General features: G+C 35.5%; 4 protein-coding genes across 4 annotated transcripts; all 4 read left to right on the plus strand.

Annotated features, from left to right (window-relative positions):
• The first annotated feature begins 19059 nt into the window (after nt 1–19059).
• LOC129220812 (uncharacterized) lies at nt 19060–20866 on the plus strand. Its single transcript, XM_054855242.1, has 3 exons — nt 19060–20095; nt 20303–20427; nt 20528–20866. Exons 1-3 carry the CDS (start codon nt 19060–19062, stop codon nt 20864–20866), a joined length of 1500 nt encoding a protein of 499 aa, XP_054711217.1.
• A 32-nt stretch (nt 20867–20898) lies between these two features.
• On the plus strand, nt 20899–21567 carry LOC129220813 (50 kDa spicule matrix protein-like). The gene has a single exon (XM_054855243.1). It carries the CDS (start codon nt 20899–20901, stop codon nt 21565–21567), a length of 669 nt encoding a protein of 222 aa, XP_054711218.1.
• Nucleotides 21568–36619: 15052 nt separating this feature from the next.
• LOC129221429 (tolloid-like protein 2) lies at nt 36620–57880 on the plus strand. The gene is made up of 7 exons (XM_054855912.1): nt 36620–36898; nt 43239–43312; nt 45971–46151; nt 47566–47750; nt 49638–49841; nt 51095–51250; nt 57753–57880. Exons 1-7 carry the CDS (start codon nt 36840–36842, stop codon nt 57812–57814), a joined length of 921 nt encoding a protein of 306 aa, XP_054711887.1. The 5' UTR covers nt 36620–36839; the 3' UTR covers nt 57815–57880.
• Nucleotides 57834–119509, plus strand: LOC129220814 (uncharacterized). The gene is made up of 23 exons (XM_054855245.1): nt 57834–57958; nt 59483–59635; nt 62124–62265; nt 64091–64299; nt 64793–65077; nt 67284–67390; nt 68130–68603; nt 70104–70319; nt 82622–82722; nt 87152–87219; nt 89603–89780; nt 94576–94760; nt 96544–96747; nt 98350–98505; nt 101244–101450; nt 101965–102117; nt 103480–103621; nt 106211–106413; nt 107982–108263; nt 109224–109330; nt 112381–112632; nt 115184–115411; nt 117634–119509. Exons 1-23 carry the CDS (start codon nt 57886–57888, stop codon nt 117850–117852), a joined length of 4344 nt encoding a protein of 1447 aa, XP_054711220.1. The 5' UTR covers nt 57834–57885; the 3' UTR covers nt 117853–119509.
• Nucleotides 119510–128529: the final 9020 nt, after the last annotated feature.

Raw genomic sequence — 128529 nt, forward strand, 5'->3', positions numbered from 1 at the left:
TTAAATAATTTGTTTAAGTTTAATATTTTTTTAAAAATACTTAAATCGGCGATCTTTCATTGTTTACATTTCTTGCCGATGACATCACAAATGATGAAATGCCATTCAGTGTTGCCACTCACAGTGCAAAATATTTAATTCGCATTTTTACTCACATGTATTGGCAACGATATGGTTGATAGCAAGCGTAGAGCGCAATTTGAATTCGCTGCTTGATTATCATAACGTGGAAATGTAGCAGAAAGATGCGGCAAAGTGCATCGTTTGTGACGTCATGGAGACCAGGCCTTGTTTGAAAAATCGAACATTTAAAAAAAATAATTTAAAAAAAAAAATGTTGGGAAAATGAAAGTATTTTCTGGGTCGATGTTTTTTTTTTTTTTTTTGCTCATTCTATCCATTTCAATGACTAAAAGTACAGTGAAACCTGTGTAAGTTGACCACTCGCGGTGCAGTACTTTGGCGGTCAACTTAGACAGGTGGTCAACTTATAAAGGGCGGTAATAATTTTTTTTTTTTTTTTTTGTCATTTCTTGCACCATGTATTCCTTTTTTGAGGAATTCACCCTTACTCTTGCTGTTCAACTCACTTTCATTGTTTAACATTACTGAAAGTGAAACAATAATTAAAAATACTATTCATATAATTTTGTTAGTTTTTCCTTGTTTTTAACTATATTAGACACTTTAGTTTTAGAAATTCCATATATGCCAGCTAATATTCTCTGGCTTTTTCCGTTTTCAGTTAATTTTAATATTTCATACTTTTTATTAATCTCAAGTTCAGCTAACTTTCTTTTTGAAACCTTTTTATGTAAAATTTATAGCACAAAGAGCAACAAGCTCGACTCTCCCAGTTCATAAAGGCAAAATCAAAATGTCCTATCTCTTAATCCCTTGCACCAGAAACATGTAACTTTACTCATTAGCAAGCCCAGATCTGCGGACCCGCAGTGCGAGAGGCCCGCGTCCTAAAAAGGGCTAACGGCCCTAGAAATTGAAGAAAAAATAGAAAAAAAATCTAGCATTAAGGCTTATTCACTTTACTAATAGACACTGCTGGCCACTAGGGAGGGGCCCTACATATTTTGTTGCAGGAGAATCAAAATGTATAGATCAGGCCTGCTCTTTTTAGCACAATTCCTGTGTCACAACATATTGCAACGGAAAGGAAAGACTTTGAACTTTTCTTCTGACACCTATTTTCATTGAACAGAGTACAAAAAGCTATATCTCAAATAGAACAACAAATGAAAAACAAGTTTGGAGAATAAAGAGCAGCATTAAGCTTTATGCTGCTGTTTAGTTAGTAAAATGCTGTTCTGTCATCAAAGCATTAAAAACATTCTTGGAAAGCTATGAAAAAAAAAATAATAATAATAATTTTTAAAAATAACTATTAAAATAAAATAATTTGCTGAAGAAAGTTAAAAAAAATAAGCCAATTGGTCAACTTACAAAGGGTTTTTTACAATACTCCAAACCAAATTTGGCGAACATTAGTGGTCAAGATAGACAGGTGGGTCAAGATAGAGAGGTGGTCAACTTACAGAGGTTTTCCTTCATTATATGAGATAGGACTAATTCCGTTCCCGACAAAAGCGGTCAACATAGACAGGTGGTCAACTTACAAGGGTGGTCAACTTTACAGGTTTTACTGTAGTACTTTTGACAGAAGGAAACCACCCCATTGCTTTAAAATTTATATTCGCCTTTCGAGAGTAACGAAAATGAAACGGCCGACTACTGGCTCATGCATGGCCGAGCACTGGGTTTCTATGGCCGACTACTGGAGCATTTTCTCGTATTAACAATAGCTTGGTTTTTAAAATAAAAACATTTTTATTCCAGAAACAAGTTAGTGAATCATTATCAGAAAGGTACAGCCTAAAGGTTTACATTGTTTTTGTTGTTGTATTGATGGCTGAAATTTATAGGTTAACAAAACTCAACAACTAATCTCTTAAATGGCCGACTACTCAGGTTGCTTGCAGGAGATGTCATAGTATATAATGCGCGTATAAAGGAAACGGTCCTTTACACGCTCTTGTTTATCGCTTGTGCGGCGATACCCAAGGGACATAATATCACCTTCAGCCTTGAAATTTGGTGCAATATTACTTCATCCGACCCTGGAGGTGTGCACGTCAAAGTGATATATATATTTTTTCCGAACTAGCGTTTTTGTATCGTACTTTTACATAGGTTGCAAAATTGGGGCATCCAGTATTTTGATCATTCGAAAAAGTATTTTTCATTAAATGAAGTTGGAGTTCGCTTCAAATTTTCAGTGCATTTTAGAACAGCTATTATAAGTGTTTGCAATGTAGCGAAAATCCTAGACAATACTCAATTCAATTATTCAATAATCTTAATATATAAAAATCAATGTCCTGAGATAACATATATATATATATATATATATATATATATATATATATATATATATATATATATATATATATATATATATATATATATATATATATATATATATATATATATATATATATATATATATATATATATATATATATATATAAATATATATATATAAACACACAGGCAATACGGCTGAAGCATCAGACTTGAAATTTGGCAGGAATGTCTACATGATTACGAAAGTATCCACTAAGAAAGGATTTTTCGAAATATCAATTAGTTCAGGAGAAATTAATTAAAACCCCTTAATTTCTGTGAAATTAAAACCTTTCATTGAAATTCAAATCCCTTATTTTCAGAGGCTTTCCTCCATTCAAATCATTATTCAGTACTTCATCTCAACTTTTGGTCGATAGCGAATTTTAAATTTGATATTGTTTTTGTTTCTCGCGTGATTCTTTGAGGCTTTTCTCAAGTCAAATAATAATCTTTCTGTCTTTTGCTTTCATTTTTTCAAAACTAGAAACGAAGTTTTTAAGAACATCATCACAGGCGTCATCCTTTTGAATTTATAAGAGTGCAGTTTCTGTAAAAGTTTGCTTTGCAATAACCGTTAATAAGTCACAAGGACAGACATTAAAAGTAGCAGGGATCGATTTAAGAAAAGACTTTTTTTCACACGGCCAATTTTATGTAGCTTGCTCAGTTAGTCCATCAAGCAGCTTAATAATTTTAGCACCAAAAAAAAAAAAAAAAAAATGTTGTATACGAAGAAGTTCTTGCTTAAACATAGGTATGACAATAAAATGTGGATGGCCTGTGTTTGCAAAGATAATCAATACTTTAAAAGGATCGTTTATAACATTAAAGATCGGTTAAAGACAACGGCATATATATAAAGAATTCAGGGGGCCCGGGATCCTCCCAAAATTATAGGTAATAAGTAATTATTATAGGGGATTTTCGAAACTAGGTGCACCAAGCACTGTTAACCCCTGCTAATTCCATTACCCGAGCAATGCCGGGTATGGGAGTGCTAGTTGAGTATGATAATAAGACCGCGTTTAGGAGACTATACGAATTTGAGATCAAGTTTTCAAACGTAATTTGCTGTATTCAAGAATAATTACCATAGGAAATATGGGTTTTAGCGAATGTAATCATTGTTGTAAGTGGGATTTTTTATTTCTTTGGGGGAGGAGGGGCATTTTGCACTAAAGCACTTATTTAAACTAAATTGCTTTTTTCTGCGGGGGAGGGGGAAGTTTTTGTTTTATCCGCAATGTGATGCCTACATTATTATTTTTTGTTTTGTTTTGTTTTTTCTTCTCTACGGGATGCAGAATTTACATTTTATTTTTATTGTAATATGTAGTTTAATGAATGGTTCTTTTCTACGGTGGGGAGCAGGGGATGTCGGCTGAACTACAAATACAAATTCAAATGCTTAAAATTTGCCACGCTTTGTCAACTGTAGTGCTGCCATCTATCGATGCTAAAAACGACCTTTTATTTTCCTTGATGGTTCTTGTCTTATTTTTTGTGAATTACTTTTAGCTGTGATGTCTTAAGCATCACACGTCAAGTCTAACCGTAACGTCCAGTATCTATGTTCAGAGCAGATTTTTATACAAGGCTCATGGCATGCTTTGTATTAATCACAATAAATATTTCTTGTAATTTAAGAAACATATCAGTATCAGTCTCTCGGTCAAAAACTTGTTTTTGAAAACATTCAGGTGATGAGTAGTAATTTGCTGGACGTAGCCAAGCTTCACGTTAAGGCGAGGGAAGCTGCAGTGGAACCAGAGGGTGGATTTCAGAGTCACCCCCTCGTCCTGTGCTGGATCAGGGGTTCTTCTGCTCCTAGTCTGGATCTAAAAACAGAGTTGTCTTCAGGGCCCCATCCAGGGCCGGCTCTAGTAGTTCTGCCGCCCTAGACGATATTGACAAGTGCCGCCCCCTCCCATTGAAAAATATTAAAAATAGTGATATAAAATAATAATATATTAATAAAATAAAAATAATAGTAAATTGCTCAAAATTGAAGTGAGTTTCTAGTTAAATTCCAAACTGGGTTTTGCATATCCAAGCACTGGTACACATTTTAAATTATCTTTTTAACATTAAAGTAGTGACTCTTTTGGCACTGAAACAGATTCGCTACTCCAATAAACTATAGGGGACATTGTCTAATGGCAGGTGAAAAAGGTAAAACAAAAAATGCCCTAACTTATAACTTGCTTTGACGCTTTGTGAATGACATTAAGTTTTCATCGTGTTTGTGAGAAGCTTTCTTTTCTATTCTTCTGAAATTTCATTACACCTCAAAGTGTCTGAAACCTGTAATTTAACCCAAAGAAAACACGTGGAATGGAATATTTTACCTACTTCGGTAGTATTGTTAATCACCGCAAGGGTAGCGTATTCGAGCTCTGGAGTTGTGAATATTAATATTTTCAAAAGACTTAAATCACGCAATTTGCCGCCTTTTGAATTAAGATGAATTTCTAGTTAAATTCCGAACTATGTTTAAATATTTAACATATCCATCCAAGCACCAGTGCACAATCGTTTCTCTCTTTTTTTTCAGCATTGAAGCAGTGAATCTTATGACGCTGAAACAAATATTCATACTTTAAAAAAAAAAAAAAAAAAAAAAAAATCAACTTCGACATTTGCCGCCCCCAAAATCTGGAGCCCTAGGCGGCCGCCTAGGTCGCCTACCCCTAGAGCCTGGCCTGGCCCAATCTAGTAGTGAATTTTAGGGGGAGCCCATGGGGTCCGTGCCCACCCCCCAAAGGATGAATTTATTTAACTATTTTATTCATTGTTACTTCCTTTTACAAAAAAGGAAGTATTGTATTCGCGAAAAAATTTTCACTCAAAAATCGCCCTTAATTTTCATTTTGCTCACCCCCAAATGAATGTTGAGTTTTTTTTTCGATTCGACCACATGCGGAAAAGTGCCTAAGAATGTATAGACACGCGAAATATCCATTTTGACCATCACCGAGGTAATTACAACGACTTTTCTCGTGACGTCTGTATGTATGTTAGTACAGTAAAATTAGGCCAAAAAATGGCCAAACCCAAACATCCAAAAAAAAAAAGTGAAACCTGTTGCAAATTACTTCTTACCCTTCCAGTAAGAAGGGGTAAAAAGTCCCAGCACTTTGCGCGTCGGGTTTTGGGGGGAAGGGGGGGGGGAGACGAAATAATCCTCTATTTAAATAAAAATAATTTCTATTACTTAAAAAAAATTCTGAAACCTCGCAGAAACCACTCTATAATAGTAAAACAATAAACTCTCACATAAAAAAAAACTAATTAACAGGGGTGTACAGGCGGGGGGGGGGGATGGGGGGGATGTCCATGGAGCAGCTTTGCGTCATTGGAATTTTTAAGGCAGTTTTTTCAAGGGGTATTTCTTTCTTTATTGAGGACTTTTATTCTTGATGGGTACTCCGTCACACTTAAGGGGTGCGCCATCGCTTTGAGGGGGGGGGGGGACCCTGAATTTACATTCCAAAATCACAGTGAGTGCACATTTGCAGTGAAGTTCACGAAAAAATTTCCCTGACTTAAACTTTTCCGAAGTACAAAATGCCTCACAATGATATGGTAATGTCAGAATGATAATTCTAAAAGATCTAAGCGAGCTCAGTAACCAAATTATTTGTGACTGAAGTTATTAAACTGTTTAGAGCGCTGGAAAAAAAAAATTCTGTGCAGCTTAAAAAAAGTCCAAATTGACCAAAGTTTCCCTACTTCTTCTTGATTAACTTACTTCAACTTTTCTACAATCTTTTGCCATCACCGTAAGGGTGGGACAAACCGGAATTGCCAATAGTGAGACGGGCAATGCTGCAATTCTGCACCCTCTAAGTCGGTGGGGGTTCTCATTTGCAAACACCAAGTTACCTCTCTTTTACGCAGCTGGTATGTGAATTATGCTAAATATGCGGACATATACTTGCAACTCTATCTGAAACTTTTGAGTACATTATGCGATAAAAAAAATTTGATCACATCAAACATCAGCTATACATCGATCTAACGCAGTGACAAATTCAGGTGGTCTAGAACCTGTAGTGATTCAACGATAGAACAAGTCTTGATGAGAGCAATGAGCAATACATCAATAGAATGCTAAATATTTACACCTTTTTGTTTCCCAGTTTGGAAATCTCAATCCGTTTCTAAAGCCCCAGAAGTTTCTTCCCTCTCAAGTTGGTATGGGTATTGCTCGCTGATGATCAGGTGAGTTGCGATAAGACCTTGAACGTTCGGGTAGTAACATCAAATCATATTGAAGTCAAACAATTTTGTGGCATTTCTTTGTAAAGGAGGTAAGCAGTTATGTCTTTAGCTTCTGTTACGAGAGTAGTTACTATCTGTAAAGATGTGTAAGCCCAAACCATCTTTTACACCGAATGGTATGAACAGTAAAGATGGAATAACAAATTGCTAAAAACTTCTGGTACGAGTTATGCGCTGATCCTCCATCAGTATTCGATGAATCTGGTTTCACAAGGAAAGAAATCCTGTATCGTTAAAGTACTATTATCTGAAGCAAAAGGTTCATCCAAAATCACAGAACGAACAGCTGGTGTCATATATGAGGCAGTGAGAAGCAAAGGGATGTAAGTGGACATTTTCAAGTTTTGAATAAAACGCGTTTAAAGATAAGATCCTAGGTAGATTTTCATTGATTTTTTTTTCTAAATCATGCTGTATAGAAGCAACTACCAGATCTACTAGGACCATTTCTTGCCCCAAGATATAGGAGAGGTTCACCAACCATTTGTACTGGTTATCTCCAAATTTTTAATTTTGCCCTTTGCTTCTCACTGCCTCATATGTAATAGAAGGAAGATATCCGCTTGAACATATTTTTGGTAATAATATGTAAGTTTCAAGGAAATATGCCAGCAATGCAGCGTGTAGGTCACTTGTAAGTATGGGAAAGCTAGTGTCATTTTTGATGAGTGTAAAGTGTTGAATGTAATCGCTTTCTCCATTGGTTTAAAAGAAAGAACTGTGCTTATATCTTATTGGAAGAGACATTTGCAGCTTTCCACGGAGTTCGCGAAATCTCTTCTTTAATCCACCATCGGACTTTGGAGAAAGCTTATTGCTATTTAAGAAAAATCATTGGATGCTGAAAATCTGCCCTCTATTCTATTTAAAGAGCCGCAGTCTGTTTATCAGGGCTTCACTACTTTCTCTATGTCTTGCTGTATGTGTGTCCCCATGTTTCGTATTAAACGTATTTGTTTATGCTCAGCTGTCTGAATCTCTGCTTTACACAACCTTTCAACATAAAGAAAGCACCACAGAAATATAAATGAAGTCCTAGTACAACAGCCAAGCCTTCTGCTCTAGAAGACTTTCTGCGTCTCAAATCTTGTGCTTGCTCTGAGGGGTTCATTGGATATAGTGAATGTTTGAAAAGTCTGAAAGTAGACTGAAGTGCTCAATTATATGCACAAACTGTGTTAGACATAGCTGCAACAATAACGATTTTGCTGAGGATCTAGATTCCAAAAAACATCTTGATAACGAAGACTTTTTGTTACAAGCTTAGGAGAAATCATTTGAAAGCAAAAAACAGTTCAGCGTTATTTTTCTGGCCATTTAATCAAATGTGCACCATCAGAGGGGGTGGGGGGGGGGATAATATTTTAGTACATAATTTCGTTTTGGGACGTGAGCTACTGTTCTTATGGGGTGGACAGTCCTGATTTATGCATTTTAGATTTGCATGAAATAATACTTCTTCTTGAAATAAAAGGTGGGGGGGAGGGGGGGAGGATTTATTTTATTTGGCAGAGGGGGGGGGTGTTGTAGCTTTGAGAGGAGGTGCACCATCGCTCTTGGAAAATGGACACACTTGATTTCTAACAATTTTCTTAGCATAAAATAATGTTTCCATATGAAATGTACGGAGGGGGGTTCGGGGGTACTGCTTCGCTTTACGGGGATAGGGGGGCTCTGTAGCATTTGTGGGTTTTGTCATCCCTCTTGGGGGTCAAACACCTTTAATTTTATGCTTTTAAATTTAGTATAACATAATATTCTCACTTTAAATTTATTCTAAAAATTCTGAAAAAATACTCAAAACTGCAATTTTTAGATGCCCCCCATTCCAAAACCCGACGCACAATGGGGTGGGACTTTTTACCTGTTCTTATTGGGAGGGTAATAAACAATTTGCACCAGGTTAGCTTTTTTTTTTTTGGATGTTTGGGTCCGACCCCTATTTTTACTGTACTATGTGCGAATGTGTGTATGTGCGTATGTGCGTATGTGCGTATGTATCTCGCATAACTCAAAAATGGTATGTCCTAGAAAGTTGAAATTTGGTACATAGACTCGTAGTGGAGTCTAGTTGTGCACCTCCCCTTTTGGTTGCTTTCGGATGTTCCTAAGGGGGTCTTTTGCACCTTTTTGGGGGGAAATCATTGTTAATTTCGATGTAAACTCAAGTGGCGTTATAATTTGTCGGACACTTGGCGATATATCGCCAGTCTTTTGGTCGCCAAGTTTTGTCGCCAACTTGGCGACAAATTTGGCGGAGTTTTTTTTTTTTTTTTTTTTGGTTTCAATTTGGCCATTGTTGGTGATATTTAGAGAATAAATATTGAATCATATTAAAATAGCGAATAATGGGGAAATGACATTAAATTGGAGTAAAAGGAAGTCATGTGATGCACACATCAGCTCGTTTTTTAATTGAATTCTCTATAGCATTTTTTTTTAAATTAAAAAGAACACAACACACACAGAGCATATTTTAAATAAATGCATTTTTGTTTGCTAAAGAAGTAATACTGGAATCAGAGGCCCAGAGTGGCAGAATACATTAACTCAGTGGTTTCGAATTCAAGGAACGCAATATAGCGATTCGTTCATTAATCCTTCTTTGATGGAATCAATGATTAACATTCTTCAAAAAATGTGTAGGCATGCCCAAGAGTTATTTTGATCCAGGAAGCTATTTGCTAAATAATAGATTTATGTTTCAGCTTATAAAAATACAAAATGAAAGAAATCATATAGTAGTTTCTTGGGAAAACCATGATATTAAGGGAAACGGCATGTAATATCACCATGTTGTCTCAACTGTATCATGCTTCAAAAAGAAATCAGCAACCAGCAACTGCTTTGAAATTCACACAGAAATAGTCCTGAATTCTTCAATAAAGGTTATACATTTAATAGCTATGATTTTCTTAATTAAATAATATTTTATAGTTAAAATATAAAATAATTTATAAAAACTCAAATGAGATATGGGTATATGGGTTTATTGAATAACCTTGCCTTCGTGTTGTAATCATTATAACAATGTTCCTAATTAAAACCGCTTACTGTATAGCATCTCGGTGACATTATATTGTGTTTAGTATTTAATTGGCTTGAAACGTTAAAGATGTCCACATTCAAAGTATATTAGTGCATAACATTTATGTACTTAGAAGAAGATCGCTAGCCTGAATAGATCCCGAAAAAAAAAAAAAAAAAATCAATTTGAAGTTTGACATCTTGAATTCAAATTACGTTTTTCGCAATCACGAGTGTGTGTGTGTGTAGGCGTGTGTGGGGGGAGGGGTATGTGCGTGTTTGTGTTTGTGTGTGTGTATGTAGGCGTGTGTGTGGGGGAGGGGTATGTGTGTGTTTGTGTGTGTATATGTGTAGGTGTCTGTATGTATGCGTGTGTGTCTGTATGTATGCATGCGTGTGTGTCTGTATGTATACCAGGAGAAGGTTTTCGCTAGAGGAGCAGCATCGTGAGGAGCCGGCCGACGGTGGTGCTGCAGAGGGAGACTGGGGGGGGGGGGGATAAAATCATAGTAATTCAAAACAGTCAAATGAGAACAATAATCAGTGTGATTGCTCAATAATAATGGAAATAAACATTCTTTGTTATGAAACATCTAATGCGGCGAGGGGAGGAGGAATATTCTATTTCCTAGGCCCCCTGCAAAAGATTTTTCTGTATCCGTCGCTGGCCCCATCTAACTGACTAAGCCACGTGTATTGGTTCGTACGGTGAACCTTGAAGTGTAATGCTCTGTCTACGTAGATTCATAGAGAGGAGGAGATCAGCCGTGTTGTATTTTCAGATAGCAAAAAAAAAAAAAAAAAATCCGGTGCCAATAATTCGCAACTCCATCGAACTATAGGGGGCCCTGCAGCCACCGTCTAATGACGAATGAAAAAGGTAAAACAAACGCACGCCGTGATGTAGAAAATGCTAATAAGCCTAGTAATTTTTGTTTGCACGCATGATTTTTTTTTTTTTTTTTTTGCTTTATTCGTTTGAAATTAATACTTAAAGTCTTGTGGATATTCTGGCCCTCGTAGAAAGAAAAGAGAATTCAAGAAGCATTACTAAACGTCAGAAATTACTGCAAGTTACGTAATTCGTAATTCTAAGCAGCCATTTCCACGATGTTGAATTCGATATTTATCAATTCTTGAAGGAAATACGTTTTCATTGTGGCCAGAAGACTGACAAGAATAACAATTAATGATAGATAATTTAATTATATGACATTACAAATTATTATCAAAAGAAGAAGATGATACTTATTTGCCTTGCTTGGCTAGCGCTAATTGTTTTGCATTTGTAGCTGAGTTATTTTTCTCAAATTGCCGAATCGGTTAATTTAAAATTTTTCTGTTTCGTATGTTTCTAATTTCTGAATTATGATTAAATTCTGTCATGTTATGCAGATCATCAACCAAATTCTCACGGATATATGGTGGTAATTTTCTTTTTAACTGATCTTCCATTATTTCTGTAAACTAATCGAATTCTGTAATCTTTCCACCATTTTAATCCACACATGATAAAAAATAAAAATGGTTTACAACTGACATTCGAAATCTCGCCAAGGGTGCTTTGCTCACAAATACTAAAACTATATAACTAAAACCCTAAACTCTAATCGCACTACTTTGGCGATGAAAATTCTCAGCGTTAAACATTTTTCATTTCGTTCTACGATAATATATTCAAGAAAATATTTTGCATACTCTCAATTCTAACTAAATGCTGCAGTAAAATAAGGTTAGTTATATTAATTATTTTTAAACTAGGAGGAGATGAAAGCCCTAATTCTTCTGCTAATATCATTCAAATCCTTCTTTCGAGCTTAAGATTTAAAAAAAACCCCATATTCTTACAAATTCACACAAAACAATAAAAAAAATTTTACCTGGTATAATGTTATCCTCTTTCAAAAAAAAAAGCATCGAACAGACCAGTATATATTTAATGTTAACTTCATGCAAATGCGAAGTTTGTTAATCCAGAGTTCTCTTGTGTTTACGCTTTCGCCATTTACGACAATCAACTCACCTTTTAGAGAGAAATAATGAAAACTAACAATATTTGGAGAAGCTGGAGAGCCCCATTAAGGGACGAAACAATTTCTGTTGCTGAAAGCAATCTAAGATACATCGAATGCGTTAATAAACACTCATAACAAACTGCCTATGTTTACCTACAAACAGAGCGGAACGCAGTGTTTCACTTTTTTTCTTTAATTTTATAAATCACCACAAAGTAGCGTATTCGAGTGCTGGAGTTGCGAATAACTTCGGTGGCTGAAAGCTATGAGACATGCAGAAATTCTGGGTATAAACTGAAAAAAAAATTGTTAACCACTTTTTCGATTGTTCATTCTCCTAAAATTAGTCTTACCAGTAAAACAGTTAAGTTACTGGATCCAGGGCGGTCATTCCGAGCTCATCAGCTTGCGAGATCAAGATTTTCGCTCACGTGATCGGTTGTGATGTAGAAATGTTGCAAAGTAGTATTCTAATCTACTCGAACTTAGCTTGCGACTAGGTTCGAGTAGATTAGAATACTACTTTGCAACATTTCAGTTCGACGGGAGGGGGGGGGGGGAGATCCAGAAATCCAGAAGGTTCTACGGATGACGGATGTCAAAGACCTGAATTCTGCTGTTGTATATGCGAAGAAGTTGGAGGCCGCCCAGCAAGCAACCCGCAAGGATCGCCATTCAATCCGCAGCGTGAAAACTGATGAGCTTGATCCGGATTCGTCACGGTTTGCTGAACCCTCAAAAGGATTTCCGCTCCCAAGGACCAAAATCGGCAACCACTTAAGTGCTAGAAATGTGGCGGCGATGGTCACTTACGAAGAAACTCTGAAACTCGCTAAGAAACCAAAGGGAAGAACACCGCTCCTTCTCAGGTCCAGGAAAACTAAGCCCTAGCAATCTCGCGGGGCTGGAAAGTGTGTATTAGCCTTTGCGCTATGTTTTCGCGTATTTTGATGTAAATACGTGTGTAATCGTTGAGGTTACGGTGTTAATTGATATTTGCCTAATTGCTATGGTTAATTTAGCAGTTGCTAACGATATTTCTTGCACATAGTTGTAAATAAATCTCTTGTGTTGAAGTTGCATCGAACGCGTAACAATATATATATACAGGGTTTGTCCGGAAAGTAATAGGACTAATTTTTTTCCGCCGTGACAGTACTTCGGAGCGTGCCCGCGCCGGCTGGATTCGGCAGCGGACGTTCCTAGCTAACGAACGAGCAGCTAGTCGATTGTCTCCGAGCACCTGGAGAGTCAGGACAGGCATTTTCGCGCGAACTTAGCTTTTTGGGCTTTATGTTTCAAGCTTACGTGTTGCTTGTTTATATAATGAATGCGATTAGGATATTTTCACAGCCATTTCGTGATGCATTATGTGAAAATACGTATATGAATAATTGATAATCTTTATAATGTAAAGAGAAAAATGACGCTTCAATATTTATTGGTTTGGAAATATTTATTTAACATAACCGTAAAACATGTTGTGTACTTCAAAAATGATTGGAATATGAGAACAGATATCCGTCTTTTGCGGATATTTTACGTTGGGCGTAAACAGCTTACAATTATGCATTTTTATTTAGATTGAGGGTTCGGCTTTGTATTTAAAAATTTGGCCCTGAAAAGGGCCTTTGTTTGATAGAAAAATCAGATTCCAAATCCATTAATAATTAAAACGCAAAACTCCACCTTTACCGAGGCCTAAAAACTAAATCAGAGAAAGTTTTGCGATTTCTAATTTTTATCTGTTGCCATCTCATATTCATTAACAAATTTAAAATGTTTGTAATTAATTTTAGCAAGAGTTTTGAAATCAGCTAAGTCCGCGCGCAAGCGCAGTTGAAATGGAAAATTTGTGATAACCGGGATTTAACGTCGAGTAACTTCACGGACCTAAAATCGTTGCTTTCAAGAAATAAAGGCTGCTCTCTCCCTTTCTCTCTTTACGTATTATCTATTCTCAATTGACATGTCACAGTAGGAAATTTCATTACAAAAAGCAGAGCGGGTTTTCTTAGTGTCCTTTGGCAACGGTTTAAATATAGATTTCAATTCTCGATCAACAATAGGTTAAAATAAATATTATTCATTTGGGAGATATAACTATCCAATGTTTAAAATTAATTAATTAGGAAAAACGTTTCCGATTCGACCCATCGCGCTTCGAAACCATGCTTGCCACAACTTAATTACACACAAAAAATTTGATAAAAATCGGTTCAGCCGTTTAAAAGCCTTATGGTGACAAACGTCTGCACAGAAGATTTTTATATATATACTAGAGGACCCGACAGACCTTGTTCTGTTCAAACTTTGTAAATTGAAAAGTTAAAAAATTTCAATGAACCATCAAGTGTTTGAGACGTTTCGTTGAAAAAAATAAGTAAAAAAAATGTTTTATGCTGCTTGGTGTCAGAATGGTGTTAGAAATATTTATTACAACTTGATTTATCTAACACCCACTGAGCAGTTGTTTTGTTAACTATTTTTTCTCCTGTACTTGATGGTTTGTTCCTTCAGCCCTACTCAAAAGATAAAACGCGTCCTCAAATATTTAGTGTAAAGAACTAACTACCCATCTAGAACAAACGGGAAATCCCGCTGCAACATCCCCCATGTGAAAACGAATAAAACAATCAAAAGGATATCGTTTAAAAAATGATAAAGGTAAAAACAGTTCTCTGAATAAGCGAAAATCACTCATCCCTAAAGATGTAAAATAAACACATTCTTCAACTAAACTGACTAAAAACTTTTTTAAAAAGAAAAAAAAATCTTTGCAGTTTGAAATATTTCACCATATAAACAAAAAATACAATAAATTACATTAACAGCAGCTTTAAAATGTAAACAAATGATCACGCAACTCTATTATTTATAGCCAAAGTCGCCATGCCACCACGTTACTGTAATCCAGCCGATCAGTGAGCGAAGCCAACTCCGACCGATTAGCGGTCCGATCTTTTGAACGAAAACTTTTAAAACTTCATATATAGCCTAATTTGTTCTTTCCATCAAAGATAAAGAGCTTCCACTGTACTGATATTTTGTATACAGAACTACCCTGTTGTAATTTATATGGATGAAAATAAAATTTGTTTCTTCTTTAAATTCCATCATCTTTTCCTTTAAAAATGTACTGATTAGTTTGATAATCCTTAAAGTATTCTTGAGATTGGTGCAAAACTCAGATGGATTTCAGCTGAGAAACAAATGTTGCTAGGTACGGTACTTTCTGATCATTTGGTTAAGAAATCTAAAGCGCCGATCCGGCACATGGTTCAACTACGACGACAGAACACACGTTTTGCGTGAACATTCCAGTACTTTACTTTAAAATATATCTCGGGGCCTAAAATTGTTGCTTTCAAGAAATGAAGGCTTCACTCTCTCTCTCTCTCTACGTTTTATCATTCTGGATTGATATATCACAGTAGAAAATTTATTACAAAAAGCAGAACTGGCTTTCTTATTGTCCTTTGGCAACGGGTTAAATATTTATTTCAGTTCTCGCTCAACAATAGGTTAAAATAAATATTAATCATTTGGGAAACATAACCATCTAATGTTTAAATTAATTAATTAATTAACAAAAACGTTTCTGATTCGATCCATCGCGATTCAAAACCTTGCTTGCCACAACTTAATTGCACACAAAAAATTTGATCAAAATCGCTCCAGCCGTTTAAAAACCTTATGGTGACAAACGTCCGCACAGAAGAGTTTTATATATTAAGATATATATCAGGCTTGGAGTGGATTGCGGTTATGATTACAGGCACAAAAAAGGGGGATTACAATTACGAAAACGATTAAAATCCTTTTGCAAAACGTAATTGCGATTACAGCAACTATCCGATTATGTAGAAAATGCAATCAATTACGATTATAATATGCCGATTATGATTTTAATTGCGATTACAGACTTATATTATAATGTATATATATATCACTCATTTGCATCAACAACGTGACTGTTGAAAATTATGATTTAGACTTAATATTAAAGAGATAATTGCAGCTACCGTGTAGTATTAACTTAAAGACTTTGTATTATTGCGCTGTTGCAGGAAAAGAGCAATATATGAAAGATAAAAAAAAAAAGTCTAGAAAATTCAAACTGCGTACATTACACAATGCTACAATGATTGTACAGGTATAGGCCCACTCTTATTCAAACGTATTCACAGTGCATATTGTTTTTGGCTCATAGCAGCTGTTCATTATTATTTTGCCGTTGCAGTAGTTCTGCCTTAGCCCTGGCTTAAGGGCGATAACTTACTAATAAACTGCTCAACATTTTAGAACTTATAATTTCTGAAAATTATGTGGCATATTTCACATTTGTGTGGTATTCTCAATTATTTGGTATATTATCAGTTAATTTAATACGCACTTATTTATAAAAAAAAAGAACCTCGTATTGTTCTTTATGCAGAAAAACTGCAATGTAATAAAATACACAGAAAGTGTAAATAAAAGATACGGAACTAAACAATTGAAAATTTTTTAAAAAAAGGGAATTAAATGCATTTGAGTGTAATTAATACTTCAAACATGTCTGTTTTTTTTTCCTCATTCTTTGAGATGTGAAAAAAATTCTAGCAATGCTAAACAATCGATGAACTGGAGCAGATGACGCAGAAATTAAAAAAAATACTTGGGTAGTATTATCTTTAGCAAAAGGATATATATGAGTATTAGACCCCAACAACTCTACAGGATCAGTTTTATGATCATTTGATAAACTATTTGCATATGTTCAGTAAATTACCGCCCATTAGCCAGGGCTAAAGCAGAAATCCATGAAATACACCGCCAGCTCAGTCATTTCCAGCCGAGGACTGCAGTTTCGAGCTTATTAGCACTCATCAACCCGGCATAGGAAAGTGACTGAGCTGGAGATGGAAAACCTCTTAAGGAAGCCAAGAGTGCCAAACAAACTGGTAGCTAATGTAGAATTAGCACAGACCAGACGAGTGACCGCAGCAATGGTTCGGTTCAACTCGAAGATTGAAGGCAAGGCATGGTATATTCAGTAAATTACCGCCCATTGGCCAGGGCTAAAGCAGAAATACATGAAATACACCGCCAGCTCAGTCATTTACAGCCGAGGACTGCAGTTTCGTGCTTATTAGCACTCATCAGCCCGGCATAGGAAAGTGACTGAGCTGGAGATGGTAAACCTCTTAAGGAAGCCAAGAGTGCCAAACAAACTGGTAGCTAATGTAGAATGAGCACAGACCAGACGAGTGAACGAAGCAATGGTTCGGAGGTTTTCCATCTCCAGCTCAGTCACTTTCCTATGCCGGGCTGATGAGTGCTAATAAGCACGAAACTGCAGTCCTTGGCTGGAAATGACTGAGCTGGTGGTGTATTTCATGTATTTACATATGCTTTGATTTCATTCTTGAATCTATCACTTACTAAAGAAATTGCACTTTCACAAGTGCTAAAAGGTTTCAACTTTTAACATTCATAAAAAATAAGATTAGGCATAACAAGTTTTGCTATGATTTCCACTTTTTAGTCATACAGCATTTTTTTTTGCATAAATGAGTATTTTATAATAATATTTATACATCACAGTTTTATTGTAGCAGTGAAGTGCAGTTTTTCTCACTTCAAAAATGTGGCATAAAAAGATAGTTACATTTCAAAATTTGTGTTAATTCCTTGATACAATAAAACGTAAGCAAATTTTATAAAATCTTTCCATGCAAACTTTTTACTTACATTCATACACATTAAATAGGGATAATATCAGTTGTAAACATATAAACATACATTTAAGATGAAACTATGCGAGAAATTATTTTGAAAACATACAAAAAAAATCTGACTCACCAGGGTTTAGATTAGATGTCATGTAGCAAAAAACAAATTCAATACGTGAAAAGGCAAGAGTGTGTAAAGAATCACTGAAGCACAAATGTGAATTCGGTTTTCTTTTGACAAAATCTTTTTTCAATCATTTACTATTTTCTTATGAAAGTATAAAAACCCAAAAGCTTCTTGTTGCGTGAAGCTAAGTTGTACTTTTGATATCATTGTACTTTTTCTGCTAAGATACGTTTTGAAGCGGCAATGTGCTTCGCTTGATTGCCTAACATTGACAGATAAAAAGGAAACTGATGAATGACAAATTGTAAGGATTTGGGAAGCGCTTACCCAAACACACACACACACAATATGTGTGTGTGTGTATATAGAAAAAGATTTTAGCTGCTTGATTTAAAAGGTGCTACTACTTTATTTGTTCGTTTACTTACTTTTTACGTATCCATTTTTATCAGATGAGGGAGGCAAATTTTGTTTCTAGAAATCAGCTTAAAATGCTAAAAAGGTATGTTTGACATGATTTGCAGCATTAGCCAATTTAGAGAATATTGATTAGATTCTAGAAAGTCCATATTGGTGTACGGGAAAGTAGGCTCGTTTAGGTCTTGACGGAACTTCATGCTGTACATGTAAAAAGGTGTTCTATTTTAGCCTTTATTCGAATTTAATTTACCTCATTTTGTTTAAAAAAATTTCTCGGTAGCACGTTATTTTAATGTAATATTTTATGTTCGAACAGCAGTTGGAATCTTTATTTTACCCGATGATGTGTTTAGTTCTCAGAAACAGTTTAAATTTGTTGATTTCTTAAACTGATATCTGTCTTCTTGTCCAAGTTAAACCATCGGCAACATTACTCTAAAAGTTTTTGAATATTGCAATAAAAATTCCATGATTGATCACGCATCCTAATATTGTTCTTCTCTGTTTTTATTACTTTTCATTAGTTTAACTTAAAAAGTTAAAAATTTGGTTCAAACAGGGTTTTCTTGTAATGAATTTGTGGTGGAACAATATTATAATCTATACTTCAACACCCTAAACATCACTATCAAAAGTTTGAAGGAATTCTCGTAAAAAAATATTTATTTTCCTTCTTCAAATTTTAATGCAAATTTTTTTCTCCTCCCTCAAGCTGTCCGTCATCGGCATATGTTTGTGGAATTTCAAGCCGGTGTCCTCTTCAGTCGAAAATTTTTATGGAAAGCTAAAGAGTGAATTAAACCAAGATTATTTACACCAAAAAAAAGAACCTTCCTTGATACAAAGCAATCAAGGACCGATTTTTCAGAGAAAAGGTTCAGACATTTATCATTCAAAATACACAAATGAGCAAGAGCGGCAACAGCGAGATGTCCAACCACAGCAAATAAACGTCATCGAACGACAACAACAAAATATAGAGCAAGGCTCAGATGAGGATTATGAATACATACCAGTTTTTGAACGTAATCAACAAGGGGCATCGACAATGAAAGCCCCGCAAGATAGTCCAAGTGTAAAAAAAGTACAAGGTGGAGGACAGACCAAACGCCCTCCTCAAAGTGGACAGCCAGGACAAGTTCAATATCGACCGCAAGGACAACGGCCAGGGCAACCTCAGTTTCCACCACAAGGGCAACGGCCAAGGCAACCTCAGTTTCCACCACAAGGACAACGACCAGGGCAACCTCAGTTTCCACCACAAGGGCAACGGCCAAGGCAACCTCAGTTCCCACCACAAGGACAACGGCCAGGGCAACCTCAATTTCCAACACAAGGACAACAGCCAAGGCAAACTGAATATCCACCACAAGGGCCACGACCAGGGCAACCTCAGTTTCCACCACAAGGACAACAGCCAGGGCGACCTCAATTTCCAACACAAGGACAACGGCCAAGGCAAACTGAATATCCACCACAAAGACAACGGCCAGGGCAAACTGAATATCCACCACAAAGACAACGGCCAGGGCAACCTCAATATCCACCACAAAGACGACGGCCAGGACAACCTCAGCTTCTAATACAAGGACAAAGGCCCGGTCAACCTCAATATGCATCACAAGGACAACGACCAATGCAACCTCAATATGTACCACAAGGACAACGGCCAATGCAACCTCAATATGCACCACAAGGACAACGGCCAATGCAACATCAATATGTACCACAAGGACAACGGCCAATGCAACCTCTATATGTACCACAAGGACAACGACCAATGCAACCTCAATATGTACCACAAGGACAACGACAAATGCAACCTCAATATACACCACAAGGACAACGTTCACTACAACCTCAATATCAACCACAAGGACAAAGACGTGGGTCACCTTCATATGCACCAAGATTTCCATCTGAAACAAGACCAGAACCTTCACAACCTCAATATCAGCATCAGTGGGATCATACAGGACGAATTCCATGTCCCTTTCATCCTCTTCAGCAACAAACAAGACAAACACAGCCAAATTCATCTCCTATCGCAGTTTTTCATCTAAATTTTCTGAATATTATACCAGGTAGGCAATCTGGCAAAAGCTATCAGTTACTAGATACAGGATATCAGCCTGCACAATTTATGAGCTCATTAGGTTTGTCAGATTACCTTGGAAGCTATTTGGGAAGTTCAAGTTACCCAGGAACCTATCTAGGAAGTTCGTCAAGTTATGCTGGAAACTATATACAAGGTCAGCCAGGCTATGCAGGAGGTCAAATATGTAATTTAGGAGCTCAACCAGGCTATCCAGGAGTGCCTTTTAGTTTTGCAGGAGGTCAACAAGGCTACGCAGTAGGTCAGCCGTACTGTCCAGGAAGCCAGCCAAGCTTGCAAGGTGGTCAATCATGCTATCTAGTAGGCCAGCTGAGCAATCCAGGTAGCCTAGCAGGCTACCCAGCAGGTCAGTCCTGCTATTTATTAAGTCAACCAGGCTATTCAGGAGGCTATCTAGGAGGGCATGCCAACTACGCAGGAACTCAGACAGGTTACCCTGGTGGTCAACCAGGCTACTCAGGAGGCTACCCAGGAGGCCAAGGAGTTCAGACAGACTACCATGGTGGTCAACGAGGTTACCCAGGAGGCCAAGGAGTTCAGACAGGCTACCCTGGTGCTCAACGAGGCTACCCTGGTGCTCAACGAGGCTACCCAGGAGGCCAAGGAGTTCAGACAGGCTACCCTGGTGGTCAACGAGGCTACCCAGGAGACCAAGGAGTCCAGACAGGCTATCCTGGTGGTCAACGAAGCTACCCAGGAGGCCAAGGAGTTCAGCCAGGCTACCCAAGGGGTCAACTAGGCTACCTAGGAGGGCAGGCAAGCTATACTGGAATGCAGGTTTATAACCCCGGCGGCTACCAACCCGGAGGGGGCAACCAGCCTGGAGGAGGCAGCCAACCAGGAGCAGGCAACCTGCAAGTAGGAAGCAACCTGCTAGGAGGAGGCAACCTGCAAGGAGGAGGCAACCTGCAAGGAGGAGGCAACCTGCTAGGAGGAGGCAACCTGCCAGGAGGAGGCAACCTGCTAGGAGGAGGCAACTTTCAAGTAGGACTCAACCAGCTTAGAAGGGGAAACCTGCCAGTAGGAGGCAACCAGCCAGGAGGAAGCAACTTTCAAGCAGGAGGCAATCTGAAAGGACGAGGTACACCAGGAGGAAGCATCCCGTCTCGAGGAGGCATCCCGCAAGGCGCTCCAGGAAGTCAGTCAGGCTATCCCGGAGGTCAAGCGGGTCAAATGGGAGCTCAATCCGGCTATCCAAGAGTTCAGTCGCAGAACCTAAGAGGTTCGTCAGGTTACCCAAGAAGTCAACCTGGTTATCCAGGAGGTCAGCCAAGCAACTTAGGAGGTCAGTCAGGCAACCCAGGAGGTCCGTCAAGTTACCAAGGAGGTCAGCAAAGACAAGTGCCAAGAAAAAAATTCGGTGTTCCTCGCAAACAATCAGGAGATCAGTCTGGAGATTCGAAATACGGAGCAAAAGGCAAGTTAGCAGCTAAAGGATAACGGCTAGGAGGTTAAGAGTATTCTTTAAAACTATTTTGAAGACTCCTTGGGTTTTGCTACTAAAATTCAATGATGTCCGGTATGTGTAATTTACGGTATCTTAAATTAGTGGCAAGTACAATGCTATGATTTACTTCTGAATTGTTCTTTTGGAGCTGCGAAAATAAAACAAAAAAAATCAATTTTGTGTAATGGTCCAAAGCATTTGGATAATAAATGAAGTCAATTTTATATCACTCGCATGGTTTTCTTTTATTAAAACAACGATCAATTTGTTACTTTTTTTTAAATCTTTTTGCTCAATCAAATAGAAGCAAACATCATATAGATGAATCTCAAATAAAGCCATCTGTCACCTGATTATTTTTCGACCAGCAGGATTATCTTCAGTTTACCTATTTCTAAATGCAAAGCATTGATATTAGTGAGATATTGTTTTTTAATTGTTTGTTATATTTCAAAGCTGAATTTTAATAAATTTATTAGTCTTAGCGTTAAACCTTTTTCTCCTATTGCATATATGCATATGGCATAAGTGGCAACTTTTAAGGAACAAAATCTCTAGTTTAGATTAGAGCCGCTATATAGATAGGCCGACGCATCAGCTTAAGTTTAGCCATTTTGGATCGGGTTTTTCATTGTTGCACTGCTAGGGCCAGCAAAGTTTCGGATTTCGCCAACACCATGAAGGAAGCATCATAGTTGAATGAAATTTAATACACAGTTGAGTGGTAATGGCACAAATAAATGATTACATTTTCAAACCAAACAAACAAATCACTAATCAAATTGCCCACAATTCGTAGCAATTGTGATCGTCCATGATATGCTATTACACCTCAGACCATAATTCTGGGTGTTAGTCCACTGTGGCGTTCGAAAATGCACTCCGGAATGTGCTGTTCACCGGCCGAGCGCCTGACATGAATTCGACCATCATGATTCCCCAAATTGAAGCGGGATTCGTCAGAAAAGACAACCTGCTGCCAATTAGCACGCCAATTCCTATGCACATTAGCCCATTGTAGCCGCAGGCGGCGATGGTTTTGTGTAAGAGGAATCCTGTATAAAGGAATCCTTGCGCGCAGCCCACGTTGCAGCAGACGTCACCGAATTGATGAAGCACACAATGAAACACCTGTAGCTGTTGAACACTGTGCTGTTAATTCTCAAGAAGAAGCTGTGCGGTCGGTAAGCGCCATACGCAATAGGTCAGCCATCGCGAGCTGACATCACATTTCGGGGTCCACTCCCGGATTTCCGAGCTGTCCGACCCTCGTCCGTCCACTGCTTCCAAACACTCACGATTGTGCTGCTGTTACGCTGCACACGAACGGTTACTGCACGATAAGACAATCCAGCTTCCCGAAGGCCGACGATGCTGTCCCGTTCAAACTTCGAAATTTGAACAAATTTCGCTTTCTTTCGTCAAAGAGGCTTAGTTAATTTTCAGTTAACGTTTACTCTAGCATATAACCACCGATAATCATACACGCTTCGCTACAGTTGTCTTTTTATATTCGGCTCGATTCGCCGTTCAGAGGGCACTGTTCAGCATATGCATGTGCTACCGGTCTACAATTCTAATCATTTGCATATGATGCCCTACTTTACCTTTCCTGCAATTTTCAATTCACTCGCGTAAGTCCTTCGCGGTGTTGCAATTTTCACAAACAGGAGTGCATTTTATTTAATAAACAATTCACGTGCCGCTAATAATTGCTCAGTGAACAACCACCAAACGCGTAACTTGCCAGAAAAGACAACCACTCAAACACGCGCTCTGATCCAAAATAGCTTATTTTGAGCTGATGCGTCGGCTCCTATTTATAGGGGCCTTAGTTTAGATCAGATAAACGCAATGACGTAAGCTCAAAAGAAATAAAATTTGAATGTACAGCAAAAGTAGAAACAAAGGAAGAAAAAATATTGTTTTAGATTTTTGTTGCGTTAGTTCATTAAAAAAAAGTTAACATTCTTATTAATTCACAAATATATATATATATATATATATATATATATATATATATTGTATTTGTAACCTGGACAATTCAATGAAATTGAACATCACAACTCAGTTCAAAAGGCGCCATAGGCAGCTCTTTGATACTGGTAGACGATAAATTTAATAGCAAATAATAAATATGAAATTGAACGATAAATATATAATTGAACAAGAAAAAACGGAAATTTGAAAAAATCCCTAAATATCCTGGGGTTTTATCAGGGGGTTACTCCCCAAAAGTAGGGAAACATCTCATGACTTTTTCCCTACCCTTGGGGAGTAACCCCCTGATGAGGTCCCAGGGTATTTTGGGATATTTTCAAATTTTTGTTGTTTCTTGTTCAATTACATATATATATATATATATATATATATATATATATATATATATATATATATATATATATATATATATATATATATATATATATAAAATTAAAATACGTCGGGGTTTCAAAAAGTAAAGTAGTATAAGAAAGAAACAGGAAACGGAATTTGACGTTATGTCTAACCACTAGTGACCAAATGAAATTTTCGGACAATCCAACGCCCATTAACTCTAAAATCTAAAATACTTTTTTTCTCTCAGTAAGGAAGCAACAGAATATTTTAATTCATTAATTGAAAATTTTCAATTCTGTTTTCTTCCAATATATACTTTATTTTTTAAAAAATCACCAAAAAAGAGTAAGGATAGAATAGGACGAAACTTTGCATACTTAAGGACAACATTGGTATAACTAAATATCGGATTCATTTCGATATTGATTCTAAATGGCTTTTTCTACTTTAAGAGTTATCCTATAGGGGAGGGTAGCCCAAAGCGGCGATGCATACGTTTGTTATGTTTACAAGAACACCCCTAAGTTTCAATCAGTCCCAGCGAAGCAGCAGTGAAGCGGCGTGGTACAACCAGGCTTAAAATTAAAAAAATATGATACATTTCTTTTTAAAAAAATGAAGTTTTGTAACTTGTGATTAGTCGAAGACCAGCTTCTTTTTCTTTTTTTTATTGTCAATAATGTTACGTTATTGTGACACCATCCACCTACAAACTACGATAGTCATTTCGTTTATTTCTTTTTTATATTTAAGGTTATAATTATTGAAATAAAAAACGTGCCTTCGGGAAAAGCGGGTATGGGATTTAATCATATATTTATTTATAATTTCTTGACTCGTGTGCTGACTTAGATTTTCTACTTCAATAGGATAAGTATAACTTTAAAAAGTTATTTTCTAGGATGGCAATTAATTAGTCTACTAATTTAATCAGTTATTTCTTTATATTTTATAAACAGAAACGCTGACTTTAAACTGGATAAGTTCAACTTAAAAAAAAATATATAATGGCAGGTAGCTAGTAAATTTTTTTAATCATTTATATTTTCAAATTTGATTGGCAAATGTATCAAATCACAATTAGTTAAGCTTACCCGCTTTGGGCTCCGTAGTAGGGCACAGCGAGTTTTCAAATGTTTGTAAAGTTTGATAATAAATAATTATTGGATTTGAAATAATACAAAAATCATACTTTTTATTTTGAAGTTCAAGAACCCTAGTAGGAAATAAAACCGAAATTGTTGCGATAAAAATGCAAAAACTACAATTTTCGAGCGTTCTTCGAAAACTTACCCGCTTTGGGCTATTTTCCCCTTTTCTCGAGTTTGGTACGGTTGGAAAGTCCCTACAACAATACCCCAGACCAATTTTTTAAAAAAGAATCGAAGTTCCAATCGCTTAATTTAACCAGAAAAAAAGTTATAAGTATTTTTTAGTTGGCATAATTCATGATTTTAAAATTTGATTATTTTTGATTGTTTACGCCTGCAGTGCTAAGCGCAAAAGTCATATCTAAAGCTGAGTTCAAGATGAGAAAGTGCCATTTAAAGTTTTGTGCCTCCATGCATTTGATTCATATACAACTTTTTTAGATTAAAAAATATATATTTTTTTTCTATTGGCAAATGCCCATAAAATTTTGTCAGTATGTGAAATATCCGACAAAGAACCATCTAATGGCCGTAACTCAATTTTGACAAAAGATGCAGATACAACTTTTGTGCTTAGCACGGAACATGCAACATTATGAGCGTACAATTAAAGTCAACGTATAATAAAAGTATAACGTATTATAAAAGTATAACGTTACATAAAAGTGCGTAGTTGAAATTAAAATTTCTGTAAATTTTGATTCTATTTGAATGTTACATAAGCCCAAAACAAATATTGCACATATTATTCAAATAAAAGTGCGTAGTTAAAAGTAATAACCCAGTACATTCCAATTCCATTTGAAAAATGCATAGCATAAGTTCACAACAAAGGCCTTAAACTAAATAAAAATAAAAATGCGGTGTTGAAAACATTTCCGTACATTTTAACTATATTTAACTCCTGCATGAATTCACAACAAACATCGCACATTTGATACAAATAAAAGTGCGTTATAAAAATAACAACTCTGTACATCCCAATTCAATTCGAATGATGCATAAGTCCACAACAAAGATCTTAAATTTTACATGAATGAACGTGCTCTGTTAAAAATAGCAATTCTTTACATTTTAATTGAATTCGACTGCTGCGTAAATTCACATCAAATTTAGGACACTTTATACGAATAAAAGTGCATTGTTGAAAATTATGATTTCTATATGTTTTAATTGAATTCGACTGATGCAAAAATTCACAACAAATTTCGTATATTTAATACGAATAAAAGTGAGTAGTTTAAAATTAAATTTTTTGTATGTTTCAATTAAATTCGACTAATACATGAATTTACCAAAAAAAAAAAAAATCACACATTTATTAATACGAATAGAAGTGCGTTGTTTAAAATTAACATTTCTGAATGTTTTAATTGAATTCGACTGATGCATAAATTTACAAAAAAAAAAAAAAAAAAAAAAATCGCACATTTATAAAAACGAATAAATGTGCGTTGTTTAAAATTAGCATTTCTGTATGCTTTAATTGAATTCGACTGATGCATGACTTAACAAAAAAAAAAAAAGCGCACATTTATTAATACGAATGAAAGTGCGTTGTTTAAAATGGGGTCGTTTCCAAAATTTTAAAAGTATTTTTTTCTGAAAGAGCATGCTTAAAAACATAGGATCTGATCATTTTTTAAATAATTTGTTTAAGTTTAAATTTTTAAAAAATTACTTTAATCGATGAGCTTTCATTGTTTACATTTCTTGACGATGACATCACAAATGATGAAATGCCATTCTGTGTTGCCATTCACAGAGCAAAATATTTAATTCGCATCTTTACACACGTGTATTGGCAACAATATAATTGATAGCAAACATAGAGTCCCAATTTTAATTCGCCTCTTGATTATCATAACGTGTATATTTTGATTAAATTCGACTGATGCATGAATTTACAAAAAAAAAAAAAAAAAAAGCGCACATTTGCACATTTATTAATATACAAATAAAAGTGCGTTGTTAAAAAATAACATTTCTGTGTGTTTTTATTCAATTAGAATGATTCATAAGTTCATTATAAATATTTATGCAAAACGAAATGACTATCATTTCCTGTACTAGTTTAGTAAATGTTACGAGGAAATAGAAAATGTATTCCTCTTTCTCGAATAGAGCATTCCGCAAAATGTGTGTTTTCTTGATGAGGATTCTCACTTCTATTACTATTTTTGCAATCATTTTGATGTCATTTCCGACAGTAATCAGCAAGCAACCTCCCTTTTTATGCCGGATATGACGCCCTTTTTATTTCAATATCTTATTTCTTTCCTTTTCAAAATTAATCAGAATGATTGCAGATTTATATGTTACCGATAATTTTCAACATTTTCAAACCTGACTCTTGACTTCACCATGCAAGCAAACCTTCTTCAACGAACGTATCACATGGAGCAAGACTTTCACCTTTACCCCTCCCTCTTTCTTGTGAGGTTTTCCCCCTTCTTCATCCTTTTTTTTTTTTGCAATTTTTTCGTTGTATTGTTCTAAATTTTCCATTTTGACACGGTTCTAAGAAAGTTTGTGGGCTATTTCATGTGACGGAACAGAACATTCAGAATAGTTTTGTCAGCAAGTCTTATTCCATAAATACAAGTAAAACAAATAATAAATATTTGTTTTGGTATCAGTATGAAAGATTGTCGTAGGTATAACATAGACAATCAAAAGTTAATAATTTTGAAGAAAGTGATAAGTAAAGAAAATTCAAAAGTTCAACGGAACTAAATCAGTGTTTTCATCAACACGTGGAGTTAGGGTGATTCTCCAAAAACCTGACATTTTCCAATCAAAAGTTCTTTATTAATAAAAGTGCTTAAAAAAACTTTCAAAAAATTCTATTTACTCTTTATTAGAAACTTATTAAGAGAAAAATAAGGAGAACTCACTCTAATTATACTACTACACCCCTCAAATGAGGGGGTCAAGTTTTCACACACCAGGAGAGTGACTAAATGAGTTTCTGCATGGGTTGTCAAAAATTTAGCAACAGTAATTTTAAAAAAAACAACTACTGTAGCCTGAATCAAAAAATGTGTTTATTGCTTGACAAAACAAAATTTATATATAAACATTATAAAAATGAAACATTTAAAATTTGTTTGAAAAACAAAAATTAGCTACTATGTTTCTGCTATCGATTCGCAGAAGAGAGTTCATTTTTCTAAAAATGTCTTCCATTAACGATTCATGTATAACATCCTTTTTCGACCAGCACCAAATGTTCTATAAATGATCATTTTTATAGCTAATTGGTATAATAAATTAAATTAATTGTGAGAATCATTAAAGTCGCCACCATCATCATTGTCGACATTGCTTTCAGTACAGAATTAATGTAGAATGGAATTCGAAACAACAATTTTCGTATTAAGTCTTTTTTTTTTTTTTTTTTTTTGTTGTTGTTAATTCTAACTCTATAACTCAGAAAAGTACAACTTAATTCCACAAAATCGTTCACTAATTTTTTTTCCAGAAAGTTAAAGTATCTTCACTTACCTGTTCCAGAAACATTAAAATTAAAAAATGTAAAACTGACGGATCTCTTTTCGGCATTTTTGTCTGAACAACACAATTTAAAAAGAAATAAAACTAATTCGCAACACCAACAAACTATAGGGGACGCTGCAGTCACTGTCTAATGGCGGATGAAAAAACTAAAACAAACGCACGCCGTAACGTATAAATTGCTTCTAAACTTAGGAAATGACAGAAATTTTTGTTCGCGTGTATGATTTTTTATTCTTTATTCCTTTGAAAAGATTTTTCAAAGTCTTTTGGTTATTCTGACCCATGTAGAAAGAGATTAGAAGTAAAAAAGTATTACGAAAGTAAAAAATTAATGCAGAACACACAGTAAGTTGTTCTGAAGCAGCCATTTTCACGATGTTGAATTCGGTATTCATAAATTTTTGGTTCGCTTCGAACAGCATTTTCATTTTGTACTGTTTTTTCTATACATTCGTACATATCATGTCCAGTTTCGTGACATTTCCGGCATTTGTTGACATTTTTGTGACATAGTGCACATACGTGACAGACTGTCAAGAGTAACATTTTAACACTAGATAATTTATTTATATGACTATATGATTGGATATTAAAAGAAATCATCATGCATTTAATTCATTCGTCATGGAAATGATTTAACTGATATGCGAAATCTTGTGAAGATACATTATTTTATCAAACAATACTAAAACCATAACCCTATAAACAGATTTTTGGCGAAACTCTTCCACCGATAATGACAGCTTTTGCAGAGTAATAAAGTTAGCGCGATATTTTAGCGATAAAATTCCAAACTTTTATTTTTTATTGTTCAAATTCTTAACGTTTTTTCTGGATTTTTCAATCTTAGTACAGTAAAATTAGGCCAAAAAATGTCCAAACCCAAACATCCAAAAAAAAAAAAAAAAAGGTGAAACCTGTTGCAAATTACTTCTTACCCTTCCAGCAAGAAGGGGTAAAAAGTCCCAGCACTTTGCGCGTCGGGTTTTGGGGGGAAGGGGGGGGGGGCGAAATAATCCTCTATTTAAATAAAAATAATTTCTATTCCTTAAAAAAAATTCTCAAACCTCGCAGAAACCACTCTAGAATAGTAAAATAATAAACTCCCGCAGAATAAAATTCTAATAACAAGGGGTGCACAGGTGGGGGGAATGGGGGGAGGAGTTCATGAAGCAGCCTTGCGTCAAAGAAATTTTTGAGGAAATTTTTTTCAAGGGGCATTTTTTTTTCTTCTTTGAAGGCTTTTATTCAAGATGGATACTCCGTCACACTTAAGGGGTGCGCCATCGCTTTGGGGGGGGGGGAGGACCCTGAATTTACATTCTAAAATCAACTATTGCAGTGAAGTTCACGAAAAAATTTCCCTGATTTAAGCTTTTCCGAAGTACAAAATGCCACACAATGATATGGTAATGTCAGAGTGATAATTCTAAAAGATCTAAGCGATCTCAGTAACCAAATTATTTGTGATTAGAGTTATTAAACTGTTTAAAGCGCTGGAAAACAAAATTCCTGTGCAGCATAAAAAAAGTCCAAATTGACCAAAGTTTCCCTACTTCTTCTGGATTAACTTACTTCAACTTTTCTACAATCTTTTGCCATCACCGTAAGAGGGGACAAACCGAAATGGCCAATTGTGAGACGGGCAATGCTGCAATTCTGCACCCTCCAAGTCGGTGGGGTTCTCATTGGCAAACACCAAGCTACCTCTCTTTTACGCAGCTGGTTATGTAAATTATGCTAAATATGCAGACATATACTTGCAACACTATCTCAGACTTTTGAGAACATTATGCGATAAAAAAAAATTTGATCACATCAAACATCAGCTAAAACATCAGCTAGCCAACGTACTAACACAGTGACAAATTCAGGTAATCTAGAACCTGTAGTGATTCAACATTAGAACAAGTCTTGATGAGAGCAATGAGCAATACAACAATAGAATGCTAAATATTTACATCTTTTTGCCTCCCACTTTGGAAAACACAATCCGTTTCTAAAGCCCCCAGAAGTTTCTTCCCTCTCAAATTGGTAGTGGTATTGCTCGCTGATGATAAGATGAGTTGCGATGAGACCTTTAACGTTCGGGTAGTAACATCAAAGGATATTGAAGGCAAACAATTTTGTGGCATTTCTTTGCAAAGGAGGTAAACAGTTATAGCTTCTGTTTCGAGAATAGTTACTATCTGTAAAGATGTGTAAGCCCAAACCATCTTTTACACCGAATGGTATGAACAGTAAAGATGAAAAAACAAATTGTTAAAAACTTCTGGTACGAGTTATGCGCTGATCCTCCATCAGTATTCGATTAATCTGGTTTCAGAATGAAAGAAATCTTGTATCGTTAAGGTGCTATTATTTGAAGCAAAAGGTTCATCCACCATCACAAAACGAACAGCTGGTGTCATATATGAGGCAGTGAGAAGCAAAGGGATGTAAGTGGACATTTTAAAATTTTGAATAAAACGCGTTTAAAGATAAGATCCTAGGTAGGCTTTCACTGATTTTCTTTTCTAAATCATGCTGTATAGAAGCAACTACCAGGTCTACTAGTACCATCTCTTGGCTCAAGATAGAGGAGAGGTTCACCAACCATTTGTACTGGTTGTCTCCAAATTTTTAATTTTGCCACTTACATCCCTTTGCTTCTCACTGCCTCATATGTAATAGATGGAAGATACCTGCTTGATCATACTTTTGGTAAATGATCTGTAAGCTTCATGGAAATATGCCAGCAATGCAGTGTATAATTAACTTGTAAGTATGGGAAAGCTAGTGTCATTTTGATGGGTGCAAAGAAAGCACCACAAAAATATAATCTACGTCCTATTACAACAGCCAGTGGCGCACACAAGGGAGGGGTCCAAGGGGTCCGGACCCCTCCCATAGGTCTTGCTTTTCCCCCCGATTGAATACGATTCTATGAATTTTGTACGTGGATTAATTTCAAACAAAAGTAACAATAATTTAAGATCTAATAAGAGAAAAAATAAAATCATCATGCTAAAAGATTTCTAAAAATATTTCGCACTTTTCCTATAATGAATTGCCTATAAGAAGTATGATGGTGATTATAAATGAATACACTGCAATAACTATGTTTTTAGTTCTGTAATTACTGATTAAAATGAGATTCTATGATTTTGAATTCATTTTTTAATTATGAGAAAAGAAAAAGAGTAAATTATTTTGCTTTCTATTTATTTATTTAAGTAAATTTCAATAAATAATGCTAATTATTTATTCAATAGTTTATTTTTTTTTACTGCTTTTCGTTCTCGGGAATCGATAAAATCAAGTCAATATGTTTGATGGCGTATTGGATTATGATATCGGAATAAGGCTTTCGATCTGAACCCTTCCCTTGCAAAATTCCTGTGTGCGCCACTGACAACAGCCAAACCTTCTGCTCTAGAAGACTTTCTGCGTCTCAAATCTTGTGCTTTCTCTGAGGGGATACTCGATTTCTAACTTTAACTTAGCATAAAATAATGTTTCCATATGAAATGTATGGAGGGGGGTTCGGGAGTACTGCTTCGTTTTACGGCTCTGTCCATTGGTGAGTTATGTCATCCCCTCTTGGGGGTCAAACACCTTTAATTTCATGCTTTTAAATTTAGTATAACATAATATTCTCACTTTAAATTTACTCTAAAAATTCTGGAAAAATACCCAAAACAACAATTTTTAGATGCCCCCCATTCCAAAACCCGACGCACAATGGGGTGGAACTTTTTACCTGTTCTTATTGGGAGGGTAATAAACAATTTGCACCAGGTTTAGCTTTTTTTTTTTGGATGTTTGGGTCCGACCCCTATTTTTACTGTACTATCTGTTCTGCGATAAATATTTTCAAAAAACTTTATTTGCATACTGTCCATTTCAGTTGGATGCTATAGTAACAAGGTTATTTAAATCATTTATGTGGAATTAGGTTAAGGAAAAGAAGTAATTTTTCAGCATGGCCCTAGTGTCCAGTCAATGTTGTTAAGTCCACTTTTTTTCTTCGAATTGAAAAACTGATATTTATTCAAATTCACTCAGAACAAGATAAATAAAATGTGTACTCACAGTTTATATCAGATATTTTTGATGTTACGCTGCTGCGGATGACGATTTCAAAAGATGAATTACGCAAATAAAAAAATACACATAACAAATTGTTTGTTTTGCCCAAAATAAACACATGGAACGCAATGTTTTAGTTTTTTCGGCAGTTTTGTAAGTCACCGCAAGGTAGCGTATTTGAGCTCTGGAGTTGCGAATAGAATTATTCTACTGCTGCATTTATAATTTATCGTTTGAGAAATTCAGCTTTTTTTTTTTTTAAATCATAATCGTATTTTCTAACTAATGTATTGGAAATAAATCCTATTCTGCTAGATGTATTGTGTTTTGAAAACAATACCGGGAGTGTGGCCTTTTTTTTTTTTTTTTTTTTGCACCAGGAGAGTGGGCATTTTTTCCGCCAGGAGAGTGACATTTTCCAAAATCAAGCCCCAGAACTGTACTACAGGTTAAGAATTTTATTTTTCTATTCCAACCTCTTAATGCAGTTACACACAATCTTCTTAATAGTTAATAGTCTTCATTGAACTATTTACAAAATCACATCTTGTTCAAAATAAATGATCGAATGATGGCTTAAATAATTTGGATAATTTTTGACGTTTTGAACTAAGAAAGCTTCTGACTTATTTTTCAAATAGATTCAGATGTTTGTTTTATATTTCGGTTGAAGAGAACATAATATTCACAACTCCAGCGCTCGAATACGCTACCTTGCGGTGTGATTTACATAACTGCCTAAAAAACTAAAACATTGCATTCCATGTGTGTCTGTTGACGTAAACATAGGCAGTTTGTTATGAGTATTTATTAACGCATTCGATGTGTCTTGGATTGCTTTCAGAAATAGAAAGTGTTTTGTTCCTTAATGTTATTCTCGAGCTCCTCAAAATAATGTTAGTCTTTATTATTTCCCTTTAAAAAGTGAGTTGACTGTCGTACATGGCGTGAAATCCTCAACACATGAAAACTCTGGATTAACAAACTTCGCATCTGCAAGTCTATTCCAAGCATTTTTTTTTTGGAAGAGAATAACTTTATACAAGGTAATTTTTTTTAAATTGTTTTTCGTGAATTTGTAAGAATATGGGTTTTTTTTCCCTCTTAATCTTAAGCTCAAAAGAAGGATAGTATGCAGTATTATCGTAGAACGGAATGAAAAATGTTTAACGCTGAGAATTTTCATCGCCAAAATAGTGCGATTATAGTTTATAATTTTAGTATTGTGCGAGCAAAGAACACTTGCTTGGCGAGATTTTGCATGTCAGTTGTAAACCATTTTTATTTTTTATCATGTGTGGATTAAAATGGTAGAAAGATAACAGAGTTCGATAAGTTTAAAGAAATAATGGAAGATCAGTTAAAAAGAAAACTACCGCCATGTATCCGTGAGAATTTTATTGATGATGCATGACAGAATTAAATCATAATTCAGAAATTAGAAACATACGAAACCAAATGTAAAACAATTAGCGCTAGCCAAACAAAACAAAGAACTTTCATCTTCCTCTTTTGATAACACTGATAAACAAAGGTTTATTTACATGAAATATTTATAGTGTTCATATGGCTACAATAAAAATGTAATTTCATCAAGAATTGATAAATTTTGAATTCAACATCGTTTAAATGGCTGCTTACAACTACGAACTACGGAATTTATATTAATTTCTAATGTTTAGTAATGCTTCTTGAATTCTCATTTCTTTTTACATGGGCCAGAATATCCACAAGACTTTGAAAATTAATTTAAAAAGAATAAAACAAAAAAGTCATGCATACAAACAAAAATTACTAAGCTTATTAGCATTTTCTACGCTACAGCATGCGTTTGTTTTAGTTTTTTCGTCGGCCATTAGAGTGACTGCACTGCCCCCTATAGTCCGTTGGAGTTGCGAATTGATTGCACAAAATTTTTATGTTTTCTAATAAAATATAACAAATCAACTACATTTTAATTTGGAAAAATCAATTTTCTTTTTCTTTCAATCTAGAAAAAAATGGAATATACTTTTCTTCCACCACCTTAAAATTTTTGGAAACTTAGCATCTCCAGTCATGATTTTGGAAAAGCAGCAAGTACAAGAAAATGAAATAAACATGCTCTACACTAGCCCCTTTGGCTACACCCATGCTTACAATCGCGGAAAATTTTCTTTTTTACAAAAAACCTTTTTCTAATAATTTTAGTGAATTTTGAAAGCAACAGCTTTAGTTTTTCAATGCACCATTTTTTTAAAGTTTAAATGTGGATAAAACAAGTTGTGCAAATATATTCATTAAGGTCATAAAATACTTTTAGTAAAATGTCAAAAGTACAATTTAACACATAAATCTTATTGCTTTGATTATTGTTACTAATTAAGCTGATTTTACGGTGACTTTTTTTTGTAGACTTGTTTTGGGCAAACAAGTTGTGAAAATAAAGTCATGAAAATTCTCATATAATACGATTAGTTTACAATGTTGTGCTTATGACATCTAGATTCAAACCTTCATCCGACACTGAGCCAGAATTCTTAAAAGATATTCTATAATGGCTGAATGTGGATAAAAACTTCTGGTTTTGAAAGCGTGAATTTTATTTGAAATCTAGTTTACAGCTATTTTGTTTCATTTTTGTCGGACAAATCCTCTTTTTTTCTTAAATTTTTCCGTTTCTTCTCCAGAATTATAGTCTCACAAACTGATTTGTGGATTCGAATACTGATCTATAAGCAGCAAAACTAATTACTTTTCTCCTATAGTAGCATCCCTTTTTTACTTCCCTTTACAAAAGAGGAAGTATTGTATTCGCGAAAAAAAATTCACTCGAAAATCGGCCTTAATTTCCATTTTTCTCACCCCCGAATGAATGTTGAGTTTTTTTTTTTTTTTTTTTCGACCCGACCACACGTGGATATATGCCTAGGAATGTACAGACACCAGAAATATCCATTTTGATGGCCCCCCGAGTTAATTACAACGAATTTTCTCGTGACGTCCGTATGTACGTATGTATGTGCGTATGTGTGTATGTATCTCGCATAACTCAAAAACGGGATGTCCTAGAAAGTTGAAATTTGGTACGTGGACTCCTAGTGGGGTCTAGTTGTGCACCTTCAATTTTGGTTGCATTTGGATGTTTCTAAGGGGTCTTTTGCCCCTTTTTGGGGGAAATCATTGTTAATTTCGATGCAAACTCAAGTTGTCTTAAAATTTGTCGGACACTTAATGATATATTACCAGTCTTTTGTCACCAGTCGCCAAGTATGGTCACCAACTTGGCGTCAAATTTGGAGATTTTTTTTTTTTTAGTTTGGTTTCAGTTTGGCCACTGTTGGTGATATTTAGAGAGTAAACAATTGAATCACATTAAAATTGCCAATAATGGGGAAATGACATTAAATTGGAGTAAAAGGAAGTCATGTGTTGCACACATCAGCTCGGTTTTTTTTTTTTCTCTTTCTGTCATGTAATGTAAAAACAACCATTGAAGAAATGTTTTCAAAAATCACAAGGAAAAAAAAAAGATGAAATTCTTAATTTTTTTCCTATTTTTTAGGCTTGTTTCGAAATCGGTTTACATTATTCAATTTCGCTACTTTTTAATTTTTTCGCTTTTTAAGTCTTCACCAGTTGCAACTTTTTTGCACTGTAGCTACTCTAAAATTAAAATTTTGCTATATTTCGCACCACCTTACTACATCGTTGATAAGCCGATGAAATATTTGCAGTTTTAGTTATTTTATGAAAAAGAAAGGAATACAAAAAATAAAAGTCGAAATATTTGTCTCCCTGAGGAGAATGTAAGAAACGCGAACGATACCAAAAGTAAGAATTCGGAAAATGCGTGCGTTTCCCAATAAAAAGCAACTCATAACATTGCGTGACGTCACGGGCCGTTTCTCAAACCACCTGTACCGAAAACTCGCCATTTTCCCCCTCCTCTCACCTTTGCAAACTCAGTTCCTGTTTTCGCCTTTTTCATACCTGTTTCTGAGCTGCTGGCTTTTCACAGAAAACCGCGAATTGCGTTAAAAAGATGCGCCGACCTTTTGCGTATTCGACTGCTAATAAAAGGTTTAACTGGAACCGTGAGAAGGAATAAATAATTAAATCGTCTGTCAGTTCTCACTTTCCTCTTTCAGCATGCAGCTGTTGCCACTCCTACTGTATAATATGCCTGATCAAATGTATGACTAATGAAAAGTACTGCGATGAACTTGATCTGCCTGATTTCTGTGGTTCTACTCACATTTCGGTAAGTTTTTTTATGCATTTGATGCATTGTTCTTTTATTTTCATTCAAGGTGAAGAGCAAGAGTTCTAAAGCAAGGTGAAATTTCGGTCAGTGGAACGACAAAAGTTCCCTTTTTTATTTTAAATAACCGCATTTTCCAGTTGAAATTATGCTCGTAGCTACTTAATAAAGCTTTCTGTTTTACATTGAGTGCGCATTAAAATATAATTTTATTGTAATGTAATGAAATGCAGAGTATACTATTATTTACGTTACTTTCAACAGCCTTAGAATGTAAGTCAAGCAAATTTGCCACGAATCTAACAACCGTGCTCTAATTTCTTCATATAGTATTTCTGATTGCGTAATATAAGTTGAATTGGGGCTCTTTTGACTAGAGGCACGTTGGACCGGTTTACACAGCTTTAATACTATTAATATTTTTTATTTTAATTTATGACCAGCAAAACGCCTCAAGTCCTACAAATTCTATGATGAAATCATGATATGGTTATATTGGACGAATTTTCTTTTGCTAAATGAATAATTTTCAGAAATCTGCAACATTTTTTTTTTTTTTTTTTTTGACAATTTGCATTAAGATTCGAGTAACAAATTGAATTCCTCTCCTAAAAAAAGTTCTTTTAGTTCGCAATCATTTGCAGTTTCTTTATTTTTTTTTCATAAGGAACTATTCATATATGTATGATGTCACACTTTTTTTCAACAAATTTGACCCCCTCTCCCTTTTAACACAAAGTGTCTCCTATCACCCAGCAACCTCCCCTCCCTTCGTCCCTTCACGCTGCTTTTCATTACCATGTTATGATTTTTACGAAATGTGTAATGTCACACACTTCTTGCTCCCTCCTTCCTCCTTGTCCAGGGCCGTCGAGAGCCAAGGCGGACCCCTAGTAAGTTTGGTCGCGCCCCCTACCGCCTCACCCCCAGTTAGTAAAACTTATATCACTCTTATTCCGAGGCAGGGCCCCACAAGGGCCGGGCCCCTAGTTTTCGACAAGACTGACATGGCATCTAGTCGGCCTTGCCCTTGTCACAAACCGTCAAAATTTCCCGATCCCCCTCCCCCTCAAGGAGTGACATCAAGGAGTTGTACAAGACTCCTTAAGATAAAAAAAAATATGATACGATTTTTTCGAACCAAGAACCCAGGGTACGTTGGTTGTCCCCCTTTTAAAAGACCACAAAAATGAAAACTTTTTGAGGAATTAGAAAAAAAGGTTCTAGTAATAGTAGCAGCGACGTTGATGAAGACCCAACTTGTACCAATTCTTTAAAAATGTTCATGATTTTGGCACAATTCAAGACGAGTTTAAAGTTGGTCAGCATGCATGTTGGTAAAATTTGCTTTTAAAAAAGCAATCCATTACAGATTAGTAACAATATACATTATTTTGGTTAAATTATTAATATATATTCTCATCAATATACACTACTAATATATACAATATTGATCAGTGAATTTAAACATAGATGAAATACGTTAAGAGATTTGTTTAATAAGATGGAATGAAGAAAAAAAATTGCTTTTTTCCCCAGCAAATGTTTATGATGCAACTGTGCATGAAAGTAGCATACACTACAGGCAAAAAGTATTGCAAGCTTGAAAATTGTAAGAATTTTTCAAGAACAAAACAAAGGAAAAAAATAATAACGATCTTCTTTCAACTCAATTGATATTTTTTAATATCAGTACATTAAATTAGTTTAAGACAAGACATGATTAAGTTATTGAACAAAAATATTATTTAGTTACTGAAAAATAGTATGCAAAAGAAAGAAAAGTTAAAGTTGTCAGAAAAGGGGATCCATTTTGGTTCGCCTAGAATTAAAAATAATAATAATAATAAAAATGGAGTTGTTTCCAAAATTTTAAAAGTATTTTTTTCTGAAACAGCATGCTTAAAAACATAGGATCTGACCATATTTCAAATAATTTGTTTAAGTTTAATATTTTAAAAAAATTTCTTAAATCGGTGCGCTTTCATTGTTTACGTTTCTGTCCTATGACATCACAAATGATGAAATGCCATTCTGTGTTGCCATTCTCAGAGCAAAATATTTGATTCGCACCTTTACTCACGTGTATTGGCAACGATATGGTTGATAGCAAGCGTAGAGGGCAATATTTAATTCGCTTCTTGATTATCATAACGTGGAAATGCAGTGGAAAGATGCGGCGAAGTGCATCAATTGTGAAGTCATAAAGACCACACCTTGTTTGAAAAATTGGACATTTTAAAAATTTAAAAAATTAACTAAAAAATAACTGTTGGGAAAATAAAAGTATTTTCTAGGTGCATGTTATTTCTTTCGCTTATTCTATCAATTTCACCGACTAAAAGTATTACTTTTGACTGAAGGAAACAACCCCATTTCAAGTTCTTCACAAAAGAAAGAACAATTGAAGGTCGCGATTGAACAAAAAGCAGTTAAGTTGATTTTGCCCAGCCTCTGGCTTTAATCACAACAACCTTTCTTTCAGACATGTAAACTCACAATGCTTCGCGGCCTTTCTTTCGGTAGTTCATGATTGCAAACTTAAACTATTGTTTCTTTAAATGTGTCTACGACATTTGCACTTGAAGAAGATCAGGATAATTCAAAAATTAATATAATGACCTTGTAAAAATGATAAATTTTTCGAATTTGCAATGTTTTTGGCCAGTAGTGTATGTTTTATTCTTCCAGAGTCCAGTGTTTGCTCCGGAAGTTGCAGACTTTTATCTTGGCAGGTGTCGTTTAGCACAATATATAAGAATTTTAATGTACCTTAATTTTATTATAAATGTTAAATGACTAGTTTTTTTTTTAGATATAAAAAATCTAGTTGTGTGCTATTGCTGATTATTTATTTGTACTTTTAATTTAAGATGCTTCATCAATAAAATTTAATTTAAAATCTACAGATATTTAAACTTTATATATTTTATTCAAAACATAAAAGAAAATAAGTTAGTTACAATATTGGATTATATTTATTTATTCAATTTGCAACAGAAATCGCTTACGTAATGCAATACAACGTGCCCCATGTGGCAGAACAACGTACACTGAGCATGGTGCACACTGGTCTACTTAATAAGGTTCTGTTAAAAAATTAGCCTAAAAATATTAATAAATGGAACATACAAAAAAAATCTGAAATGATAAGAAATATTTGTTTAAACTTCAAACTTATGGTAGAAAATCAAACTGCTCATTTAGTTTTTTAATGAAATAAAAAAATTAAACGTAGAAAAGCGGATCAACATGCCAAACTCCCTCTTTAATTTTTTTCCTGTGTCAGAAAGGCATTTTCTAGTTTCTAAAACGAGAAGCGATTATAATTAGCATGAGATAAAATAGTCAATATAATTGAAGCTATTTCGTAATACCTTTATAATTACAAAAAAATTTTTAAAAGATCGTCACTGATTGAAAAGACTACGATGTATTTATATGAAATTGAATAGAAACTACACGGCGTAAACATGTCAGGAATTCGTGTCATGTGGAATCAGTGTCGCAATGACATGAAGTGACAACAGAATACAATGCTGGTCTCAGTTGCTCTTGTGACAATAGACTCTTTCCAATAATACATCCAATAATATAATCATTGCTTAGCCGCTAAACTGAAAATAAATACATTAAAAAAGGTAAATTATTTCGGACTAGGTTAAAATTAAAACAGTCAAAACTAATATTTTCGACATGTTAGAAAAAAAAAACTAAATAATCAACTGAAATAAATGATTTGTAATATTTTGAAAAAAAAAAAAGTACCGACTTCAAAACAGCAGCTGGAAATTGCTGTTTGAAGTTAAAAAAAAAAGGTTTATTCTTTGAACAACTTTGATATACTCTTAAATACAGTTTTGAAGTCGGAGCAAAAGCAATAAAATAAAATTATACAAAATCATTTGTCATTTATATTTTAAAGAAAAACCACTCCAAATTAAGAAAGAAACATTTATACCGTTACGCAAATTAGTTGTTATCAATGTACTGTATGAGAATGATATCGAAGGAACTGTGTGGCTCCATTAAAATGTATATTTGTGATTGAATCATGGTTTCGCATGATTCTATCCATTGTTTTTAGTTAAAATGCATTTCAGAAAAAGTATGATGTTACGATCACGAAACTTCACCTTATTTTTTCATACAAATGCTTGTAAGCTCATTTAATTAGAACCATTTAAATAACGTTTACCGGAAAAATTTACGTTTCACACCAATACAACCCTCAAAACCCTTGATTTAAGCCATATTGCAAACTGTTATGGTAGATCTGTACGTCCAGTTGCAAAGAGATCAAAATAAAATACGGAATTCAGTTATTAAGCGTTTGACGAAAAAAAAAATATATTAACTAAATACACAACGCTAATGTTTGTACAGCTTCCAAGTCCCTACATTAATACTTGGTAAAATCACAAGATAAAAAAAAATTATAATAACACAAAAAATGGCATTAATATGACCAATATTCAACGAGATACTAAACGTGACTTTCTTTGTGTTCAATACCACTCTCATGGTAATTTACATATTTTCAGGAGATATAGCGGATTAATAAATTTGATTTCCCTTTTTTTCCCGAACTGTACGAACTTTTGCAGTTTGTTTTTATGCATCACAGTACAACATTTTATATTTGTTTTTCAATAGCAATAAAAATGATCAATATATTTGGTTTTTTTTTCAACAACACTTCACAATTTGTTGCTCTTCTGATAGAGTGTTATGTTCCCGTTAAATATTTTGGAAGATCCTTACTCCATGTGCTAGAATTTTAAGCTGGAATATCTCCTTAAATTTTGGTTGTAAATATTTCTGATATGATTCTTTAGTAACTGTAGGGCCCAAGGGATCTTATGGAAAGTTAGCTTTAGTGTTTTTTTACGTCTAACCTGAGGCACTCCGATGGGAGGTTACGGGAAGTCATTTTTATCTCCCAAGGAATTTTGTTTCACGATTCGGCAAAATTATCACGATCAGCGAGATTTGGAGTTTCATTTGGCAAAACTATCATCGTTCGGCAAAATATGGAGTTCTATTGGGCAAAATTATCATTTTTCGGCAAAATTTGAAATTTTATTCGGCAAATGAAGAATTTCCGCCTTCCCAAAAATTTCAGTTCGGGACTTCCCTGCGTCCAACTTTTGATGTCTTGACTCTGTCTCACTTTGAGCATTTTTGTTATTAAAAGTATGCATTCAGGATTAACTTTTACGAAAAGATAAGTCGTTCAGGTGAAACGTAGGCAGTTTGTTACACAGATTGTGCAAAACAAACCATTTCCATATAACATTGCATGTTTTAAATTGAGAACGCCTACGGCATTCCCACTGTGATTGATCAGGAGAAATGTGTCAGGAGAGTTTCTTCTTCGGTTACTATCTCATTCATGGTATTTTTTCTGACGACAAACTATAACCGAAATGCTATTTTAACTTTTACGGGGCAACTGTTTCGAAATACCCTAGTGGTCGTGTTCAATTTTGAACCATCCGTTTTTTAAAAAAAATTTCTTGTATTGCTATAACAGGAATTATTTTGCTGCTAAAGCTTGACCACGGAGAGATGGCGTGTGAACTTGAAGCGGAAATGGACCACTTCATTTTGTAATAGGTAGGCTCCATCTGTCCGTGGTCAAGTTTTACCTGATAAAATCTTCCCCGTGTTTTCCGAGTCATCTTTTATATTCACGTATGTGTACAAGAATACAAAGTGTTTCAATCAGTTTTGCGAAATGAGAGCGGTGATTGTGCTCTGTTCATCAACTTTAACAGAGACTACAGAACATTTACTATGGAACTACAGAACATTTACTGTGGAACTTTAGGTCACTTTGTTCTCTTATTGACAGAAAAACGCGAGCTGACACATACAATTTTAATTTGTTGCGATAGGTCGGTAAATTTTCAACAATTTTATTTTCTCATGATTCGGTTAGGGGATAAAATATAGAAATAACTGTTTTCAAGCATAAAAACATAGTTCTTGAAGTCTACACTCTGATCTCGGAGTACAACGACTGAAAGTAAACAAGAATGTTTTCAGAAGGTTTGCCGCTATTCCACCTTTGGAGATTTTCTCTTGAAAAAAAAAAAAAAAAAAAAAAACACATACAATAGTATTCGCATTTGCCGTCCGCTTGGTGCCAATTTGTTCTTGTCCAAGCCATACACGTGAATGAGATCGCCAAATGGCGCACTTTTTTGTTTACATCTAGTTTATCTATCTCGTGAATGAAGTTAAGTCACAACTTAAGTGTGTTATTAGTTGTGAAAATAGTTTTAATTTAATGCATTTCTTAAATCCAATGTTTTTATATTGCTTTGTTCTTCAGATATGGAAACGGTGGAAGAGTTGGAATGGCCTCCCACTCGAAGATTATTCAAAGGAATGCTAGACAAGCAGCGAGTAAGTGAGATTTTTCATCTATTATTTTCCAAGAAAGCATAGCAATGACCTTCATGAAGTATCCTCTCACGGAAGGAAAAAAAATCTTCTCAACTCCCCCAACATAGTGTCAGTATTGAGATAGATGATATAATAAGGGTTACAATATTTTCAGTAAGTTATTGCCTTATAACCAAGGCTAAGGCAGAAATACATGAAATACACCGCCAGCTCAGTCATTTCATCCGAGGACTGCAGTTTCGTGCTTATTAGCACTCATCAGTCCGGAATAGGAAGTGTCTGAGCTAGAGGTGGAAAACAACTACCTGGCGGTGTATTTCATGTGGTTATTATACCACATATTATATATAATTATTATCCTGTTATCATAACTCATTTGCACAAGTTATGATAACGGGCGACTGATTGCGGAGACTCCAGGTACGCCCTGCACTCCCACGTGGCGACTTTTTGAAGACCTGATATCTGCACGTTCCCCCTGGGAAAAAATCCGGGGATTCAGGGGAGCATATTATGGATGAATCCTTAATTTTTTTATCCGATACTGAAGTAACATTGATCATGCATTTATTACTTTTTTTTTTTTGCCAAATCACTACTTAATTGATGCTATTTACTTCAGATTGCCAAATTTCTGAAATGTTCATCGTAAAGATATATTGATGAAACCTTTCCTCATGCGCATCGTTCATATAATTCAGTTTTTAAGCAAAATATCCTGGATTAAATAAACAAAATAGAGTTTCATTGATATATCATTCATCAATGATCACAGAATTTCCGTAGGGGTTTTTTGACCAACTGCTTTTAGTTCTCGTCTTCTCTTCTGCTTAGAAATACTTGGAATATACCCTTAAAAGTTTCTTAGATGTTTTTTTCTCTTCCCTTTCATTTTTTTTTTATTTTCAAAAACACTGATTTTTACAATTGCGCGTATTTGAAGGACCGCTAAAAATTTTCTCCTGAACTCTAACTTCTATGTCTTTTGTAAATTTCCCCGTAAGGTATTGGAAAAGCATCTTTGTTCACAGCTTTCACGAAGTTCTTTATTATTCCCAGCAGAATGAGCATGGGTGGGAACAGAAATGGGTGGATCTACTAGAGGCTCATTTAAGGCATTTCTCTTCCCAGAATTTAAGTTCCTTGAAGTCCATCTCAGTTTTATGTATAGTGAGGTTTTCTTTCTCAATCAAGAGTCGAAATATAGAGGGCAGTCGGTCCCATGCTTCTATCTGCAGTGGCGTAGCTAGACCCGACTTTCGGGGGGGGGGTTACTTCTTTTATATATATATATATATATATATATATATATATATATATATATATATATATATATATATATATATATATATATATATATATATATATATATATATATATATATATATATATATATATATATACATATATATATATATATATATATATATATATATATATACATATATATATATATATATATATATATATATATATATATATATATATATATATATATATATATATATATATATATATATATATATAATCGCTTGGAATTTTTTCCTTTTCTTCTTTTTTTTCCTTTCACTTCTCTCTTCTTTTTCTCTTTTTTTTGAGACTAACTTTTCGGGGGGGGGTTTTGTCCCCCAAACCCCCCCCTTAGCTACGCCCCTGTCTATCTGCCAGGAAAAGAGAGCATTAGTGAGATTTTACTACTCTAGTTTGATTCTGAATCTTGAAAACAAGAGCTAATCTCAACTTTTTTTTAGTGATTTTCGCGTTTATCGAGGCAAAATACTTCGGAAAATCTATTTTTGCACCGGGTGCATTTTTGATGTTGAGTAGTGTTACCATCAAGAATTTAAAACACTTATTAAAAAAAAACATTTTGCCTTTCTCTTTTCGTTTCTTTTTTAATTCTCTATCTTGTTATTCATGATTTCATAATCTCATAAAGAAAAACCAATTCCAACCTCTTCACTTCAATGCGGGTCCTTGTATATTTACACCGTTTAACCAGTTCCGATTATCGGAATAACTAACTTCAGTATATCTATAGTGAAATTTCGTTATAACGAACTTCAAGGAACTGCAAATTTTGTTCGTAGTAATGAAATTCAAGTTATGTATTGGAAACTAAGTTGGGCTGAAAATTTATTTCGTTGAAATGGATATTTCGTTGTATTGGTATTCGTTGTAACGGGATTTCACTATTTCTCATTTGAGGCTCTCGTTCTTTACACCAACTGTAAAAGGTTTCAGCCAACGTTTATTACATTGTTTTTACGGTAGCTAGCGTCCGAACTATTGCGAAGGAGTAAAAAGTGAAGAGAGTGAAGCTTTCAAATCTTGAAGCAAAGATCTCAAGTCCCGTGATCTATATTTTAAAGTTAAGTATTGGAAGAAATCAGGATTCTTTCACTCGTTTCACGTAAAACGTATCTCCCATTCATCGTAGTTGAACCGTGTGATTTGGTATCTTTGCCTCAGCGTATCCTAAGCCAATGACCGTACTTGTTCCCTCCAGTTACTACATAACTCCTGTTCTATGGTTCGAATGTGTTAGAAAACGTTGGCTTCAATGAGTTTGTGCTACCCAAACGTCCAAACGTTTGTTCACACTTGTCGACGAATAAGCATAATTGCCCGCTACAAAATATTCATTTCGTTCAACAGATGACGGTTGTAGCCGTAACTTGAGAGTGGGCAGCGGCAGAGGCTTCCTAACGAGCCCCGGTTTTCCCAACAACTACCCGAGCAGCTCTGATTGTAGATGGCTGCTTACAAGTTCCAGGAAAAATGGCAACATCACGCTCAAGATCCATTCGCTGGCTATGGAGGAGGACACCAACTGCAGGTAAGTGTACATTCCCCTTCCCCCACTCGAAAAAAAAAAAAAGCTAAACGTCTTGTGTAAGTATAAGTAATGCAGAACAAGTAATGATTAGTCTTCTTGTGACACCCGCCTGGGCGTTCCGATGAGAGGTCACGAGAGGTCACTGTGATCTCACAAAAATTTCCTATTCGGCAATTTAGTCTGACGATTCGGCAAAATTATTATCATTTGGCAAAATTTGGAGTTATAGAAAAATTATCTCATTTGGCGAAATCAGGAGTTCCATTCGGCAAATCGAGAATCTCCGCTCTCCCAAGAATTTAATATTGAGGCATCCCTGAACACCCGTCAAATTCATTGAAATAGGCCTGAAGGATGTCTTGTGTAACCAGCGCCATTGAGGGCTATAAGATAGAAAAAATGATAATTAAATAAAGATGGCATATTTCAAGAAAATAAAAGAAATTTAAAGATCAAATCTCATATCCGATACTTCACGAATAGCAGTAAATATATGTTCAATGCTTTTTCTTTTTTTGCTGATTTTGAGCAATAAAAAATAAAATAATTTTTAATAAAAAGTAATTTTGAAGATTTACTTGCTGCTTCACTTATTGCATGTAAAGCAGGAAAACAAATTTCGATTCTGAAACCTTCACCTGATAATTTCGCCACAGCACTCGTTGCTTGATTTCAGCCACTGTCCTCAACTGTTACCTTGAAATCAGAACCACCGTTGAGGTTCGTTTATGTATAGGTAGTTCAGACTTAAAAGGTGTAATGTATAGGTAGTATAGAGTTAAAAAAATAAATAAAATGAAATATTAGGCGGGTGTATATTATTGCTAATGATGAGGGTAAAAAATCAGTCCCATTAAAAAAGTGCGCATTTAGTTTTTGTTTTAATTTGTCATTTAAAACACTAATAAATTTTCCATTTTTATTGAAATGAAGCGTTGTACATCAATGACGATTTTATGCCAATTATACTTCATAATTCATTGACTACAACTAAATCTGCCCTTGAAACAATTCGCAACTCCAGATTTCGAATACGCTACCTTGCGGTGATTAAAAATACTATAGAGAAAGGTTAAACATTCCATTTCACGTGTTCTCTTTGGGATAAACTACAGGCTTTAGACAGTTTATGATGTAATGTGATTTCAGAAGAAAAGAAAATAAAACTTCCTACAAACACGATAAAAAATTACTGACATTCGCTAAGCTTCAAAGCAAGTTACAAGTTACGGCATTTGTTTGCTTTACCTTTTTCATCCACCATTAGAAAGTGACTGCAGCGCCTCCTATAGTTTACTGGAGTTGCTAATACTTTTGACTCAAATTTCGACTCCTCTAAAGACTTTGTAAGTGTCTAACTAAGATTATTTTAAGGTGAGGCATTAGAAGATAATGGTGGTATCGTTCATTTCAGACTGGACTACTTGCAGGTATACCTGGGGTCCAACGGCTTGGCTCCTTCGCTGGGCCCCTTCTGCGGGCAAATCAGCAACCGAATCCTCAAGACCAACTCTTCCCAGGTACTCGTGGTCTTCCACTCCGATCCTGTCAACGAGTACAAAGGATTTTCCCTCGAGTATTACGCTCAAGTGGGTGGAGGTGAGTTTCTGCAGAAGTAACGAAATACAGTCTATTCTCGAAGAATCGGGTTTCTGAAATCCGGAAAATCTAAAACAGGACGATCTTTCTAATTTTTAAACATTTAATTGTTTTTTGACAATTAATGTATTTAAAAAAAAATTTTTACAAAATTTCTCTTATTGGAATATTTGTGTATATCACTTTTATCAAATTTGAGGAAAAGATTTTAGTAACGAAATAAATTCAATGAAACAGTAAACGATCTTCGACCTGTTTTTTACACCCTCTCTTTGTTTTAAGAAATAAAAAATATTGTATTCCATACTATACTACATTGATTTCATTGTTGTTTTCATAGTTAATTTAAGTTTGCTGTTCCATTAATAACTATGCTTACTAAAGAAAGTACCTACTTTCTAATTTTGTTCAATACATTATTGTACATTTTAGCGTTTGGTTCATTCAAATATTACTTTCATATACTTTTTATATGCTTTTGCTAATTGTGATTTTTGGAAGATTTAGCTTTTTAAAAATTATAATCAGCATTTAAAAAAATAAATAATAAAATATTAACCACCAATATTATTAATAATATTATTAATATACTAGCTGCGTCGCCTGGCGTTTTACGGGATACCTCAAAAATGAAAGAGATGTCAAGTTGATGTTTTTGTAATACTCTGACATCAGTTTCGAACGCGTTAAGGTTTAAATAAATATGTGTAATGCAGGGTTTGTAAAACATCAGTAAAACATATTTCTGGAAAAAATCTCATTAATGTTAATAATAGTTGTCAATGATGTAAATTATGACTATTTTCAATGAGCACAAAAAATGAAAATATATGAATTATCAACTAAAATCCATGCTCACGTTAAACTGAATTGCATCTATAGACTATATCCAAAATATTCATATCTACAATAACAATTTGCTTTTTACATAAAACGACACATATTGCTTGGTTGATTACGTGAAATTAAAGCATAAAGATTCATGATTGCATTCCTTTAATACTAATACATCAGCGTCCAATTAAGCTTTAGTTAAAATCATTAAAAGTAAACTTTTTTAGTTCTGGAACTTCTGTTTCATAAAAAGAAATCTAACCAATCCTAATTTAATATGTTCTATTAAGTATACAAAATGTATTCTAAACATTAAAAGTAAGAGGAAAAAGAGAGTTATTATAATTCGAAGACTTACCTATTCTGGAGAAATTCAAAATGCGAAGGAGAAAAGTCCAAGAAAATAAGCATAATTAGTCGCACATCCTAAATTTACCAAAATATGAGGCTGGTAATGGTAAGCTTACACTAATAAATGAACATAACTAAAGAAATTACTTTCAATGCTGAAAAGAGTTAAGAACGTTGGTTACAAAAAAAAATTTTAAGGCAGGCGATAAACAAAGGTTTTGATCGAATAGAGTAACCGGTTAACTCGGTTGATTGCTTTGATGATGTCAGTTCTACTGAAAAAAAAAAATTAAAATATTACTTGTTAACACATTAAAATGGCAACAGAAAGAAATAAAAATCCCTGAGTAGTGTAATGTTAATTGACGTTTTAATAACATCCCCGCTAATTAAAGTCGTACAATTACGAGATTGGTCTTATTGTTTTTTCTTCGGAAATTTTCAAATCCATCGGTTCTTCGCTCGACACTCGAATCACAGCAATTCTCGAGAACACCAAGCTGTAGCTTTTTGTTTACTGAAATAGTAATAGCTTTGTTGCTAGGTCAACCACGTTCTTCGTTTGAATTTTTATGCTCTCCTAAAAAGTAAGAGTACAATGACTTACATTCTTCCAGATCTGAGATTCTTATGCAGAGATTAAACATACTGAACCCAAAACTTATTTCCTGCAGCTTTCGTTAAGGTTTACTCTTTTTTTAGGGTGCGACAAACTGTTCGCCGAAGATTCGGGCGAACTCCAGACTCCGAGTTATCCCAATAACTACCCGGACAATGCCGACTGTTGGATGACCATCACTGTCACTCCTGGTAAGCAAATCTCCTTGACGTTCGACGTCGTGGATCTCGAGTTTGATGAGAAATGCAACTTGGATTATGTGAATGTATTCGATGGCTCAACGGAAAGTAAGTGGCATATTTATTCAACATCAAATGAATTAAATTTTACCTTAAATAATTGGCAATATTATTGAGCAAAATTGATGAAAATCATGAATAACTAATGTTATTATCATGGAGTCTATAGGTTGGTTATTATTAAGTATGTTAAGTGAATCCTACGCTTTGAAACTAAAATTTACCCCTGTTAATGTCAGCTCAACGGTTGCTGTGATGATATTCTGGGGAAAATTGTTAAGTTTTAAATAGTAATAAAGGCTATTTGAAAGCTGGAATATGATGAAGAAAAAATGTATTTAAAATTTGTAATTGTAGCTGTATTAACCCTGTAAACTTTTACTTTTATTTCTTAAATTGAAATTTTCAATCGTCCTCAGGTTTTTTTTCGTTAAAAATAACCAAGCTACAGAATGTTGTAAAAAATTTTATGATATGCAGAAAATATAGGGTAGACTGACTACGACCAGTCAAGTAACACATTCCATTGAAAGAACTGTCGTAATTTGTTTCATAAAGTATGGGTTCAAAAGTCTTTTTCTTACTTTATTTATTTATTTAATTTCTTTTATTCATTTAGTTTATCTTTTTTTTTTCTTTTTTGTCTGAATTGGAAACAATAGAATCCATCAATACAATTTCAAAAACAAAACGACGAAGAAATCTTTTGTTTGTCCACTGGTTAGACGTGAGTTGTTACACTTTTCATTTAAGTACCTCAAAATACCTACAGAAAAACCATAGAAGTTTGCCCAGTTTTTCTTTATAAATTCGCATTTCAACAAACATGCTTTTGCTGTCCAAATGCTAGGTTTTTTTTTTTATGAATTTCTGAAAATGAAATTGGGCTTAAACGCTCATTTACTAGTCAGGGTACCCTATGAGCTGACGTTTTTTAATTGATTAAAAAAGGAATTTTAAACTTGAATCGTAACAGAATATCGTATTAAATTGCATCGCATTCCGTCTCGTCTTTCTCTTATGGCAGTGTAACTCACTTCACCGGTTTGATTGAAATACGTTTTCCAATTTCCTCAATTCCATTGATTGGATAAACTGCTTTGCTCTAACGACACACTTTCATCCCAGCTATTTCGATATGCATTCCTGCCTCTTTTTTGTCCCGTGATATTTCCATTTCGCTCTTATTCATTCTACGCTTACACAAAATCATCCCAACTACACTCTGATATGTATTATCTATCCATGTCTTTTTTCGTTGCATATGTTAATCCACAATTCACCACTTATTCGTCCTTCAGATTCAACCTTGCTCGCTCGATTCTGTCATGGCATTCAGAAGTTCGAATCGACGGGGAACTCCCTACTCTTGCACTTTCATTCAGACGAGACCTACAACAAAAAGGGTTTCCATGCCAAGTACGAAGCAATTGATCGGAGATTGCAACCTGTAGGAGGTAAGTAAACATCTGTAAGGTTTAATTGCTGTTTGCTTCCTATGCCCTTTAGTTTGGAATTCCGATTCATACAACATGTGTCATTCTTATTTAGTTGGATTTAATAGCTTCATCGCTTTATAATAAAAATATGGGAGGAACTTGAAATGAGATCTCTAAAGCTACAGTGGGGTTGCTGGTAATTGGCTGCTAAGATGCAAAGAGAGGAAAGTCTTTGCTTTTTGGAGGTTGACAGCATAAGTACTTTTGCTATAGACTTATGGCGTTAACTAGAACATACACTCCTGTTTTTGAAAATTGCAACACCATGAGGGAAGCATCATAGTTGAATGAAATTTAATACACAGTGGAGTGGTAATGGTACAAACAAATTATTACATTTTCAAACCAAACAAACGATAAAAAGAGATAGAAATTAGTATTTTGTTCGACCACCACGCGCTTCAATAAGAGCTGCTACACGACTCGGCATGAAGTGAAACAAAGTTTGAATATCTGCCTGCGGAAGAGTATTCTATATTGTGTGTATGCGCAACCAAAGTTCGTCTATCGAAGCAACAGGACGAGTATCGCGAGCGAGACGCCGCCCAAAGAAATCCCACACACGTTCAATCGGTGACATATCCGGGGAATATGCAGGCCAAGGAAGAAGCTGTACCTGCTGCGAATCAAGGTAGGATTTGACAGTCCTGGTGACATGTGGACGGGATTATCCTGCTGGAATACAGCCCCTGGGATTCCTTGCAGGAAAGGAATAGCTTGGGGCTGTAAAACTTCGTTTATGTATCGGATACTGCTCAAATTGCCCACAATTCGTAGCAATTGTGATCGTCAATGATATGCTATGGAACCCCAGACCATAACTCCGGGCGTTCGTCCACTGTGGCATTCGATAATGCACTCCGGAATGTGCCATTCACCATAGCGCCTGACACGAATTCGGACATCATGGTGCCACAAATTGAAGCGGGATTCGTCAGAAAAGACGACCTGCTGCCAATCAGCACGTCAGCTCCTATGAACATTGGCCCATTGTAGCCGCAGGCGGCGATGGTTTTGCGTGAGAGGAATCCTGTATAAAGGAATCCTTGAGCGCAGCCCACGCTGCAGCAGACGTCTCCGAACTGATGAAGCACACAATGAAACACCTGTAGCTGTTGACCACTGTGCTACCAATTGTCTAGAATAAGCTGTGCGGTCCATCAGCGCCATACGCACCAGGTGTCTGTCATCGCGAGCTAACGTCGCATTTTGGGGTCCACTCCCGGATTTCCCAGCTGTCCAACCCTCGTCCGTCCACTGCATCCAAACACGCATGATTGTGCTGCTGTTACGCTGCACACGAGCGGCTACTGCACGATAAGACAATCCAGCTTCACGAAGGCCGACGATTCTGCCCCGTTCAAACTCCGAAATTTGCTCAAATTTCGCTCTCTTTCGTCGAAGAGGCACAGTAAAGATTCAGTTAATGTTTACTCTAGCATATAACCACCGATAATTATACACGCCTCGCTACAGCCGTCAATTTATATTCGGTTCGATACGCCGTTCAGAGGGCGTTGCTCAGCATACGCATGCGCTATCGGTCTGCAATTATAATCATTTGCATATCATGCTCTACTTTACATTTCCTGCAATTTTCAGCTCACCCGCGTAAGTCCTTCGTGGTGTTGCAATTTTCACAAACAGGAGTGTATATAACAGCATTGTTGTTAACATCGTAGCTTATTGTGAGTTGACAACAGTAGTATAGATTCCAAGAGTTGAGACCTCAACAAAAATTCTTAAGCCAAGAGTAAGAACGTTTATGGTAAAGCTGGATTGTGCTTCTAAGTACTTCCATGTAATTTTCGTGTTAAGTGTCAAGACACCCTATCTAACTGGTTCAAAACGTATCAGGGGGTCCCTCAGGGATCCGTCCTTAGCCCAACTCTGTTTTCATTGTTTATGGCTGGATTCGAAAGTATCATCGCTCCGGAGTGTGATGTCGGAATATTTGCCGACGACATTGTGCTGTGGTGCTCTGGCCCTGATGTGAAAAATATTGAATCGACCTTAAACGCTACGTTAACGGATGTGTGGAAGTTTGCAAACAACCACAAACTGAATTTTAACGTCACTAAATCATATGTTGGACTTTTTACCACCAATAAACACCTGTACTCGTACCACCCCCAAGTCCTCTTTCAAGATCAGCCTCTTTCATATGTTAAACATCCAAAGTACTTGGGCTTTGTTTTAGATCAGGAGATTACGAGCAATGGACACATCTCAAATCTGGTGATCAAGAGCCGTAAGAGACTGAATATCCTTAAGTACATCTCTGGCAGAGACTGGGGTGCTGACGCCAAAACACTCAGATCAACATACATTGCACTAATCAGGCCTATCCTTGAGTATGGATTCCCGGTATACTTCTGCGCCTCGACATCTAACTTTCTCCAGTTGGAGAGAGAGCAATTGAGTGCAGCTCGCATCATAACAGGCCTAAGAAACAGCTGCCCAAATGATATAGTACTTTATGAGGCTAATCTCCCTCCCCTTGGCCTCGTTAGAAACTCGAAACTGGTGAAATACTTCAACAAACTAAAAAGCTATGAAAATCAGAACCGTACATCTGAATATCTGTCCAGCTGGAGTAGCAACCAGAGACTCAAAAGGAATAGCCCACTTGGTCTGGCCGACAAACTGGATATTATATCCCATTCAGTGGAGTACTCATCTCTAACACCCTGTGTTAGTCCGACTGAGGGACTCCTTGGAGTTCACTTCCACTCTGAACTACCGTCTCAAACCAACAAAAACTCTGATGTCCCTGAATATCTACGACAACTGGCTCTGGAGGTCATAAATAGCATCCCGAGTTACTCTACTCTTATTTATACAGATGGGAGTAAAGACGAGTCAAATCATACTGGGAGTGGTATATATATTGTGAATCCTTCTGTACGTCTCTCTCGACGCAACCCAGACCACTGCTCGGTCTTTAAGAGCGAATTAATAGCTATTAAGGAGGGTTTAAATCAAATTCTCCACTCCACAGACTGTAGTGACATCTGGATTCTTACAGACAGCCGTAGCTCAATTCAACATCTACAGGACTGGAACCAAGTGAATGACCTAGTAAGCATTCAAATCATCAATATGCTTAAAACTATTTCAAAGCGAAGAGACGTCCACCTTCAGTGGATCCCCTCCCACGTCAACATTCCGGGAAATGAAACCGCGGATGCTTTGGCAAAAAGAGGCTGCTCTGAGATGGCCACGACTGATTACGACCTAACCTTTGAAGAAATTTTCTCTGCGGCGAAAAATAGAGACCGGCATGTCTGGCTAGCTCCTCCAGCTCATTCTTGGTACAGTAGACCAAAACCAGGAGGTGCATTACGTTTCAAGGCCGACAGACAGGACCAAACGGCCATCTCAAGACTCTTCAGTGGGCACCTGAAATGCATGTCATTTGAATCCGGCCGTAAAGTCTTCCCAACGTGTCCCAAGTGCCATTTGCTGCCGGCCTCCCCGCAACACCTACTGGATTGCTTGGGGCTCACTCTTGAGGATGTCCGCGACAACCCACTCCTGGTGCTCGACTTTGCGAGGGTGCATGGAATTATGGATTTGATATAGCTGTCGCTAGATCCTGAAGGATTGGACACAACAACAACAACTTCCATGTAATTTTCTGATTAGGTCGTACCGTAAATTTTTCTCATTCCTTGCGGTTAATAAAGTGGATAGAAAGCTATGGATTTTCCGGGTGGCGTTGCCTATTCCAAGTGAAGGCAATAACCTGTTTTCCTTGAAGATGAAGTGATATTGATGGTTCGCCGTCAAAGATAGATTCCTTGGTAAGTACTCTGAGAACTTGTGTAGCGTTCACAGGTCGTGCACCTCACAGTAATGGGAATACCCAGGCTCTAAGGGCAACATTACATGAAATAAGTTGAATGCAAAGTTCTACAGAACGGAAAAAATTATTTCTTTTGCACCTCTGTTTTATTTCTTTCACTTGTCCAATGCCTCACCCTAATTCAGCTATCGTTTTTCAAACATAATAGTGATCCTTTTTGCCACCATCATGTAACTGTTATTATCAGCAATTAATTGATTACGTCCTACCAAATGTTTTCGGGTACGTAGGGGAGGGTGGCCTAAAGCGGGTAGGTTTTCGAAGAACGCTCGAAAATTGTAGTTTTTGGATTTTAATCGCAACAATTTCGGTTTTATTTCCTAGCAGAGTTCTTGAACTTCAAAATAAAAAGTGATTTTTGTATTATTTCAAACCCAATATTTATTTATTATCAAACTTAACAAACATGTGAAAAACCCGCTTTGTCCTACCATTGAGCCCAAAGCGGGTAAACTTAACTAATTGTGGTTTGGTACATTTTCCAATCAAATATGAAGTTATAAATGATTAAAATAGTTGACCTGCTACCTGCCATTATATTAAAAAAATGTAAAACAGTTGTGCTATCCAATTTAAAGTCAGTACATTTGTTTATAAAACATAAAGAAATAACTGAGTTAATTAATAGACTAATTAACTGTGCCATCCTAAAAAATAACTTTTGAAAGTTATATTTATCCTATTGAAAGAAAATCTAAGTCGGCACACGAGTCAAGAAATTTTAAATAACTATATGATTAAATCCTATACCCGCTTTGCCCAAAGGCACGTTTTTTATTTCAATAATTATAACCTTAAATTAGTAATTAAAGAAAAAACGGAATGGCCATCGTAGATTATAGTTGGATAGTGTTAGAATACACTGTTAAAACTACAGGTTGCGTTTGGCACCTGTCAGGGGTGAAACGCTTGTTCACCAGCGACACCCGATAGAGAGCCGAAATTGCACCCTTAGCAAGGGTGAAAAACTGACTCCCTTCACCCAACGTGCACCGTAGGTGAAAAGATGGTACCCTAGGTGAGAAAAATGGCACCTTTATTGCTTCCTATAGGGATTCCCCCCCCCCCCCGTGTTGTGTGCGTTTTTGAATACAATTGTGTTTTATTTATTTTGATTTATATATACGAAGGCATTTGATCACATTTCAACTTTCGAACATAGTTTACAAGTGTTCATGACTTTAATTTGTCTGTTCGTGCACTAACTTTCTTATGTTCACACTTGAATTGCTCAGTAATTAATATGTTGTTGACAATTTTTACTATAATCCGTACCGAAATTGAACAGGGAAGGTATTTATCAATCATTTGCCGGAACAACCAGAAATATTGGGTAACATTAGATTAGAATCATAGGAAAATAAAAGCGTTTCATAAACGTTTAAAATTTTAATCGAGCGTAACTTATCAATACTTATTATAAGATTCGATATTTGAGTATCCTTATGCGTACAAGATAAATACTAATTTAAAAGCCCTTCTTTCCAATGTCAAGTTTTCCGTCAGATTAAAAATAAAAACGAGCAGATAACTACATTAGCTTCATGCAATAACGCCTGAGAAAGATACGTTAACCAAAACACGATGTGAAACTCATGAGTCAAACGCTAAGTGAGAGATTTCTTTTCACGCAGTTTTTTTTTTTTTTTCCCCTCCGCCTTTGCTGCTCTGTTCGTTTCCACTACGTAATTTCATTGAGAAGAAATAGACATTGGTATATAGGCTGTTTACGTCGATGCATTTTTGTTCCGGAATTAGCAATTCAATTATCAGCTGATTTAAACGTTTTTATTTTTAATGTTGTTGTTCAAGATAGTACTGATAGATAGTTTTAGGTAACAGTTTTGCAGGATATAAATAACAAGACATTAAATGTTTAATAAGGTAAACGGAAACAATAAGAGTTGTCAACATACTTTAAACACTTTAAATATGTTCGAAAGTTCTGAGAGCTACAACATGATCAAATGCCTTTACTTACGCGAGATTTCGAAGATTAATCCACGAAATTTTCAGTTTTGTACTTCATTCTATGTGAAAGTAAATTTCGTTGCAACTTCCTTCCTTCGCCATTCAAACTGGAGTTGTCGTTGGACGATAAGTCAGAGCGCATGCGCAAGGAGTCGCTCTCCTATTGAATGGTCTTTTATCACTTTTGTTGACGTCGTTCACCCACTGAGGAACCAAAAGCACCTTAACGACACTTCCTAGCCTCTGTTTCACCCAGAGGCACCGTTTTTTCACCCTTGGGTGAAATTCTTTACCCCCTGTGGAACTCCTGATTTTAACAGTGTAAGTTAATATTATTGACAATCAAAAAAATAAGCTGGTCTTTGAATAATCACAAGTTACAAAACTTCATTTTTTTAAAAAAATATCATTTTTTTAATATTAAGCCTGGTTGCGCCATGCCACTTCACTGCTGCTTCGCTAGGATTGATAATAACTCGGGGATGTTCGGGTAAACACGGCATACGTATTCATCGCCGCTAACACACCATGGGGGAGCATACGAAGGCCTACCCACTTTGGGCGACCTACCCGCTTTGGGCACCCTCCCCTATTTGTTCAATAACTTATTTCTTCTTTCAGATTGTTTATGGCAACGTGAAGAGTGGAATGGTAGCGTGGGCCAGCCCAAACTACCCAAATAAGTATCCTGAGTCGTCTGAATGCGTTATTTGGTTAATAGCCCCACCGGGTCATTGGATATCCATAGTTTTCGATGCCTTCAGTCTCGAACCCGAGGACAACTGCGCAGCCGATTATCTGCAGATCAGAGAGGGGGCCGATTGCTGGTAAGACGATTTCTCTCTAAGGGCAAGAGTTGAAAGAGGAGTACGTAACATGCTTTCCTTCTGCCTGCAAAATTCTGCATGTATATATAACCCCCCCTCCCGTCGCCATTTTTTTTAAGGTTTTAACTTTTTTAGGAGCGTAGGTGAAATTTCAACAATGCAAATATTAAAACCGAAGTACTGTCATATTTATTCGATCACTTGATGCCAAAAATGAAAAGACAAATTCAACGTCAGCAAAGTTTTCGTAGAACCCCATCTTAAACTATTGGCAATATTTGTATCGAAAATCTGTAAAAGTTTCTTCAGCGGTTTGCAACAAAGTAGGAGTGGTTAAAATGCTACTCTTCTCATTATGTTGCACTTTTTATATTTTGTTAAACATATAATTTGTTTATTTATTGTTATTACAATACCAGATTGAAGGTACCATAACATGGAATTTTTTCGTTTGAAAGTGAATTTTTTTATGCGTACCAAGCTCTATTTTCACACATACAGGTGTTAGATTTTTTCAATTTGCAATAGCTTTTTTTAACCAAACATACTTTTTAACCTTTGTCCATTTAAAATAATTTTAACTGCACGTAAACAATCAATAAAATTAATCAAAAAAAAAAAACTATTATAATCGTTATTAGTAGTAGTAGACGAAACCCAGACTATATAGTTTGCTAACGATTATTTTCGTTAGTTTTATAACTAAAATAAAGTAATAGTGTTGTTATTCATTTTTTAAGTTAGGCTCTTTTTTTTTGGGGGGGGGGGGGGCACAAAATTAGCTTATGCTATTAAAATAAAATTAACACGTTTGCTAGCGACCATTTAAGACCATATTGTGTTTCAAACATTTATGTTTTTTGTTATTTTAACACAATAACTCCCATGAATTATGTTACTAGTTGCGTCGTTCTTGTGCTGTTAGGTAGTTGCTAAAAGGTTAATATCAATTTTAAGCAACAATAATAAGTTTTATATCAACCATAATAATTAGAATAGAAAATTTAGTGCAATAATCGTCGATATTTTGATTTCGCTTACCTCGATTTTATGCTTATCTAAAAATCTTCAGAAAATCGTATTAAAGTAAATGCAGTTCAATCGGATACTTTTTCGATATCTAGAACTAAAAGGTAAACTATTTTGTAATCACTCTACTTAATTAAGGGTGGTTTTCTCTTAAATAAGTTACTGTTGTAACTGGGGGGGAAAATCATCGAGGAATTGCACTTTTAAAAACTGTTTATATGTGGCTATTTAAATACATAATTATTTTTTTAACTGTACTTAGACTATCCTTTACAATGTTTTTTTCTTCCATTTATTATAAAGAAATGCTGCTGAATGTTTGTATCATTAATAAATATTAGAAATCAAAGTTATCATTTAGTTTTGCTAGTTAAAACTACTTTTTTTTTTTTTTCAAAGACCAACTGTAACGCACTCAAAACTTTTTTGCTGAAGCGAAGTTCCAGTTTTAGACCGATAGTTTTTGAATAAAATAATTTCTGCTTTCTTCATCAGATTCCAGGATATTAGGAACGTTTTGCGACTCAGAAAACGAACCCAAAAACTTGACATCCACCAGAAATGAAGTGCAAATCATTTTCCATTCGGATGACGCTTTTCAATTTTCCGGATTCAAGCTTAGATATTGGTTTAAAACCAACTATACAGGTAACTCATTTAATTATTTTAACCTGGAAAAAGCTTTTTATTCTTTCCTGAAATGAACGTAAAAAATTAATACACTGTAAAAACGATTCAGAAACGTTCCTGGAAAATAATGGGCAGCTGATGTGCCCAATTTCTTCCAGTAACATATCTTGGAAAAACCAGGAACGCTTTCCGTCAAAAGTAGTAACCTTTCTAAAATTAACCTTGAAACTGTATGAAGACGTGAGAAATCTGCCCTGTTAAAGCTTGTCATGTCTCTAGAACCTTCCAGAAAAATTAAGTAGGTTTAGGTTAACTGATTAGAACCTTCCTAATTTACCAAGATGGCTCCATAAAAATCAGAGCGACCACAGCTATGCAAGAAGGAACTAAGCATATCTCTTACCTGCAATTCCTGCCTTGCAAAGCTGTAGCTATCCATTGACATTGTCGCTCTCATTGGGAGCTTAGTCAATCTGGACAGGCCGTAAGCAACCTTAGGCCGATACACTTAATAAACACTCTCATTCAATCTTTAAACTGGTTGCTAAAAATATTTTCCACAACATTGAAAAGTCTGCTCGCGCGCAACTTGTAGCGATTCAGGAAACTTTTTTGTGAAGATACTTGTTTTTACGGGGAAATAGGTGAAAACGTGTGAAATCCCGAGACGTTCCACGGAAATAACCAGTAACGTTTCGGAATTTTTTTTACAGTGTAGAATGTTTTGGTTGTAGCGAAACTTTCTGCTATGTCTTTCTTATGAATGCTCGGATCTTAGTTAGTGCGGCAGGGAAACTTGCTGATTTGAAAAGTCAATAAAAGAAAAAGCACTTCATGTATCAATTTATTTCTTTTTATAAAATATTGTATACATTCTGAATTTTTATTTTAACTAGATTAAAAATTACATCGGGCAAATGGCGGCCCCAATTAATGATACACTGATCGATTAAATCGATCGTTTACAACGACAAGCCCCGGACCCAGCAACACCTGAAGGACAACATCCGGCTAGCCATCGCCAGCATTCCAGTCGATATGCTCAAAAGAGTTGAACAAAACTTTAAATCTAGTGTAGATCAGTGCCTCATTAATGGGGGCCGCCATTTGCCCGATGTAATTTTTAAATATAGTTAAAATAAAAATTCAGAATGTATACAATATCTTATAAAAAGAAATAAATTGATACATGAAGTACTTTTTCTTTTATTGACTTTTCAAATCAGCAATTTTCCCTGCCGTATCCTGTACATGTACTTGCAACTAGAACGCAGAATCAAGACAGAAAATTCAAAATCTTTTGTTTGCAAAAAAAAACCTTGCTAATGTAACAAAATGAATCAAAAGAATAAATTTTACTTGCTAGAAAATAAAAAAAAAGGCAACAGATAAAATTTTAAACTCATTGAACTTTTATCTGAACACCCGAGAGAAAAATTCAACGAGTGTGTGTGTGGACAGGTTTTTATGCCCCCCCCCCTTTCTTCCCCCAGAAAATTTTCGTTTCAGGAAAGGTACACTGATAAAAGAGATTTCTTAAAATTGACACAAAATCGCTTATTTTTGAGAACATCACTTACTCAAAATGTCTCCGGGACAATTTGGCTTAGAATTGAAAAGTAAGCGTTCTTTTTTTTTTAAATATACCCTCTTCTCAAAAACGATCCACCATGTTCACATTTTTGAAATATCTTTCTACTCAGAAGTAAGCACAGACGGTATCATATCTGAGAAAAGGGCAGTTTCGAAAATGAGAGCATGTCGAATTTGTTCGAGATTACAAATGTCTGAAAAATAAGCACATGTTGTACCATTCGTGAGTATGGTATTGCTCGCCTGTAAATCTTGCAAAGCTAAATAGTTCATGGATCATAGTAGCTCAGTTAATCTTTAAACTGGTAGCTAAAAATATTTTTTCACAACAGTGAGAAGACTGCAGTGAGAAAGCGATAAATTCAACTCCCGTTTTCCTTTTTGCGCATGCGTTATTTTTGAGATGTGTCTGCTTACTTATTTCTAAGTCAGAACTGCTTGGAAAAAATTGGAAGATAAATGTTTTCATTTCTAAGCAGAGGATTTTTAACAGTGTAGTATTAGACAAAATGTCCGAAAAGTTTTCAACATATTCCATGGATAAGCAACAAACTGATGGAATATTTGTAATTTACACTGACGGCTGTATCGTCACAGTAAGAAAAACAAATTCTTACTGTAACGTATTTATAGCTATATTTTTTTCTTTTTCTTTTTCTCCTTTCTTTTTTTACGATGTCATAAAAAAATTCTTGAACTTATAAAGTATTGGGTATCATGGCGCAAACCTCATAATTTCCGCGACAGTTTGTTGCTTTTCCATGAGTTTTTAAAATGTGTCAAGGCCCATTTTGGATACCTTGAGTTTAGGACAAAATGAAAAGTGTTGTCGAGCATCTTGAATTTTAGACAAAATCTGAAGTGTTTTTCTTTCCCTTGAATAGCCCATTTATAACAAATTTCTGAATTTCAGAATCAAAGAGCAACCAGCCAATTAAAGTAGAGCGAAATGAAGCAATTACGTTCGATGTGGCTCCGCAGAACGCTACACTAGCAGTTGGAGCGTCTCATATGTTAAACTGCAGGACTAATCGAGCCGATGTTAAAATTGGATGGTAAAAAGTCGATGTTCATTTAGTTTTTTGTTACACTTTTTAATTTATTGCTTTCAAAATTAACTATATCGAAATTGAGTATGCATTTTCATATATTCACTAATACCTATTCTATTTTTTTACTTCAACATTTATTATTTTTCTGCCTTATAAGAGTGGACCTAATTGTGCACTCTTGCATACCTTTCGAGTAATTTTTAAACCATTCCTATTCATTAGTCTTGCATGTGCGCGCATACATAACATCTCTCTCTCTCTCTCTCTCTCTCTCTGTGCTTACATTTTGGCATTTCGACCGCATAACATTTTCTGTGCATTGATGAAGGAGTATTTAATTCCACAACACGTGTATGCCATTTTTATTGTAAATTTTGGCTTTACTTATAAATTAGGCTTGTTCAAGGAAACAAAGAGCCTGCTTTTCGAGTAAGAATTAAAATAATGTCCTTACTCTGAAAATAAATTGAAAAGAAACATCTTAAATGAAGCAGAAAAAAAATACACGTAATTGCATAACGTGTTTCGAGGTTGTAAGAAACCCTTTTTTCTATGCAGAAGTGAGCTTATGAACGAAAGAACTTAAAAAAGAAGAGAAAGAAAAGAGGGAACCATCCACGAGATCGAGATCTAATCATACGGTTTTAAATGAGCAATCTGGAGCGGGAGTTCTTTATCTATAGCTTTAGGAAGAAGTAGACGTCTTTTTAGAAGGCCACGAGATGCCATGTCAGCCTAGTCTGAAACTAGGGGCTCAGCCTTTGAGTGGGTCCGGCTTAGAATCGTAATAATGTAAACTTAATGAGTTTTGTGATGGGAGGGGAAAGCCTGGTGGCTAAATTAATTAGACGCTTGCTTTGGCTCTTGGCGGCCCAGTTAGACTGAAATAAATTGTCAGTCAAAATCATAGACTAATAATAAGAGTAGACCGAGCTTTCCCAGACTTGCTGATGAAAAAATAGGTTCATGAATACATCATGTGACTGGTGAGGCTTGGCGAAAACTTTGGCAGCATGGTTGCTACATGGCAACATTATCTATAGTTTGACACTCGGCATGTATTTTAAGACGTAATGTGTTTTCATTAATATTTTTTTACAGGTGCAGAGATTGAACTGTTTTTCTTTGAGTTATGCATTATTTTGACATTAGTAATTAGTTTTTGATCGCAGTTTTCAGTAACTTTCATTTCATTTGGAACTGCTACGTCAGCGTTGGCGTGGTCGTAATGGCGTAAATGTTTTGCGTTAACGCAAAAATGTACCTTAATTAAATGTATGTTTATTAAATATATCGGTATATTAAATTAAAATTGTAGGTAAAAATCTTTCCCTTTGCCGATTCTTTTTGGGCGCTTGCATCTTTAATTGCTTAGAGAGTTATTGAAATTGACTAAAGAAAATGCACAGCACTATCTAAACGAAAAAACTCACTATATTAACAAAATATTTACAGCTTAGAATAACAAATTTACAAATCGGACTCCATAAAAGATCATTCTTCCGTGTTCCATCAATTCTATTTATTTTATTTCTCGCGGGCGTTGATCGTCTGCTACGATCAACGCCCGCTGTTGCTAGGATATCCACTAATCACATGGTTTGGTTTATGAGCAGCAAAAGGGTTGCCATAGCTCGGTCTGTTCTTATTATTAGTCTATGGTCAAAATGTCTTTCATGATTCTGACTTTAAAAAAAATCATAAATTTGACGATTTCATTTTTCCTTCCCCTGAATGCTTGCTCTTCATAAAGAGTATTGAAATTTAGAGATGATTGAGGTATGATTACGGTGCTTAATTTTAAAAGGCGTTCATGTATTTGTCACAGGTTAAAAGGCGATCAGTTGCTGTCTGGTACAACGCCCCTCTCTGGACTCAAGCTACTGACCAATAATTCTCTGTGGATACAAAGCATGGACCACCACCTGTCCGGCGTCTACACGTGTGTGGGGGTGTCGCAACGAGAGACGTCCAAAGCCCGCGCTTACGTCGTCATCGAGAATGACCTGAATAGCATGAACTTAGATTGCGGCATCGGTAAGAATTATATTACTTTTTTATTTCTTTTTTACATGTATTCCTATATTAGCGGAGACAAACTCATTACAGCCGCTCAATGGCATGGATAATTGAGCATCAAGTTTCCTTGCCCTGGCTCAGCGATCGAATCCCAGCAAAGACGTCAAAGTTATGCATAATGCTTCTTTCTATGACGTCAGTGGTTCAACTCCACCTTAAGACTCCACCCCACAAAGATTCAACTAAAAGGGTCTGGGTAGAAGCGATCAGTCACCTGAATTTACGAACGAAAATAGGTTCTGAGGACTAAGACTGCTGCACTTCTTTTGCTCGAAATTAAACCCTGATATAAGCAGTAAAAGGAGCCTGCTCCAAAGAAGAGGTGCAGTACCGAAAGCTAATTGATGGCTGTGAAATATAAGATGATGATGATAAATGCATGACAAAATATTTAACCGACAGAAAAATTGTACTAATCTCACCATTCTTTCTCTTATTTTTTTCCTCCTAGTGTTCCGCAAGATCCCAAGACACGTGACCTACGTCGAGGGAGAGTTCGCACAGTTGGAATGTCTGGCTTCTGGCGAGTACGTTCGCACCTCCTGGGAAAAGGACGGTCAGCCCCTGCGCTCGAAACCTAACGTGTTGCTTCTCAGAAATGGAGTCTTGTATGTGGACAGGATAGCGATGGAAGATGCTGGGGTGTACACATGTCGAGCCTACGACCAAGTCACGCAATGCCAGAAGAGAGTGTCCGCACTAGTGCAGGTCACTAAGAGGGCTGATATCGACAAAAGTAAGTACACACTTAACAGTGGGGGCTTTTCCAGAGCAGTTTGGTTCATAGTATCAGGGCCTGTTTATTGGATTGGGCCAACTAAGCCGTGGATTAGGGCCCCCGCTTTTTAATAGCCCCCAAATTTCTAAAACTTCTTTAGACTTTTTAGATAGCCGATTCATTCCTTTAGGAAAATTATAGAACGCATTTACATCTCCATATGTAACCAGCGTCAAACTACCCTTGGTCATGGCATCCGCCAATAGTGATGCCACATGAAGAATGAGAGCGACATTGAGGGATCGATATGACTACAAAAGGTAAATAATCCAATTCAGTCCCGTTACATAGAAGAAGTGATTGATCAAATTAGTTTTAACTAGTCAAATTAGTTTATTTGAAAATATGGTTTAATTAGATACGCGCATGACATCTGAGCCAAATAAGAACAAACAGCAGAGCTAAACCTGATAGCGATTGTACATAAATGACAAACAAGTCCTGAATCTTTTTGGGAAAATATATTTTAGTTACTGTTGTACGAAATTAAACGAGAGAGAACAAAATTGATGCAGTTTTTTTTTTGGAAAAATTGAAGCAATTTTCACATTATCTTTCATATTATTATCGAGTACCGTTAAATGGGGCGAATCGGAACACTTTTCAACTTTAAACACATTAAAAAACGTAGTTACAATTTTTTTTAATTAAAAGTTTTGACTAGAAACTTTGGTTTTGTTGTCCTACTCTTTGTTTTGTCCTTAAAATTTTAAGCGAAAAGAAAACAATTTGAACACGTTTAACTATATATAATTTTTTTAGCAGAGCTCTGATTCACCCCGCAGAAAGGTGTGAGTCTGAACTTATGTTTAAATCGTTATTTGTAGCGATTCAACCTTTCATATAGTTTATAAAAACAGGTAATATTGTTGGGGAGGGGGCGAAAAGGAACGGAAATTAATTTCAAGCCAAAACTTTATTTTTTATTTAAGTAACTATATGATTCGTCACAAGTCCGAAAAAAGCTTAGAGCTCAATGAAGATTAGAAGTTATGGTAAGAAATTTTTTTCGAAGTGAGAAATATAAAGATCTAAAAAAAAAGTAATTCTTTATGTCGTTTATAAAAATTATCATGTCTTTGAAACGAGCAGATAGTTGAATGTTTTCATTTGGCGAGAAAGTTTCTTTATGATATTCTACAAGGAAAGCTTCACCTCCTCCGTTTCTTAATATCCAGATATTAGACACACTTTTGTAAATTTTGTTCCCGTTAATTCGTCGCAGTTATCAGTTTATACCGTATATATGTTATTTATTGAGCAATTACGATTGCTTATTGTTTTCACTTGACAGTTTTGAATTCCTATGATTTTATTTTCCCCCGCCTTCCTCTGCAGCACCACGGTCGGCCGGCCGCCTCACGATGCCGCTCCTCTAGCGGAAACCGTTTCCAGGTTGCGTCACTTACTTGCCTACACCTACACACACACACCTACACACACACACACCTACACACACACACACCTACACACACACACACCTACACACACACACACACCTACACACACACACACCTACAACTACACACACACACCTACACCTACACACACACCCCTACACACACACCTACACCTACACACACATATCCCCCCCACACAAACACATACACACAATTACCCACATATAAACATACCCCCCACACACAACTACCCAACACACACACAAACACACATGCCTACACACACAAACACACACGCCTACATACATACACACAAACACACGCTCGTGATTGCGAAAAACATAATTTGAATTCAAGATGTCAAAGTTCAAATTAATTTTTTTTTTTTTTTTTTTTTTGTTTGTCAGCTCATGGCATGCCACTTAGTGAACCGATTATAATTCTTCTTTTTTCTTTTTTTCATGGATAGCAGATGCTCTAACTTAGGTCCCGTACCACTGATTGACCATATTTGTTATTTAAAACAAAAGTTATCTGAAATTCGAAAGAATTATCATAAACTCAAAAATATACTTCATTTTCTTAAGACATAATCTGAAGCTCAAAAGCATTTTCAAATATTTTCTCCTGACCTGAAATCTAACGTACTCTTGATGTCGAAAATTGTCGTTATTGACCGGAAGATTAGAAGAAAATTTCTCCCGAAAATGTGAAACATGTCTATTCTTACAAAAGTGTCATATTTGTTTTATTTATCTTTTTAGTATGTGGAAAACCGAGAGTGGGCCAGCCTTCCACCGATGTCCCGCAAGTTGATCACGGGAAAATTATTGGTGGCTCGAACGCAAAGAAAGGGGCATATCCATGGCAGGTGAGATTTTTAATTTTTACTTTCTTATGATGAAACTATAGAGGTTTAAAAAAAAAAAAAAGAAGAATGGGAAAAGTTTTGCTCCTTTGTTCTTAACACAAAGTTTCAAATTCGAATAGGTAAAATATATGTATAAGTTTAGTAAGAACAATTTTTATACAACATTTTAGAGGCTGACATAGCCTCTCTACGACTCTAATTATTAAGTCACGTGAAAATTGCTTCTACTTTTCTACATTTGAACGAAGCCATTGCCTGTTTGGTGATATTTTGATAGTTGAAATTGTAACCCTAACTCCAGTGAATTAACCCTAAACTCCAGTAGGTAGCGTTCATTGTTGACAATTTTTTCGTTTCTTCATTCCCCTGAAATGACAGTCTTACCAGCAAAACAGTTAAGCTACTGGATCGAGTTCAGCCTTGTTACAGTAAAGTCTTTCCCTGCATTTTAAGCATTACCGAAACATATTATCAAATTATCATACCGTGGCGCGGGTTTCATTGTTGCAACACGTGGGTTACTCGATCATCGGCTATTATTTATATGAGGATGATACTCATGATTGAACATTTTAATTAGGAGCTTGAAACGTGACGAATGGAAGAAAGTCTTCAGTGAATTGCGTTTTAGAAAAAGCAATCAACTACTTCCACGTAGTGTCACTTCCAGAGTCATGTCTCAGACACCGAATCTGCTCACTAGCGATTTTAAATTTAAACATATTTTATCTTTTCGCAGGTGATGCTCTGGGAGCCAAGTTTGAAATCATTCTGCGGGGGCACTTTACTCAACGAACGCTGGATCATCACTGCCGCCCACTGCTTCGTCAACTACAACAACCTCCGGTGGGACCGCATCGTGATCAAGCTCGGCAAGCACGACAGGGAGCTGAAGGAAGACCACGAGCTGGTGACAGGCATAGCCGACCCCTCCTCCATCGTGGTGCACCCCAACTACAAGAAGAGGACCTTCGACAACGACCTGGCGCTGATACGTCTCAAGGACTACGTCACCTTCACCAACTACATACTCCCAGTGTGCCTAGGCGACCGGGACACGGAGGAGAGTCTGATGAAGATAAGGAATGTGGTGATGGGGACTGTGACCGGGTGGGGGAAGTTGAAGGAGAGTGGACCTTCACCGAGGTATCTTCAAGAAATCAAGCTGCCTGTAGTAGACAGAAGTATCTGCGTCGCCTCCACCAACTACACGGTAAGTTAACTCGAAGATATACTGCAATCATTCAGGGCTGCTTTGATCTCCAGTTCCGCTGTTTTAAACTGTTTCTCACATATTTAATTAATTTCCTTGTTTTTGTGGGTAGAAAGCGAAAGAAACACTCCTAATCGTATAGTTTTCTGAAGTTAAGAAATAATGGTGACCAAATTCATTGAAGACAAATAATTCGCCTGGTTTCAAGCTATCTTGTCATTTAGGGTTATTTGAAGGCTATTTCAGAAATGGTACGCAAAACAAATTTTTTTAATACAGTAGTAAAACTTAAAACCATAAAAATAAAAAATTTTAAAATATTTAAAAACTATCTGTTTTTATTTCATAACACCACAAATTTCTATTATTAGAATATTACAATCGAAGGAGAGCGATTTCCGCAACTCCAAAAGAAGCTTCCAAATAGTAACTTCAGAAATATTGAATAATACACTTAATTTTATACAATATCAGCAACTTTCGTTTTCTAAAGTAAAGAGTACAAAGCCTATTTCGTAACCCTGCCAGGAGAGTACGGTACTAGGCCTTGTAGTTTGATATTTTGAAGTTAAATACGCTGAAAAACTAAAATAGTGCAATGTTAATCCTCATGCTCAAACTTAACCTAAATTACTGTAATTTTTCTTTCACAAATTACGACATTATACTTTGTGTATCATTAGTTTTTTTTTTTTTTTTTTTTTTTTTTTTGACCACAACCGTAGAGAAACCAGCATATTCTGCTGGGAGTAAAACCCAAGATCCTATCTTAAGTAGCGACACGTCCGCCATCTTGGGACTAAATGCTGCTTTCTTTCTATGCCTGCTATGATGTAGTAGCGTGTTTTGCTTTTTGATTGTGATGTTTCTTGACTGTAGATTCACGCAGTGTTAATTAGAAACCACAATCAAGAAGCAAAACAAGCTAAATCACCATAGCAGACATAGGAAGAAAGTAGAGTTTAGCCCCAAGATGGCGGAAGTAGCGACACGTCCGCCATTTTGGAGCTAAGCTCTGCTTTCTTCCTATGCCTGCTATGATGTAGTAGCGTGTTTTGCTTCTTGATTGTGATGTTTCTTGGCTGTAGATTAACATGGAGTTAATAAGAAACCTCAATCAAGAAGCACAGCAAGCTAAATCACCTAAACAGACATAGGAAGAAAGCAAGGAATTTAGTCCCAAGATGGCGGAAGTAGCGACATGTCCGCCATCTCGAGGCTAAAAGCTGCTATCCTTCCTATGCCTGCTATGATGAAGTAGCGTGTTTTGCTTCTTGATTGGGATGTTTCTTGATTGTAGATTAACGTGGAGTTAATAAAAAACCACGAGCAAGAAGCAAAATACGCTACTTCACCATAGCAGACACAAGAAGAAAGTGAAGTTTAATCCCAAATGACGGACATGTCTCAACTTAACCTAGGATTCAAGGCTTTAGTTGGAAGGACTTTGGGTCATATTTCCGGTATTCACTAAAACGAGGCATTTTTGTGTCATTCTAGGTGAGCCGTAACATGTTTTGTGCTGGATATGCCCAAGAAATCATTGGCGACGCTTGTCACGGCGATAGCGGTGGACCCTACGTGATGTCTCACCAAGATAGGTGGTATCTCGTGGGCATCGTCAGCTGGGGAGAGGGCTGTGGACACATCGGAAAGTATGGCTTCTACACGAAGGTTGCAGAATACTTACCCTGGATTAAAGGCATAATCAAGTCTTGAGAGGAATTCGACATCATCCTTCTCATTATCACGTCGAAACTCTGGCAAGATTTGCGAGCTCAGAAGAATCATCTTGGCATAATACTGAGCGGAGTCGTTTATAGAACTGCTGTTGCCAGTTATGGACTCTCTGGCAATGGATAGTTAAAGATCTTGCTCAAGAATTTGTTCATTAGCCGTCCGCCTATGTGGTTTTATCGGAGTCTCTGAAATCTGCTGAAGCGGTTCCAGCTGGAAATGTCATGGACCCTCAACCGCACTTCCATTAAATCCAAATGGGATAGCTCAAGCTCCCCAAATCCAAAATGCATCTACACTTCTATCCAAACATATATGCATATTTCCTGCTGTAGGATTAATATTGCAATTTCTTTCTGACGCATGTTAATTTATTGTATAAAATAGTGTGCAGCAAGAATTCAGCTATTATTGTGTAGCTAACGATAAGAGAAAAAGAAAATTAACCCATGCAAGGATTTTAGTTTTGACGTTTGCAGCGACACCCACCTTAGCATTTTTAGTTGGAAATCATTTCCTGTTAATGCTAACTTGTGGACTATTTCACAAAAATCGAGATTATACACTAACTGCTTGTATTTTGCAATTGACTTGTGCTAGTTAAGAGCACCGAATAGGAGTTCAGTTTGTTGCTATAAGTTTCTCACGGAGAGAAATTCAAATGCAAGCAAAATGCAAATTCAAGTGGCATATTTTTAAAAAAAATTTGTGTCTGTTTTGCAATAAGTGCTTAGCGCCCAAAATATACTTTTAATTTCTAGCTTGGTGGATAACATGCTTGAGGCGACTAAGTGTTTTTGATACATTTCGGAATGCGTAAAAGATATTAGTTTTTTAAAAACACATTGCACTTTGTATGAATTATTATTTTCTGTTTTATCGTCAGTAGAAAATAGATTAAGAAATGCCAGCTTACGTAAAGCCACGAATGATATTAAATAAAGTTCTGTAGCATCCAAACTGATTTGTTGTACTTAAGCTCCTGGTCATTCTTTGTTGTATTTTAAAAAGTAGCTATGTAAATAACATATTTATTCAATGGTCTCATTTTTTAAACGATTAATGTCAGTGTTTCTATACCAAAAATCAATAAAAGACTTCTGAAGTTATGAAATTTCAACTTTTTCTTACTACACGTAGGAGTTTTACTCACTTGTATTCATACACGTCGTGACTTTGGGGAGAACGAAGATATAGCTACAAAAACACTAATTTTACAAGAGAGTAGGGGAGACCGGGGTTAGTTGTTACACGGAGTAAGTTGTTACATTCGAATTTAAAATTAACCGCCAGGAGAACACTGACTTTCCTTGCAGTAGATGATAACACTCACCCATCTGCATTCCCTGACAATCACTGGAGGGCTTGCAGTCAGTAGCATGGAGGGTGCTCAAGGAAAACGGTTTTTTGAGTCTGGAAGTAATTTTTCTTTCAGCTGTTATTTTTCTAATTGTGACGAAGCCGTTGCAGATAACGAATTCATTTCTATACCACGTGAAAGCCTACATTTTTAGGTAAGTGCTAACATATTTAAAAGTTTTGTACGAAGATATAATACCAGTAATATGTGCCAAGAACTAAAGTAGCAAGTTGTTACAAATTTGGTAGGGTTAGTTGTTACAAGTAACAACTTGCCCCATGCAAGTTTTAATTTAATATCATGTTTTCTTTTTAAATGTGATATGGCGGGGACTATAAAAACAAGACAGACAGGGGCAAAACACCTAAAGAAACATACCTGGATGTGGCTAAAGAAGTAATTGCAGGCAGTTCATCACGAAAGGCAGCCGATGAATTTCATGACACTAGAGAGATTCTGCAGTAAGATGAAAAATGCTAGTGGTGGTAAGTAGTATTTCTGATCTATTTTATTGCTGGATTTAATTCATATAAAATACTGTAGTTGAATGACGTTAGTAATAATAATAATAATACTAATAATAATTAGGATCTCTTTCATTCTATGATTTAATTTATTGTTAATATGTATGGTTGAATAAATAATAATAATAATTACAACAACGATATTAATAATAAATAATGTATTATTCGAATGTAGGTCTTTCTCCAACGCTGCAGGCAGTGCAGAAGTGAAGACGGTTCGAAAGCGGAAACCAAGGGTCAGCGCCACTTTAACAAATACACCAGTAAAAAATGTTTTGCAAGCCGAACTGGGAAACAAAAATCTTTGAAAAGGAAATTGTGTCTAACAGAGAAGAAATCAACAGACACAAAGGCAAAAAAAAAAAAAAAAAAAAAGCAAAAAGGTGCGTCCAAACAGTGCGTCTTTCGGCTGAAGATGATGAAGACTGGTTCTGCATAGAGTGCTCTAAACCATACTCAGAATCCAAAAAACAAACTAAACGGCTTCAATGTCGTAATTGTGACAAATGGGCACACAACCGATGTGCTAAGTTTGATAAATTATATGCTTGTAAAAATTGTAATTCGCGCGCGCGGACAATGATAATGATGATGATAGTTTATTAGAATAAGTCATTAATGAAGTAAATCTGTAAAGTCAAAAAATTTTTGATATCGGTTAAGAATTTTTAAAATTAAACAGAATAAAGCAGAAAATGTGTAAAATTCATTTCATCACTAAAATATATCTCATGTAACAACTAACCCCATAACTGTAACAACATGCCCCGTGGTGGGGGTATGTTACAATCTACATCTATTCAAAAAAATCGAGATATTTTAGAGTAGTGGCTTCCAATCACTTTTAAAAAAATATGTTATGAATGTTAAACAATTTAGATGCATTTTAAAGTTTTACGCGTGCAAATAATTGAAACAGTTTAGCGTAAAAAAATATATTGAAAAAAATTGTAACAATTTCCTCTATTTGAAGTTAAAACCTCAAAGAGCATTAAAGTTACGAAAACTTGATTTACTTATTTAGACTACTATTTTCTATACTTATGTTCAGCTATTAAGTAACCCTACATAAGTGAGAATCACCGATTTGATTAAAACTTTACACATCGATAGAGCAATTAAAAACATTGAACACTTTTTCTTTTTTAACCAGCAACAATGACTTTTAACGGGTTGAAATTTACCCCAAAATGTTGGAATAATGGGATGTTAGAGGGTACAATATATTATTTTATTTTAAATTTACAAAATTTCAAACGATGATTGAAATTTTTAAAAAGTTAAACAAACAAAAGTTGACGTGTTTCAAGATTTTTTTTCGAAAATACTATTGATATGGTAAACTAACCCTCGCAATCCTATCCTGTCATGCTGAATGACCTTGAAACTTAGGTCTATCGCAAGAAAGACAAGTAATATATCAGTAGAAAGCTGTGTTTTTACTTTCTTCTATATCTAATATATAGAAGAAAGTATTGGATTCGTGCAAATTTTTTAGATTTGCAATGGTTTTTGAATTTTTATTCTACTATAATCGGGAGAGAAGTTAGTCACTTGTAAGAACACACTTTTCTTTTCTTGTACATTTTTGAGTTTTTTTTACAGGCTTATATTTTGAAAAATTTTCAAAATCTTAATATATAAAAATCTTCTGTGCGTACGTTTGTCACCATAAGGCTTTTAAACGGCTGGACCGATTTTGATCAAATTTTTTGTGTTTAATTAAGTTGTGGCAAGCATGGTTTCGAAGCGCGATGGATCGAATCGGAAACGTTTTTGTTAATTAATTAATTTAAACATTGGACGGTTATATCTCCCAAATGATTAATATTTATTTTAACCTATTGTTGAGCGAGAACTGAAATAAATATTTTACCCGTTGCCAAAGGACAATAAGAAAGCCAGTTCTGCTTTTTGTAATGAAATTTCCTACTGTGATATGTCAATTGAGAATAGATGAAACGTAGAGCGAGATAGCGAAAAGCCTTCATTTCTTGAAAGCAACGATTTCAGCTCCCGAGATATATTTTAAAGTAAAGTACTGGAAGGTTCACGCAAAACGTGTGTTCTTTCGTCGTAGCTGAACCATGTGACCGGATCGGTGCTTTAGGCTTTCCTAGCCAAATGATAGAAAGTACCGTACCTAGCAACATTTGTTTCTCGGCTGAAATCCTTCCGAATTTCAGCACCAATGTCAAGAATACTTTAAGGATTATCTAACTAATCAGTACATTATTAAAGGAAAAGATGATGGAATTTCAAGACGAAACAAATTTTATTTCGTCCAGAGAAATTGCAACAGGGTAGTTCTGTACACAAAAGATCAGTTTTGTGGAAGATCTTTATCTTTGGTGGAAAGAACAAATTAGGCTATATATGAAGTATTAAATTTTACCTTCAAAAGATCGGAGTGCTAATCGGTCGGAGTTGGCTTCGCTCACTGATCGGCTAGATTACAGTAACGTGGTGGCTTGGCGACTTTAGCCATCTTACTTATATTATATATGCGAAAGTTTGTCTGTAAGGATGTATGGATGTATGGCTGTATGGATGTTTGTTACTCTTTCAAGCAAAAACTACTGAAAGGATTTTGATGAAACTTTACAATAATATAGCTTATGCATCAGAATAACACATAGGGTAGTTTTCGTCCCGTTATGGGGGGCAAAACCCCCTTAGGGGGGCAATAAAACACAATTTTTGTATAAATTCTCTAATATTGGGATGAAAAAATACTTGCACATATTTACATTATATGTCCATCGAAAGCTCTGATTTTTCTGCTGAAGATAGTACCTGTTCGAAATTTCTAAGTAGAATGAAAAACGAGTTATGAGCTTTTTAGATCCATGTTCGAAGGCTTTCCTCAATTCAATACAGTATTTAATGTATCATCTCAACTCCCTGTCGATAGCGACAATTGTTGTATTGTTGACTTTCTTTGCTTTTCGTGATTGTTCAAGGCTTTTCTCAAGTCAAATCTTGAAGTAAGATTTTTGCACAAGATTGGCAAATAATATATGATTTGGCTGATGATTTTCCATTTAAACGGAACTTTAATGTAATTAATGGTTTTTATTATTATTTATGCTGATTGAACACTTACTCATTATCCAAACAACCAGCAGCTCGCCAAAATTTTTGCAGAATGATTTCCGTAGCTGATGCATTTGGCAGTTTTTTCAACGTTGCTGTTTTTGAAGCCGAAATCTACGTCATAATGTTTCTCAGCTTTCACCATGTAAACAAAATATCGCCAATCAAAGAATTTTCAAAAGACTTTTTTTACTGTGTTAAATAATCCAGCAACTAAATTAGGCAAATCCATAAACAGCACAAAAACTTCCATTAATTTTCCTTTTTGCACAATTTCAAACAATCACCAAATTTTATTACTTATTTTAGTAACATTTCGGATGAAACTGTTTAGCGTCATTTTATGGTGACCAAAAATATCTCAACATCTGGCGACGATATCTCTGTAACGAAAATTAATATCATATCGTTTTACAAAGTAAGGAAAGAATGGGGGAGCATCATCGAAGGTACCCCGAAACGACTTTCGCAAATTCGGTAAAATCGCACCGAGAGCCACAATGATTAAAATTTCCCGAAATAACTAAAGCAAGTATAAGGGGATAACGAGCGCAGCTACTTTTTTTTAATCACTTCGTACTTCATTAGCCATACAGAGAAGGTTTTAGACTCCATGTTAAAATAAAAGTATCAACAGATTAATCTTTTTAAACATGAGAAGATTAATTTCATGTTTTTTAAATTTGTATATGCTTAAATATAGTGCTTTCGGTTCTAAATCAATACTACTTTGTTCTTTATACTTATTGCTATTTTAGTTTTATGGGTAAGGAAGAAACTCGATTTTTAATCACGTCAAAAAGATGTGTTTTAAATTCTTTCACTTAAAACAGAAAACAAAAGCAAGTAACGATTTTTTCTAATAATTATTACTGACCCAGGCAACGCCGGGTATTTTTGCTAGTAAACAATAAAGTTACGTGATCATTTGTTTAAATTTTAAAGCTTCTGTTAATGTATTTTTATTGTATTTTTTGTTTATTTGGCGAAATATTTCAAATTGCAAAGAATTGCTTTTCGTTTTTAAAGAGTTTTTAGTCATTTTAGTTGAAGAATGTATTTATTTTGCATCGGGAGGGGGTGGGGGGAGGGATGAGTGATTTTCGATTATTCAGAGAACTGTTTTTGCCTTTATCATTTTTTAAACGATATCCTTCCGATTGTTTTATTCTTTTTCATATGGGGGATGTTGCAGCGGGATTTCCCGTTTGTTCTAGATGGGCAGTTAGTTTTTCACACTTAATATCTGAGGACGCTTTTTATCCTTTGAGTATGGCTGAAGGTACAAACCATCAAGTACGGGAGAAAAAAGGGTTAATAAAACAACTGCTCAGTGGGCATTTGATAAATCAAGTTGTAATAAATAAGACGCATTGTGACACTAAGCAGCTTAACACATTTTCTTTTTACTTATTTTTTTTCAACAAAACGGTTCAAACACTTGATGGTTTGTTGAAATTTTTTTAACTTTTCAATTTACAAAGTTTGAACAGAACAACGTCTGTCGGGTCCTCTAGTAGAAATTTATAAATTGGCAGGATTACTTATCTTGGCATATGTGTCCTTCATGCCAAATTTTATTGATATCAGAAATGGAAAGATCAAGAAGGTGATTTATCTGACATGGAATTGCTCATAGGCAAATAGCGATAACCCTGCGATGGGGTAAGATTTCGAGGAATGGTTAACCCCTATAAATATTATTTTCAGAAAATTCCTGAAACACCTCAGCTTTAGTGTTTTAGGTTTTTCAAAATTTCAACCTTTATTTGAATTTTTGTAATTAAAATCTTTACTAAAGTCTGTGTCTCTGGTTGTCTGTTACGCGCATAGCGCCTAAACAGTTCGACCGATTTTCATGAAATTTGGCGCAGAATTAGTTCGTAGCATAAGGGTGAGCACCTTGAAGAGATTTTTCGAAAATTCGATTTTTTTCTTTTTCAATTCCAATTTTAAGAACATTTTACCGAGCAAATTATCATAACGTGGACGAATAACTTAACAAATTATCATAACGGGAAACCGTCACATGGACGAGCAAATGAACATAGCAAATTGGCGAGAAATTCATCATCCATTATTTGTAAATATACAGGCGAACCAAATGACCTTTTAATTTTCTACTGCAGGCAAAGCGTGCGGGTACCTCTAGTTTAAAAGTAAAAAAAAATATTGAACCCTCTAGTATCTCAACTCTCCATTTTTTTTGGGGGGGGGGGGGGGGCGGGGGTAATTTCACACCGTTAAAAGTGTTGTCGATAAAGGAAAAAGGATCAGTATTTTTAAGTGTTCTATCGATGTGCTAAGTTTTATTACAATCGATGATTCACACTTGGGTAGGGTTACTTGCAAGTGTGAAGAACTATTTACTGTAAGCATATAGTTACTAAACAGTAGATTTCCTTGTAGCCAGACTCGTCATTTAGAGGAATCAGGGGGGGGGGGGGGGAGGGGGGGGGGCAATTGCTCTCCTCTTCTGGTTTGAAAAAATAATGTGTTTACTTGTAAGTGAGTCTGGTTTTTGTCGTTTTCCGATAAAATTTGCTTGAGTATATACTAGGATGCATCATTTTGCACATTTCTTCCGGAGCGAAATTTAATGCCTGCGACAAATGGTCAAGACCCGAATAGACATTACAAATATATTTCCTTTTCCAATCGAAACATGTTTTTTGTGAGAAGCGTGGTCTCAAATTTTCAAGAGTTTGAGAAGAAACACTAAAATGTTTACTAATTTTAGTTGCTATGAAAGGTTTTATTTCTGAGTTAGGAGAGGTCAACTATGATGAAAGTTGATGTTCAAACCTCAAAAGGGCAGTTTAGTAGGTTGAGAGAGGGCAAAAATGTCTCTTTGGCGGCCTGAAATGAGGAGTAAGTTCAGTAAAAAAAAAAAAAAAAAAAAAAACAGATTTTTTAGATTTTCGATGTATGAATTTTTATACGTTTCAAGTTTGGATTATAAATGTAAGAGAATCACATTTCATGGTCCAAATATTTTTACTAACGGAATTTCAAGGAACTTATGAAACACAAGCCTAAAAATGAATTTAATAAAACAAATCTGTTTTTCTGGCAATCATAATCGTATGCAGAGGAATCAAAATTGAGTATGCCGGGGTACCTTCCCTCAAGAGTAACGGGGCACCACCTTCCAAATGCGAAAGAACACTCCCCAAGAATAAGAGCCCCCCCAAAACAGAGAAAAATACCCCTGAAAACACTCCCCCCCCCACTAAAAATGTCAATGGTACAGTTTGCGTCATGACCCCCCCCTCACACACACACACACTGTTTGAAAAAAAAATCGAAAATTTCTTTTCAAAAAAGGTCTTGAGAAAAATCAATTTGGGACGTTTCAGAAGCTTATTTTTTAAAAAATCTACAGAATAATTTAAAAGATTTTTTCATTGTTTATAAGATAAGATTTTATAAACAAAACACACACATGCATTACAAACAGTAAAAAAAATAAAATGAAGCTACACATACAACGTAAATTACAAAAGACAATCATAAACATTAAGAAATTCTAAATTCTGTTCAACATGAGTTACTAGTAAGATGTCAACGTTAAAAAGTGCCAAAGGCACTGTCCACAGTATTATTAAATCAGTATAATTTGGAAGACAAATACATAAATATATATTAAACTACATAATTATTAGAACTTGAAGTAAAATATTCTACATTTAGACAGCGCAAATGCAGCTAAAGTATTAAATGTATATTACATATATTATTTGAAGTCCCACTCATAGGTTGCACAATGGCAAATGTACTAAACAACAACAAGAAACACAAAAGAATATTAACAATGTAAATTGAAAATCATGTAAATATGAAAAGTTGAACAATATGAACGATAGAAACTACATAATATTTAACTGACTAACTACATAATAACTACACAATTACATTATATTTATATTTAAAACTAGATAACATACTAAACAACATAATATGTATATTTAAAAAAAATAGCACATTATACATAAGTAGTAAATATTTCACATAAAAGAATAATTTGTTTGATTGACTCCAAAAAGAATTAGCATTATAACTCGCATTGAACATTTTATATTATAAAATCACAATACAACCCTCCCCCCCCCCCCCAGTTGGCAAGTCAATATACAATCAACTCTCAAAAACTCGGAGTCTTAAGGGACCGGCTAAAACGTTCGAGTTGCTGATAGTTCGAGCTGTGAGAAGTTTCCGCAACAGTCTCAAGAGTTTGGGACCCGATGAAAACTTCGAAATAAAAAAATAATTCGAGTTATAAACTTCGAGGTATCGAGATTCGATTGCATTTTATCAGGTACAAGTCTATTATTGACAGAATGTTTTTTTTTTTTTTTTTTTTTTGGTATATATTCATTTACCTCGTTCTTCTTATTCCTAACATCTTCTATAAGTTCATTAAACAGCCGTGGTGCCAAGAAAAAGAATTGCTTTATAATAATTGTTTTATTTCGTTTTATAACTTTATATTGTTTATCTGACATTCTAGTATTATATTCTTTTTTAGTAATTTCAAACCAGTTATTGTTGTTATGTAAAAAATACAACATTCTCTGCGCATGTATTTCTCTGATATTATAATTTTTCTACGGTTTTTGTAAAATAGTATCGTTTTTATTAAATTCATGTTTAGATCCATGAATTATTTCCAAAATTTTTGCATAAGATCTATTTAAATTGGTAAGATTTGTTTCATAATCACCACCCCGTGCACAAATACCATACGTAATTACTGAGTTTATCCAGGCATGAAATAAACATCTGAGAAACTTTTTCCCAACTATATTTCTCAATAAGTAAAGCCAATGTATTCTACCTATTATTTCAATATGGCTTTAATCAATTTTTCTAGTTTCTTTCTTTTTAAACTACTTTCCCAGTAAAAATCAGAGAAAGAAGAAAAAAGCATGAAAGAAGGCTTATGCATCTTAAAAATATCCCGAAAAACAAAAAAAAAGTCAAAAATAAATAAATTAGTTCGATAAATATTGAAGAATTAAAAATTGGAAAGTAGAGGGTATTGAGATGGAAAAAAATGTCTGTCGGTCTGTCTGTTTGTCCCCCCCCCCTTATAACTTTTGAATGAATAGTCCGATTCGAACAATTTTTTTTTTGTTAAAAAGATCTTGGCGAGGAATCTCATTCCCATAATACATTTTTTGATTTGAACAATTTTTCGTTCAATTTTGACCAGTTCAAAAAAACTTAACATTAGCGCCTACGGGGAAATTCAAATCAAAAATAAATCTTGAACTTAGAGGCGAAGTGGCTCCAAACAAACTTTGTAGGGAAAAGCTTTTGATGAAAAACATGTATCGAAAATACCTTTTTGATTTGAACAAGTTTTCGTTCAATTTTGAACAGTTCAAATCTCTTAACATTAGCGCCTACGGGGAAACTGAAAGTCAATATAGATTCCGAACTTAATGGCGAATTTACTTCAAACAAACTTTGTTGGAAATAGCTCTTGACGAATTACTCTCGACTCCGACTCCGATAATTTTGGCGCTCCTGACTCTGATTCCTGTGCCCGAAAATTACTCGGACTCCGATTGCCGAACTTTGAATCCGACTTCGTAACTTTGTCAAAAATTTATGCACGGAGGAAAAATGGCTGACTCCGACTCTTGGATATTCGACTCTGGCTCCAACGCCTGTATCAAATAATAAGTCCTACTCCATCTCTGCAAATATTGGCAGACTTGCGAACTTTTTGGGAAAATGATCGATTTCAACTCTGAGTCTTTGAATTTAAAACTTTCGGCTCTCGAATCTAACTCTTTTGTTCCAAAATCAGATAGACTCCGACTCTGACTCCAAAGCCATGATTTTTACTGTGAAATAATTGTTTTAAATATGTTTTGATTTTATTTTCAAGTTAAAGTTTTAATTTATGTATATGTATTCAGTTTTTGGCGGAAAAATTTGGAGTCCTTTATGTTTCTACATAAAGATATGCGCAGACGATTTTTTTTTTCAACAATGAAAATTATTTCTTTAAGTTGACATTTTATTGTTTTTATTTATTTTTGAAAGTACATTAATTCATTCTTAAAAATGTTTTTGGCAACAGGGGAAAAACAAACGATTTTTTTATATATATGATTATTTTAATGAGATTTTAAATAGAATTTTTTTTTCTTTTTTAAAGCGGTTGAAGATTTTTTTTTTTGATGGAAAAAATGTATTTAGTTGCTTTGTTTAAAAGGTGCTGCTGTTTTATTTGCTCTTTTATTTATTTTTCACGTATCTACTTCTTTAGATGAGCGAGGCATACTTTATTTCTCGAAATCTGCTTAAAATATTTTAAAAATATGTTTGAAATAATTTACGATTTTAGCTAATTTTGAGAATACTGATCAGATACTAGAGAGTTGATATTGGTATATGGGAACGGTAGGCTCATTTAGTTCTAGACAGAACTTCTTATTTAATTCAAACTTTATGTATTTTGTTTTATTTATATTTGGAGATAACCATTTGTTCAAGGCAGATAAATCAAGTTATATATGGTTCTTCATATCATCAATGATCTTTGCACAATATGTTAACGCTTTATCATCTGCAGATAGAGTAGATGTAAAGCATACAATTTAATACATGACATATCATTAATGTATATTTAAAAAAGCAATGGACCCTTTGATCCATGAGGGACTCCCATTTTTGTTGTTCTATATTTGCTTATACAGTTATTTAATTTTATTGCTTGTTTTCTGTCTCTGAGATTCAGGATAATATTCATTTATAAGGCACTCCTCTAATTCCAGCGTTGTTTATCTTATTTACCAAAATCTTTATGCTCACACTGTCAAATCCTTTATTAAGTAGATTTAAAAATACTGCTGAAGTTCCATAGATAGTGAAAAAAGAAGACATTTTACAGTCGTTCGTGAAGAAATTCTACGGATATTTTCACCTGTCGTTTTTTTTTTTTTTTTTTTTCAGAACCCAAATTTGCCCACCCCTGTATACCAAGCCCTTTTTTTTTTTGGCTTCTTGAAAAGTCTGTGTTTAGGGTGAAGCGCATTCTATGCCAAAAAAAAAAAAAAAAAGAGAAAGAAAAAAGAAAACAGTGTTTTCGATTCAAATAAGCAGCTGATACGTTTTCTCAGATAAAAGAAAACTTCCCAGAAACCGAAAGTGCTTCCTTCCGCAGAAAGGAACTAGAATTTTAAGTTTCGTCTTTCGCAACGGCAGAACAGCCGTGAACTCTGAACCGGCCGAATTTATCAGATCATTTCGATCAATGAATGCTTCGAAATGCAAACATTTAACAGTCAGCCAAAATGGCGCCGTCACCTGTAAAGTCGTGCATCTTCGTTATTTCAGTACTTTTTGCGGCTGGAACGCTTTGCGTGGTCTTCTGGAAAACGACGGGGTAAGTGATATATTTACCTCCAAAGCTTCGATTCGTGTAATTTAGTAAAATATTTACGGGAGATAAAATTTGGGGGAAAGGGAAGCTCGAAATAGCCACTGTCATTTCGTTGCAATCATGTGCGAGTGACTGCAACGGTCTTATGGTCAAGCCCGTCATTTTGAATGTCAGGAGGGGCAATTGCCCCCTCCCCTGGATTCGAGAAATTAGTGTATTTACTAGTGATGTTCCGAATATCCGTATCCGTATCCGCGGATATCCGAGGGAAAATAAAGATCTGTATCCGTATCCGCTACGTTCTTGACGGATCTTAAACGGATCTTTTCTATTCTAAAAATTCTTAAATATTTGAAAAAAAGACTCTTAAATTGCGTTTAAATTAGGTTTTCTTCCCTGTTTAAATTATAAAGTATCATTTCAGAAGCCAATTTGAACCACCCGTTGCAAAAAGAAACGGATAATAAGATTTAAAAGTGTATCTGTGTGTCTATTTGTGGCATCGTAGCTCCTAAACAGATGAACCGACTTTGATAGTTCTTTTTTCATTCAAAAGGTGACTTGATCGAAAGTGTTCTTAGCTTGGCCTGGTTTTTGCAGAACTTTAAAATTATTATTAAAATATAAATAAAAATATTAATAAAAACCAATTTAACGTTTTTCAGAATTATGGTAGTAAAAACTTACCCGTACGTTAAAAATATTGGCCCCAAATTGAACGAACTAAGTTTTCTGCGTTTGATACTTGTTTGGATCTTCCAAGTTATGTACAGAAAAGCTATAATCTTGTTAAGGAAATTTTAAATGCAATTCAAAGCCTTTATACACGTGACCGGTAGCTATTTCATAGTCAGATAAGGAGAAAAGCTCAATGATTTAAAATTTCTATCCGCTGTCAGTTCATATTTGTTAACAATGTGTGTTCTGACCCGTGAAATCCATCTCAATTTCAGGTCGGCCCTCTGGGTTACGTTCTTTCTTTCTTTCTTTTTTTTTTAATTTTTAATTTAATATTAGTTTCTGTTATTGATTTGGGGTTTGTGTAATTCTTCATTTTGGTTTTTCTAGGCATTCTACAAAAAAAGTGAGACTAAATTCTCTATTTAATGTTTGTAAAGGTGTTCCCGGCTCTGTCATTATGTCGGTCGGAGTAAGTTGGGTGGAATAGGTCATTGCTGCATTTATGCTGAAATAAAATGCGAAAAATTATTTCTAGCCCGTTCAGTAGCAGCTTTACACTCCTGCTCCTGTATCTTACATCTACCGAGCAAGCTAAAAATAATTTTTCACATTCTATTTTAGCATTAATGCTTCGTTGACCCATTCCTTCCAACTCTCCCTCAATTTTAACGGAGATTTCTTTAAAGAGTAAATCAGAGTCTTGATTATATTTTCGCCGTAGATGACACTTTTTGAAGAAGCAATGTTATTATTCCGACGGGAATACATTCTGTAACAAATTCAACACTTGGATAGTTGAATTGGGTAAAAAAAGAAAATTGTGATCCGTATCCGTATCCGCTGATCTTGACACTAATGATCCGGATCCCTACCCGCGGATCTACTTTTTTGACGATCCGGCACATCACTAGTATTTACATATTCGTAGGCGTGTTTTGTTTTGTTTATTTATTTATTTACTTTTTTTTTTGAGTTAAATATGTACCCTTTGCTCTTTCCTGCACAAAAAGTCGAAATGATGGGGCTAGACATGATGCAGTACTAATCTAATATACATTAGGTGACCATTTATTTTCCCCCTCAAAATGGGACATTTAAAAAAGTCAGGCACATTAAATTTACGATTTAATAATTTATTTTAGTTGCATAAATCTTAGTTTGCGCGTATTAACAGAAATGAACACTTAAGAAAGAATTTGATGCATTGTTAAATTTTAAATGTGACTACTGTAAAAATTTAATGCCAGAAATTCTTGGCAGGATTTCATACAAAAAACGTTTGATATCAAAAGCGCTTCAAGATCTGCCATTTGCAACCGCTGTAAACCCTCATTTATCCGGACCCTACTAAACCGGACTTCGCTTAATTCGGACAGCCATTTAGATGTACAGTACATACTGTATAAACAAAAGGCGAGTTAGCAAATTATTTTGCAGACCGCTTTTTTTTTTTTTTAGTTTTCTTTTGTGAAGTTTTACATTTCATTCTCTTGAATTAAAACTATAATTTTACCATGTACAGTAGTTTGTTAATGAATCCTGGCTCAATTTATAGGTTATTTTGTTTAGTCTGTTCTTTCATGAATTTGAACTACCTGAATCCTGGATTGATGGGGTTCTACTGCATACTTTTTTTTGCTTCTCCACGAATTATTAATAAGCTAAGATACTCTTTCTACCGTTTACATTAGGGCCGTGCAAATATAAAGCACATTCAACAATTTTACGAAAATTTAATTAATTCGAACCACTCGACTCATTTTATTTATTACTAGTGGTACCCGCACGGGTTTGCCCGTAGTAGAAAACTAAAAGGTCATTTGGTTCGCCTATATATTTACAAATAATGGATGATGCATTTCTCGCAAATTTTATGTGTTAATATGCTCGCCCATGTTACGGTTCCACGTTATGATAATTTGGTAATTTACTCGTCCGCGTTTTGATAATTTTCTCGGTGAACGGCGTTACAAAGAGACATCCCGACAGAGATCTGGATAGATATCCACACAAATTTTGAGCTTCTTTATTAGTAAAGATAATTTATTTATTTATATTGAAAAGCTAAACAGCTTCACATAAATAGAGGACTGCGTGCCAAGCGCCCTGCCTCCGGACACACACACAGGAAAAATTTACATCACAAGAGAAGGAAATAACACACAGGCAGGAAACGAAACCACGACCTCCGGCTTAAAAGACGAAGCTTCTACCACAGAACCGAGGCCCCGAAGCTGCACTAACGTTAGGGATGCGTTCCAAGACGCAGAGAGTTTGGGAAAAGAAACAGTTTCTTGAGAAGCTCATACCGAGAAACTTGATCGAAGTCTTTTCAACAAATACTACTTGCGTTGTGCAAAATTGCAGTGCAAAGTAATAAACACGCATTTTTGTTTCTTAAAAAAATTGTGGTATATCTTTTTTGAAAAATCGATAAATGTAGCTATGCCGATCCGTCGTTTCTTGACATATGTCACGCAACACTGTTGTCGTGCTCTCAATTCATGTCCGTTAATGAAATACCGACCGTTAAAGAATAAAAGTACAATTTAATAGTGCTTAAGAGAGTGATGAAGAAAACACTTTAAATTATTACACCCCTAGTTTGTTGTGAATCAATGCAATTTTTTTTTTAGAGATTCATTTTCCAAAGATCCACTAAAGGGTCTCAGGACTTTTTAACCTCAAAAAATCCCATGTTTTGAAAAAGAAAAATATGTATGTCATTGTTCTTACTTTTTTGAACAGTTTGGTATCAAACTTTTAATGAGCGTCAAAACACTTCCGAAGTTATTAATAAAATAGTAGTGGCTGTTTACATTGGGAACCATTGTGAGTTCTAACTTTAGACGTGTTTTTCTGAAAACGTAAAATTTCTGATTACTTGCAACATATTTAAACAAATTATTGTTATATTGCTCTGAAATTTTGGGTACATATTTTGTGGAACCTATTCTAGGACTTATACCTCAATTTAAGTAAAACTAGAAGAAAAATATTTCTTAAGGACAGGTTTTACATCGTAATTATGATTTTTATACAAAATTTTAATATTAATTGCTTAAAAAATATGCATTGCTTTTTGAGCTGAAAACAAGTATGGCATCTTACTGTGACACTTGGCTGTGATTTAAGCCATTTTTGGAAAACATAAGACCATTATTTAAGTCAGAATCATGCGCGGAGCAAAGTATTAAGTTTTTGCGATTTGGAGGAAAATCATATTACGTTTTGTATCATAGTCTTAATCATTTTGAATGAAAAATAAATCTGAAGGTACTACACATTCATATGCGTATTTGTAGTCACAAAAAATCAAATTGCCAAATGGTTCCTCAATCAGATAAAAAAATTTTGAAAACAGAGCTATTTCCGCATGCTCGTCACCGCCGGAAAAGTACTGAGACCTCTTAGCACTTAAGGAGATGATTCTCTATGCCAGGAGTGCCCAAAGTAGATGCCGCAGATGGAGGCGAAGAGTGCCGCAAAATGCCCGCTATATCAATACATATAATAATGAAAGAGATGGGCTAGGATGCCATGTGAAAATTTTAATTCTTCAAAGGATGCTGCGAACCGAAAAAACTTGGGAACCCATGCTCCATGCAATCTGCAGCATTTCGGATTTTTATTTTATGAGGATGTGGGTAAAACAATGTTTATCTAATACAGGATCCTGAGGTCAGTTAAAGTAATACAGTGCACAAATTTTTCGTTCACTATTCATATTAAGTTTCCTTCTTCGTTGCAGTTATGTTCGGAACGAAGATGAAAATTTCTCATCGAACCTCCATAAAAGACGAGTCAGAGATGCTGGCGGTAAGATATACTTTCGCATGATCCATAAAAGTAAAATGAAAATATCTTTGATTTCTTTACCTAATTATTGACTCCTTTTCTGTATTTTCTAATTGGTGGTTTCTAGTCATATCAGGCCTTATCAACTTGTTTTCTTGTAATCATGAAACCAGGAAAATTGTTGAAATTTCTCTGATGCACCCCCATGATCCCCATCGTCATTTTGGGGAGAATTTTAAAAAACAGCTATTTTTTTAAAAAAAAGTTTAGTGAGATTGCCAGGTGATGAAATGGAAGATTGAACTATCAACACAGAAAATGTTTTCGGCCCAAACCACTGGAACTAGAACTAGGGGTCGACATAATCTTAGATGGGTTGTCTGCCTGAAAAAAGATTTTGCCACTCTGAGAGTGAATAACTGGAGAACCATGGCCAAGAAAAGAGAGACCTGGAAGAAAATATTTGAGAAGACCATGGCCCCACTCTGGGTTGTCATGCCATTGAAGATGAAGAAGAAGAAGAAGATCAATTACAACTAACTTATTTCTTTTCTAGCAAAAATTATGTTTAGCAATCAGCATTCACTGATTTATTTTTGTCTAATGTGCATTACACTGGTAAACAATCATTTGGATGACTTATTTTTGACTAAGTTTTGGCCACTGCGTCTGAAAATGATCTCAGTTTCAATCCATCACGTCAAGTTTTTACGCTATACATTAAGGTCTAAAGAGATGAATTCCCAAATTGTAGGACATTTTTAAAAAATAGAATGCAAAAGAAAAGGTATTGTAGAGTTTACAGTAATTATGTAAATACCGTGCATATATGATACAACAAAAATGACCTTTCTATGTGTCTGATGAATGTGGAATTATTTTACTGAACATTAATACGTTTGCGATGACAATAAAGTGACTTAAAATTTGTCACAAATAATAGCTAGAATATTTTGGAACTCTTTATTTCAATTCAAAATTTTTTACATCAGTTAATAGGGTAGCAGAAGGGCTTCCTGTGATACGCCTTCTTTCGCGGAATGTAGTGTCCCAGCGGAATGCAGTATGAAAAGAAAACTAACTACTATAGTTCCGAAACCAACAATGCCTATTTAACACTGAAACAGCTCACATGTATACGCATCAAAAGTTTCGTTAAAAGTTGTTCTCTTATGCTATCTCATTGGTTACTTGACACCCTCAGAGACCACCCGCACCTACCAATTGCTCGGTTTATCGGTTTTAAATGCTCAGATAAATCTGAGCAAGTGGGTCTATGAGGAACTTTATTTAAATACATTAAAAATTACACTATTATCTGTTATAATTTTGATTAGCTCTTGACAAAACAAATTGGTTAGTGGCGACTCGCTCTTAGTAGCAGCAGAGTGTTCGATAACTGTGGGGTGGCTTTCGAAGACTTATTAATTTCATTTTGTAAGCTAGTTTTGTTGTAAAGCTCTTTTGAATTGCTTTCAAATGCGTCTACTGCGACAGTTTGTTACTGGTAATGCATTTATCTATTCGATATTACGTCATAGCGGAATCAATAAACCTTGGAATGAATAATACTCCAGAAGTGAATACATATGGCAACCAATGGGTATATGACTGGAAAGTTGAGAGTGTGGGAATTAAATTATGCAGAGTCAGTGACATGTGTAGATATTGTGTTACTAATATAGTTCATCTTGCAAATACTGGCGTTTGTTTACGAACAAATCTACTTCAAAACTATAAAATGTAAGAAAAACCTAAGTTGTTAAAATCAGTCATTGAAGAATCAAGTTTTCTTCGTGAAGATTTGTTGTTTGTTTTTAATTTGGCATGTAATATGTACGAAAAGTAATTGATTTTTATAGCTTGCCAAGCTCCAATAATAGTGAGGTGGACAACAAGATTTAACCGTTGTAGCTAATTTCAAACAAATACGATGGCAAAAACGATTTCTGTCTGCAACATGGAATTGTTATGCTTATCAGACAAGATGCGAGGATTTATTTATACCACATGATGTAATGGAACACAATGACGGCCAATGAGGAAGCGGTAAAGCTTGACCACGGAGAGATGGTGGATAACCTTGAAGAGGAAACATCATTTTTATCATTCGTAATAGGCAGAATGAGCCAGAAAGCGCCGAGTAGTTTGAGGCGCGTTTTCGCTGATCCTATTTATTTCAAATAATAACGAATAACCTATTACAGATGATGTTTCCGCTTCAAGGTCATCCGCCATCTCTCCGTGGTACAGCTTCAGTCAAGTAGAAGGCGCGTTCATTAACTATGCATAGCCAAAAACGTGCACAGTTAGCCAGTTTGCGACAAAAATTCTGTCGCAGTCGCAAACATTATTACTATCACCTTTGTTGAAGACAGATTCACACGTGGTGTCTTCATTCCAGGTGGCTGCCACTGGAATCTCACCGTGAGTGAAGATGGGGACACCCTGACGAGTCCCGGATACCCTGACGGCTACCCGTCTAATGCGGATTGCAGCTGGCTTCTGACGTCGGCCGACCCGGACGACGCTATCTTCCTGAGGATAGAGACGTTGCTGCTGGAGCCAGTGCCCGGATGTCAGTAAGTGTCATTTTCAAAATTAGGACGAAGATAAATATTTCTTAAGAAATTTAAATTTATGTCATTGTCACGAAAAAACAGGACTCATTTCAATTTAATAACCAGTAATATGTTATTTCATCATATAATCCTCACATATATAAAAGCCAATGATCGAATAACGCTCCTGACGTCTCCAACAATGAAACTCGCGCCACGGCATGATAATTTGATAATATCTTTTGGTAATGTTTGACTTGCAGGGAAAGGCTTTATTGTGACAAGGTTGAACTGGATCCGGTAACTTAACTGTTTTACTGGTAAGAGTGTCATTTCAATGGAATGAAGAAACGAAAAAGTGGTCAACTATAAACGCTATCTTCTGGAGTTTAGGGTTAATCCACTGGAGCTAGGGTTAAAATTTCAAGTATCAAAATATAACCAAACAGGCAATTGCTTCGTTCAAATGTAGAAGCAAATTTCACCCGTCATATCCTGATGGGAGATTATCCAGTCTTTAAATAATTTCATTTCTTCAAATAAGTTTAAAATCTACAATGCTATCAAATTTATCGTTAAAACGCATCAAATAAAGTTTTATGGTTACGAAAACTGCATATTTTCATACATACTTTTTCTCTCATGGAGACTTACGTATAAAGCCATTCCTAGAAATCTTTTTATTTCTGGTGCAGCCGCGTATTAGCTCCTCGCCATTTGCAGATCCCATGGATTCCCCAGAAACTGGCAACCATTCCTTCATAAGGCATCACTATTAGATTACCACTTTTGAAAATTTGACGTCCAGTTTTCCACCAGCAGTGCCACCAGATGAGGTACCTTGACTCTAACGATACGAAATCGCACTAGCAATTTACTTTAGTCGAGAGTGATGTTTGAGCCAAATGGACACTCAAGGGATACTTAACATCCGGCGTAATCAAGTGGCGTGGGCACTGATGATTTCCAGTACCTTGAAAATCCGGCGACTGGAGTCGAGTTAGAACCCAAGACCTAAGGCATAAAAGATAGGCCATCACCTAACCAGCACGTCACAAAACTTAATATTGATTATTCAATAAATAAATCCAGTTTGCTTTTGACTCTATGGGTATTTTTTAAAGAGGCATCTTTCACCTTTTTAGAAGTGATACCACGATCTCCAAAACATAAATAATTTAGATGTTATGAACGACAAAAGCGTGAGTTCACGTGAGAAGACTTTGAGGCTTCAGAGCATGAATTATGCGGGTCTAGAGGGCTGCGGGTCGAGTCTCCCTTACAGCAGGATTTAGTAAATGGAAGGAGCAAGTCCAATCATTGGCTTAGCAAAAGCTTGGGCAACGACTTCAGGTCACGCGACTCAGCAATGACGAATCGTTGACACGTTTTGCTTGAAACTAGCGAAAGAAACATGACTGCTTCCAATGTTTTGCTATAAAATCTATCATGTGACTTGGGGTCTTTCCTTCAAGAATGAAACTCTTCGCATCCTCCATTTATTTCTTCTCAATGGTCAACACCCGCATTTCAAAATTTTCCAGCGGAGGAGAAGTATGTACTTAATGCATATTACATAAAAAATCAACAAAAACCTCGCCCACATATACAGGGTGTACCGTTTTAACCTGCAAAACCCTCTATTTTCGCAACCGTTAGTCCTAGATGCATACTTCCAATTTCAAAAATGTTCAAAATCAGATGCGGAGTTAAGATATTGAAAGTTTGAAGCAAAAATAAAAATAAGTCAAAAAATATGAAATTTAACTTTTTATACGGGCCCTAGGTCCCCTTACTAATATTTAAAGAAATAATCTCCATTGAAACTATTACTGACACAAAAAACTTGACATTAGTTCGACCAATATTCACCGAGATATGAAACGCAGCATTTTGGTTGACACTCGCCGTCAATGACACCTTTTGGGGGGAAATATAGCGGTTAACAAGAGTTAAAAAATATATTTGTGCATAAATGAAAAATTATCATATAAGCTTTGTGCTACAATATGATTAAGGTGAAGAAACAACGTAAATAAAGCACAAATATTCGAGAAAATACAGCATATAGCTATTTCAAGGCTACAATGGAGCCTCTTCATCAGTGCAAAAAGCTCACCAACACAACCAGAAGTTGCGAGAGAACTGACAAAAAACCAGGTAGACACCGGTATTTATACCAAAGAGAGCCAACCAATAAGAATACAGGAACATGACAACAAACAACCAATCAGCGAACAGCATGTACGCTCCGGGCTCAAAGCAAGGCAAGAGACATCCAATCAGAAGCCAGGAGACAAAAAGAGTGCGAGACACCAAAGAAACAGGAAAGGCAATTATAGAAATTGCTTCCAAATATCATGAAAAAATGGAGTGCTGGAAAAATCATTGACAAGAGAATGAGAATTTTTCCAAATATGGTAAGCTTCCCAGAAATCGAGGTCATAAACCGAAGAACATTTACAAATAATCTTTGCAGATGAAAAATCAAAACAGTGACCAGAAGTCCAGCAATGCTGAGCGATGGAAGAACGAGCAAGTTCTTTATGTTTAACATAGTTATCGTGCTCTTTCAGACGGTGCTTGAGAGCACGTTTAGTCTGTCCAACGTACCCAAGTCCACACTTGCAGGAGATACTATAAATGCCCCAGTTGCTATGGCAATCAATGGGGTCCTTTAAGTTTGTAAATTTTATCTTATTAACTGGAGAAAAAGCTGTATCGAAACCAAACTTCTTCAAAATCTTTGCAACTTGATGACTAACTTTTGGATAATAAGGCAAAACAATAGTATACGAAGCACTAGAAGCAGAAACCTTTTCAGAATGAGAGGGCTTAATTAACTTATTATAAATTGAATCAATGATGCTAGGAGAATAACCACGATCGAAAGCCACTGCTTTAAGATAAGAAAGCTCAGCAGTTAAAGAATTGGAGGAAGAACAGATGTTCAAAGCACGGAACACAAAAGCCTTGAATGAGGCCAACTTTTGGTTTGGAGGATGAGAAGAACATTTGTGAGGAGGTAGTGTAACAGCAAAAGGCTTACGAAACACCGAAGTCATAAATTCATCATTACTTTTAGTAATAAAGACGTCCAAAAATGAAAGAGAACTATCAGTTTCCATTTCAATAGTGAATTGGATGCAAGGATCGATAGAATTTAAAGTAGAAAGTAAAAATTCATTATCAACATGGTTTTGGTCAAGCAAAACAAAGCAATCGTCAACGTACCGAACATGTTCGGTACGTTGACGTACCCGTACGTTGACGTACCGAACATGTTCGGTACGTTGACGATTGCTTTGTTTTGCTTGACCAAAACCATGTTGATAATGAATTTTTACTTTCTACTTTAAATTCTATCGATCCTTGCATCCAATTCACTATTGAAATGGAAACTGATAGTTCTCTTTCATTTTTGGACGTCTTTATTACTAAAAGTAATGATGAATTTATGACTTCGGTGTTTCGTAAGCCTTTTGCTGTTACACTACCTCCTCACAAATGTTCTTCTCATCCTCCAAACCAAAAGTTGGCCTCATTCAAGGCTTTTGTGTTCCGTGCTTTGAACATCTGTTCTTCCTCCAATTCTTTAACTGCTGAGCTTTCTTATCTTAAAGCAGTGGCTTTCGATCGTGGTTATTCTCCTAGCATCATTGATTCAATTTATAATAAGTTAATTAAGCCCTCTCATTCTGAAAAGGTTTCTGCTTCTAGTGCTTCGTATACTATTGTTTTGCCTTATTATCCAAAAGTTAGTCATCAAGTTGCAAAGATTTTGAAGAAGTTTGGTTTCGATACAGCTTTTTCTCCAGTTAATAAGATAAAATTTACAAACTTAAAGGACCCCATTGATTGCCATAGCAACTGGGGCATTTATAGTATCTCCTGCAAGTGTGGACTTGGGTACGTTGGACAGACTAAACGTGCTCTCAAGCACCGTCTGAAAGAGCACGATAACTATGTTAAACATAAAGAACTTGCTCGTTCTTCCATCGCTCAGCATTGCTGGACTTCTGGTCACTGTTTTGATTTTTCATCTGCAAAGATTATTTGTAAATGTTCTTCGGTTTATGACCTCGATTTCTGGGAAGCTTACCATATTTGGAAAAATTCTCATTCTCTTGTCAATGATTTTTCCAGCACTCCTTTTTTTCATGATATTTGGAAGCAATTTCTATAATTGCCTTTCCTGTTTCTTTGGTGTCTCGCACTCTTTTTGTCTCCTGGCTTCTGATTGGATGTCTCTTGCCTTGCTTTGAGCCCGGAGCGTACATGCTGTTCGCTGATTGGTTGTTTGTTGTCATGTTCCTGTATTCTTATTGGTTGGCTCTCTTTGGTATAAATACCGGTGTCTACCTGGTTTTTTGTCAGTTCTCTCGCAACTTCTGGTTGTGTTGGTGAGCTTTTTGCACTGATGAAGAGGCTCCATTGTAGCCTTGAAATAGCTATATGCTGTATTTTCTCGAATATTTGTGCATAGCGTGTGGTTTTTCAAATTGTTCAAGGTTTTATAGTTGGTTTCTAAAGTCCAGAGTGCAATTGCCCTCTCCTGACCTCTCTAAATGACCGGCTGAATATTTTGTATGTCATAATCATATACATCCGGAGCTTGCGTTTTATCTCACAAAATCATCATTTCCTTTTCTAAGTGTTAGTGTGCTCCCCTTCCCGCCCTGGCATATTGAAAATTCGGATCTTATACTCTAGGAAAGTGAGCCGCGTAATTACCGTTATTTGTATTTTGAACTCTCTCATTAAAAAAGAGATGCAAATCTCCTTAGTGGAGTAACAGAACACCCGTTCATTTCAGACTGGACTACTTGCAGGTGCACCTGGGGCCCGACATCCAAAGCCCTTCCCTGGGTCCCTTCTGCGGACACCTCAACGATCGCCTGCTGCAGACGAACACATCGCGGGTGCTGCTGTTGTTCCGGTCCGACCGCGCCTACGAGGAGAAAGGGTTCTCCATCGACTACTTTACTCGACCTGTCGGAGGTACTATTCCAGTATTACTTCAGCAACATTTTAACGAAGAACAATCCTTTAGTTAGAAATAGCTCCGTTTACCATTCTGGATATGAAACAATTCTTTGGGCCAAACCAGGAAAATAATGTGCGAACTAAAGTAAATAAAGTACAAATCTTTAAGAAAAAAAACAGTAAACAGTTGTTTCAAAGTGTTGTAGTAAAAGCAAAGATGGTCTTTGGTAAAAAGTATCCTCAAATCAATTGAATTGCAAACTTTGAAAAAAAGGTCGAGATAATTGAAATTTTCCTGGAAACACAGTGAACTAATTTTGTGTTGAACCATTTAACTTATTTCAGCATTTTTTTTTAAATTTCATTATTATTTTAGCGTTATTTAAAACAGTGTACGTTATAATAAAGCAAAATATAGTATCCTTGAAGGAATATTCGAAGGAGAAAATGATTGTTTTGTTTAGAGAGCCGAGTCATTCTCGAAATTCATCCAAGGATTTGATGCAACCTTCTGAAATAATTTCATGTGATTAAATTGTTATAAAAACTGTCCTATCGTAATATTTTCATTAAAAATATTTTTCGGCGTTCATTTTTAATACTGCGGATGTCACCCACTATAGAATGTCTTCGTGGAACACTTCAAAGGTCTTCAGAAGTCCTCAATAAGTTCTTATCTCAGTGAGATAAGACCTTTTCAAAATTTGTTGCAGAACGTCATGTGTTTTTCACCAGGATGGAAAACAGACATCAATATTTCTCTCTCAAAAATTGTAGATCTATGTGTGTACTAGCAAAAAAACTCGATATAGGCCCTCTTTGAAATTTGCTATTCTATTATAGCTGGCACAAGTAAATTATTATTATTAAACATGTCAGGATTCAGAATAACGAAAAACCTAAATCGATAAATGCAATATAATGACTGGTTCATGTGTTATGTTTATGGGTTTTTTTTTTAATTTGGATTGTTGTTGAACTGTAATACTGTAGTTTTAGTTCATGGGGAAAAAAATGATTCTCGCTGTGAACTTAGAGATAGTGCTTTCAGGGCTGCCAAGAGCCAAGACGGGCTACTTGTCCACTGCGGTTGCTGGGTCCTCACTTTCCCTTTAAAATTTATAAAATTAATACTACTTTAACTCCAAGCCGGGCCCCCTGAAGGGCCGAGCCTCTAGTTTCTGACTAGGCTGACATGGCTTCTCGTTGGCTCTGTGTGCTCTTATAGCTGGGGCATTCCACGGTGTTTTTGACATTATGTAGAGTCCGTAACGTGACCTTTTTTTGCCATAACTTTTTAATTTATCGTTTGATTTGCAAATTGTTTTAATATTATCTGGTGTGTTGGTAGGAAAAGATCTAAATAAAATAATATGCTAATCAAACAGTAAATTAAAAAGTCATGGCAAAAAAGGTCACGTTACGGACTCTACATAAATGTCAAAAATACCGTGGAATGCCCCAGCTGCGAAAGTTTCATTAATTTTCAAATATGATTACATATATTTTGACATAAATTGGAAGACACTGGCTAGAACAGGTACAGTCAGATTCGCTTAGTTGTTGTCATGCTAGCTGAATTTAATTATTTTCTGAAAATACACAAAACAGTATTCAATCGTATTAAAACACATATTTGTCCTATATAATCAAATTTCAACTTACCAAATCGTCCAATTTGCTATTCCGTGCAACCGGAGTACTCAATTTGGTCATTCTTTTATCTTTTTCAGAAAAAAAAAATTTGTTATTTGTTTCAAACTTAAAATTTGTGTCATGTGCGTGTATTTTTCTCTAGTATGCCGAAAAGAAATGAACCAAACGTTTGGTACCATAAGAAGTCCGGGATTTCCCAACAATTACCCGGACAGGACAGATTGCTGGACCGTCATCACCGTCAGTCCAGAGAAAAAAATTAACCTTTTCTTCGATTTTCTCGATTTGGAGTTTGGAGAGAACTGCACTTTTGACTACGTCCAAGTCTTTGACGGACGGACACAGAGTAAGTCATTTTTAATCCATCACCTGAACTGAAAAAACAATAGTATAATAACTTTTAAAGTTCCTCTCACTGCAGATTTTGAGAAATAATGCTCAAATAAACGTTTCAGAACTCCTAAGAGGGGTAGGGTGCATTCTGACGGCTTGAAATCATATAGTAATGCGGGGTCGGAAATGTGTTCCTGAAGCGGTAATTTACACAGAAGCACGATAAAGAATTGAGACTGTAAGTGAAAAATCTTTTTAATAATACACGCAAAAAAGCTGAAGGTACATGGGTCAAAGTAAGGGTTTGGAATTTATTCCACAGGCTACAATGCACACCTCACGTCTTCGGCGCATGGAACTCTGAACAGTCTCGAATACTTCTGGCATATTTCGATTTTCTCGGGTCGGGAAAGCATTTCCGACTCCACATTGCAACATGATTTTGAGTTGTCAGAGTGCATCCTACCCTTCTTAATAGGAGTTCTGAAACATTTAACTGAGACACCTGGTATAAGAAACCAATACAGTAGCAAAGATTGTAGCGTTAAAAGGCGCGTTGGTATTCTACTATACTCGTATGGTATCGATAAGTGTTCATTCGATATATTGTATGAATCATTCAGAAAAACATTATTCATTGTGTCGTTACTTAAATATCAAGCAGTTAATTACAAATTCCTCAAGAGGAGAAAACCACTTTTGGTGGACTTATTTTATCGATGAATCTGAAATAAATAAATGCATATCAGCTCCAACAATCTGACAGTAAATGTTATTTAGTTCTTAAGTAGAGTTTCTTATAAAAACGTTGTCAACCGAGCGAGCTTTATCAAACCGAAAACACTCATTTCAATTTATTAGCCAAAATACCTAGTGATCGTCGTATTTAAGAATTGGAGCTTTGCTTTAGGGATTTGCACCAAATCCCTTAGTGGCTGACTCGTTTATTTGCTCGCATGACCATATCTCACAAGGAGAAATACCAACCAATACTAATGCGCTTTAAGGGGAGTCAGTACCCCCTATACCGTCAATGTTAATTTGCACAGGTTCATGTACCTTTTTCTGAAAATCTATTTAAGATACATTTATGAAATTTTTTTTGTACCTTAAGTAGACTGTTTTCTCTATACTGAAGTAACATTTTACAGAAAGGAAGCTTAGTTTTTTTTTTTTAAATTTTAATGCGTAAGTCACTGTATTTTTTTTCAAAAAATGCCATTTTGTTACAAGAAATCAGCTCTATAAAAAAATATTTTTGGAATATGAGAAAGATTTTACTTCAGTATATACAATTAGATGAATGGAATAGGTGGTAAAAATTTCAAAGCCTAACACAATTTAGTTTCTGAGAGAAAGGAACATTTAGTTTCAAAAATACCATTTCGAGATATTGCAATTTAAAGGGAAAAATCATACCTTATCAACATGCGTTTAAATTTTTTTAAAGCTTATTTTAACTTACTTCTAATATGAGCACGATCAAGAAATTTGTGTCATTAAAAAGGTATTGAAATGGAGTTTCAAAACATATAAAAATCAAGAAATCAAATTTTTGAAAGTATTTAGGGAACTGACTCCCCTTAAATTTCCTCTCTCTTTCAATTATTCGCAGATTCATCTCTCCTGGGACAGTCGTGCCGGGGACCCGTCAGCTTCAGGTCGTCCTCCAATTCCGTCCTTCTCCACTTTCACTCAGACGAGTCCGTCAACAAGAAGGGATACCGAGCCCGATACTCAGCTGTAGACAGGGACAGCTTCCCCATCGGAGGTAAGACACACTTGAATTATCTTTTGACTCCCGATACTCAGCCATAGACAGGGACAGCTTTCCCATCGTTGATTTGTGATTCCCGATACTCAGCGGTAGACAGGAACAGCTTCCCCATCGGAGGTAAGACACACTTGACTTATCGTGTGACTCCCGATACTCAGTCATAAAAGAGGACAGCTTCCTCATCGGAGGTAAGACACACTTGACTTGTGATTCCCGATACTCAGCTGTAGACAGGGACTGCTTTCCCTGTCGGAGGTAAGACACACTTGACTTTTGATTCCCGATACTCAGCCGTAGACAGGGACTGCTTTCCCTGTCGGAGGTAAGACGCACTTGACTTATCTTGTGACTCTCTATACTCAGTCGTAGACAAGCACAGCCCTATTGAGGTAAGACACATTTGACTTATCTTGTACTCGTAAAATACTCAGCAGTAGACATAAACAGTTTTTCTATTGGAGTTAAAACTTGACCACGGAGAGATGGCGGATGACCTTGAAGAGGAAACTACATTTGTATTATTTGTAGTAGGTTTGCCATTATTTTGTAAAAGATAGGATCAGTGAGAACGCGCCTCTTACTACTCTGCGCTTTCTGGCTGATTCCACCTATCACAAATGATGCAAATGATGTATACGCTTCGAGGTCATCCGCCATCTCTCCGTGGTCAAGCTTTAAGACACACTTGACTTATCTTTTGCCGCCCGATATTCAGCCGTAGACGGAAACAGCTTCCCCATCGGAGGTAAAACAAAATTGACTTTTCTTGTTGTGGCAGTCTACGCAATGAAGCTGGGATTCATGTCAAATTAAAACATGTCTGGAATTCGTTGCTTTCTCATACGTTTCACTTACATTGGAGTATTGTTATGATTCTAACTCGCAATTCCTGCACATTACAATAGGTCGCTGATTTCCAAATTTGCAGTAGGTCAGAAATCATATCGTGGGCTAAGTGCTGCAACTAAGTAACTATAAACTGGGCACAATAGAATGATTCAATTTTTTTGAAAATTTTTGTTCAAAAAATGACATACATACTTCTAATTAGATGAAATTTAGAAACAGTATTAACAGTTGTGTAATAACATTTTAATTAAGTCTTCAGATTTTCTAAAAATCGTGTTTTTCACGATTTTTATTTTGTTGAGTTTTTCTCGAAGCAGGATGAAGAAAACTAAATTGTAGTTATCTAGTTGTAATATTCATCCCACGATAAAGCATCATGGAATGTGGTATGCGAAAATACTGCTCAGTTACACATTAGATTAATGTTTCATGCAAAAAACCGAGTCAAAAGTAGCTGTGATTTCCATCACAGGCTTTGTACAACTAAATACTATCTTGAAGGGATGTACTATGTAATGTATATTTCTCGATGGTGCAAAGTGAACTTTGTTAATATGAGCATCTTATTTTCTGATCTCTTATGATGCTTTTTACACTATAGGTACGTTTGAGAATTTCAGCGCTCATTGAATGGCAAGTCTTCCTTATTCTTTGATATTTGTGATAAACAGACAACCTCGCTTTACCGACTTACAACAAGCAAAGAAGTCAGGCATAGTCTCTTGTATTCGTGCAACTAGAATATTTTTATTGACTGTGGAAGCAAATGGAAAAAACTTTGTCGATAAGGTTCCAGTTTATGCAAATCGGAGCTTATATATTTTAGCGAAGAAATAAAGCCTGGTAGTTTTCCTTGCGTTGATACTGTGTTAGCAGTGAAACTAATTTTACACAGTCTGTATGAGTTTACTTGTAAAGGGGCTTGATGACGAAGTTGGTCGCCAAGAGGGTTGACATTTGGCTACAAAACCTTAATATGGCTAAGCAAAAGAAATTTAAAATGTTCCAAGAAGTGCAATTCTCACTAAGATATGTCTTCCCGCGTAATCGGTGGATCTGTTGCGTTATAAATGCTTGTACTACAAGAGCATAAAATTATTATGTGTTGCGCCAAGTTAAGAAGATATGACGCCTCAATATTGATGCTGTTTACTATTGAGAAGGAATAAAAAAAGTGGAGAGTGTGAAACTTTCAAATCTTGAAGTAAAAGTCTCAAGTGGCATGATATATTTTAAAGTAAAGTATTGAGAGAAAACAGGTTTTCTTCACTCGTTTCATGCAAAACGTCTCCTATTCGTCGTAGTTGAATCAAGTGACTTGGGTTCTCTGCCTCAGCGTTTCCTAAGCCAATGATCGGACTTGCTCCCTCAAGTTACTAATCCCTGTTCAAAACTGCTAACCTTCCAGCGGAAGCGCGTATTTGAGCGATACACTAAGAGATAATTTCGTTTTATAGCTTTACGCTAGATAGTACTATGAACATTTCACATTAGCTTTTCTTTCCCCTCCATTAGAACTACTTTCTGTCATCAATGAATTTTTTCTAGTTTGAGTATCAGTCTGCACATCTGCTGTTCATATCTGAGAAATACGCGCAACTGTTAAAGTACAGTCGAATCTCGATAGCTCGAAGTTTAAAACTTTAATATTTTTTACTTCAAAGTTTTCATCGGGTCCCAAACTTTTGAGAGTGTTGTAAAAACTTCCCATAACTCGAACATTTTAGTTGGTCTCTTGGGACTTCGAGTTATCGAGATTTTATTGTAAGTTTTTATTGCTTTTAACGTTTGAACGGTGCTGCACTGTGATAAAACTTCCTATAAAAACATAGAAAAACGAAAGTTTTCTTCATTAATAAAAAAAATCCTTATTTTCAACACAGATTGTTTGAGGGAAAGCGAAAATGGACACGGTACTGTAGCCAGTCCCAACTTCCCCGCCAATTATCCTAGCTCGAGCAACTGCAGCATCTATTTGGTGGCACCAGCCGGACAAAGGATCGCCATCAACATCGAATCTATTCAGCTGGAAATCGCGCCTAATTGTATCTATGACTACCTGCGACTGACAGAGATTGTTTCCTTTTCAGGTTTGTTAAAGAAACCCTTTAATACTTTTTAATTAAAGCAAAAAATAAAATAAAATAAATCTGCTGAAAATTACTTAAGTTGCAATGAAGCTAAAGAAAGTAGCTAACTAATTTGTTCTAGAAGAAAGATTTTCAGTCTAATAAAAGGAAAAAAAAACAATAAATTAGCATTGGAATATGCTTTTCTGTGCTTGTTTGTGTGAATCATACCAATATGAGCTTTATTTTTAATCGGTCATCCAGAACAAGAAAAGTTCAAAGAGCGTTCTCCTCATATCTGTTACTATAATATAACCTTACTTTCTTGCTTTATGAGAGAAAAACGAAACAGTCAAAGTTCTGTAATTTTACTGTTCTTTCAGTAGTCAATTACTACAGTTCCGCATAAAATTCGTCATTATATAGAATTTATTGGGAATTATGCAGATTTCTTAGACTAAACTTCTATCTGCATCATTTTTTTAGTTTGTAATAGTTATCATAATAATCTAATGAAATTCCTATTTCTTCCCAGATGAGCAACGAATGGGGACTTTTTGTGGAAGACTACTAGAAACGAAGAATTTAACTTCGAACTCCAACAAAGTACAAATTGTATTTCACTCCGACGATTTTGGGGAATTCTCTGGATTCAAGCTCCGCTATACATTTCTTGAAAGAGTCACTGGTAATACAAACTTACTTTTGAAGATAATTTTCGTCTTCAGACTATTATTATTAGCATTGATCTGTGACACATCCAAGAGGATCTTATAGAGAGGGAAAATGTCCTACTTTAAGCATGAACGATCTTAAGTGCTATGCAAATTGTGGAACAAAATGGGTTTGGGTCGTCTTACATTACCACGTCATGGGATAATTGTTTTAACGCTCACTCATCATGGCAATTTCCAAAATTACTTTCGAATTATAGTTGGAATTCACCAAGTCTTGCGATAAAACTGCCAAAAAAAAACAAAGAAAGTTGCGCACTTTATTTAAAAAAGAAAAATATTGGGAGGGGCACCACAACCTTCCTACCCCCAACATCACTGACGGTTTTCTTAAACTTCTTTGCATGACTTCTTTTTTTTTTTTTTTAAATTTTTTCAAAGGTTTGATAAGTGTCTGCCATGTTGGCAAAATTTCGGTAGTGATCCGAAACTCGGCATATTTCCAAAGTCCAAAAATGGTGTTGGTGCCGTTGCTGCCCTATTTTGGGCCGTATGCTGTACTTACTTTTAGTTATGCAGTAAAAAAAAAGATAAATAAAAGTAATTTTTTCACTTTTTTTTTTCGAAAAACATCGGCGATACATCGACATTTAGATGTTTTCAAAGGCCAATGTCTTCAAGTCGGCGTCGGCCGCCGATGCCTTTTTGATGGATCTTTTGATCCATCGGCGCCAATGAATTGGCCTGTAAAATGCATCGATCTGCGCCGATGAATTGGCCTGTAAAATGCATCGATCGAGTAATATTACAGAGGCAAATAAAGGATGTAATTCCTTTCGTCCCAGTACCTCATTCCATCCCGGGCTCCCTTAAAAATAATATTAATGATACTAATAATAACAAACAACAAAAGTATTATTCTATTCAGCTTCAGTGGAATAATGCGATACCCACGCGAAGATGGTTTCAGTTGAATCGTTTTTACGAATTCGCGATTCGTAACTCCAGAGCTTGAATACGCTACCTTGCGGTGAATAACAACACTAAAGAAAAAGGTAAAACATTCCATTCCACGTGTTTTCTTTGGGGTATACTACAGGCTTCAGACAGTTTATGATGTAATGTAATTTCAGAAGAATAAAAAAGAAAGCTTCCTACAAACACGATGAAAAATTATTGTCATTCACTAAGCGTCAAAATAAGTTATAAGTTACGGCATTTGTTTGTTTTACCTTTTTCATCCGCCATTAGACAGTGGCTGCAGTGCCCCTATAGTTTATTGGAGTTGCGAATTCCAACCGGTCTCTTAAGGGAAAAAAGGATTAATATGTTAATTATTTTTATTTACTGATTTTTTTTTTTTACATTTATTTTAGCAATTGCGAAGAAAATTGAAACGATTCCTAATGCAGCTGAAGGATCAGTGTTCTCGTCCGTTCCGCAGAATGCAACTTTGTCTTTATATTCCTCTCATATTATTCAGTGTGGCACTGAGCATCCAAATGCGAAGATCAGATGGTAAATAGTCTATGTGTTTCATTTGATGTATATTGGGTATCGGAGATTAAACTGCATTAAGTGAACAAATGTACATAATCAGTGTTAGCCAGTCAAAAGTATCTACATAAAAACCTCTTATTTAACGAGAACCAGGCAATATCGAAGACTCTATGCTCTTTAGAATCGCTGTAGAATATCGTTTTAAAGTCGGTCGAAATTATGCGTAAGTTTTTCCAACACCATCTTCCTGTACCGCTTATTATTCTTTAAACAGACATTCTGTGGCCAGACCACAATGAAGCCAGTATCCAATGATGAAGCAAATTTGGAAGCAGTGTTATCAAATAATTAACGTAGCAGCTTACATTGAATTAACAATACATAAAGGTTGACAGGCAAATTCATTTTACAGGTAGAATATTTATAACCTGGTCATAGTTCTTATACTTTTCGAATAGCACTTCTAACACACAGCTACACTACTCCTTGTCGTTGGGAAGCTCGGTCTTCCGTTAGTCTCTTTCATGTGTGCTTTCAAAAAAAAAAAAAAAACACAAACAGATGTACCTGGATTCCGAAATTTGTTGCAAACGCTGAAATCTAGACTGACCCCCCCCCCCCCGCCCCTCTTTTTTATATATAACCAGTGAGAAGCACAGGGATGCAAGTGTCGAAATTAAAAAAAATTCTAGATAATCAGTACAAATGATACATAGAGTTGATACATAGATCGACGAAACATAGTCTCTCCTATGTTTCGGGGAAAGAGCTAGAACTAGCATCCCTAGTAGGTGCTGCTATGCAGCAGGATTTAGAAAAACATTTAAATGAAAGTGTACTTGTCCCAGGATCTGAACTTAGGATGCGTTTTTCTCAAAACTTTAAAAAGTCCACTTACATCCCTTTGCTTCTCACTAGCACATATATATTTTCTTTAACACTAGAAAGACGGAGGGGCCTGTGTGGCCCCTCGCGTAGTTTGTTGTTTAATAACTCGGATAATGTCTAACGGAACGTAATGTAACTTCCTGACTTTTCATTATATGACACTATTTGAATGCTTGTTTAATCATTTTATCATACGCCTCATAGTACTGTAAATATTGATCCTTATACCTAGAAAGACGGGAGGGGCCACAGTGGCCCCTAAGCTTTTTTACAATTAAAAAAAATTTTTTTTTCCTTTCTCCTAATTGTTCTAGCATAAAAAAAGGCCATTATCTTTAGTTTAACCTGCAACTTCCGCTTTATACAGCCAGTTGGCTATCCAAATGCTATAAACAGTACTGATTGCTTACCAGCCTAATGGTAACCATTGCTCTTGAAAAGAAAAACTGATCCAAGCTTTTGGCTAGTATAGAGAGCAACACTATAAATAATTGCATACTAAGTTTTTATTTAGTCATGAAAGAAGGTGCATTGGGCATGTGGACACACTCAGGGAGAATTTTTTAAATAATTCACCCCAAAAATGGGTAGAGGCCACACTGGCCCCTTCAGTCTTTCTAATTATACAGAAAATGTCAGTCGTTCTAGTGTTAACTTTGAAAGGACCCAAACAATTCATTAGCTGAAAGTCTGATCTGAGATAGCTGTCAAAGTCCTTAAATACGAGCACCGCTGAGTCTTTGGATAGCATTTATTCAGTTACGACAAAATTATTTCCTAGTAGGGGCAGTTGGGGTAAAGAGAAACAGAATTTCTGTGTTTTACCTTTAGATCCTTTCTTTTCTTTGGAATGAATCAAGACATAAATTTTGCTCATTGTGTCCAAGACTATACACTCTCTGCGAGAAATGGGGTATGAAAAGTTTGATTTTACGGCTGTTTGTTAGCGAAGGAAATCATGTTTTCTTCTATCCCAGAGACAAGGGGGTAAATGAAAGCTCCCCATTTATTTCCCCATGAAGCTGATGCAGGTAGATAATCCCAATGTACACAATCAGTTCAGAAGCTTAAGAAGTTTTATCCCTACAATAATCTGTGGCCCATAAGTCGCAAGCGACCAGCTAAATCCTCCAAATGTAATTTAAAAAGACAAATCGTACAAAAAGTTAAATTATGCGCTGAATTAATTTAAAATACACGTAAAAATGTACTTAACATTAAAATTTAATGTTTCAAAAAACCAGGGAAAACAAAAAATTTAGTTGCTTCTATTTGACCCGAGTACAGCATTTATCTCATCGAAAAACAGCTGGGAAAGTGAAATTCACGATTAAATGTTTTTAGTAACCATATACCTACATGACACAAAAAAAAACCTAATTAAATCCAGTTACTTCGCATACGTAGACCTACTGGAGAGGAAAACGTATAGTCACTTTACTTTAAAAAACCACTTTTTTTTTATAATGTTATCTTCAAGCAATGATGACGCCTATACAAATGCTTAAAAGCACTTGAAACGCTCAGAATGTCTTGCATATGTTACCAAATCTTTGATGACCAAGACTTTAGTTCAAAATTACCACAAGTGTAGTAATACAGTTAACAGATTGTTTCCCCATTTTTTTTTCACCCCAACTGACCCTAACTAAAAATAACCTTTTGGAAATGGGAAAGTCTTGCCATTGTTCATTTCTTGTTTGCTTTCCCCTCCTTGAGGTTAAAAGATGGAGAGTTCTTGGCAGGAGAGTCCCCACTGCCTGGTCTGCAACTCTTGTCGAACCACTCTCTCTGGATCCGGAACATGAACCACTTTCTGTCCGGAGTGTACACCTGCGCCGTAGTAACACCTGACGGCACGGATCTGGAAAGAGCACATATCACCGTCCAAGATGCGGCAGACACCTCGTCCTGTAACATAGGTGGGTTGATTACTTTTTGCTCTTCCATTAGCTTTGCTAGTTGACCAGTGAATGCCTTAGTAAATGAACAGTTTAGTTGTTTTTTTTTATTTCTTTTTTATGCAAGGTTTCAAAAATTTTCCTTAGAAGCTTAGATTTCCTTAGAAGTTTTCCTTATATAAAAGTTTTCAAAGGTTTCTTTAGAGCCTTCCTTTCAAAAGTTTTCCTTGGAGATGATTACTTCCCCCTTCAAAAGTTTTCCATGTGTGGTAACTGTAATTTCCATTTATGCAATTCAACAAGAACTAATACTAAATTACAAATTTAAAAACACTTCACCCCTGAGGGATGAGATGACTTCATATTAAGAGGAATCTCGTCGGTCAGAATGCATAAAATGTTTAAATTTTTTTCTTGATAACACGGGGAAGCACGGGAAGAGAAAGATAATAATCACAAATACTTTGTTTTGCCAGTCGCGATGCAGAAACAAGAGGGAAAATTGAAAATCCTTTTAAAAGCATGACTTTGAATTAATAAGTATTTCATTTGTTAACAGTTAACAAATAGAAAATGTCAACAGATGAAGTTTTTATATCATTGAGCTTTTTCCTTGTCTGCCATCTATGAAATCGTTACCCACCGCTGAAAGGCTTGGAATAGTGCTTGAAATTGATTAACAAAAAGATTATAATTTCAGTTTTATGGTAGTTGGAAGATCCGAAAAATTCCATCATAAACAGAAAAATTCGTTCTATCGTTTGATAAAAACATTGTCAAACTGCAAGTAAGTTTTCACCACCAAAATTGCAAAAGAAGCCAACTCAGTTTTAGTTAATACAAGTCCTACAGAAGTCCATAATTTATAAGTCCCACAAAGTTGAGACCTTTGCTAAGAACCCTCTCGATCAAGTCATCTAAAAACCAAAAAATAAATAAATAAAATCGGTGCATTCGTTTAGGAGCTAAGATGTAACAGAAAGACACACACATACCCATGCCAAACTTGTCACACCCTTTCTTTTTGAGTCGGTATTAAAGAGGAAAACAACCGAAACATTTTGTGTTTATTCTCTGATTAGATGTGATATGGAAACAGAAATAATCACTTATTTGTCATTTGTAGGGACAATCAGGAATGAATTGTAAGCATGTTTTTCGATATTTTTCAGCTTTCATTTATAAAGTCACAGTGTTAAATAAAAAAATGAATAGAAAGTTATTATTCATTTGTAGGATTGAAGGCTTTCATAGCCTGTGTCAATAATATTAAAGGATTCCGGGCTATTGTGCCGTGGTCCGAGTGCAATAACTGCACACGTTTCTACAACATCCTGAGAGAAACCTTCAGTCAATCAGAAACGAGGACGGACATCCATCAGTCAATCCCCGACCAGAACGAAGAGGACGCTAGCACTTCCCCACTGAGATGACCGCCGCAGATGCAGTCGAAACGTTTGGATTTATTATACTCGGACCACGGCACAACAGCCCGGAATCTTTCATTGTTTTTATTAATTCATTTAAAATCCTTTTCTTCTATGCAAAAAAATCTTGCTTCTGTCTTCCCTTCACTCTGATCTTTCCAGTTTTTCGGAAGAGGCCTGCAGACAGTTCCTTCTACGAAGGGAAATTCGCCTACCTCGAATGCATGCCATCCGGTGCCACAATTTCAGTGAGCTGGGAAAAGGACGGGAAGCCACTGGAGAAGAACAAGCATGTCGCCATTTTGAACGGGAACATCTTCATCCAAAAGGGAAATCTCGAGGACTCGGGGCTCTACTCGTGCGTCGCCCACGACGAAGTCTTGAGCTGCGACGCGAGAGCGTCGGCTCAACTCTCGATCATCCGAAAAGTAGAAATAGAAGAAGGTATGTGTGTTGAGGAACAGTTTTCTCTCTTTTCTTAGTTTATTTTGATCTTTATCTGGAAATTTTATTTATGCCAACGTCCCCTTAATACAAAATGCCTGTCGCTTTCTCGCTTTTAACATAGAGAAAAAGTAATCCCAAATCGAGGGAACAAGGATAAGTAAATTTTGATACACCTACCACTGCCACCTATCGGAAGGTATTAGAAATTAATAGCAAAGAGCACAATTGGTTAATTTATAAATTTAAATTTTGAAATTAACCAATTTACAGTTTGATTTGAATTGTTTGAAATTGATCCATCGCCATAGCAACGCCATCCTTGTATTGCCGCAAGAAAGAGTTGAAAGGTGTACCGGAAGTCTGCCCGGACGTTTGACGGAAGTACACTTTTTGAGGCAAATACGTTAGGCATTTAATATTAAGGGAGTGTTTGTTAGTTTACTTCTACGAGTGCATCATTCGTAGTTTTGAGGAAATTCGGACTATTTTAAACTAATGCCTCCTTTGACCTACACGGTCTTATATTTGAGCAACCTGTGAAGTTACGATTATTTTAGCTGTGCTGTTAAAAAAAAATTCCTGAAATTTCGGTAAAAATTACTAACATGAAAGTCTATTTCACTAAAATTTTGCAGTGGGAAAAAACGAGAACGCTTTGAGGCTTCTAAATAGTGATCTAGTTATTCTGAGTACAAACAACGATGTACAGGCAGTGGGCTTCGAACCTGCCTTATAATTTCTTTCAGTATAGTGGGCTATTCCTAATGCTGAATGGGATTCAATGGAAGACTGAAAATGAGAAGTTATATTCTGTAAAATATTCCTTTGCAGTTAAGACTGCTTTTTACAGTCAATACCTTAAAAGTTTCCAGAACTTTTAAGAGTGCTTATTTCCTGAATTTTTAATAGCTGCTAAAGTAAGAATTCCGTATGTGACTAAAACGAATGCATTTTTAGTATGTGGACTGCCCAAAGTCGGAAGACCTACAGAAGACGTTCCTCAAATGAATCGTGGGAAGATAATCGGAGGACACAACACGAAGAAAGGAGCCTACCCGTGGCAGGTAAAGAGGATTCCATCCCGCTTTATACAGTAGAAGGAGGACAGTAATCTGTATTCATTGCATAGCAAGTGGCTGCCCAAGTATCAACAACAGGGTTCCCACGAGACAAGGAAATCCTGAAGTTCGTGTGTATGTATCGCATGTTTCTCAAAAACAGAGAAATGTCTAAAATAATGAGCATCGCTTTATAATAGACAAATAACAAAGCCTAACGCTATGATCATTTTACCCCTACTTTACTTAAACTGCTCTAAAAAAATATAGTAAAATTAATTGGTAATTTGTAAATTTTCAGTAAAATTCTAAAAAATTGCTTCAAATTTTGGTTTAACGAATAAAATGGTGACAGTTGGAAAAACTGAAACACCTAATATCTGTTCTTTCAAAATAATAAAATGCTAAATGGCTGTATCGTATGATAACCAGTAAAATAACGCAGAAATTGATGGCGTTAGCACTTTTTTTTTCTTTTTTTGATAAATTCTTTGAATGAATTTATAAAGTTTAATTCCCTATTTTTTATTTTTATTTTTTAAAATTCATTTCCGTGTAATTTTGCTAAAATTTTAAAGTAATAAATGTGAAGCTCAGTTTAAATTGTTCGAAAATTAGAAAGAAAAAAAATTAATTAAGAGTGATAGTTACCGAAAAATCATCTTTAGGAAATGAACTCTGTAAAACTGGTTTCGCTGCTAGCATGCTATCAATACAGGGAAAACAGCCGAACTCTGTTCTGCTTTGCTTTTCTTTTTTGTTTCGAAGTAACTGCATCAAATTGGTGCTATTGCGTTTTGAAGAAAGAATAACAAAATAACGTACACAATTAAAATTTCATTTGAATATTAAATTATATATGAAATAGAAACAAATTTCCAATAATTAATATTTGACTGAATAGTACTGTTTCTGGATAGAAAACAATACTATTGTCTCCGTTGCTTTCTTCAACCACGTTCCACAGGCCTTCTTTTGGAAAACTTTCGCTTATGGACGGATATCTAAAATTTTGGAGAAGTTTTTGAAGCAAATATTTAAGTCCCTCCCCCTAATCTAGAGGTTGTCTGAAACCTATCACCCCCCCCCATCCCACTTTTTGAAAAAACCAAAAGTTGGAGCTAGTGAACATCGATATCATTAAAAATGTAAATTCCTAATTTTAATTTGAAGTAAATGTGCATAAAAAGTAATTTTAATCAATTGTTCTTAAACTTCATAGAAAAAAAAGCATAAGAATCCTTTTTTTAAGTTTTCCCCCCTTTCTTTTACGAAAAGACATGATAAGTCTTTGAAGGAAAATGCTTAAAGATCATTAAAGTACTTTTCAAAAACGGAAGTATATTTTTCATTAATTATTTTTCTTTTTTAAACTGAAATCTGAGAGAAGTAAAAACATTGATACTTACAATTTAAAGAAATAATGCAAATTTGAAAATTTATAAACTTGGCAATGAACGATGAAATACTTCCTCATGGTTCAACTGAGGTCTGTGGAGGAAGCTCCTGAATTTTTAAACTTACGATTTTTTGTCTGAATTCAGAACAATCGGTTTTATATCCTTTCCTATTTCGATATTCACTGGCTTTTTATTATCATTATTTTATCCTTTAAGCACTCATCTGCCTCCCTCTCTCTATAACCCTATAACCCCTTAAGAATTTATTTCCCCCTTGAGGGGACAAATCGTTCCTTTAGGGGCGATCGCTTCAGGTTTGTATCCACTGTATTAGGCACTTTATAATCATCACAGTTCTGCTTTACAATTTCTCCATCGATATCTGTTCTCATACTTCGCCACAATTCGCATTGACCCGTCGCTCCGATGGAGGAGAAAGAAAAAACGATTACTATCCCAGTATACTGCAGTGGGTTTGTAAAAGGCAGTCTTTTTTTTTTTTTTTTTTTTTTTGAGCAATCACGAATTGCTTATTGTTTTCATTTGACTGATGAATGAAAACAATATGTTGAATGAATATCTTTTGATTTTTCCCCCTCCTTCCTCTGCAGCACCACCGTCGACCGGCCCCTCCCGATGCTGTTCCTCTAGCGAGCAAAGCCTCCAAGTTACGTCCATATACTAACCACACGCCTACACGCATGAACGTTTACACACGCGCGCGTACACACACACACGCCTCACACGCTCGTGATGGTGAAAAACATAATTTGAATTCAAGATGCCAAAGATTCAGATTTTCTTTTATAGATATTTTTTTGTATTTTCGTCACCTGTTGTACGTTAGCTTTATTGTACACTAGTGGTACCCGCACGGCTTTGTCCGTAATAGAAAAATTAAAAGGTCTTTTGGTTCGCCTGTATATTTACAAATAATGTATGGTGAATCTTCTCGCCAATTGGCTTGTACCCATGTTACGGTTCCACGTTATGATAATTTCGTATCTCGCCAATTGGCTTGTGCCCATGTTACGGTTTCACGTTATGATTATTTCGCAATTTACTCGTCCATCTTATATTTTTGTTCTTAAAATTGGAATAGAAAAAGAACCACATAAAATTTTCGAAAAATCGCTTCGAGGTGCACACCCCCATGCTACAAACTAACTTTGTGCCAAATTTCATGAAAATCGGTCGAACGGTCTAGGCGCTATCCGCGTCACAGAGATCCAGACATCCTACAGACATCCTCCACACAGAGAGACTTTCAGCTTTATTATTAGTAAAGATAAAGAATGTAAAGAAGCTTGATTATTTGGTTTCCGCTTAAAAAAACGTCTAATTGCAACATATTCCTATTATTAGTATTGAATCCAACACACATTTATTTCTTCAAATATCTCGAAAACTCATTTCTGCAGATACTGCCATTTACCTGCCCACTGCAGTATAGTATCTCACTGTTGTTTATGTGGGTATGGGTCTGTCTAGACTGTCCAGACTTAGATGAGTTTGCTCCGTCTGACAACCCTTTAAACTGACGACCGAACATTAGACAACTTTTCAAATGGCGTGGAAAAAATCCAATAGCTGAAAATCTCTGCATAATTTTATTTACCAAATCCTCAGCCCGATCACTGTTTGGCTTATTTTAAGGTGATGTTATGGGAGCCCGGCCTGAAGTCTTTCTGCGGAGGCACTTTGCTGAACGAGCGCTGGATAGCGACGGCCGCTCACTGCTTCATCAATTACAAGAATCTCCGGTGGGACAAGATCGTCATCAAACTCGGCAAGTGGGACAGGGAGCACGCAGAAGTCCAAGAATTCCGGACCGGCATAGCGGATAGTGCTTCCATTGTGGTCCACCCGGCCTACAGCAAGGTCACCTTCGACAACGACCTCGCTCTGGTACGTTTAGTATTTGTTGACAAATTTGTTGGTTGTAAGAATAACCATTAATCATAACTACATGTCGGCGGAAATTCCCTAGCTTATTATCATCGAAGCGCATGCGCGTAGGTAACACAGCGTGACGGCAAACGGATTCCAGTATTTTTCTTGATTGAAGTACTCCCTCAACCCCTCAAATGATAAAAATATAAAGAGATTACTATGAAATCTTACCTTCAAGACTTACTGTCCAACATGTTTTAATACCCATTGAAAAAACTTCAGCATAAACGTTGAGCAGTTTATCACAGAAAACACATAAATAAAATGATTTGAAAAAAATATATAAAAAGGGAAAAGATTTACTTTATCGGTCAAAACTTTGGAATGGCTGAGTGTGTTGCCCATTTCAAGTTGCTACATTATGATATTGAATTTCTCAAAAATTATTTTCAATATATATTAGTAGAGACCTGTGATACGAAGTTTTCTCGTATCACAGGTCTCTACTAATATGCAATCATTTTCCTGTTTTTGGTTTGGTAAACAGTGTCCACAATCTTTTACAGTGGAGTGAATTCATTAAAACGTATTAATATTGAGTAGCCTATGTTTCATCCTAACAAATGAAGTCTTGTTCGAATAATTTCATAAAGCCATTCTCAATTCTCAAACTAGTGTAACTTAATTCCAGTGTGGCGAGTTGGGACAAGTAGGCAAATATTTTTTGGGCTAAGTGTGCGAATTTGTATACTTACCCCAGCAACATTTTTAGTGTTAAAACGTTAAACGATTGAAGCATACATTGTGTAAAATGATAACTTGATGAAATAATTGCATTGGTTACATTATGCTTGAGCTTCTCACCCTGCATGAGGAGAGTTGTTTCAGGCATATGGAAAATTCAAAAGAAAAACTGACATTGGGGTAAACTCCACTAGATGTAATAGTGCCTGAAGCATTACCTCTGATTATTTTGCTTGATTATCATCCCAATCTGTCAGCAAAAGAGCTTGATTACAGTAAAGCAAACGGAAAAACACTATATTGGGGTAAACCTAATCTAGTAGTGTCGAAGCGTCGTGATGCTCAGGGCCGCCAAGACTCAAGACAGGTCCCTTGTCAGTTTTGTCGCCTAGCTCCCATCTCCCCATAACACATATAAAATATCCGAGTCCAAGGCGAGCCCCTCCACGGTTCGGTCCGGACCCCTTGTTTCCGACGAGACTCTCATGACCTCTCTTCGTCGTTGGCACCGGTGATGCGGCGATAAGGTCCTGTGTAGCCTTCATGATGATGTCAGGTTCATGCCTCAGAGCAATAAGACCTTCCCCTAAGGGGAAAACACAAAAAGGGTGAGAGGCAAAAAAAAAAATCTACAGCAATACTCTCTGATACTTGTAAAAAAAGTACTTGAAGAAAAGGAAAATGCTATAGCAAAACGAAAATCAATGCACAGAAATCCGCTAAACCAACAAGAAATCTAAATATGAAAGTGTGAAGCACAAATTTGCAGTCAGCGTGTTTGGGATAACCACGAGAGTGAGCCGGCAGGCCATAAGAAATTGCTTCGTAGACCATGAATCCAGGTGTAGGTCCAGTGCGTCTAGGCTGCAAGTAGTTTGGCCCTGACCAAACTGTCCAACACAAACTGGACTGGTCTTCTGACCAACATACGGACACCATTGGCACCAAGGCAGACTCTGCTGTCACCATAAAAATCAACAGTTCTCCACTAAGCGTTCCACAAGGACACCAAAGGCGTCTAAGGCGTCGCAAGCAGGCAATGAACTAATCTCTTGCAGTTTGTTATGTTACTGGTATTAACTGCAGCTCGAATCGCCACAGCTGTACGACAAACACGGCGGTCATCCCTTTCAGTAGTGTCACGTAGCGGTTCGAAGTCTTCTTGAGGCAGTATCATATCCCTTGACCACTGCTTCCAACAATCATGCAGTGGACACTATATTCTATCCAAGTCTTTTTGCAATATAACGGGAAAAAATCCACCTTCTCCCGTTCAAACCCAGTGAGCTGTTGATAATGGCTTCTTCGAATTCTTAAAGGCATTCTTGGCTAACATCAAATCAATACATTAAATTTCACAGACAAATAACGCTTACAAACTTTAGAGCACACTTTTAAATCAGCCCTGCTTTGTAAGTTGTGAGTGGCGCTACTAGTGCCACACTTATGCGCGAAATTTGAATTTATGTCATCTTTCAGATTTATATACATGCCTACCAAATTTTACTTATCTCTAACACAAGTCTTCCTTAGTGTTGGGATTTTTTTTTTCTGTCATTGTAGTTACTGCGTTTTTTGGGAGAGTGTTTTACATAATTCGAAGCGACGTAATTGGACTAATTTTAACCAAAGAATTATCTCGACAAGGGGTCTGTCACTTGACAATAAAAAGGACAGGTCTTCATGGTGCTTTTTATCGATATCAAAAGAATTACTTCTTTTCTAGAATACTTTATCTGAGGTTAATGCTAAAACTTCCGCTGTTTCTCCGACTTCTGGAATGATTGCCATTTTTTTAAATCTTTTTATTTTTCAACTCTAGGTTCGCTTGAACGACCACGTGCAGTTCACAGACTACATCCTTCCCATTTGCCTCGGTGACCGAGATTTGGGGGAGTCGTTGTTGGCGGGGGACAATGCATCCATCCGTATGGGCACTGTGACTGGTTGGGGCAAGTTGAAGGAGCACGGACCCTCGCCTATTTATCTCCAAGAAATTCGACTGCCCGTCATCGATCAAGACGTGTGCTATGCATCAACCAATTATACGGTAAGCGTAAAACTACGGTAGTTGTATATCACCTCCTCGAAATACATATGCATTTCTCTGGGAAGAGAAAAGAGCTGCCGCTTCTCTTATCATCAACACATTATATTTATTTACTTAAAATTGAGATACATTTGCAATAGCTCCAAATCGCCGTCTAGTAAAGATGAATAATTAGATCCTACAATAAAATTGAAACTAGAACATCGGGTTCATTACTAGCCGGTTGAAGACTCTTTGTGTATGCTGTTGACAACTGATACAGGTTACATTTGCCATGGTCGAAGTCCTCTCAGATCCCATTACAAATCAATACTTCTGGGGATGCTGGATAAAGGGTTGTTCACTGTTCAGTTCCTTATATAGGTGCTACTTTAAAAACTGCAAGACTGATCTTATTTTTTTTATTATTAACACGGTTTAGCTTTCTGTTTATCAGAAAAAATACAAAATAGTTTAAAAAAAAGAAAAATTAATTTGAATTTTGACATCTTGAATTCAACTTGTTTTTCGCAATCACAAGTGTGTGTATGTAGGCGTGTGTGTTTGTGAGTGGGGGGAATGTGTATGTGTGTGTAGGTATGTGTGTTTGTGTCTGTGTGCAGGCATGAATGTGTGAGTAGTGTGTATGTGTGTGTATAGGTAGGTGTCTGTATTTATTCGTGTGTGTATGTGTATGTGCGTGTAGGTGTATGATTGTGTATGTGTGTGCATAGTTGTGTATGTATGCGCATGTGTGTACGACATGGATGCAACCTGGAGACGGCTTTCGCTATTGGAGCAGCTTCGCGAGGACCCGGTCGACGGTGATGGTGCGGAGGGTAGCGGTGGGAAAATAAAATGATAGGACATCAAAACAGTCAAGTGAGAACAATAAGCAATCGTGATTGCTCAAGAAATTTTAAAAAATCTTTAGTATTTAAGTAACTTAAAATTATAGTTTCAATTGAACATTTAAAAATGTATCGAGAAGTTTTTACTTCAGTTTTAGAAAAAAAAAATGTTCTAAAATGATCATTTTTCCAAAGTGACTGGAACATTTTTCAAACTCCTGCATAAAAACCGTTCTGTTAACAATTACTTTTATACTGAATTGATGCTAAAAAAGTTTCCTTTTTAATTTCTTGTAGTCTATTTATTTTAATTTCCTCGCAATTAACTGTACAGAAGATTCACGAATCCATAATTAATATGTATCTTCCCCATACATTTGGTATTCGAGGGTAATAAACGTCTTTAACTAATTATCAGGAAAGATAGAATTATATCAGAATGTGCCAGTGTTTATTTTTCTAGTATTTAGGTTAAAATATTGAAAATTAAGAAAATGTTCCGTTTTTTCGATTTTTTTTTTGAAAAAAAAAAATCGAAAAATAGGCAGCACGTAGTCTGCCCTCTTCAATCTTGAACCTTGGATATCATTCTAAATTTCTTGATTTATACGCATGTTTGAACGAAACTTATTTCCATAAAAACTAATAAACTTTCTAAATTGCCCGTTAATGTGAACGTTAGGCGAGTTTTTACTTTCACCATGTTGAAACTTTCAGTAGCGATCCTAAACTCAGGTTCACCTGTGAGCTTTACTAAGTTCCACAACAAGGACGAAACCTAGAGCAAGAATTAGTAACTATATGGTGCAAGACAAATTATTGGCTCAGGAAAAGCTGAGGCAAAAATCCCAAGTCACATGGTTCGAATATGACGAATGGGAGACACGCTTTGCATAAAACTAGTGAAAGAAAGTTCGTCTAATGTTTTACTATAAAATAAATTACACAACCATGGCCCGATTAAGACATTGGGAGGCCCAAGGCCAAACAATTTTTTGAGCACTCCCAGTAGTCAAACTTTACAATATTAGTCTTAGATTATTGGCTAAAGCAATTTTAGCAATTTGGCAGCGCCTAGGCTATGGCCTTTTTAGTAATCAGGCCCTGCACATGACTTGGGATCCTTGCTTCAAGAAATGAAGTCTTCGCTCTCTGCTTATGCTATTTATTCCGTCAAGTGTGGTGACACCTTGCTATGTGAGAAATACATTTTACTTAATAATAAACAAAATATTTATATTGATTTTTTTTAAAGAAAGAAAGGGAACCATAAATTTGCTACACTGATCTCGATAATATCTGATATGTGTATGTTGCATTGAAGATCAGAAATGAACAACCAACTGCTTAACAAAAATATTTATTGTTTTCAAATATTTTTCTTCTATACAGGTGAGTCGCAACATGTTCTGTGCAGGCTACTCTCAAGAAATTCTAGGCGATGCATGCCATGGCGACAGTGGGGGACCTTTTCTCATGAGTCGAGACAACAGGTGGTATCTGCTTGGAATAGTGAGCTGGGGTGAAGGCTGCGGCCTAGCCAACAAGTATGGTTTCTATACCAAAGTCCCCAACTATCTGCCCTGGATAAAAGGCATCATGAACTCATAACCTGTGTGTTCTAGAACCAAAATATTTTGATCGTTATTTGTTCTTTGTGAAAAGGGCTATTTGTGTAATAACCAATATCAAGGACTGTAAATATTATTCATTAAATGAGATATACATAAATTTCATTAAATAACTTTTTCATCCTTTTATGGACCATGATTACTATCTACAGGAATCAAATAGCCAATGGTGAGCGATAATGAATGCTACAAAATATTTGAGAGGCATGAAATAAAAAGGAATAAATAAATGATTTTAGGGAAAGGGGGAATTAACTATGAACCCTTCATGTCACCCTATTACATATCTGCAACAAATACAAAAAGCCTGTGTCTTTTACCCAGAGAATTTCGAAGCATGATTTTGGTGATTGTTTATTTTTCAACATTTCATTTAGCACATATTGCTCAACTTCTCTCTAATAGATGGAAATACTGCGATGATTTCAAGAACTGAAGTTCTGTCAATGGCTACATGTGTTTATTGCAGCCATCGTTATATTTTGTAAACAGTAGAGATATCCTGAAACAGTTTTTTCATAAATGTAAGAGTAAGATCAAATTGTTTGCATCAAAATAATTTTGTTGCAGAAAATTTAGAATATCTACGAGTAAAATTTGTAGTTTTATGTTTTGTAGCATTAATGCAGCAACTGGAAGTTTCTTCCATGATATGAAGCTCTGAAAATATTCATCTGAGGAGCAGCAGATGGCTAGTTCATTTGTTGTACCATCCCTTAGATGCGTGAGTGCTTGGGTATTATACAAACATGTACATGTATAAACAGAAAAAAAATCTAAAAAGTAGTTGACGACTGATGATTTGGCCTTGAAATTGCAGAAACGCTTCACAAAATGAACACCATGTGCAAGGGTAATAGAAAGGAAAGAGTCAAGTTGAGGAAGAAAAGAAAGAAAAAAAAGATAAAGGACCTATGCAGCATTTGCCACCGAAACCAGTATTCCAATATAGTATTAGGCCTAACTGAAAGGACAAAAGACTCCAAAGTAGAACTCCCAACCAGATGAGCGACCGCAACAATGGTGTGGAGGGCGGTAACTTACTACAAAATACATTAGCTTTGCCATCAATCTTTGAGTTGAACCGCACCATTGTTGCGGTCGCTCATCTGGTTTCCTAATTCTGCATTAGCTACCAGTTTGTTTGGCTCTCTTGGCCCCCTTAAAGAGATTTTTCCCCTCCAGCTCATGTGATTCCTATTCCGGGCTGATGAGTGCTAAAAAGCACGAAACTGCAGTCCTCGGATGGAATAACTGAGCTGGCGGTATATTTTAAGTAAGTTACATTGGTACAAAAACCGCTGCCGAATGTAAGAAGAAAGAAAGTAGTTCACGTCAGTATAATAAGATACAGTCTTCCTAAGAACATCTTTTGTGTAATAAAATAAAAAACAATTAGGTCTCTGCTGTTAAACGCTTTAATATATTGCAGGATGCAAAAACATATTCCATCAGCTTTCGTGTGTATAGACATGTAAAAAAATGTTAAACTTCGGTTTTTGCTTCAGAATGTTCTAGAACAGATTTCGGCATAAATTTTTTTGAAAAATTCCATTTCTAAAATTTTTGGACTCATCGCAATACTGTCATTTTTCTTCAAAAACTGGCTAACACCCAAAACTCAACCTGTAGCGAGGTACAGACATTAATTTTATTCATTTATATTGGCCTTTTGAATTGAATTTTTTAGTGAATCCAAGTGTGAATCCAAATGGATTCGTATTCATAGATGTGAATCCGAAACCATTTGGATTTATAGGTGTGAATCCTAATAGAATTGGATTCATAGGTGTGATTCCAAATTTCGTACTCAGATTTACACTTGCAAATATGAATCTATTAGAATTCGCATTTGTGAATACGAATGTATTCATATTCAGATTGACACCCTAAGGTGCTGCCAATCGAATTCGGATTTGAATTTAGGAATACGAATCTGCCCATCTCAGGCTATAGTGCCAGAGGAGAAGAATAATATATTCTAGAGCAGCATTTCTCAACCTTTTTTGACCCGAGGAGCAGAAAGAGCAAAATTCATGGATCAGTGATGATTGATTATTTTTTCTTTCAACTCTTCCTTTTTTTTGTAAAAAAAAATGTGTTCAGGAATTGTTAAAAACTTGTGAACATTTTTTAAAATCAGGTAAAGCTCCACCCCCCTCCATTTTTTTTCTCTTTTCTTCATTCAAAAAAGAAAAAACTTTTGACTTAATTATAGTTAAAAACTGATGAAAGAAATGTGCAGACGGTTGAGGTTTTTTTTACCCTTTTTACGAAAACATAAAAAAAGCAAATTAGCAAATAAATATATAAATAAAACTTTACTTGACCGGACCCCCAGTTGAGAATCTCTGTTCTAGAGTATGTCATTCCCCCCCTCCCCTCAAATTAGAGTTGTTGAGATACAAAGGGTTAACATAGCTTGTTTCAGCTATGGTGTAAAGAGCTCGTACACTCGACTATGCTCATCAGGTGAATAAATGAAGCAATCCTTTGGAAGGCATAGCAGGAGGGGGGAGATTTCACGATCCTGACATTGTAAGTTTGTTGCAATCAGTGGAAATGTTACAAAATTAATCAATTTAAGATATTTATCACAGTGGCAGATTTACAAGGTTGCAATTGTGAGGGGCCCCCAAAACATTGAAAAGGATTTACAGCACCACATGAAAACACGTTTATGTTGGACAAAAAGCAAGCCACCCTCCCCCAATGCATTGGGATGAGTCCCCAAATGTCTAAATCCACCACAGATTTCACTGATTTATCATTTAATCAATCACATAAAGAATTAGAAATAAACCAATTTCTAATTCCTAAGGAAGAAAGATTTTCTACATAAATGAACTGTTTTTTCACTTCACATTCTGTAGTGGTGTTATATAGTGTTGTGAAGTTTCATAGAAAAAACACCCTTGCAATGCACAGAATATTGCGAGCTGGTTTCAAAATCCACCATTTTAACTTTACCCCATAATAGGCACATATAACAAAAATACACAATTTATACATAGAAAACATCTGCTCTCCAAATAATTATTTGTAGAGCACTAATCAAATAATTCTTGACAAACTCATGTTGTTTCAATCATAAAAAGATAACATTAAAAAACATCAAACACGTCTAGATTTGTTCAGTTTTTCTAATATCACGACTCACATTATAATGCTCATTATTCTATATACAGTAGAGTCTTAGAAGTCAGAGATTCCGTTTAATTCAAGGTGCTTTATCTATATTTTAAGATACATTTTTAATAGTTGAAAAATGATTTGCATTAAAGTTTTTAAATTGATATTTTTTGCTGTTGTAAAACTTCCTTAGGTATATAAAGTAAAGCAATAAAAAGTATTGAGATGTCTTTGTCAACAACACTAATCAAATGGCACAATATATTCATTGACTATAAGAGATGGATGATTAGATGCCTTGGGCATAATAACGTGATACAAAAAAAGAACTTTTATCAAATGGGCTCCAGGGCAGTAAAAATGTATTTTTTGGTTGCCTACAAGTTCGCACACACAAATGCGTTTAAACATCATGGGGGAAAAAAAAGAATCAGAAGGTTTTTGAGGTAAGTAAAATGGAAATTTATTTTAAAACACGTGATAACATTTCGTGAAGAAAATACATCCTTTTCATTGTACAAGGAAGTAAAGGGTGCACGTCCTTAGGTCGCCCTGAATAGTGAAATATTTGAATTGCTAAGAATTTTCTGAATAATCCAAGGTGGTGTGGGCCCCAATTATCCCTGATTTTCAAGACTCTACTGTAAATAAATAACAAAGTATGAGTGCACCATTTTGGTCCCTTTTGGTGTCTACCAAAGAAGAATGAACCACTAATGAGCTACAAATGTGCATATCACAATTGAATACTTTTAAGCTTGAAAAATTGCTAAGTCATTAAATGCTTAAGATATATACAATAGAAACATTGTTTACCTACTGGAAAAAGTTTCTCTGTCTTGAATCAATATCATACGTTCGTTTTGTTCGAAAATTGGAAATATTTTTAAAAGCTAAAAGTTTAAAGTAAAACTAACTACAAATACTACAACTCGATATAAGACTGAACAATACAGCCATTCTTTCTGTACAAAATGTATTATTTATATACATCTTGCTTTTTCAACTTCTTGACAGATTGATTTTTTTTTTATTACCAATTGTTCATTCACAAACACTACTGGTTTTAAATTGCTTCCCAATTTTAAAGCTTGAAACTTGCTATTTACAACACATGATTTCAATGTATTGGATATGACAAAGAAAAAATAATTTCCACTTTCTCTAAGGAATTGTTTTTAATGTTAATTTTTTTTTTTTTTTAAGTCTATTAACAACAATGTTTCAAATGGTTCTTTTTGATGTGAATTATAAACAAGTATATGTACTAATTATTGAAGTAAAGTTTCCATTTAATAGATTATATTAATTAAATAATTTTATTAATTAATTTCATAGATAGATAGTGTCATTGAAAAACACATTAACCTTGCAGCATGTAAATTTACGAAAATTTTTCAGCATCTTTTTCAAGAATTTAAATGCAATTTGCAATCATCTGAATTGAAAGTCTGATTCCTACACAATAAAAATTAATCAATTTATGCCGTTTCTGAGGATAACTAAAGGACAAAGCAGCTGTTGAAAAAATACAACATTTGCTTACTTGTATTAAAATTCGTCGAATACAGCATTTGCTTACTTGTATTAAAATTCGTCGTGCACTTGCTGTAAGGTTACATATGAGGCAGTGAGAAGCAAAGGAATGTAAGAGAACGTTTTCAAGTTTCGAGTAAAACGCATTTAAAGATATGGTCCTAGGTAGGCTTTCACTGAAAAGTTTAACAAAATCATGCTGTGTAACAGCAACTACCATAACTGCTAGTGCTATCTCTTGACCCAAGACCCCAGAGCACAGGTTCACCTACAATTATTTTACTTGTTACTTCCAAATTTTTAATTTTGCCACTTACTTCCCTTTACTTCTCACTTTTTCACCTGCATTGGATGTGACGTAATCGTACAAAGTAATCTTTTATACAAAACCAAGAATGAACCCTATTTATAGAGTAGAATAACAATGTAAAAATGCCAGTGTTGAGCAATTAAAAACCTATTGCATACTTATGTGTTAGCACCTTAAATACATTGGAAAAACTTGGCACTGCACAATATCCTATTGTGTTGGATTTTACCAACTACCAAAATTAACATTATATTAAGTTATTGTCTATACTAATATAATACAGTAGCAGAATTCGAATTTGTTCTCGCAAACTTTCCAATTAAATTATGAAGATTTATATGAAAATATTCAAAGATAGGCAGCTGTAAAAGAATGGCTGCATTGTTTCTTTTTTCTAATAACTGACACAATGATTAACTACGCAACTAACTTAAGTGTCATTGTTAAAATTATTCTATGCAATCATTTAATTGCTTTAATATGATAGTAAAATCAAGTTAAAAGCAATATTATGGGATGGGTGTTCACATGGTGGGTAAGGGAGACTTGTGAGAGACAATTCCGAACTCTGGAAGTCCTTTTATGAAGAAATATTGTGTAAAAGTTCTTCATATAATTGAAAAAGTGGATGGACAAGAATTGATTGTATCTGAAATCATTCATTAATTAGGAAAGATTTTTTCCTTTTGAATTTGAGTAAATGGCACTATCAATGAATTTGCCAAAGACAGATCTTAAATAGTGACTATTCTGATCTATATAAAAAAAAAATCCTACCATTAACTTTATTTACATATGTACTACTAATTTAATTAACCACTAATGTTCCGTAATTTTTTCAGGTTGAGAGATAAACAGAGTATTTTTATCCTGTTACCAACAACAGTAAACTTGTGACATAATAAAATAGAAATAATATATAAGAGAATAATATAACAAAATAATGCAATATAAAATAACAAATACTAAAAATAAATTAGACGATTCAATAATAATATACAAAATCAATTGAAAGCACCAATTTCTGCAAATACTCATTTCAAAAGGTTTAAAAAACATGTGCCACCCCATCTTTTTCTGGAAAAAAAACCTAGCATGTGCACATGTATTTACAAGCACTATACAACTATGCTACTACACAATGGAGTCTTGTTTAAATATCATATTGGCTCATACTATATTTTATTGGCTCAGAAAATGTTAGCTGTTATAGCAATTTTGAACTAGAACAAATGATACTAGAAATCCTGCTTTCTCTTAAACAATTTCAATTCATTACTGCTCAATTTCAGAATTAATTCCTCCATAATGTTTGAAAAATGTATTTGTAATATCAATCACTTGAGAACATTCTTGATAATTCGTATGAATCAAGCATTTTTTGGAACAAACTGAATGATGTATGTCGATTAAAAGCTGTACTTGTACAATAATATCAAGTTCTTCATCTTATACATATAAAATCTGAGTATCTATCTATCTATCTATCTATCTATCTATGTCCAAGCTTCTTCTCCCGAACGACAGTGAACTGACCATCGAACCAGGTATCGATGGATTCGTCATCTTCCCGTCTTCATGTTTGGCTATTTAACATAATCCTCCGATAATAATTAGCGGAGATATCAATTAAAAACTATTAATTATGACTCTTAGATTTCAAAATCAAATCCCTATTTTTCGAAGGCTTTCCTCCATTTAAATTATTATTCAGTGCTTCATCTCAACTTTCCGCAACAATACTTTTATTAAAATGTATGTGAGCGTGAAGAAAATCATTGAGATGAAAGATCTGTTGCCATTTTTTTTCTCGAATATGCTCAGGTAAAATTCTTGTTTTTGTTTTGAGGCTTTTCCTGTAATCAGGGTGTTTAAGTTGTTTACTTTTCGATTATTTTGCCGTAATCTGCAGCAAAATTTTGCTGTTTTTTTTTTTTTTTTTGTTCAAGCCTGATTGTTAAATACGCGTCACATGACATAACTTTCATTTTCGAGGAGGACCGTGCACGTCGTAAAGTAAATGAGTGATTTACAAGTTATTTGAGTTCTTTGATGGTTTGTACCTGGAAAACGGATTGATGTAATTCTTGTACGACCATGTGGATAGAATCCATCCAAATATTTATCTGAGTGGTATGTTGCATTAATAAACACCCGGGCAACGCCGGGTAGTAGACTATTTTATGTAAAAAGCGGATTGTTATTGTGCATAAATATTTCCGATATAGTCTATCAGACGTAATTCAGTTTAACGTGAGTAAAGATTATAGTTGATAATGCATATATTTTCCCCTTTTGTGCTGACTGAAAATGTACTCATAACTTGTATCATTGATAACGATTATTAATGTTGATGAGGTGTTTTGGTAAAAATATGTTTTACTGGTGTTTTGCAAACCTTGCTTTACGCGCATTTATTTATTCCTTAACGCGTTAGAAACTAGTGTCAGTGTACTACAAAAGCATCAACTGGACTGCTCTTACATTTTTTAGGTAGCCCGTGCAACGCCGGGCACGCAGCTAGTACATGTATTATTGTGCGTTCATGAGGAGAAGAGACTTCGGAACGCCTTCCCGAAAGCAAAGCTAAGTTTAGCGCGGGGGTGATCGCTACCCGCTTTCAATTGAGACAACCCTAAATTTGGCGGGCATTTAAATTTGTAAAAATGTCTTTGTGTTCTTTCCTTTCGTTTCTAGCTTCGCGTAATTGTCGTCTACGGGGAATCTATACTTTTTAAACTGAAAATTTCAGAACAAAAATATTGTATTTACAAAAAAAGTAAGGCATTTTGTATTTCGAATGAAACATTTCTATTAAGGATAGGCTTTCTGAATTTTGAACGATATCCTTTTAAACACTAACGTTCTATATTCGAAATTGCAAGTGCGCTGATGAAAAAAAAAAGGGGGGGGGGGGGGCAGAAAAACTTCATTGCCACACAGACTGTGGCATTGGAATGCTTAAGGGTTGCGTTCGTTTTGAAGACTGAATATCTCTCTCCATTTCCCTCTCCCTTTTCTTGAGGGGGGGGGGGTGACTCAGTAGCTCTTACGGGTTGGGTCTTTTTGATGCATCTGTATGGATTGTACAAAATTTCAGATCATATACCAAACCCCATCCCTTACCTTAACGCCATCAAAGGTGTCCCATTAAAGTTCCTCTTTTTTTTTTGGGGGGGGGGGGGGGACTTCAATTTTCCAAACATTCCTGAGAAGAGCCCTTGAACCCTATTTAATATCATCTAAAATCTTCTAAAATTGAGTTTTTGGAACTTTGAAATACTTCCTATACAAAGTTCAGATCTCTATCAGTAATGTGTTAAGAATAAGATATGTGCTACACTTTCATTTTCCAGACAGCAAGAGCTTCGTCAAACTATTGAAGATAGGCTAAAACAATTTCCAACTTCAGTATCAAAGACATGCCGTGGAAGAGTTCTGCATCTCGACTCAAGGAAGGGGCGGTCGCCCCTTCCTCCCCCCTCCCTTCCCCCCAGATCCCTTGTTCGGATCTGTATTAGAATACGGGCAACAAACTTTTGCCTATTTTATGATCCCCACACGTAACGCTGTTCTGTAAAAGTACTGGAAGAACTGAATTACTTTTAGAGTAATCGAAAAAACTTGAATAAAAAAAGTATGTATATTTTTTCGTATTTACAAAAAAAAAAAAAAAAATAGGTTAAAACAATAACATAAAACGTTGTTTCAGGCACTTATTCAATTATTCTGTAGATAATCATATTGGCATGTGAAAAGCTTTAATTTTTGTTTTGTTCCTTTTTTCATTTCTGAAGAATAAAACCATGTTGGAAAAAAAAAATAGTACTAAAGTATTGAAATGTGTCACACAGAGTGCAACTTACCTACTGAGGCTTCCAAAATTGTTCGTTGGTTTTAAATGTGTATGGTTAAAAATGAAGTGCCTAGGAATCGAAATAGTAGTTCAATACTTTTTCGTACTGTCTCTACATGATTACATCAATTCAACATTTTTTTAAACAAAATATTAACTATTTGAAATATGCCAAAAATGAGGTGACAGAGAAATATTTTCAGAAAAATTCGAAATTAAAGTTATCGTCTGTCGTTTTTTTTTTTTTTGTTATTTTTTCAATGCGGTGATAGTTAAAAAATCTTTTGGCATTAATTTTTGCTTGTTCACTTTACAAATCTACGTATTATTTTAAAAATGACTCGTATTCGCAAAGTAACAACAAACAAAATTCGAAAACGCATTAATTCTTCATTATATTCGAAGTAAAACAGTTCGAAATATTGCAAAAATAGTTCATTTATCCCTAAGCACTGTGTAATATTTAATAAACGCTTTAAAGAAGAAAATCGGATCGAAAATAAGGTGAGAAATGGTTGACCAGCAAAGTTGACAATATGCGATTAGAGATTTATAATTAGAATACCTATGAAAAACCCACGTTTGAGAGCTGTGAAAGTTTCAGCAGAATAGAAGGAAAAATTTTCCTTCCAATTTCACCTGCAACTGTTCACCGTGTTTTCAGAAAATGTTTACTTAGCGTAAAAGACAGAAAGTTTAGGATTTCCTTCGCAAAATCAATGATAAATTAACCCAAAACGTATAGAAATACACTGCAAATCTTAAAATACTTTTAGTCGAACAAATGTCTTAGTAGCACACCTTTTTTTCGGGAAAGAAGGTGGGAGGTAATTTCTTAGAAAATTATAGAACACTTGTCTTCTTACAGCGCGATAACGATGGCCAATTGCAACCTTTCTCAGTGTTGGTCTGAAGCCTCATCCCCAAAAGACGCATATAGAATCTTCCGATACCACGTGTTGGGGGCGTGGCCAAGTCTCAACTAGTGAAAAACGGACAATACCAAGTAGTACAAAATTTAGCTTGGTGTTTTTGCACTAGATGTTTTTATATCTTAAAGATGAAACTACATTGAATAATTTTTAAATAATGATGGGCATACAACATTGTTTTACTATATTCTTCTATTATAACTTACAAAAATCATAGTTATCAATGTTTTTATATCTCTTTTTGTTTAATTAAATTGTATAGGTTTTATTATAACATGAATACAGGGGGGGGGGGGGGATTTAAAAATTTGATTCTGTTCTCAAAAGCGAAGACTAGCACTTGGGATAGATTCCAGTTTAAAAGGGGGCAACAGGTTGTAGATGGGCCCTTTCCGCTCGCACTTGTTATCTCCGTCTTTTTCGACGCTACTTTGGAAGAACTGCTGAACATGTTATTCTGCTTTTTTTTTTTACTTCCGGGTTTCAATCCCTATAGTGCATTTAAACAATGTTTTCTCAACAGATCATTTAAGTCCTGACAGATTTATTTAAACCTGGTGAAAGTGCATGCAATACATTTAAAGTCATTTAAGTTGTCTGTGTTCATGCTGAAGCAAAACTGTTAATTTAACCTGAGTCATTATAAAATGAACATAAAAAATACGGATTTCAAATGAGTTTTTCATCTGTAAATCACAAAGAAGAACAAAACATTTAATACAAAAACTTTTCAGTTATAAAATTTAAATTTACATGGACTAAATGAATAATTAACACAAATACAGAACAGGTAATTAAGAAAGGATGGCAAACAATTGTTCTAAAGCTACAGAGTAGCGTCTTTATAACTGCAAAAAAATTAATCAAATAGCAAGCTCTGGGAATGACTGA

The sequence above is a fragment of the Uloborus diversus genome, chromosome 4, assembly GCF_026930045.1.
Source record: "Uloborus diversus isolate 005 chromosome 4, Udiv.v.3.1, whole genome shotgun sequence".
Lineage (NCBI taxonomy): Eukaryota > Metazoa > Arthropoda > Arachnida > Araneae > Uloboridae > Uloborus > Uloborus diversus.

Bases quoted from the DNA above. Each gene is read 5' to 3' on its own strand.
- LOC129220812 (XM_054855242.1), top strand. From the start codon at position 19,060: ATGAAAGCCCCGCAAGATAGTCCAAGTGTAAAAAAAGTACAAGGTGGA. The intron at 20,096-20,302 runs GTAGGCAATCTG...TATGTAATTTAG, and splicing joins TTTTCTGAATATTATACCAG to GAGCTCAACCAGGCTATCCA. The intron at 20,428-20,527 runs GTAGGCCAGCTG...GCTATCTAGGAG, and splicing joins GTGGTCAATCATGCTATCTA to GGCATGCCAACTACGCAGGA.
- LOC129220813 (XM_054855243.1), top strand. From the start codon at position 20,899: ATGCAGGTTTATAACCCCGGCGGCTACCAACCCGGAGGGGGCAACCAG.
- LOC129221429 (XM_054855912.1), top strand. From the start codon at position 36,840: ATGAAAAGTACTGCGATGAACTTGATCTGCCTGATTTCTGTGGTTCTA. The intron at 47,751-49,637 runs GTGAGTTTCTGC...CTCTTTTTTTAG, and splicing joins TTACGCTCAAGTGGGTGGAG to GGTGCGACAAACTGTTCGCC. The intron at 49,842-51,094 runs GTAAGTGGCATA...TTCGTCCTTCAG, and splicing joins ATTCGATGGCTCAACGGAAA to ATTCAACCTTGCTCGCTCGA.
- LOC129220814 (XM_054855245.1), top strand. From the start codon at position 57,886: ATGCCTTCAGTCTCGAACCCGAGGACAACTGCGCAGCCGATTATCTGC. The intron at 89,781-94,575 runs GTAAGTGTCATT...CGTTCATTTCAG, and splicing joins GAGCCAGTGCCCGGATGTCA to ACTGGACTACTTGCAGGTGC. The intron at 106,414-107,981 runs GTGGGTTGATTA...TGATCTTTCCAG, and splicing joins CACCTCGTCCTGTAACATAG to TTTTTCGGAAGAGGCCTGCA.